Genomic DNA, 128,211 nt, shown 5'->3' with positions numbered 1-128,211 from the left:
CTCCGGGGAGGGGAAGTTCAAGGCGCCCGAGGGTTTGCTTGCTTCTTTCCATCACCTTCTGCAGCAGATCCGTCGCCTCTGCGGGGCACGAGGAGAGCGGTGGTGATGGCCCCCTGGGGCTGGGGGTGGAGGGAAGGGGCCCCGGCCATCCGCTTTCATCCAGAGCTTCCTGAGCTCGCTCCCGTGCGCTCAGCAGAGGAAACCCCAGGGCTGGGAAGCAGCAGCCACGTGGGGACGGGCACAGGAGCCTCCCCAGGACCTTCAGCAAGGGCTGGGCTGCACAAGCCAGCTCTGAGGCTGCAGCCTGGCCTCTCTGCAGCCTTTTAGCCTCCTGGAGATGCTGGCAAGCTTCTCCGCGGGGAAATTTCCCTTTGCAAATAGCTAAGCCTCCTCTGCCCTGCTCTGTACCGCAAAGGGTCTGGTCTGGGGAGGATTCGAGTGTCTCCGAGCTTGTCAAAGCACCAGGTGATTTAACCTCCCCGCGACAGCTTCTGCATACAGCCCTCAGCTGGGAAACTGTGGGGCTGGCCTCCGCCAGGAGGTTTTTTGGGGTCTCGTTCTGCTCCCGTTGCTCCGAGCAGTGGGAGGGAAAGGTGCCCGGGCTGCTGCGGTGCTGATGCCGGGCCCCTTAAGCCAGCCTATTAACACCTCTAATAGCCTGTGCCAGGGCCATTTCCTGGTGCCTGCTGCGCAGAGCAGGCTGCGGGGCACTGCTAACCCGCAACTGCCCTGAATTAACACTTGTGATCTTTACGGGCAAGCAATTAGGCCACGCTCAGCCCGGCAAAGCAGCCGGAGCAATTATGACCATCCTATTAAAACTGACAGAGCCCACGCTATATATAGCAACGCGGGGAACAGGCTGGTTTATTTTTTTCCCCCTTCCTTAAATGATTTTCCCCAAGTCTCCACGGTCCATTTAGCTGGTTTCAGCCGCAGCCAGCTGTAAACTTTGGAGGGGACATTCTCTGCTCCGAGCCACGGGCAGTTGTAATTTCCTCTGATAATGAAGCTGGGCTCGAGCAGTGTCAGCGGGCCACGGGGAGCTGGGCGAACGGGTGGGGAATGCTCCCTCTTAACTACCAAAGCTCCCCCCAGCCCTCCTGTAAATCCCTACTGGGGTGGGGTGGGAGCATGGTGGGTGAGATGGTGTTAGGACAAGAGCAAATGGCCTGGAGCTGTGCCAGGGGAGGTTGAGGTGGGCAATGAGGAGCCATTTCTGCTCAGACAGAGCGGGCAGGCGTTGGGACGGGTTGCCCAGGGAGGTGGGGGAGTCCCCGTCCCTGGGGGGGCTCCAGGAGAGGTTGGGGCTGGTGCTTGGGGACACGGCTCGGTGGGGACAGTGGTGGGGGGGTGGTTGGAGCAGATGATCGTGGAGGGCTTCTCCAACCCTAATGATTCTGTTATTGCATGATTCTATGATTTATGGTAGCAGGTCCGGAGAGGGCAGTGCAGGGAGGACTCCTGGAGACCACCAAAGCACAGAACACCCCGAGTCAGAAGGGACCCCCGAGTACCACAGCATCCATCTCCTATCTCCCCCCAGAACCACCCCAAACACCAAACCACGCCACCAGCACGCCTTGAAGCACCCCCCACGTGCTGCATCCCCCCCAAAACCCCACCCTCACCTTTCTCCCCCATACCCACGCGCTCACCTCCATCCTCCCATTTTTCCAGCCCCGATCCCAAACCCCAGCTGCGGGACACGCGCCCCCAAACCGGGAGCATCCCCAGCTGCGGGACACATCCCTCCACCACCCCCGGAGCATCCCCGGCTGCGGGGCGCAACCCCTCCAGCCCCGGCGCATCCCCGGGGCGCAGGGCTGGGATGCGGCGGGGGCGCAGCGCGGGGATGCTCCGGCGGCGGCCGGGCTGGGGGCGCTCCCCGGGGCGTTCCCCGGTGCCGAGCCGGGTGCGGGGCTCGGTGCGGGCTCCGCTGAGCTCACAATGCGGGCGGGAGCTGCCGGGGAAGGCGGGCGGAGGGAGGCGGGCCGGTGACTCATGGCTTCCCAGCGGCGAGCGGCTCCTCCCCGCGGCCGCCGGCCCCGCCGCAGCCCCCGGCACATGGGCCGAGGGTCGGGGTGCTCGGAGCTGGGGATGGCCGGAGCTGCCGGCCGCTGCCCGGATTGCTCGGAAGCCGACCGGGCTCGGGGAAGGGGCCGCGGGGTCCCTCCGTGCGTTCCCCACCTGGGGATCGCGGTGGATGAGGGCGATGTGCTGCCCGGGGCGCTGCGGCTGGTGCGGGAGCTGAGACCCGGCTGGGAGCCGGCGAGGGTGAAGACCAAGGTAGGGCCCCCGCCCTAGGGTGGGGGGGGGCTCGCCCCGGGGGGGCCGCAGGGCGTGCGTAAAGGGGGCGCCGAGGTCCCGCTATGGGGGGCTACGGGACCCGCCGCGGGGGCTGCAGGGCCTGCCGGGGGGGGAACACATCCTGGCCCCCTCCATGCTCTCCAAAGAGAGGGGCAGTGCAGGTGTGCACAGGTCTCCAGCATTAAACCCCCCCCCAGCAGGCTTTGGGGACCCCCTTTGGGGAGGGACGGAGCGGGGACTGCAGATGGGAGCGGGACCCTGGGGGCTGCTGCGGGGGGTGGAGGCTGGGGGCCGTGCTGGCAGCCCCCCCCCAGCATCGCCCTGCCTGGGGGAGCAGCAGGTCCCAGGAGCGGGGCTGGTGTGGGTTATCAGCGGTGTTGCACCGCTGCTCGGTCCCCTCGCGGGGCTGAGCAAGAGTTCAGCCGGGAGCTGGCATCGTCCCGAGCTGGCACAGCAGGTCCTGGGGCTGGGGGCTGCGTGGCTCTGCAGCCCCGTCCCCCCCTCTGTGAGTGCCAGGTCTTGGGGTGGAGCAGTGGGGGCTGCGTCTTCACTGGGGGGCACAAAGCGGGGCCGCGGCGGAGCTGGGCGCACCGAGACGCACGGACGTGTGCGCGCGTGTCCTCCGACGGCGCACACTTCCCGTGTGCCTGGAGTGTCATTAAAAATGTATTAATAGCCAAGTGTAATTAAATACAAGAAGCTGCAGGAAAAATACACGCGAAAAGGGCAGATGGTAAGAGACAGGAAGCTTGGAGCTGGAGTTCCTCACACCGCATAGTTGTCAGGGCAGGAAATGTCCCGGGCGCCGTGCGGCACCTAGCGCGGCACAGCCCTGCCCGCCGCGGTGACGGCTGGGGGGGACCCGAGGTGCAGAAGGATCTGGCTCTCTGGTGGCCAGGTTCTCTCCAGGCATAGGAGGGGAATCCGTGCTCAACAGCAGCCCGTGCGTGCGTGCGTGCGGTTTTAATTTAAAAAAAGGAAAAAAAAAAAAACTTGGGAGATGTGGGGGGAACCTCCAGTTGCATTTCCCTTCGCTGCTCTTGCAAGAGCAGTTCGGGAGGGGATTGGAGTGGGACACTGGTCCTCAGCTGGTTCCTATTAGCGTTCCTGTTAGCTTTCCTCCGCGCACTGGAGCGGTGCCCAGTTCACACCACCTCGGCGCACGGTGTCAGTGCACAGCTGCTTGCAGGGACTGTACCAGGCTGTGCCTGTGCCGTGGAAAAAATCCCACAGCGCTTGGGGCAGGGTGCAGGAGACGGGGAGGAAAGGTCCGGGCGCTCGGCCTCCCCCACCGGGCCAGAGTCTCCAGCCCCCTGTGCTGCAGGTTGTGCCCGGGGAGCCGGCTCCTCATCCTTTGAGCTCCGTTCCTGGGCAGAAACATCCCCGGACCGAAGCGGTGCAGGCGTTAGTCGGCGACTTCCAGCCACGCTACCAGGGCGCACGCACACCTCCATCACCCGCCTGGTGATAAGAGAAACTGCGATGAGGAGCCAAATGAACCACCATGAGGACTTCAGAGGGCTGTGCTCTGCCTCACAGGACTTTTTTTTTTTTTTTAACTTCGGCTGCTGTGACATGCTCGGCGCTTGAGGAGCGGCAGCAGGAATGCCAGCGTGGGCACGGGGAGGCAGCGAACGCGGCAGCTTTGGGACCCCTGGGTTCACAGCAGGCACAGGGCTGCAGGAGGGGCCGGGGGTCTGCCTGTGTCCCCTCACAGGGGTGCAGCACCACGGCACAGAGCTGCATCCCTTCGGTATCTCTGCACCAGGTCTCGCTTTTCTTTTAATTGCTGCTGAGCTCCTGGAGCAGTCACACTTACCTCCCCCCAACCCAAATCACACTAAAGCAGCAGGAAAGGATTTGGGCTGGTAGCAGGCCGTGGCCCTGAGGCCAATTACTTGCACTTTGGAGCGTCAAGGAATATCCCAAGGAGTCACACTCGTTCGTTGGGAGCTGGAGGGGGTCCTGGCGAGCCCCTGCGTGCGTGCAGGTTGCTGCCGAGCCACGTGCGAGCCTCCAAAATTAACGGTCTGGAATTCAAGGCGGGGTGGGGGGGGGGTGGGGGATAAGGCTCAGTAATCCCACTAAACCCTCTGCAAAGGGCTGATCACGCCGCCAGGCAGCACGACAAGGCGCTGCGTGGAGCCAGCGCGTGAGGCAGCGCCGAGCATCTCCAGGTGGAGCCGCTCACCTGCGGCTGCTGCGCGTGGCGCTCGCAGAGGCATCGGCGCACGGCGGGGACACCTTGTGCGTGGTGGGACACCTTGTGCGTGCTGGGACACCTTTGGCACGGCAGGACACCTTGTGCTTGCTGAATTTCTGCCCTCTGGAGCCCGGCAGGATGAGAAGAGCAGAAGCCAAGCCCAGCACCGTGGTGAAAACGGGGATTATGTGGCCTGAGCAAAGCAGCTCGGCTGTTTGGGCAGCGTCAGCCCAACTCAGGTGCAGGTGAGGCAGCAGCAGCAGCGTGGGGGCGATGCTGCCGGGCTGGCACAGCCTGCCCCGTGCACCATGCACCGTGCTCTCCCCAGGGATGCCGCCGCCAGCTGTGCAAGGAGGGGCGTTCACGCCGGCCAAGCCCGGGTGTGTAATTCCAGCGCTTTGAGTTTCCCTCGGCAGGCTGCATAGGGAAGCCCTATATATAGGCACCCTATATAGGAGCGCGAGTTGCTGAGTGAGCCGGCTAAAATTAGCCCTCCCACCCCCGAGCACCGCTGCTCCCTACCACGCGCCCTCCCGCTCCGCCAGCATCGCCCCGGCTCCGTCTCGCCCAGCTTCAGGGGGATGGAGGGAGAGCACACGGGGGACGTTTGGGTTCCCTCGAACACACCGGGGACTTTCAGGTCCCCTTGAACCTGCGGGGGACTTTTGGGTCCCCTCAGACGCTCAGGGGATTCTTGGATCCCCTCGAACACTTCAGGGACTTTTGGGTCCCCTCAAACATGTGGGGGACTCTTGGATCCCCTCGAACACTCAGGGGACTTTTGGGTCCCCTCTCCGGCTGAGCATCCCGCCCACATGGGGGTCTCCCACGGGGCCAAGGAGCCCCAAACCCCTCGGCATGCTTTAGGGGATGGAAACCGGGGCAGAAAGGGGACCCCGGCGCGGGAGGCAGCGGGGCCCACATGTGCGCGGGCAGGCGGCCAAGCCGGGAGAACAAAACTCCCTTTCCATCTGCGAGGAGCCATCAGGGCAGTGACAAGAGACGTCCCCAGCAGAGACGTCCCTGCCTATCAGCGACTCCCGCCCGGCCCGGCCCCGCGGGGAGGGTCAGGAGGAGGAGATGGGGTGGTGGTGTTTGCTCAGCCTTGTTTGCCGTGGCTTTTTTTTTTTTTTTTTTTCCCTCTTCTTCTCGTTTTCTGCCAAAAGGTTTGCGCTGATTTTTTTGGGACCGATTCCCAGGGTTGCCGGGGTGCCAAGCGTGCTTGCAGCACATCCCGCTGCCCTTGAGCAACCAGGTGGAGAAGAGCAGCGGGTTTCCACCCCACGCACCTGCGCTTTGGGGTAGCCGAACACCCCGTGCCCGTGCAGAGCCCCAGCTCAGGCGCGAACCTCGAGGCCTCACAAACTCATTCCACCTCCCACGGGAGCTTTCCTTGGGCGCTGCTACGTCCTAATCCCGTTTGCCCGTTGCCTCTTGTTGCCGTCACCACGTTGCTTTCCCCTGGGGTCTGCCCACGGGTGTGCCGGGAGGACTGGGGGGGGGTTCCCCCCGTGCCCACCCCGCGTGGCAGGGCCCTGCGGGCATCGCCTCTGCCGCCCCTCTCCCCCTGCAGCTCTTCACCGACGGCATCACCAACAAGCTGGTGGCCTGCTACACGGACGAGGACATGGTGGACGCCGTGCTGGTCCGCATCTACGGCAGGAAAACGGAGCTCTTCGTGGACCGGGAGACGGAGCTGAGGAACTTCCAGGTGCTGCGCGCCCACGGCTGCGCCCCCGACCTCTACTGCGCCTTCCAGAACGGGCTCTGCTACGAGTTCCTGCCCGGCATCGCCCTGGGGCCCGACCACGTGCGGGACCCCTGCATATTCAGGTGCACGGGACCCCCCCCCCAAGTGCTGGGGCGTGTGGGGATGGGGGGGAGCTGGATGAAGCCCGTGGCCCTGCTTTGCTTTTCCAGCTCTGCCCCTCGCTGCTTCGCTCCGAAGCGGTGCCCGGGGGCTCTGCTCCCGTCCTTTCCGTGCCCAAAGCGGGGTGGTGCAGGGGGGGAACCGGGCTGAGTTCCCTGGTGAACCATTCCGGGCACCACTGAGCCAGCACTGGGTTTTTCACCGGGTTTTTTAAGCTTTTGGTGAGTAAAGAGACTGCCCGAGGATTGTGGTTTATGTTTGAGCCTCCCCTGGAAAGGCAAATGCCGTCTTTCACCCCGACGGGGTCTTAAAATCCTTCAGCGGCTCACAGCTGAAATGGAGAGGGGTCTAAGCCCTGCTGGGTGTGGTTTTAGGAATCTCTTTAAGACGTCTCCAGCCCCATCTCGGGCTCTCACCCGTGTCTCTGTGGCTCCTTCCAGGCTGGTGGCCCAGGAGATGGCCCGGGTGCACGCCATCCATGCCAACGGGAGCCTCCCCAAGCCCATCCTCTGGCAGAAGCTGCACAAATACCTCACCCTCGTGAAGATGGACCTCAGCCCAAAGGTACCCAACCCCAGGTAAAGGCAGAGGGATCCCAAAGAGCCAGGCTCTGGCTTGGGCACCCGCTGCCCACCCACCTCTAGGTCCTCCTACGGGACCGGGGGAAGATCCCCGGTCCCCAGGTAAAGCCTCTGCTGGAGTCTGGGGTTTGGGAGCAGGCTTTTGGGGTGGTCCTGGCCACGTGGCCACGCTTGGGCCACGATTCCTCGGCTAGCAACCCTGTGGACGAGCCCCTCAGAGCAGGGGATGCTCGTGGGATGGATCAGCCTGGTGCGGGGAGGATTTTTGCTGCGCTAGGGCAGAGGCAGCTTCGTGTCGTGCAGCCCCCAGGCAGGATCCAGCCTGAGCCAGCAGCTCCCACCTGCCGTAATCTTCCTCCTCCTCTTCCTCCCTGCAAACCTAGGCTGCGTTTGAAGCCGTGGCTAGGATAAGGTTATGCTCAGGCCCATCTGATGGGGAGGGGGGGGACCTGAGCAGCGGGTGCTGGGGGGCGCAGCATAGACGCAAGCAGCCGGCCCCCATTCCAAACCAGTTCACCCCATTGCTGGCGGGGCGATGCCCTGCTGGGTTCACGTCAGGTGAGTCCGTGGAAGGATGCGGGCAGCCCCAAGAGGCGGCGGAGGTGAACGAACCCCGAGGCAGGCAAATAATTAACCGGGTCCCAGGCTGCTGGGTGGGACGCTGGGCTGCTCTCCGCGCCTGCCGTGCTGCGGGCAGGCTTTACCCACGTCTGCCCCTTCAATGCAGTCGGTTCGGTAATTATTAACCGGCTCTCTTCGTGGAACTGCAACCACAGAGGGTACGGAACGGGTTACGTGGCCTGGGGGACGCCAAAATTTCCCATGGCCTTTGGGTTAGTGGGAACCGAGCGGCGCTGCCGGGCTCTGCGGCTGATTCGGTGACACTTGGGGGTGGGCGAGGACCGAAGCGAGGGGAGGGGAAGGGCTGAGGCTGAGCCAGGTGCCCCGGGCAGCACCAAGGATGCGCCACGTGCCCGAGCTGGCTTCCGAACCAAACCCAGCCTCGTTAGCCCCTCTTGGTGCCACTGATTAATTCATTTATAACATGCACGAGGGGAACCGGGGGGGGGCAACCCTTCCCCTGCGCCCCCAGGGGATGGGAGCAGAAGTGATTCCACCCCCTTCCCTTTCCCCTTCCCCTTCCCCAGCCTCCACCAGGACGTGCCCAGCCTGGAAACGCTTGAACACGAGCTGGCCTGGATGAAGGAGACGCTGTCCCAGCTGGGCTCCCCGGTGGTGCTGTGCCACAACGACCTGCTCTGCAAGAACATCATCTACAACAGGACGCAGGGTTGGTGTGCGGCAGCGTGGCGTGCCCAGCCCGGAGAGGGGGGGCCCTGTGTCCCCCCCACCCCCACGGGCACCCCTCGGCTCCGTCCCCAGCCCCTCGCAGCCCCTCGCTTTGCCTTCACAGAGCAAGTTCGGTTCATCGACTACGAGTACACCGGCTACAACTACCAGGCCTTCGACATCGGGAACCACTTCAACGAGTTTGCGGGTGAGCCGGGCTCCTCTCCGCGGCTCCCGAGACCCCCCCGTGGGTGGCGGCGGCTCCCCGAGGGCTCCCCATCCTCGGGGAACACAGGAGGGTGTCGCATCCCTTGGGAAATGGGCAGGGATCCATCCCCAGAGCTTTACTTTTGTCCAAGAGAATTAAAAAAGGGGCTGCCCGGGGTGAGAGCGATGCACGAGCAGGGGCTCAGCTTGCCGTGAGCCCCCCCCCGTTTGCTGCTGCCTGCAAGGACCCAGCTCTGATACCCGTGGTGGAGCTGGGCGGGTGCCCCAAATCAGAACCGAGCCCGGAGCTGGGATGCTTTCACCCACCCCGGCACGCTTGGGGGGGCCCCTTGGTCACCCTGGAGACCCCCCCCCAGGGGATTTCGCTAACCCCAGGTCCCCTCGCAGGCGTGAAGGAGGTGGATTACCGCCTCTACCCCAGCAAGGACACCCAGCTGCAGTGGCTGCGCTCCTACCTGCAGGCCTACAAGCAGCTCACCCAGGGCGAGCAGGGGGGCGCGGGGCCGGCCGTGTCCGACAAGGAGCTGGAGGCTCTCTACGTGCAAGTGAACAAGTTTTCCTTGGTGAGTGAAGGAGCTGGGCTCGGGGATGGGGTTTGGTCACTCATAAAGGGGCTGGGGGGGTTTGGGGTGAGGGCAGGGGGCTCCCCCCGAGGACCCGGCTGCGCTCGGAGGTGCTGAGCCCCAGGGCAAGGTCAGAGACGGTGCTGGTCTCCAGCCAGCATCAGCCTGTGCCAAAGGGCAGCGCGGCTGACAGCAGCCTTGGGCATCCCACCAGAAAGGCTGCGTGGCCCCCGGGTGCAGCCAAGCATGAGGAAATCCTCTTTTGGGCAAACAGAGCCAATCCTCTGGAAATTTTGGGTGCAATCTCAGCTGTTTTTTTGTTTTTTTTTTTTTCTTTTTTTCCTGGCTGGAGCTGGCGCGGTGGTTTCCAGCACGGCGGGGTTGGTGTGAGGGGGGTTTTGTGGCTCTGTCCTCCCCGTGCCAAAGCGACCTGGGCAGGAGGAGGTCCCCGGTGGTGCCGCAGACTGGTGGAGGGATGGGGACGCTTCAGTTGTGAGAGGGATGGGGGCATCCTGACCCCTTTACTTCTGCCAAGAGCATTTACAAAGCTGATTTTCGGAAGGGCCAAAGCAAAAGCTACCTGGGTGAGTGAGGCAGCACCTGGCCAAACTGCACCTTCTGCGTGCCGAACGCCCGAGCTCTGCCCCCATCCCTTCCAGCAGAGCCCTTTGCTGCAGCAGGGACCTGGCCCAGCGGTGCCAAATCCCCATTGCCCGCTTTTGTGGGGTCGGGAGGGACACCCAGCTACCAACACTGGACACCCCTGAGCACGTTCCCCGAGCTGGTGCCCCGAGCACGCTGCGCAGCTGCTCAGCATCCTTCCTGCTGGCATTCCTCACCCGGGCTGCCATCCGCCTCCGGAGCATCTAAAGTTACACCCCTGGGCCAGCCCCAGCTGGCTGCCACCCCGTGTCCTGTGGTCACGGCCACGGGGCTGCTGGGACCCAGCCGGGAGAGGCGAGGGCATCTCGTCCCACGGGCAGGGAAGCTTTGTACCCCTTCCTGAGCCTTGTTTTGTTGCAGGCATCCCATTTCCTCTGGGCATGCTGGGGCCTGATCCAGGATAAATACTCTACCATAGACTTTAACTTCTTAAGGTGAGTCCAGGAGGGGCTGGAGGGGACCAAGGTCCCCAAAGGTCCCTCCCTGCTGGACGGATCCTACGGCCCTGGGGGAGTCAGCACCGGGGTGGGGGCGACCGTCTCACGGCCGTCCCTCTTTCAGCAGATATGCAAAGCTAAGATTTAAACAGTACTTCAAGATGAAGCCGGTGGTCACAGCCCTGCAGCTCTCCAAATAGCATCTCTGGCCCGTGAGACCCTGAGCTATTTTTGTCCTTGCTGCGTCCACAGCCCCCGGCGCCCCCCTCGCCCCTTCCCCGCCCCAGCCGGGGGTGAGGGCAGGTCCTGCTGGTGGCGAGGGGGGGAGAGGAGCTCTGCCCCAGCCCCCCTGCTTAAAGGACACCCTGGACATACCCAAGACTGGACCACGAGACGCTCGACAGGACCACGGCCTCGGGGAGGCCCCTGTCCTGCGCAAGGAAACCTCACCACCCGGCTCAGCCCCGCTGCCCAGCGGCTCCGTGCCCCGCTGGCACCGCTGCTGCCGGGCCTGGCAGCGGGTTTGTTCCCTCCGTGCCGTCCCCGAGGGAGGGATGGGGTCCCCCCCCCAGCTGCTCAGCAGCCCCAGGAGCTGCCAGGTCGCTCCAGCTGCCCGACGCACACGCTGCGCCCGTCGGCGTCTTGGCTCCCTGCCTCCTCCTTGCCCTGCCCGCTCGGTGTCCCTCGGGCTCTCACCCCCCCCCCAAAAAAAAAAAAACAAAACACAAAAAAACACCTTTTAGGTCAGTGTTGATCCCAGATTTGGGGCCGTCCCTGAGCAGGGGATCTTTTTCCATACCGGCTCCAGGATGCTGCGAGGCAGCGAGGGGCAGCGATGGCTCGGGGTGCCCGCGCCCCCTGCGCTGCGCTCAGCCCGCAGCCAATTTTCCCTGGGGGGCTGAGGTCTCCTGGGCCCCCCATCACCTCCCCGACCCCCCTTACAGCATCCCACAGCAGGGCAGGGGGGGCTCCCAGCTCCCCCAGCAGCGGGGGGGGGGGGTGAGAGGGGGTTGGTGCTGCCCCATCCTTGTGCCCTTAGCGCAGCGCCGCGTGGGACACCCCGGTGATGGAGCCACCCTGCCCCAAAAAAGGGGGGGCACAGCTTTGTTCATCATCATCATCAACTGGGGGGTGGGGGGGAGTTGGGGACAGCGGACTGTCAGGGCCCAGGAATTTACCCCACTTTTTTTTTTGTTGGGGTTTTTTGGGGGGGACTTTTTGTTGCGTTCGGTGTTGGTTTTGGTGCGCAATAAAAGCTGCTGGTAGCTGGAAAGCCGGGGGCCGGTGGGTGCGTGGCGCCTGGGGGGAGCACCCGGAGCTCTCCTGGGGAAGGGCAGAGCATTGGGGGGGGGGGGGAGCACGGGGGGGTCCCCTTGTAGGGTGGGCTTCTGCTGTGCTCTGGGGCCCCTTGGAGCTGCAGTGGGCGGAGGAGTTTGGAAGCCCCAAAGTGGCTACGAGGGGCCGAGACCCCCACGAAAACCCAGGTGGGAAGTGGGGGGGGGGGCAGCTTGGGACCCCCCCCCCCCGCAGGCAGGAGAAGGAGCTGGGGGCCAGCAGAGAGAAAAGGGAGGGAGCAAAGCCTCGGGGCTGGGCTGGAAGAGGGGCAGGGAAGGTGGGGGTGAAGCCCCCCCCCCCCCCCCCCAGCTCTCTCAGCTCCAAAAAGTCAGCTTTATTGTGCCAAGGGGTTGGGAGGGGGGGGGACGAGAGGTGTGGGGGGGGGACAGCTGTAAACAAGTATGTGAAATATACAGGTTAAGTTACTCGTCTTATTAACAAAATAAAGCTCTATCTATATTTACAGTCTTTAAAAAAAAAAAAATAATAAGAGAGAGAGGAAAAGCTGCCAGCCCCCCCCCCCCCCCCCAAAAAAAAAACCGCCTCCCCACCCCACCCCAAGCACAACCCACCCGCCCCCAGCCTCAGCAGCCCGGGGAGGGGGAATAAATAAAGCTCTGACAAGGGGAAGGAGGCAGGAGGGGGGGGGCGAGGAGGCAGGACCCCCCCCCCGGGGGGGGCGCACGGAGCCCGCAGCCCCGGCGGCGGCCACACGGCGGAGCACGGGCACCGCGCCCGGCCCTGCGCCCCCCCCCGCCGGCCCTGGGGGGGGTGCTGGCTGCAGCCAGGTCGTATTTTGTTATTATTTTTTTTTATCATTTTCTTTCTTTTTTAAAAATGTTCCCTTTTATATATTTTTTTTAAATTGTCGGGTTTTTAATTTTTCCTTTGATTTTTTTAATTTTCCTTTTCCCAATTATTTCCTTTTTTTTTTTCTTTTTTTTTTTAATTTTCCTTCTGTTTTTTTTTTTTTTTTTAAATTTTCCTTTAATTTTTCCTTTTTTTATATATATTTTTTTATTTTCCTTTTCTTCCTTTTTTTTTAAATTTCCTTTCCGTCCTTTTTTTTTTTTTCTTTTAATTTCCTTTTTTTTTTTTTAAAAATCCCTGTTTTTCTCTCAGGTCACGGGTGCAGCTCACCATCCTGGGGCAAGAGGAACCCCCCCTACCCCCCCCTGGGGATGCACCCCGGCATCACGGCACGTACCCAGGGTCTGCCGGGGGGGCCGGTGCAGCGGCGCAGGGGGGGGGGAACAGCCCCCGCTTTATTTACAAAGTGGGCCAGGGCTGCCGGGAGCATAAAGGGCTCCTCAGAGACCTTGGCTCGTGCTCCGGCCAGGCGAGAGCTAAAATTGGCTCCGTGGGAATTCACTGGCAGGCTCCGAGGGCCGGGAGGGAGACGCAGCGGGGCTGGGGGGGGGGGCTCTGCTGAGCGTGGCCCCATCCCGTGTCCTGGGGGGCTGGCGGGTGCCGCGGGTGAGGCTCTCGGCAAAGGTCCCCGTGGTGCCGGGGTGGAGGGCTGGGTGATGCTCGGGAGCTTTTCCCACATCCCCATCCCCTCCTGCGGGGGTGCAGGGGGGGGGACAGCTCGGTGGCACCCACAGCAGCCACCCCGTGCGCGTTGGGGGGCGGCACGGCCACGTAGCCAAACACCCAGCAGCCTGCCTCGCTTCTCCATCACCTCCCCAGCGCGGCACCCCCCCCCAAAATGCCCCACCTGCCCCCCAACCCAGCCCCAAACTCAGTCCGTCAGCACCACCAGCTCGCCGTCGCTCTTGTCCTCGCCCTCCGAGTCCTCGTCCTCGCTGTAGCGGTACATCTCGCCGTCGGCCACCGAGTGCCCGTCGTCACCCCCGCCGCCACCGCCACCGCCGCCACCGCCACCGTCGCCTTCCTTGAGGCTGCGCGTGTTGACGATGACGGGCATGTTGGGGTCCACGCTGCGGGGCAGGTAGTGCTCCATCAGGGGGGGCGTCAGCTGCATGCCCACCGCCCGCGGGTACAGCACGTCCGAGGAGGCGGGGGGCATCTGGCTGCCCTGCGGCCTGCGGGACAGGGGAGGAGGGGGGATGCAGTCAGCTGCTGGGTTTGGGGAGGGGTGGGGGGGGTGCACGAGCCCCCTTTCTGCCCCCACCCTATCACGTTACCCTATCAAGTAGCCCTGCCGTGCGTCCTGCCGCCGGTTGCGCATCAGCGCCTTGTACTCGCCCACGCGCAGCCGCTTCCCCTCCACGATGCACGTGCGCTTGGGCCGGGGCTTGTACTTGTAGTCGGGGTATTTCTCCAGGTGCTGCCGGCTCAGCCGGGCCTGCTCCTCGTAGTAGGGCTGCTTCTCCTGGTTCGTCATGGATTTCCAGCGGGAACCTGGGCAGAAAGGGGTTGGGGGGCGCACGGTTTGCTCCTGCCGTGCCGCGGCTCCCCCAGCCTGCTGCAATGAGCCCAGCGCGCACGCTCCCGTGGCAGTCGTGCTCGTGCACGTTCCCCTTTTGCTGCACACACCTGGATTCGCACAGGGCAGCGGGACGCGGCCCCAAACCGTGGGGACCTGGGGAGATGCGGCTGCCCCGGGTGAGATGGGAGCCGGGGCTGATGGCACCCATGGGGGCCCCGTGCCGCAGGTGGCAGTGCCAGGAGCGGGTCCCCAGCCCTGACCTTCCCGGCACCTCTCCGGCCACAACTTTCGCCTCTCTCCCCTCTCCAAGGTAGGGTGAGCAGGTGCTGCAGCTAAAATAGGCTGTGCCAGCGTGTGACTCCAGTTCCCCTGCTGGCTGACCTTTATTGTCATCTCCGCCAGCACCCGAGGCAGGAGAGCAAAGCGGGGGGCACGGCACAAAGGGTGCTGCCCGGGGCCAAGCTGGGGGAGAGACAGGATCAGCCCCCTCGGTGCCGCACCGAGGTCTGAAGCTGGATTTGTGTCCAGGGCTGGGGAGAGACGGGCACGGTGGGAGCATTGCAGCGGTGGCCACCAGGGAGCAGGAGCTGGGATGGCTCAGGCGAGGCGCAGGGGCTGCGGCTGCGGCTTCCACCGCGCCAAGGGGGCGCGGGGGAGAGCGAGCTCAGCTCTTTCTGCAGGTGCACGGTGGAGGACGAGAGGCAGCAGCCACAAGGGGAATCACAGCGGGCCACGGGGAAAGGATTCAGCCCACTGGGAGCGGTGCAGCCCTGGGACGAGGTCCCAGCGGGGTGTGGGATCTCCAGCCGTGGAGATGCTCAGGGTCAACAGCGCACAGCCCTGAGCATCCTCATCTGCCCGTGGAGTCAGCAGGGCTCCGAGCAGGCCTTTGGGCTGGACATTTCCACAGACCCCATGCCCTAAAATCCTCTTTGGGCCTCCCCATCCCTCCCTTGGGTCTCCTTCGCCCCCCAGCCCAGCCCAGCTCCCCGGGGAGCATCACCACGAGCCGGGCACCCCAGGGAAAGCGCAGCAGGGAGGCGTGCACGCCCCACGTCCACCTTGCTCAGGCCTCCTCCACCTGCTCAGCCCTTCGTGCCGAGCCCACTTTTTCAGGAGCAACCGTGCCGGAGAGCACGCAGGAACCAAAACCCCCCCGATCCGGGTGAGCACCGCTCGCCTGCAGGTATTCACCTGCTAAATTTGCACCCGCGAGCGGCTGCCAGGCAAAAAAAAAAAAAAAAAAAAAAAAAGAAAAACCAAACCAGCGCCGGTTATTTAAAGCCACGGACATCGAGCGTGAGAGCAACCAGCACACCACAGAGCACCCGCTCCCAGACTCCCCCCCCGGTCCCCGGCGGTTGCGAGCAGATCCTGCCCGCACGTTCCCTCAAAGGGAAAAGCCTGGCGGTTGTTTCGTTTCTTCTTTAACGAGCGGAGCTGCTAAAACGAGCCGGCGGCGGAGCGAGGTGCGTGCGCTGGAGGTGAACCCACAGCGGGGCCGCGCCGCGCCGCCCCACGCTCGGCTTGGCCCTTGGGACGGGCTCGCTGGAGACCGCACCGCTCGCTTTTAATAGCCGGAGGCTGGGGCGAAACGGCCGCGGGGAAGGGCTGGAGAGGCAGCGAGCTGCCGCAGGGCCACCGGGGTCGCGGGGCTGGGACGTGGCGGGATGAGGATGCTGCTGCTACAGGCACCACGAGGGTGCCGAGTGCCGGAGCAGCATCCCCGAGGGGTGAGGAGCACCTCGGGGTGCAGGGAGCGGGGAGGATGGAGGGGGGAAAAAGAGCAGAGGCTGCGCTCAGGTGGAGGCCGGTTGGAGAGGGTGGCAAAAACGCGGTGCCGGGCTCCAGAATTGTCCAGGACACCATCAGGCAGAGGAAGGATTTGCCCCACAGGACCCTGCCGGTGCTCTGTAGGGCCAGCAGGTGGTGGTCACCCATGGGGTGATCACCCAGGACCCCCCGGTGTGAGCAGCACCCAGGGACCACGGGGTGGCCAAATGCAGCAGGTCTGGGCCCCTCCTCGTCCCTGCCACGCAGCGCCTCCCGAAAAACCTCCCCCCGTCCCTTTTGGCGTTTTTAAGACCTTGTCCCCACAGCTGCACCAAACGCCAGGAGGAGGTTTCGCTCCTCGTTTCACCCCCAAACCACAGCCCGGGGCTGCCCACCCAAGGGGCACTCACCCAGGATCTTGCTGATGCTGGAGTTGTGCATGTCGGGGAAGGCTTGCAGGATCTTCCTCCTCTCATCCTTCGCCCACACCATGAAGGCGTTCATGGGCCGCTTGATGTGGTTGTTGTTCCTGGACTCGGGGAAGTGCCGCGAGCCTGCGAGGCAAAGCAGGGGCCGGATCAGGGTGGGGGGGTGAGGGGAATAGGGTGGTGTGTCCCCCCCCCCGGGACCTGCTGCGTGCCCCCCTGCCCTACCGTCCATCTCGCAGCTGAGCAGAGCCTCGTCCAGGCGGTGCGCGGGGGCCTCCTCCAGCCGCTCCTTCACCGGGGAGGCGTCCAGACCGACGTGATCCTGCGGGGAGGGGGCTCAGGGATGTTACGCCACGTACGGAGACCGATTGGGGTGAGAAAAGGCGGATTTGGACCTGGCTCACCTTGCGGTAGGGGTGGCTGAGCGCGCCCTCCATGGCCCCGCCGTGGCCGTGCAGCAGCTGCCGCGCGTCCTGGATGGCTTTGGTGATGGCATCGCCTTCGCCCAGGAAGCCTGGTGGCAAAACCCGGAGAGCACCCGTCAGCACCAGCACCCCAAAACCCCCGCGGCACCCATCCTGCCCTCGCAAACCCAACAGGAGCTGCCTGTGGGGTCGCACGGAGCTGCGGGGTGGGTGCTGCCCACCGCATCAAGGTGGGACCCCATGGAGCAGAGAGGTCTCCTGCACCTAGGAGGTGCCCAGGATGGACGAAGGCTTTTGGGAACCCACCCAGAGGCAGGTTGGACGGGCTGGTCTGCAGCTCCCTCGTGGCCCCGTGGCTCGGCGTGAGGGATTGGCAGCTGCTCATCTTCAAACTGGGCGAGCTGGAGGCACTGGGGAGCTCGGAGCCTTTGGGTTTGGCCGTCAGGTTCAGCGGCTGCGAGGTCTCCTGCGGCGGAGGAGGGCAGGCAGGGTGATGCGCTGCCCACGGCCCCCCAGCTGCGGGGTGTTTTTTGGGGGGGGTTTACGGATGCTTTGGGGCTGTTACCTGCATCTGGAGGTGGCTCGAGCCGCCGGGTCTCTTCAGCGTGGGAGGAGGGGGGCTGTGCAGCAGCTGCACGGGGTAATCCACTGCGGGGAACAGAGACGGAGGCGTCGGGGGACGAGGCCACCCCGCAGGGTGCCCCCCCTGCGCCCCGGGGGACCCCGCTCACCTGGTTTGCAGGGGATGGGCTGGATGGGCAGCGCTATCTGGGGGTCCTGCGTCACGGGGAGAGGCTGGTGGCTGGGGGTGAAGGCGGGGATCATGACGTACGGCATGTTGACCTGCTGGAGGGAAGAGGGGGAGAGGAGCGGAGAGGCCGGGTGACCCCCTCCCCGTGCGCGACGTCCCCTCGGGCTGGCCCCGCGGGGTGATCCCCGCCTTTACCTGGATCTGTTGCTGCAGCAGGTTGATTTTGTGCTGCTGCTGGATGAGCTGCTGCTGCTGCTTCGCGATCTGGCAGGAGGGAGACAGAGGGGCTGAGCCGCGGGAGCAGGGAGCCCCGAGCCCCAGCGGGGCACGAGCTGCCCTACACCAGCAAAGCAGAGGCTGCGGAGGTCCCCGTGGGCTGCCGTGGGTGGGTAGGGTGTTAGCTGAGCTGTCCCCAAGTCACCTCGACAGGCACGAGGTGAGAAATAGGCTGGGATGGGACCGTGTCACCCACACCCCATGTGGCAGGGGTGTCAGCCCCGCACTTGTAGCACCGTTTGGGCCACTGCTGAGGAATAAAGGGATGTTCACAGAGAAAGGAGAGAGCAGTCAGGAAGGGCACACGATGATGAGGACCTCCTTTGGCTGCCGTCCTCAGCAGGCAGAAGGAGGACGGACAGCTACGACCGAGCCTCCTGGTAGCGAGGAGCACGATAGGAAGCCTTGGGATGGGCATGGAAATTGGGGTATTTTCTGGGCAGACACCAAAACCCTTCAGCCCCCGACACCAAAGCCACCTCCCCATCACTTCTAGGGCGCTCCTGCCCCTGCTCCTCGTCCCCTTGGTCCCGTTCCTATGTCCAGAGGACACCAAAGCCATCCCCGACGGGACAGTCCCCACGGCCGGGGGGGTGCCCGAGCCCACCTGCTCCTGCTGCTGCCTCGCCAGCTCCATCTGCTGCTGCTGCTTCTCGAAGAGCATCGCAGCCATGTTCTTCTGCTCCGAGTGCGCCGTCAGGAGCTGGTCCCGCAGCGTGGACAGCTGGTTGATCATGACGAGGAGCTGCAGCTCCTTCTCCGCCAGGCTCTCCTGGGTTCCTGCGCCAGGGAAGGAGCCGCGAGGCCGCGGGTCAGGGGGCTTGGGAAGGGGGTGAGCAGCATCAGGTGGGCGAAGGGTGGCCAGGGGGCCGTGCATGGGATGTTTACAGACCCCGATGTGCTCTACCATCCCTATGTGTCCTCAGAACAAGCTTTCTTTTTTTTTTTTTGGAGGGAGGAACCCTCCTCTCCCCAAAAAATCAAGTGAACTTTTTGGTTACGAAACACCAAAACGCACAAAGCTGCGCGCACACCCACTGGTGGGGGGGGAGGGGGGACACAAAGCTGCCGGCCCCGTGGGCACCGAGGAGGCAGGGAGGGGACCTCACCCTTCACTTCTTTGGTCTCGGCAGCGTTTCGGCCCAGCAGCCGCTCCTTCCAGTCGCTGGACAGCAATTTCTCGATGGTTGGCATCACTGTCCCCAGCGGCGGGCACACGGGGAGGCAGGAGAGAGGAGGGGAGGAGAGGAGAGCCACGTGAGCACAGCATGGGATGGTGATTCCCATCCCAAATCTTTCCGAAAACAGCCGGGGGGTAAATCACAGGAGCCTTTCTTACCCTCTTTTAGGTTCTTGTTGAAGTCCAGCTTCTCCTGGCTGCTGACAGCCGGCTCGAAGGCCGAGCGCCGGGGCTCCAGCGCATCGCTGGCGGGCGAATGGGACTCCTGCAACGCACACGGGGACACCTGGAGGAGGCTCCCATGGACGGGGACATCCACGGGGCTCCGGGCAGGCGGTGCTGAGCCGGTGGGATGCTCAGAGCCAGCCCCACCAGGCTGGCTACGGGACCACGGGACCCTGCGGCACATCCCCATCCCCTGGGGAGCAGCCCTGCTGGAGAGCATCTCCGCTCCTCCTGCGGCCAGGACTCGTTTGCAGGAGGTTGTTGCTAATTTTTTAGGCTGCCCTGCTCCTCTGGGCCCGGGAGGGCTATGAGACAGGGGGAGAGGATGGCCGAGAGCTACTGAAATGGGAAAATGAGAGGGTGACCGTGTGGAGGAGGTGTGCAGGCGGCCACGGAGGGCTGCAGGCCAAAGGCAAATCCCAGGGCTGACCCGAGAGCATCGGCAGCGGCCAGAAAGCCTGGGGGAGCCTCAGGTTGCAGCCTCATTTCCTCAGGATGAGAAATAAAAGCTCGGGGAAACAACAACCCCCGTCTGCCCGGGGCGGGATGCAGCGCGCTGCCAGCACGGTGGGACCCGGGCTCGGTCAAGGCCAGGACCAGGGGGCTGGAAGGGGGGTGACAGCCGTGGGACCCACCTGTGGCAGGGCCTGGGGGTCCGTGCCCTCCCTCGGCGGTGGTCCCGGGGGGTCACTGGGACGGGGCTCGGCGCTGGGGGCAGCCCCCGGCGGGGACTCGTAGCCGCCCTCCTTCTTCTCCTCCGTCTTGATGCTGCAGTTCACCATGCTGCCCGCCCCATCGAGCTCCAGGTGGGGAGAAACGGGGCTCCTCATGGACATCCTGCGGGGCCAACGGGGCCGTCAGCGGGGTGGTGGGGTCCCTCTGCTCCCCCCCACCCCAAAGCAGAGGGCACCCCTTCGCCCAGCCCTGCCCCGTAGCTGGGTGCGCCGTGCCGATGGTTTGCAGGGGTGTCGGTGAAGCTGCGCCCTCGCTGTTCTGCGGGGTTTTCATGACCATATCGGGGCTCCCAGCCCTTGGTTGGGTACCACAGGGCTCTGAAGTGACCCGGGGGGGGGACACCGAGCATCACCACGGACAGCCTTTTCCATGGGGTCAGCCAGTGCCGGGTGGCAGAGGCCGAATTCCCAAATGGGACAAGCCGGGACCGCAACGGGATTGCACGGGGGGCGAGGGGAAGAGCCCGACTGCGGTGCTCCCTGCGGGGATTTCCCCTCCTGGGCCACCAGCCCTCAGGCTGCACGGACTGGCAGCAAACATCGCCCTCCCCAGGCTCAGACATCGCCCTCCCCAGGCTCACAAATCAGGGAGGAATAAAGGGGAAAGGGGGCCATGAAGGATGGGGTTTGCGCCATCGGGGGCCAGGCTGGAGGGTGCAGGACCGCAGGGGCCACAGGGACTACAGTGTGCTGGGGGGGTCTGCACCCTACAGCAGGGACCCCAAAAACCTGCTGCAGCCTCCGGGGGCTCACGCCTGCCCCCCAGCATCTCGGGGCCCCCCTAAAATGGGCTAGGGGCCGAAGCCGGCTGCCCGACTCGGGGGCAGCGGTGACACAACAAACAAAGGGCAGCTCAAGCTGCGAATTAATCAACCCGCTGAAAATAAAACCTTCCTCTCAGGAACTTCAAACAAAAGAAACGAAAACAACAAGGCCGGCTGGGTAATGAAAAGCCAGGGCTCTGAATAGGGGACAAAAGGAAGTGGAACAATGGGGTGTTGGACAAAAGCAATAAAGTAAAGGGAAGTGTGACAGCTCAACAATGGGGCACTGTGCGCGCCAGAGTTTCTGATCTTAGCAGGGCTTTTTTTAATCTCAGTTCCCTGCCCTTCTCCGAACAAATCATTGCGCTCGCCGGGCTCGTGGGCTTCCTCCCGGCCCCGGCATCGCACGGGATCTGCCCGCATCCTGCAGCACCGCCCGCGTCGCCCCTTCCTGCCCCCAGCCCACCTCGGGGGGCGGCCAGGAGGGGACCCCCGGCACTGCCACCCTGCGCGTCCCGTCCCTCCCGGCCTCGCCGGAATAAAAACACACCCCGTGTGCCCTCGGCACGCCTCGGCCGGGGAGGAAAAGGGCGCTTTTGGCACCAAAACGGGGATGGCGGGGAGCCAGCGGGAAGCCGTGCCCTGTGGCTGCGGGTGCTGCGCCCACCGAGCCGGAGCTGGGAGAGCAGCAAGGGGCTGGATGTGGGCCGTGGGGAAACCGAGGGACCAAAGCACGGTGCTCATTGCCTCGGGTGGTTTTATAATCTGGGGAAGATGCGGGAATAAAGACGGGAATAAAGACGGAGTTTGGCTGGGCGCTGAGCGCAGCTCCACGTGCACGGAGCGGAGCTGGGGGAGCAACAGCAACCACCTGAACCCAGCACGGGGAAGCAAAAAAAAGCACTGAGGGCACCCCTGCACCTTCCTCCAGCCTGTCTTGAAAGGCAAAAATCCCGCTCCTCACCTTCCTGCCCCTGCTCTCCCCTCCTGGACCGCATCTCCTACCAAATCCCCCTCCTAGGGCAGGTCACCCCCCTGTGGTCCTTAACCCATGTGGCCACTGGAAGTCCACTCTTAAAACGGGGCTGGTGCTTTAATAGGGGGCTGCTGAAAGGGGCCTCCTTGTGGGTTTATTGTACGGTTTGCTGAACAGAAAAAAAAAAAACATATATATATAGAGAGAGAAAAAAAATGAGAAGAAAAAGGAGAAAAGCGCACAGTTCTCTTGTTACAGGCTCGCTCTGTACCAGGCCTGCGCCGGCAGGCTCAGGTGCTCGGCTCAAGAGCTCCTCTGTTGCGCAGACAATAGGGACGGGGACAATTGCCTTGGCACCGGGAACACGTCTTCATGGAACAGCTCTTCACCTTTAATGTTCCCCGATTAATGAAGGGTGGAGGGGAACGGCGCGCGGATGAGAAGTGCCCGCCTGGGGAGGCAGAGCGCAGGCAGGATTCGCACCAAACGAGTGCCACCAGCCCACGGCGGGGGGATAAGGCGTCCCCAGGAGCCTTTGGGCAGCACGAGGAGGGCTTATTACGACCACCAAAGCCCTAAATCGTCCATCCCCTGCAAGCACCACCCGTTTACCTCACCTCCGAGAGGCCCCAGCCGCTCTGTGCCACCTAAACCTCCAGCCCAAGGGGCTGCCACCTCGGGACGGCGACATCCCGCTGCCCTGCCGCTTTCCTGCCCCGTTAGCACCCCTCAATGGCACGTCCTGCAATTCTCCCCGTGTGCCGTGCCACCCTTCCTGGCTGCAGGCTGATCCTATCTGCCCCGCCTGCGGCTCACAAAACGGCTCCAAGGGGCAGGGGCAGAGCCGGCAGCAGCCTGGCACCGTGGTTGGGGATCAGTGCGTGCCTCCTGCTGACCCCCCCTGGCCTCCAGAGCCTCTCCTGCCTGTGGGTTTGTTGTCCCAGTCGCACAAATGGAGGAAAAAGGCAGCAGTGTGTGCTGCGGGATGGGTACGGAGGGTTTCTGCTCGCAGGGCGGCTGCCTGCAGCTCGGCAGGGCTGGGGCGCACACGCTGAGGCTCGGTGAAACCCAAACTCTTGTAAAAACACCAGCGAGCGCAGAGGGGGGGGGCGGAAAGCCACAAGCACACAAAGTCCCCTGAGCTGCTGCAGCACGAGGTAGAAGATCCCATTTCGGCGCACAGGAGATCCCATCTGGGCAATTCCACCTCCTCGTGTCCCAGGAGAGAGGCTGAGCGCAGGAGCTGGCTGGGTCCTGCACCCCTGCTCGCCCCAGGGCTGCTCCCACCCCAACGTTTGACGGGGCGAGTTGGGCTGCCCAGCTTTTATTCCTGGCCCCATCACGTAGGCCAGGAGAGCTGAGAGGCCGTCATGTTGTTTTTTTTTTTTTTTTTTTTTTTTATCTTTTCCTCTTTCTCCACAATTACAGCAGAAAATTATCAGTTCAGACATCCCTCCCCAGCCAGGGAGAAAGCACAAAGTGCAAAAAGCCAAAAACCCAAGGGGGCACCAAGAGCGAGGCCGGCATGAAGGCACCACGGGCAGGAGCCACGCATCAGCACCACCACGCTTGTGCCCCCAGCACCCCCTGGGGAGAAGGCAGAGAAAAAAAAAAACCCACGCACAGGTTTTCTCCTTCCACACAGGCCCAAGGAATCCCTCCGGCCACCGGCACAGACAATAGCCCGTCTCCTGCCAGACGAGCGGGCCGCTTTCCTGCCAGACTTGGAATGTCCTTTCGGGGCCCTTTCCAAGCCTTTCCGCCCAGCGTGCCTTCGCACATAAAAGAACGGATGGCTTCCTCCTGCCGGGGCCGCGCCGTGCCCGCGGGGGTGGCCGAGGTGAAGGCCCCCGGCTGGGAAGTTCACGGGGTTGCCATTTTTGGGGGATGTGGCACGTCCCCCCGGTGGGCTCCTGCCCGCAGAGGGGACAGCAGGCAGCAGCTGATGGGAGAGGGGCATCGGTGGGTGACAAAGAGCGGGGTTGTGGCTTGGCATCTCACCTTCCTGAGCGCTGGGGGGGCTCACGAGGGATTGCCATCAGGCTCCAGACCCTGGCCTTAAAGCCTACCTGCTGTCCCCACCACCATGCTGTCACTAGCGGGAGGAAACGGTGACCTTTGGGGACACCGGTGGGGACACGGCGGAGCTGGGAAGCGCAGCCTGCATGGCTCGCAGCCAGGCAGCCGCAGGAACCGGCGCTGGGGCTCTCGCACAGAGCCCTGCACAGATCCTGAGGATCGCCACCCAGAACCGCTCAGCGAAAAGAAAGTGCCGGACCCCCGGCGTTAACTGAAAAAGCAGGATTTAAGCCCAGAAGATGTCCGGATGCCGAGCTTATCCAGCAGCAGAAACGCCACCGCCACGTGACAGCCATGTGTCCGGGGGACACCGAGCAGCAGCGGCGCTCGCAGGGCGCACGGTCCCCAGCTCGCACCCATCCTGCCCCAAAAACCAAGGCGCTGCAGCAGCGGAAACGTGCTGCATTTGGGCGAGCCCGAGCTCTGCACATCCTCTCTAACACCTCACCTGCCCCCGGCATGCCCGCGGAAAGCCCCGGCCTTTTTCCCAGAAAGCTGCCGAGAGCTCGGCTTGCTGGAAAAAACACCAAATCGGTGCCAAGAAGGGCGAGTTTGGAAAGCCCTGGGGCTCCGTCCTGGCAAAGCCTTGGGGGCTCACGGGCAAATCACTTGGGATTCCCACTGCCCAAGCAAAACAGGCGGCGCTTTGTCCGGCCTCCAGCAGCTCCTCGAAGGCAACGTCACCACTGGGGAGGATAACGGCCTCCGGAAACGTCGGGGCGAAGCGGTGACACAATGGGGACAGCGTCAGCGTCACGGAAACCCCCAGCCAGGGGCACCTGTGCCCCCCCGGCACCCAGCTCCCTTCTGGCCCCGATCCCACGGGGCCGGGACTGGTGCCCCACAGGGGAAGGATTTTTCCCCTTCGCTTTTGGGGCTCGCATCGTCACAGCTCCGGCACGGCCTCCTCTGTGGGGGCAGCACCAATTCTCCATCACTGAGATGGAAAGTAGAAACGCCCGGCTCCTCTTACAGCCTGGCTCTTGCCCCTAAAGCGATTACCAGCAGCTCGAGCAGCATTTCGTCATTCTGTCCCCAAACCCGACCTTCTCCAAAGGCCTCTGGGCTGCAGCTAGGACTGCTAACGAAATGCTCGTCTTGCTGATGCATGCCGGCCGGGGAGCCCTTCGGATGGTCGGGGAAATCTAAGCAGTCCTGCAAAACTTGGGGAGGGAGGGGAAAAGGTGTTAATTGCTAAATTCACTTAAGGATCCGCACGAGCAAGATGGAGAAAAAAAAATGAATCTGGGGGCATGGCAGAGGGGAAGGAAAGGATCTGGGGGGCTTGGCAGAATGGATCTACATCATGCAAGGAGGAGAAGGGCCTGGGTTGTGCACGGCGCCTGCGAGCAGCAGCAGACGGAGTCCTTCCAGGGGCACCCTGCTCTTGTGGGAAGGGGAAAGCAAAAACCTGCCTGAAAATGGCAATTTCCAGGCACCGCGTGCGCCCTCCAGATGCCGGAGCCCATCTGGTCCAGCCCGTGCAGGTTTGAACCACGCCGCTCCCCCCTCCTCCCGATGCCCCCCCCTCTTACTAACAATTTCCAGCGCGCACTTGGTGCTGCTTTCGTAGGGCTTCTGAGGTTTCTTTTACCACCTGGCTCTGGTTTCTTATGAAAGGGCCGAGGGACGCATCACGGCACGGTGCCTTCCTGTCTTACTCAGCTGCTCCCTCCCCGTGCTGCCTCCCAGCACCAGGGCCTTGCTGGGACCCCCCCTCTGCCATCCTTTGCCCCCCTCCTCCCCATGTCCACCCCCATCTGACAGCGAGCAGAGCCCCAGAGTGCTGGCCCAGAGGGAATTAAATCACATGTGATTTACCAGCACTTACCCTACGGATGCAACAGCCGGACTCATGCTCTGCCCGCCCTTGGCTGCACTGCTGTGAAGCTATATTTTAAAGAAAAGCTTCAAAATAAGGAATAAGAACAACCCCGAGGCTGCCACAGCAGGAGGCGAAGCCCAGCGAGCAGCACGTGTTATTTTCCTGCATGTTTTCACCCCGGAGATGGAAGCAGCCGGCTCCTGCCGCGGGGTTTGCCCGGCGCTCAGCACCACGCAGGGACGCAGCCTCCCGCGAGCCCGGCCGACAGAGCCCACCACATCCCACTGCACCCCAGAGAGCAGCACCCAAGCTGAAAAAAAAGGAGAAAATCAAAAAAAAAAAGAGGTGGCCGGAGCCGGCTCGGGGTGTAAACTGGCACGGGTCCACCGCCTTCGCAGCTCCGGCCCAAACAGATTTTTCCTTTAGCGAGACGAGTGACGGGATGGGTTTAAGTAGGGGAAAAATTAAGCTGCACATCAGGTGGAACTTCCTGGCCGCGAGATTTATGAGGCGGGGAGTGATCTCATCAGGGAAGCGGAGGAAACTCCGTCGCGCTGGAATTATTTAAAGCCCTGCGAAGCCCAGGGGGAAGCGGGCGCGGGGAACAGTCCCAGCGGCTGCCACGTGATGGGCAGGGGAGCGCGCCGGTCATCCCCGCTTCCTGGCCCTGGGACGAGACAGTCCGCGGGGTTTTTGTTGTTGTTTTTTATTTTTCCTTCTGGTATCAATAAGGAAAGGCTCGCGCACCAGCCTCGGCTCTGTAGCTGGATGCGTTTCTCACCCAGGTCGGCGTGAAAATGGCTTTAGCTAGCGCCGCGCCCCGCAGCAGGGGGACCAGAAGGGGACAACCGGTGGCACCAGGGGGGGGACCCGCTGCAACCCGGTCCTGGGGAGCAAGGAGGGCTCCGAGGGGGGCTGCTGGCTGCAGATGAGGCCAACCAGGGGGGGAGCAGCCCCTCCTGAGCCTTCGCAGAGCTCTGCACCCTGCACAACGCCGGCGGGAAGCCACGCGGCTCGGCGCAGCGGCGCTTTTGCACGCAGCGGCACTCAAAGCGCTCTCACTCACAGGGCTTTGAGAGCAGTGCTTTCCTCTGAAGGGCTACAAGAGAAAAAAAAAAAAAAAAACCTCCCCTGCAGGTCTAAATCCTCCAGGGGAAAACATAAGCCCTGCAACCGTAATATTTTCCAAGACCCCCTTCCTTTCTTCCCCTTTATCACAAGCCCAGGAGATAGCGATATCGAAGCATGTTAGCAAGATGTAGAGGAAACAGAAGGAGAGAGGAACTTTGAAGAACGTGTATTTACTCTTTCTTTACTTTTTTTCTGCACCAGAAATAATTTTTAAACACGCCTCCTCCTTCGCAGAATGCTTGCTGCTGGAGGAAGCAGCAGCAAACCTGGCCCGCAGCACCGAGCCCGCACACGAGGCACCTGCAGGGCTGGCAGGATCAGGCCCACGGCCCCAACACCAGCGTCCCACAGGGCAGAGGATCCTGCTGAGGTCCTCAGCACCTCTCCCAGACCCAGGACCCCTTAAATCCCCCTGCCTCCCCCTCCCCATCGATACAGCCAGCAGCCTGCTCAGCCGCCACCTCTCCCAAGGCAATCGATCTGAAGCGAACAATCCATTATGGGAAAGAAATTCAAGAAAAAGGGGGGAAAAAGGCAAATGAAGGAACCCTTCCCGTAAGGGGAGCAGAGCCAGGAGGCGAAGGCCGAGGCCAACTCACCCGGCACCGCGCGGCGAGCGCCGTCGCCCTCCTTTCCTTCGCAGCCTCTCCGCACCCTGGGGCTTATCGAGGGGCCCGATCTCGGTGCACGTTTTGTGTAATTTCACTCACTCAGCATTTCCAGGCAGAGCACGGGGCACGTTTGACTCGACTTGTTCCTAAACAATACTTTCCTATCGCTCGCTGGAGGGGCGAGGACGTTTGACCCTTTTCCTCTCCGGCTCTTACCCCAAGGCGCTCGGCTCACCCCGCACCAGAGCTGCGTGCCGGGGCACTTTAGGACCAAGGGTCCCCGGACATGGCACGGAGCACGATGCACCCCCCTCTCTCAACCCTTGCTGACCTTCTCGTGCCATTTTCCACCTTCCATCCATGTCATTTTTTCCAGCTGCCCCCAGGTTCGGAGGGGAATTCCCTCTGGGGGGGGAATCTGGTTGCCCCCGTGCTTCCCACATGAGCCAGGCTCACACGTGAGCACCCGAAGGAGCTCGGGGGCTCCTCAAAGGTGGCACCGAAGACAAAACCCCCACGTTCGCATGCTTCTGCCTGCTCCCCAAAACCCAGCAGCCTGCAGCGAGCCGGAAACCTTCGGTTTCACCTCCTGTGGCTTTGTAACTGCAGCAAACGGGTCCCTGAGCCCAAGCCGTGCTGGCTCCCTTGGCCACCGAGGCCACCTCGCCCTCCCCAGCTGCTGCCCGGGCTCGGGGCAGGGGCTGCCACCACCTCCCAGCTGCTGGGGCCGTTTTGACATTTGGACAACAGATTTTTCCTGGTGTGACAGGAGTTGTCGGTGCCATGGCCAGAGACCCCCCCAAACCATCGCACCCTCGCTGTCGGCGACCCAAGTCCCGACCCCGCCGTGGTTCAGAGCTCAGCAGTCACGGCTGGCCGGGTCAGGATGAAGACCCCCGAGGAAAATGCTTTCGGCCCGGCTTCTCTCCCTTATTAGCAGCAGCCAGGGTCGCTCAGATGCTGTTACTCTGATTTACGGGGTGGATTCAGGCCCCCGTGGTAAGGACTCGGCGGGGAGCTCATCCCCACGCTGCTCCGGGTGCCTCCAGCAGCAGCAACGGGGCTCACAACACAGGGCTCAGTGCAAGAGAGAAATCAGAAGGGCTGGTTCATGCCCCAAAAATGTTGCTATAATTGCTTCAGCTCGCCCCCATCCTGCTGCAGCTGCTGGGGTCCTCTGCAGAGGGGCCGTGCGGCATCCCCCGTGCCCAGGGAGCTCACCCCAAGCACGGCGCTGGGGAAGAGAAGGGGACAGCTCGTGGGGCAGACCCGGCCGAGCACTGGGGCTGTCTCCAGCTTGCAAAGTGTCATCAAGGCGGGCAGGGAAGCCTGGAGGGATGGGGACAGGGATGAGGATGGGGTCTTGGCTCACACCTCCATGAAACCTCCTCTGCCGGGGTGCAGGGATCCGGCCGATGCCTCCCAGCCTCACATTTCTACCACCTCCTTCCCTCCCCGCTCACCCACCCTGAGCACGTTTTTTTTTTTGGAAGCTTTTCTGGCATGGGTTAAACCATCCCCCAAATTAACACCGGGGCAGCTCCTGGTCCCAGCTCATCGCTTCTGAGCCTGCAGAGCTCCACAACCAGCAGGGAGACGAGCGAGCAGCCTGGGCGGTGGGGGGAGGCACTGGCCCCCATTTACTGCAGGGCTAAAGGGCTCCAGCAGCCACCACCCCACAAACCGAGACCACCCCACCCAGCCGGGTTCGCGCCTCACCCCTCTCCCCGGAGGAGATAAAGCCCACGAAATCCTGGTCACGGCAGAGAGATTTGGGGACGAGCCCTCCCTGCCCCGCCAGGATTATTTTCAGCGCACAACAACAAAAAAAAAAAAACAACAAAATGCAGCGAAGGGGAGAGCAGAGACTCTGCGGCGAGCAGCAGGCGGCTCTGCCCTGTGGCGAGGGGGTGTCCGATTGCCCCCAGCCACCCCCGTGTCCCGCAGCCCACAAGGGGCTCTTTGTGGCCGCGCAGCCCCGCTGGCACCTGTCCCCCCGCGCCTTGCTGTGTCCCCAATTCCCCTCGGGTCCCCCAGCCTGCAAGGGGTTTTGGCAGCCCCTGGCTCCACGTGCCTCGTCCCGGCTGGCTCCTGCACGGCTTAGCGGGGCTGGGAGCCCACATTTGCTCCGTGCACACACACACACACGCTGTTTTTTTTTTTGCAGGGGGTGCAGCTCAGGCAGCAGAAAGAGGCTGAGTGTGATCTGGGGAAGGGGTTTTTAGCGCTGCCAGCTGGAGCTGAGAGCGCTGCCGCTGGGCACGGGAAGGCCAGATATTGCAGGGATTGCACCCAGACACCCAAATCGCAGCCCAGGAGCCTCGGAGAGGGGCAAACACTGCCCTGCTGTGTTTGTGCCACGCAGCTACGGCTGGGTCCCCCGGGGGCCACCCTCACGCTACCCCCTCCAGCTCCGGGCATCCCTTCCCCAGAGCCTGTATCATAGTGAAAAAACTGAGCAGGAAAGCTCCTTCAGCCACTGGGGAATTCACCTGCCGAGCCCGTGGGGATGGCGATGTCCATGTCCGTGTCCGTGTCCGTGTCCGTGTCCGTGTCCGTGTCCGCTCTGCCAGCAAACCCCCCCCCCCACGCCGAGCAGCCCCAGAGGCAGCTCCTGTGCAGCCCCTGCCCCAGGGGACTCGCTTTCCGGCTGGGCGTGCAAGGTAGAACAATAGGGCCGAGCCCTCTATTGTTCCAGACAAAAGATAAGCTGGGCTCTGGCATTCCCCGACCGTTCCCCGACGGGCGGGCAGGCGGCTGCCGCCCTGGGCCGGGGCAGGGCCTCGCTAAATTCCCCAACCCTGGCTCCAGCAGCTCCTGGCAGGTGGAGAGGGGCTGCAGGAGGTGGCTCCCCCCTGCCCAGCTCACACCGGACCCGCTCCATCCCATAGCCACCAGCTCCATCCCATAGCCACCGCCACCATCACCCTGCCCTGTGGGATTTGTCCCAGCCCTGCCCCGTCCCCAGTTTCTGGAGACCTCAGGATGCTGGGGATGAGCTGTGCACCCGGTGCTTTCCCAGATGTTTTTCAGCCCATGGTCCTGTCCTGTCCTGTCCTGTCCTGTCCCCTTTTCTCTCCTCTCCGCACTTTTTCTCCTCTCCAGCCCCATGCAGCCCAGCACTAAGGGCCAGTGCTGCCACCCCTGCTGCTCTCATGCTCACCCCGCACGGGACAGCGGGCACAAAGCCCCCTGCCAGCCGTGGGACAACGCCAGGAGGGACAGGGGGTGCCCAGGACCGGGGATGTGTCTCTGGCACAGCAGGGGCTGAGCGTGGAGCCCAGCAGCAGCCCAGGCTCTGCGTGCCCACTGCAACCCAGCGCACCACCATCACCTACCTCTGCTTTATTTTCTGCTTTTTCTGTTTTTTTTCTACTTTTTCCCTGAACGAGGCCATAAAACGGAGCCACCCTGCGCCACCAGCACCCACCCAGGAGAAAAGAGGAAGACGACGAGGGCCCCATCGGGGGGACAGGCTGGCTGCTGTCACCGCGGTGCCGGAGAGGTTGCCAATGCCTCCAGGTGCTCCTCCCGACCTGTTCCTATTTCTTCCCAGACTCCCAGACCACAATAACCCCATTTCGCGAGGGCAGAGAGGATCAAACGCCCCCGCTGTGGGCTCCCTGCTACCCCACGTTCTTTTAATTCTCCTTGTGTTTCATTTACAGCCTGACCCTCTCCTCCCAGCACACCCCGAACTGCCATCGGCCACCTTCACCAGCCAGAATTAAAAAAAAATAACTCGGGCCAGCAGATTTTGGCCGGGACCACTGAGTGCGCACGGGGCTGCCCTAATGATGAGCCCCTTATCTCGATTTTCTCTGATAAGGCAGCCTTGGGGGGAGGCTGCCCGGGCTCTGCAGCCACCAGGCTGCATCTTTTATAACGGTCACATGCCCGCAGCGGGCCTGGCTGGTAATGGAGCATTAAATTATGGCGAGGCAGAATTTCAAACATTTCGGAGCCATCTCCCGGGCGGCATTCTGCAGGGGAAGGGCCGCAAAGGGAGCGGGACGAGGCGGCGGGGAGGGCAGCGTAACACCCGCAGCAGCGGCTTTCTCCCTCAAAACCGACACATTTTTAGCTAAAAGCGGCTGCAAACCTGTCCCGGCTCCAAGGTGCTGGTGCTGTGCTTGGAGGCGAAGGGGACACGGACGTTTTGGCAGTGTCCCCGTGCCCTGCTCCCCTCCAAGCGTGTGCTCGGGCCGACTCGCACAAAAGCCTTGTGGAAGCCAGGTCAAGCCGCTGCCTCCCCTGCTCATTTATTATTTTATTTTTTTTTACTGCCCTGTCCGAGCAGCTGGGGCATCTCCGACGCCAGCCAGAGGTGCCCCCTGCACCTCCTCAGCCTCTCCTCTCCCCCACCGGTGCCAAACTGGTGGGACTGGGCAGACCAAAGGCCCTTGTTTCGGGGCTGGAGCGCTTCCAGCTTGGGACATATGGTCCTGGAGCAGGTGGGGACGGCGCAGCGGAGTGGGAGGGAGGCGGGGAGGGCTTCCAAGCCGCGGAAAATGTTCCCAAAGTCGATGCCTTTGGCCCCGCCAACTTTCCTCCTGCTGGAGGCAGCAGCGCTGGACGAACCCACGCGTTTCTCGCGCCGAGGAGCTCTGGGGGTACGGGGCACGGCCAGATTTGGCTCCTGAAGACAGTCTCCAAAAGGCACAGGACGGGGTAAAGGCACCGAGATTTTCCCCAGCAGGACTGTCACAAGCCGCCCGAATTTATTTCCCTTTCGTCTGGTTTCTACTGGGCTAAAACTGGGTGGAAACTGGTGATGCATCACGTAAAACTTTTTAAGCATCCCAAGTCTTCCTCCCCGCAGCACAATGAAACCCAAACCTCCAAAGCTGGTGAAAAACAAACAAGCAGAGCTCGGGACAGCCCGGCGCTGCCTGGTCAGGGCTCCACGGACCCCCAAGCAGGGACCGCCCGACCCCGGGGCCACCGCGTCTCCGGCGAGCACAAGTCCCCCGCCAGCCCCTCGGCCAGCCCCAGCTGCTGTCAGACGCACAAAACCGGGCAGCTTCGGCCCGTGGGTGTTTTCTAGCAGAGGGAAAACGAAACAAACATCTTTCATCAATAGTTCGCAGCTTGTAGCGATGCCACGCTCAGCAGCACGGCCGCACCAGAGGAGAACAAAAGAGGCCAGCGGGCTTCCTCCACGGCGTTGTCCAGAGCTGTGGGGAGCAACTGCCCTGCCCGTGAGTGGATTTTTGTTTTTGTTTTTGTTTTTGTTTTTTTTTCCAATTATTATTATTATTTTTAAAAAAGGAAAAATAAACACGACGCGTTTTATTAGCCCGGCTGAGGAACTTTCAGGGCGTAAAAGCAGAGAGCGGAGCCGCGCTGACAGCGCGCCCGCACCATCGGCTGCCGCTGCTGCTGTGCCTGCTGCAGGTTGGCCCTCCGGTGATAAAAAAAAAAAAGCCCGGCTGCTTTCTGCACTCACCCGAGCACACACAAAGCCGGCCCGACACAAAACCGCGCTGTGCTTACAATGGGATGGAGCTGGAGCAAGCCGGAGCGCGGCTTCGCAGCGGCCACACAAAGCCGGGCTCACGCGGGACAGCAGGCGGCTGCGGGCCACCGATCCCCAAGCCCTCAGGTCCCCGTGGTGTGCAGGGTCAAAGCCCCGAGGGTGGCCGAGAACAGCCCCAAAACCCTTCCAAGGTTGCTGGGTTCAGTCGCAAGGCAGAGAACGGGAGGGATGGCGGAGACGAGACGGGGCCAGCTCGGGTGACCCGGCACCCACGGCACAGCGAAGGTCCCACACCCTGCAGACCACCCTCGTTGTGGGGACGCTCCGAGCCACCCCACGAGCTCGCCAGCAAACTTCAAACCCCGCAGCCCCGAGGATGCTTCGTCCACGGGATGCAGCCCAGCCCCGTGTCCCTGCCCTCACCAGCCCACCTGCAGCCGCGGGGGCTCCGAGCCCTGCGTCGCACCAACGCACTCACCTTGGGGGTGCAAAATGTGCCCTGCAGCGCGCTGCCAGCTCCCAGAGCCTCCCATCCCCGACCTCTTTGCAGCCTCGGTGGCGGTGCCTGGCCCCAGCGAGGCTGAGTTCCAGGAAGGCAAAGGGCAGTGAGAGCTGCAGGCTCGGGTGTGCGCCCCAGGAGCCCCCCAGCAAGTAACAAATACAAAAATAAACCCACTGAAAGGCTAGATTTACCGTGCCGCTGCGGCTGGGAGCCTCGCACTGAGCGCAGAGCCCTTCCTCTGCGTCCCATGGATGGATTAAATCCCCTCCAGCAAATAACAAGTTTACGATCTGCCCCATCCTTGCTCCGACTCGCATGCCAGGGCACAGCTTGGGCACAGCTCCCCGGACATTTCGGCAGGGAGACAAAAAGCCCAGCTATTCCCCCCAGGACATCTTGCCTCCCCCAGCCCCTGGCCGGAACAAACTTTGCTCCCAGGGCTGTCCAGAGGAAGATTTGGGTGCTCCAATTTGGAAAGGGTAAAAAAGAAATAAAAATAAGCAAGCAGAGAGCAGGCATGCTGGAGGTAAGAGGAATGACAGCGCTTTGCTTCGGAGAGGAAAACCGTGCCCAGCAGTCCCAACCCAAAGCACCTTCCTCCAGAAAATACATTTAGCGAGGGATAATAAATCTGTAAAAGTTTCTGATCTCCTCTCCTACCTATTTCGCTGCTCGGCAGGGACTTCTCCTCCTGCACATGAGGCCAAAAGTGATGCCAGGGGGGAGCCCAGGCGTGCGCCCCGCGCCCCAGCGCCCGCTCTGCTGCCGGGGGCTGAGCAGGAGGGCAGTGAGGAGGGAGCTGGATGCTGCTGCGAACCCGTCGCTCGCAGCCGATTTCGAAAACTGCCTTTAGCCTGCCCACGTTTGTCAAAGGACAGCAGCTATTTTTAACACAAAGCCTCTGAAATCGCAGGCTTTCAAAAAAATAAAAAAAAAATAATAATAAAAAAAAATAAATACACTGTATCAGTGTCAACAGAATGGATTCTGCACAAAATTAAATTGAACTAAAAGGAAATTGCATGAATTACAAACGCGAGTTATTGGCTCAATAGAAGAGTAACTGAGTGATATTATCTGGTCTGTGCTATGGAGAAAATCACATTAGCTGAGCTAATGGTCCTTTTTCACTCCTAAAATCTATTACTCCAGATTTGCTTTGGAAGTCAAGTGTTTTCCGTGCTGAAGGTACCTCACAAGATGTAACTGAGACTTGAACAATATGCAGCCACGGTCTGTAATTTTTCCTGGGTAGCATCCCTCTCTGGCAAAGAAACCCTGCATAAAATACTGGAAATCATTAGGCTGAGGTGGAAAGAAGCAAAGCTTTGCATTTATTTGCGCATTTCGTATGAAAACCGCTCATTTATGGCTCCCCGGGGGATGCACCTCTCTGTTTGTCTCTTCCACCGCTAACTTTGCCCAAGTTTAACTCCCCCGACCCCACGCAGGGGCCGTGTCCCGCTGCAGGTGCTACCCGAGCCGAGGGCTTACCCCAGATTGGGGTGAAAACCCCAAAACCCCCGCAGCCCTTTCACAGCCCTCTCCACCACCCCAGCAGCTGCAGCACGCCCCCAGCCCACACCAGCTCCTCTCCCTCAGCCCCCAGTGACCCAAATCTCCCCGGAACAGCCCCAAAACCCTGCTCCGGTGTGCAGACAGGACCTGACACGGCTGCTGGGGAGGACACAATTTCGGTGCCGAGCTCCAGCCTCCGTGGGGTCCCAGCCAGCGGCACTCACCCCGCTCCCCAGCGGGGCACTGCTGCTGCTGCTGCGGTTTGTCGAGGCACTTTGTAGGACCGACACCCACCCGTGTGCGGTACCACCGGCAAGTTTTCCTGCCCGGACTCCTAATTCTTCCCCGACGGTGCCGTGGGGACGCAGGGGAGGCCGGAGCGATGGTGCCACACGGCCAAAATCCCCGTTCCCCTCCGGCACCGCAGCAGCATCGCGTCCATCCCCTTGCAGAACAAGGGGGGGGGGAATGGAACACCCCCAAACCTGCACCCCCTCGGTGCTGCCGTGTCACCGACGCCCTCTGAGCAGCCCCAAACCCTCAAACCCCGCGGGACCTTCAGGGGCACGGTGCTGGGCCCTGCCTGCAGCTTGGTGCGCGGTGTCCGCCTGTCCGGTGTCCGTCTGTCCGTGCCCAGCTGGGTGCTGACCCCCTCCCCAAACCCAGTGCCGTGTCTTGGGGGGGGGCGTTGTACCCCCCCAAAAAGCAGGGGGCAGCAGGGACGGGAGCTGTGCGCCCAGGGACGTGGGGACGTGGGGACACGTCCCGCCGGGGAACCGGAGGAGAAAGCGGGGTGGGACGGGGGGGTCCTGGGGAGGGGGCTTCAGATGGGTGACACCGAGCACGGGGGGGGGGGATGCCCAGGGGTTAACCCCTTGCCTGCCAGCCCCGTGCCCGGGTGGGGGGGGAGAAAGGGGGTTCCGTGGTTTAACCCCTTCCCCGCCGTGCTCCCCCCTCGCCCCCGCACGGCTCTGCGAGGGGAGTTTGCGGCCCCCGAACTTGGCAGCAGGGAGGGGGCCGTGCGGGGAAATCCCCGGAGCCCCCTTTTCCTTTTTTTCCCCTTCTGCTTCAAAAAAATCAGGGAGTTGTGGCGGAGGAGGAGGAGGGGTGGGGGGGTCCTGCCAGGCGGTCCCCCCCAACCCAACCCAACAGGGACCGGGGACCACGACTCGGGACGGTGCCCAGCGCCCCGGGACCGTGCCCGTGTGCCCGTGTGTCCCCCCCCCCACCCCAGGGGCTGTGCCCCCTGCCCCTGCCCCGGCTGCACTCACGGCTCCGCCGCGCTGCAGCGCTGCGCCCGGGTCCCCGCCGCTGCCGGTGCCGGTGCCGGTTTTGGTGTCGGTGCCGGTTTTGGTGCCGGTTTTGGTGCCGGTTTTGGTGCTGGCTCCGGTGCTGGTGCTGGCCCCGGTGCCGCCGTGCACGGCTCAGCTCCGCTCCATGTCCCCGGCGCCTCCGCTGGGAGCTGCCCCGGCGCCGGGCGGAGAGAGGGAGCGAGGAGGAGGAGGAGGAGGAGGAGGAGGAGGGATGGAGGAGGAGGAGGAGGAAGAGGAGGAGGGCCAGCAGCCCAGCCAGCCAGCAGCCGGCTCCGGGGCGGCCCCTCTGCCCCGTCCCCTCCCCTTGGGACCCCCCTGGCCCGTGGGGGGACCCACGCGTGACACCGCCGGCAGCCCCAGCCTGGAGTCCTGGGGAAGGGGGGGAGAGGAGATGGGGGCTGAGACCCCCCAAAGAACTGCGGGGCGCCTCGGCGGACACCCCCAGACACCCCCGTACCCCACATCCCACCCGCACGGGAGCTCCCACAGCCCCCACGCACGGTGACAGAGGCTGGACAAAGCGGGGGCTCCATTTGTCCCCCCGTGTCCCCGTTCCCAGCGGGGACGTCCCCTCCCCGTGCCCCAGCACCCCGCAGCTCCCGCTGGGTGCCACCCTGCTCCGAGCCAGGCGGCTTTTTGGGGACCTTTGGGGGTTTCATTCCTAAGAGGAAACCTGCAGAGGGCACAGGAGGCAGGAGGGGAGAGCCAAAAGGATGATGTGGGAAGGCAGGAGGGGGACGGGACCCTGCAGGACCCCCATGGCCATGCCTGGTGCTCCGGGGACGCCACCGCCTGCGCCCCCGAGGAACCCACGCTGGGAGCTGAAGGGCTCGGGGCTCGCTGGGGCGCACACGTGTTGCCAAACAGGGGCCGAAATCTGTACAGCCTTATGTCAACATCGGAGGGGAACTGTTTACGTTTTGCCAACAGGGAACATTCCCATTGACTCGAAGCCGTTTCCTCCCCCCCGCACCGTCGCTCTCCTCCATGGGAATTTCTTTTTCCCCGGCTTTGTTTGCAGCCCGGCCCAGGAGCACAACACAACAGCTCGGGCTCCGGGGACTTCCGTCTGCTCCCCGTGCAGCTGCAGCAGCCCAGCGCTCCCAGCAGCCTCGCGCTAACCATAAAAATGGGTTTTCAGGAGGGGTTTGGGCACCCAACCCTACTCCTTCCCCTGGGAAACCTCTGCAGTGACCGTCACAAAGAAATGAGCGGAGCCGCGGTGCCGAGCCCCTAGCCAAGCAGGACACCCATCGTGGGGAGAGCACAGAAGGAAGAGCGAGGCGAGAAGTTATCGGGGAGAGTTTCCCCCCTGGCATCCCCCCCAAGAGGACAAAGCCCAAAGCCCAGCGGATTTGGGAGCAGAGGCGGGCGGGCGGGCGGCTCTGCAGCTCTCCGACACGCTCCCATTTCACAGATGGCAAAACTGAGACCTGGAGAGCCGTGCAGCAAACCTGCAGCAGGGCAGGATGCAGAAGTGGCCCCCTCCCCGCTATCTGTCCCCCCCCCACAGCCCCTCAGAAGCCCTCTGCCCACCCCGCTGGGACAACCAGCCCCGGCCACCCTGCAGGGCCCCCAGGAGCCGCTCCGGGGGCGGAGGGAGGCGCATCCCCCGAACTGGCCGGGGAAACAATTAACAAAGGGGCCGAGGACCAAAAAACTGAGCCAAAAAGAGGGAGCCGAGGCTTTGTTCGGGTCGCCATGGCAACAGCCAGGCCGGAGCAGCAGCCACGGACTTTCACTTTCCTTTCCTGCCCACTGGTGGCCGTGGTGGCCCTGGTGGCTCGGTGGCTCCCCTGCCCGGTGCCTGGCCACTGCCACCGGTGCCAACCTCACGGTGGTCCCCTGGGTTTGGCATCACCCCCGGATGGGTGCTGGGAGGTGGGGGCCCAACCAGCCAGCTGGGGGGGGGGCAGCACCTCTGCACGTAGGGACCTTGGCTCCTCTCCTGCCCACGTCTCCTTTGAGCCACGCCAGCTCCACCTGCATCATCTCCTCTCCAGGAGCATCCCCAGGATGGTGCAGGGCACCCCCAGGCACCGTGGGGCTTCCTCGGACCCCATGTGGCATCCCCAGGCCCCACAGAGCATCCCCAGACCCCACAGAGCATCCCCAGACCCCACAGAGCATCCCCAGACCCCACGGAGCATCTCCATGACCATTGGTACGAGGTGTCAGGATGGTGCGGGGCTGCTCCCCATCCCTTCAGCGGGCTCCCTTGGCTCCTGCTCCACCTCCCCCTACCTGGCAGCACCCGGGCAAGCCCCCAGGGCTGCTCCCCAGCGGTTCCTCCCCCCAGTTTTCTGCTTTCCTCAGCAGAAGGAAGCTGGGACAATGGGTGGGGGGACCAGGAAAGCTGGCGGGGGCAAAGATCCCGCTGCCGCCGGCGCAGGGGGCACGGAGGGGAAAGGCACGGCCAGCGCTCGCCTTCCTTTTCCCAAGCCCCCCCAGCCCTCGGTGCAGCCCGCGGGGCCCCTGGCCGCAGGAGCAATGCCTCCTGCTTTGTGCTGGCTGCGAGTCCCGGCCTCCAGATCGCAGGATGCTGTTGACTGAGTCATGGAAATGGTTCAGACAATGGCTTGGCCCCTTCAGAACTGGCCGGAGGGGGCAAAGCAGGGAGAACAAATCCGACCTTGCTTCCTGCGCGCGGAAGCGGGCCCATTGTTTGCAAACGGGCATGTGCTCCGCTCCTCACCAGCCTGGGAAAGCTGCAAAACCAGCGCTAAACCGGGGGCAAAGCATCGCCCCCACGAGCTGCCCCGCGGCTCCCCCACCCCACGGCAATCTAGGAAAGACGGAGAGCAAAACACTGCCGCAGCGCTCGGCCAGCTCCGGACCCGGCCACCCCAAAAAAGTCCCTATCATGCCCAGAGAGTGGCCGGCCAGGGGGTGGGAGCGCTCCTGCGGGGCCAGCACCGCAGCCCCAGCTGTGCCGTGCCACCAGAGAGGGTTGGGAGCGAGCCTCGGGGACGCGCACGCGTTGTGGTCCAGCGTCGTGGGGGTGCGCGCACACACAGGCAGGCAGACAGACGCACATCTGCAGCCCATTAAAGCCCGAGCTGATATGACAATGCGAACGGAGGAGCTCAAACTCGCTGCAAACTCGGCGGCGGCTCCGGGGCTGTCCTCGCTTCACCCCACGGCTTCTCCGTCCCGCGGCCCACGGGGGGATGTGGCACACCAAGGGTGCTCCGTCCCTGCCCGTCGGCACCCGCCGCCTCCGAGGGAGCTCCTCGGTCTCCTCCCAGCACCGACAGATCTCAAACCGGGGGAATTCAACAGCTCCCCGTTCCCTCCTGCTCCCCATCCTCTCCGAAATAGGGGACACCCCCACCTGATGGCCTTGGACCACCTTTGTGCTACCCCCTGCACCTGCCTCCTGCGCAGAGCCCTCGTTTCCAGCCCACGGACCCAGGTTTTGGAGCTCAGGATGGGAACAGGGCTGGGCCACGGGGGAAAAAAACACCATGAAAAGAAGCCCCAAGCCCCCAGCTCCAAGCAGGGTGGTGGGTGTGCTCCGGGAATCACCCTACCAATTATTTCCACCCAAACACCACGATTTTTCCTTGCCATTTCCGAGGTGCTTCCAGCAGCCGGGCGCCCCGTGCTGCCTTCCCGCGCGGCGCTGGCGGTGCCCTGCTGCTGCAGGGAGCCCGGTCCGCCCGCAGCTAACAGCCTCTAATCTGGGCGTAATAAATCCAAGATGCTCTGGGATGGCTCTGCGGGGAGAGCAGCCCAGTCCTCCGCCAGTGCTCAGAGAGAGCTCAGCAGAAAAAAAAAAATAATAAGATAAAAAATAACGCAAAGTAAAACGGAGCAAATTGTGATGCTGCAGGAAAACAGAGCTGGGGGTGGGAAGGGGCTGCAGGCGCAGTTGGAGCCCGGCTGGTGCAGAGCAGAAATACCTGGGCAGGACGTTCAGGGACGGCAAAACCCCGAAGGGAAGGCTCCCTCGTGGCAGGCACGCACACGACGCTGCATTTGCTGGCTGTGCTGGTGAAAACCCTGGGTCTCGCCCTGCCCCGGCCCCCTCCCCTCCCACCGCAGCCACAAACCACGGGGGAGTTTTGGCAGCGTTTCCCCAACCAGGTGCGGAGAGGAGCAGCCACCAGCAGCTCTCGGGGAAGGTACATGGCCAGGGCAGGTGCTGGAGCACAGACCGAGCACGGGGCTGGAGCGGGGACACCTCCAGGGCTTGGTTTTTGGACAGCCCCTGGCACTCACCGGTGGTTCTCTCTCTCCCAAAACTATCAAAGCCCACCCCACGAGTAACCAGAACCCTGCTGGGGACTTTCAGCCCCAAACGGGGGATTCGATGGGGACAGCAAGCCAAGCAGCACACCTCTGGGGCTCTCCTCCCAACCTGAATGCCTCTGTTTTAAATCCGGGTGCCCAGAATTGTCCCCCCCGGAGCACAGCCCAGCAGGCTGGCCCCGTGGCTACGGCTAGCCACACACACAGCCCCAGCTGACAGCTCCTCTTCTAGGGGAAAGGCATGGGGTGGGGAGGACGCAGGCATCCTGGCAGCCTCGTGCAAGGTCCCTGCTGCCCGCTGGCACTGCTGGACCCCCGCGGGGGTCTGGGGAGCAGGCGGCCAAGGCCTGCAGCACCTACAGGCGATGCCGTGCCTGGGGCTGGGGATGCGGATGGGGCAGGGGGGCTCCAAATGGGGCAGGGGGGATACAAATGGGGCAGGGGGGCTCCAGATGGGGCTGAGGGCTCCAGATGGAGCTGGTGGGGGCTGCAGGAGGAGAGGAAAGGGGTGCTGATGCCAAGCAGGCTGCCCTGCAGAGCAACAAGGGGAGCGGGAAGGGATGCCCGGACCACCCAGCGGGCAGGGAGGAGGCCGGGGGGCAGCGTGGCAGCACAGCCACGTCCCCAGGCTCCCTTCGCCACCCGGGAGCGCGGCGCTGGGGGCCGAGCCCATCAGCTGGGGTTCAAAGGCAGAGCCGGGCTCCCGGGGCCGCTGCTCCCAGGCTCCGGCGCCCTCCGCCAGCCCGGCTCCACCGGGGAGCGCGGCACCGCCCGTGCCACCCACCGGCCACCGGCCGGGACCCTCCGGCGCAGCCCGACAGAGGGGCTTTTCTTGTCCCCCCTGCCTTTGTTTTCTATTTAGTGCTTTTGTTCTCCCCTCTTTGGTCCTTTGTTCCAGCTTGTCCTTTGTTCCGACGCCTTTGGTTTCTCGTCCCTTTGATGCTTTGTCACTCCCTTCATCTTGGTGCTTTGCTCTCTGCCCGGATTTTTAAGCTGGCGGTTGTTTTCTCTCCCCGCTCTGTGCTTGGCATTTTTATCCTTTCTCCTGCCTCGTCCACTCCTCGGGTCACATGGGCCCGGCCCGGATTGTCTTCAAATCCCCATTTGTCTTGTTTTGGTGCCTGGATTTCCCTGCCTTTATGTCCTTTCTTAAGAGACTCTCAGAGATTTTTTTTCTTCCCCTCACCGAGGAAAGTAGGGGGGGGATCGGGCTTAATTAATTAGCGAGCGTAATCTTTAGATGCGTGGCACTGCGGGACGTGTGGAGCATTATTACTAATCGCTATTATTGTTATTAGGATGTTAAGGGTTAGCGAGGGTTTAAACACCAGCTAATTGCAGCAAAGAGCTCCGGCTTGGAGAAATCGGATCGGGGGAACCTGGGCTGGTTTTTGGATGCCAGGCTCGGGGGAAGAGGCGCTGCAAAGGCAGAGGATGAGCAGAGGAGCTGCTGTCCCTACAGGGCTGCAGGGAGCAGGCTGTGCTGACCCAGCCTCAGGGGTGCAGGGCTTTAATTTTGGGGGAGCAGCCGCTGCTGCGCTGCCTCGAGGCGCTGCTCACGGCACGTGCGTGAAGGCGACCGCAGCATCAGATAGCGGGCGGTCAGGCCTGGGAGCCGTTTTCCTTTCAGAGCAAGTGTACGACACTTGCTTCGCTTTGATTTAATGCCCCAAATATTTCCCCTCGTGTTTTGTTTTTTTTTTTTTCCCCTGCTGAGGTGGTGGCGCTGGGGCTTGGGCCAGGTAGGAAGCGGCCGGGCGCAGCCCTGCTCTCTGCAGCATCTCCGCTCGTGCTGCCAACAAAAATTGGGGCTCCTGCCTCCCCAGCCCCCAAATAACACAGCAGCATCCCCCCCCCCCCGGGCACGCTGCATCCCCAGCATCTGCATCTCGCTGCAGCACCAGCTGTTAGGGGGGAGGAAGCAGCCCAAGTTAGCAACAGGATGCGCCCTCAGATAACGTGATCGATATCAGCACGCAGCTTTTCAAGTCGGTGCTGAGCCCCCCCCTGCTCAACTGGGTGTCTCGGGAGATCGGCACCGATACCAGGTCCCTTTGCCTCTGCCTTCACAACACCCCGAGTTCTCCCCTCGCCAGTCACTTACAGTAACTGGGTGACGTCCCCGTGGCTTCTGGCGGCATAGGAGGGACGGGTTTCCGAGCACGGGACCGGAGGGAAAAGGAGAGGCGATGCCGGGAGAGTGCTGGGAGCTGGTGGGGTGTCACCGGGGGGCTTTGGGGACATCGCTCCCTGTCCACAAGGCTGGGGCAGAGAGCTGCAGGCTGCCTGCTTTGATAACGGACCCTGCTGTACCAGTAAGGCCATAGGCAACACCAGTAGGGCCGCAGGCAGCACCAGTAAGGCCGCAGGCAGCACCAGTAAAGCCCCAGGCAGCACCAGTAGGGCCACAGGTAGCACCAGTAGGGTTGTAAGCAGCACCAGTAAGGCTGCAGGTAACATCAGTAGGGCCATAGGCAGCACCAGTGAAGCTGCAGGCAGCACCAGTAGGGCTGCAGGCAGCACCAGTAACGCTGCAGGTAGCACCAGTAAGGCTGCAGGCAGCACCAGTAAGGCCGCAGGCAGCACCAGTAAGGCTGCAGGTAACATAAGTAGGGCCGTAGGCAGCACCAGTAAAGCCCCAGGCAGCACCAGTAAGGCCCCAGGCAGCACCAGTAAGGCCGCAGGTGGCACCAGTAAGGCCCCAGGCAGCACCAGTAAGGCCACATGTAGCACCAGTAGGGCTCCAGGCAGCACCAGTAAGGCTGCAGGTAACATAAGTAGGGCCGTAGGCAGCACCAGTGAAGTTGCAGGTAGCACCAGTAAAGCCCCAGGCAGCACCAGTAAGGCCGCAGGTAGCACCAGTTGGGTTGTAGGCAGCACCAGGAGACAAACTGGAAGGCCCTGCAGAAGGGTTTTCCAGGCCCGAACTGCCCCAGACCTGCACCAGCTCCACCGAAAGCCACAAACTCCCTGGAAAGGGCTGGGAGAAGCTGCCCGAGGGCCGCCCTGGCCCGGGGCCCGCTGCTGCCGGGTGCCAGCAGTGGATGCTGAGGACAGCAGCGGCCCAGCAACCTGATGCGCAGCCACGAGGCAAGACAAAGAGGGCCCAGAGCAGAGCCCCAGCCCCGTCAGCTCTGGCAGCACCGGCGCAGCCGCCTGCCAACCCAAGGAACACGAGAGAGAAGGGGAAAGCGGGCGGCAGGCCAGCTGGCAGGGGGCTGCGCGGCCACTCGCCCCTGCCCGCCCCGTCCAACAGCTCCACGCCGGGCACAAACCTCCTCCTGGGGGTCTGCAGGCTCCAGGCTGGGTGTTACGGGATATACACGCCCTCCTACAGAGCTGTGACCCCACAAATCGCCGCCCCAAGCGGTGCCATCGCCTTGCTGGGTGTCCCTGTGTGGTCCCAGAGCTGGGGAGCGCCTTGGTGGCACCCACGTCCCCGCCACCATGCACCCGATGTCCAACACTTCAGAGCCGTGGTACAAAAACAGCGAGGACAGGCTGTCTTTCTGCCCTGAAAAAATAAAAGCTCAGGGTGGATAAACCCTGGATGTGAGCACCCCGAGGTGCCAGCGATGCTCCCAGGGGTGCCAAAGCTGCCAGCACCATGCAGACACGGTGGCCACCAGGCGATGCTCCTCCAGCACCACGTCCCTCACCACGGCTCGTCCGTCTCAGCCCCGGCTTTCCCCTCACCCTGGCCGGCTCTCCGAAGGGCCCAACCTGTTTTTATTCCAGAGCTGGCACCGGGAAGGCAAAAAAAAAAAAAAAAAATAGAACCAAACCCCCCTCATCTCTCTATCTGCAGCCATGCAAGGAATATTGTTCAGCGCCGCACAAAAGCATCCCTGAAAATAGAAGCGCCAGGGCCAGGCCTGCCAGTGGCTGTGTGAGATAACGTCTACTTGCAAACAGTGTGCCTTTGTGCCGCTGTCACTGTCCCCATTGTTCAGGAGCCTATTGCCTCGGGGATATTGTTCCCTTCTTTTGTCTCAGCCCGGCTCCTTTTTGTTTGACTTTACTTACCATTTCATTCCTCTCCTTTGTGCCGGGGTTCTTTCTTTTGTCTCTCTCTCTCTCCCTTTTCTCTGTGTGATTTGTATTTAGCAATTGTTCCCGGCCCATTGGAAACACAATGTGCTCGGGGCTCTTTTCTCTCCTCCTTTCATTACCTATTCAGGTGGGCTTGGCTGCCGGTAGGTAACCGGGAGGAGAGGGGGCTCGCCGGGCTCCACGCAGCCCAGGCTGGAGCCTGGCCATGCTCTTGGGGAAAAAGCAAGGTTTTTGGGGTCCCTCGGGGACCACCAGGCTGGGCTGTGCCCGTGATGAAGGAGAATGGGGCAAAAAGACAAATTGGCCCCGTGCAGACCGTGACCACTCTCCACTCTTAGCAGAGGGCTGTGGACATGGGGACCTCGCTCGGCTGCACACTGAGCCCCCAGCACTGGGGTGCCGCAGCCCGTTTTGGGGTGTGGATGCGCCCTTTGCTCCCAGGCGGCCCCACACAGCTTTGGGGGAGCACGGAGCAGCTGCAGGCCTGGCCCTGGCTCCTTTGGGGAGGCAGAGGAGGAGAGCAGAGGCGCCCAGGAGTGGCTCTGAGGTCCCCAAGGAGCCCTGCAGGACAGCAGGGACCCCTGCGCCCCGTTTCCTCCGTCCCCTCACACCCCTTCCCTAGGTCCCTGTTCCCACGCAGCGTTTGGGGTGCCTGCAGAAGGGTTTTGGGGACAGGGGTGGTGGTTGTTTCTCCCCCAGGAGGCGGCGAGGCCACACCAGGAAACCTTCAGAGAGCAGCAGGGGCTGACAAGTGGCCATCCCTGGAGACAACAAGGTCCCGTTGTTCTCCGGGGCTGGGGCTGCGTGACCCAGCGGGACTTTTCCATCCCCAAGCCTGCCGAAGCCCCGAGGATCAAAGCCTGCTGGAAGCCGCTTTCCTCCTCCTCTCAGGCACGACCCACGAGGACCGGGAGGCTCCGGGACCCCCAGGACTCTCCCCACAAAGCAGGGAGGGACGGGAGCCATGGGTGCAGGACGGGAAGGGGGGCGCGGGGTCCTTGGGGACGGCACAAGCCCCCGAGCCCAGCCGGCATCGGGGCTGCGGGAGGAGGCGCAGGGGGCGTGCCTGGGAACCAGCGAGGCAGACTGGGGTCTATTGTCTCATTGTTACGGCTTCAAAGGACAATGGGGCATTGTTGTCTCTGGGGATCCCATTGTTTGCTTTCGCTGCAGATCCCAGCCGCGCAGTGGATGGAGGTTTCCCGAGGGCCAGGCAGGCTCCGTGTGTGGGACACTAAATAACGAGGCAGGCATGTTTCCTTCCCACCCCCCTCCTCGCCACCCTGCCCCAAAAGGCACGGCGCATTGCAGCATGCGTGTGCCCACACAGGCCAGGGCACGACACGGCACAGCACGGGCAGGGGCACCAGGACCACCCAGCCGAGCAGGGAGCAAAGACAAAAAAAAAAAAAAAAAAAAAAAAAAACAAGAAAAAAAATAAAAACAACCCCAGCATTTAGGAGGGGAATTCACCAGGCTCCCCTAATGGAGCTGCTGAGGGGACCGGGGTGCCCCAGCCGCAGCCACGCTGCGTTCCTGCTGCCCTCCTGGGAACGTTTGCTGGGGGTCCCTCTGCACCCGCAGGAGATGGGTGAGGGGGATCGGTGCCTCCTCGCAGCCCGCAGCGTCCCCTAAATGCCAAAATTCCCCAGGGACGTGGAGCCAAGGGCTCTTTGCTGCCCCACTGCAAAGCCCGACGCCTCCATTGGCACCTTGAGGAAGGACGGCGCAGCCCCGGTTCCTTTCCCTGCAGCACCCCAAGCCCAGGAGCTGTTTGCACGGCTCCTGCCCGTGTAAAACGAGAGGCGGGTGCCATACAAAGCTGGGCAACTCATCCCGCTCCCCCCTGCTCCCCCCGTTCCCTGGATGGCAGCCCTGGTGCCCCGGGGCTAAAAGGATGTGCGAGAGCCGCGCTCGGACCAGCTGCCGCCGAGCATCTTTCCCCACTGCCCAAATGCACCTGGGTGCTGCCGGCCGCCAGCACAGCCCCCGGCCCCTGACACCCCCCCCTCCGGCCCCTCAACCAAGGGGGACAAATCCCACTGAGGGTTTTGGGGCACAGGACAGAGCAGGGCAGGCAGCGGTGGCCTCCGGCTCAGCACCGAGCTGCTGCGTGCTTCGAGGGGAGCTTCAGGCTGTGGTAATGCCCCCGCCGACCACGCTCGGCTTCACAAGAGCAAAGAAGGGGGTTTGGGGTTACCGAAGAAAGGGAAGCAACCGCAGCTAATGAAGGGGTAAACTCAGCTCGGCTTGGGTTGCTGATTTTGTCGTCCTGAGAATTGCCCCTGCTTCCAAGCAGCAGAGGAGGTGGACCCGGCCTCTCCCCCGCCTCCCAAGTCCTGGGAAAAGCACCGAGGAAGCTGAGGATCAGTAAGAGCTGCTAGGGGAAAACAAGCACAGCGTGAAGGGAGACACCAGAGCTCAGCCCTGACCCCCTGCATGCCCCTAACCCACTCCCCTGGGCCTCACATCTCCGCTGTGCCAGCCCCACAGAGCCCGGACCCACTGGGTGCTGACGGTGACCATCCCACAGGGACTGCACCCCACAGCCCTGGGGAGCGCTGCTGCTGCTTCAGCTGCAAGCCCCTGGCTCCTCCGGGGATCCTCATCCCCCAAAATTGCCACCCCGGGGACCGTCCCCAGCCCGGGCGCCCCGTGGACACCGCAGCAAATCCCGTCCTGCACCGGGGGCTCGCTCGTGCTCCCGGCGAGCCTCGCTCACACAAGCCCAGAGGTGCACGCGGGCGCTCTCTCCCCCTCGAGCAGCGCCGTTTCCTCTCAGATAAAGAGTTCCTGCCGCAGCAGCCCCCCTTTCCCTCTCCCCCCCAGACTCGCGCGTGCCTCGCGCGCCCCTTTTCGGAGCCCACCTTGGGCTCCGATATTATCTCACTTCCTCGATATATTAGCTCTGCTGTTGATTTACGATAAAGGATTTGGGCTCCAAAACACTCTGCCTCGGGGAGGAGGCAGCGGCGCAGCCAGGCTCGCCGTGCCCCAGCTGAGAACGAAGCCTTTGAAGGGGCGGATGCCGGTACCCGCCGTGAGCCCGTCTCCCGTTGGCGCTGCCCCTCGGTCCCCCCCTGACACCTGCACGAGGCAGGGAGGGGGGGGGAGCTCCGAGAGGCTGGGGCTGCAGGGAGGGGGGTGCTGGAGGGGCAGAGAGCGGCTCTGCAGGTGGCTGCAGGGCACAGACAGAGCACAGGGGGGGCACACTGGGGGGCACCCAGGGGTCTGGGTGAAAGGCTGAGGGCAGGCGGGGTGCTCAAAGCGCCCCTCTGCTTCGGAGCATCCTCATGCACAAAAAAAAAATAAAATAAACAAATAAATAAATAAATAAATGCAGCCAAGCTCTGGCTGCTTTGTAATGGCAAAAGCCTCACCAGCGGGTCCTGGTTTACTTCTAGCTGGGGTTAAAAAGCACCCCGGGAAGCAGCTCCTCGGCTCTGCTGCGAGCATGTACCTCCCCGACCCAAGCACAAGGAAGCGTCCCCGGAAAAGGGCTGGGTTTGGGGAGCAGATTGCCAGGCAGCAGGAGAGCTGCAGAGCCAGCAGGACGGAGCGCAGCGCTGTTCCACTCGGCCGAGGACATCGCAGCACTCCATCAGCCACCAGCCCCCCAGGGGACTATTAGATATTGCTCCTGTTTTGCAGACAAGAGACTGAAGAATAGCAGATAAGGGGGAAAAAAAAAAAAAAAAAAAAGCTGAAAAGCAGCAGCCAGGGCAGGACAGGTGGGAAAGCTCAGCCCTGCTTTTGAAGCTCTGCGTTTGAAGTCCTTGCAAGGAGGCAGAGCCCTGCTGCAAAGCTGAGCCCTTAGCACTTCTCGGGTGGAACAGGAAAAATCCAGAATGGGACCCAGGCACCCTGAGGGTGAGCAATAAACGCTCGTGTGGGAGTGAAAGAAACTGCCCCAGCCCCGTGGTAGCTGGAGGTTTTGTTTTACCGTGCCCCTGCCTCAAATCCTGCAGGGAAACGCCACCCTGAGCGAGGCTGGGCAGGGAGATCTCCGTCCCTGCTGCAGGAGGAGCCCCAAACCACCGCTATCTGCGTTGATAAGCTGCCGAGGAAGGAGCAGAGCCCAAAGACAAGTGCAGGAAACTCGGGCTTCAATATTCCAGCTCCAGGCAGGGAGAAGACCCCCTGCAGGAACGGGGTGAGGGAGCTGGCTGCAGCACCTCGAGCCGAGCTCCTTCCAGCCTTGGGTGCAGGGGACGAGGCCCCGGCAAGAGGCAGCAGCAGCAGCAAGGGGCTGCAGGGAGGCAAAGCCCAGCTCCTCGCACGCAGGGGCCTGCTGGTATGCGAGGCAGCGGAGCAGGGGGGCGGGCGTTGCTGCTGCTAATGTGGCAGAGTCTCCCCGCTGAGGGCAGGCAAAATGCCCATGACTCATTTTTCCAAGAGCCGTGGCAAACAATAGGAACGATGCCCCTGGTGGGTATGAATGTGAAAAGGCACGATGGGGGGGCAGCCATGCTGGGCACCTTGTGTGTGGGCTGCCAACGGAGGGTACTGCCACGAACAAAACCTGCTGGAGCCAGTTCTTGGCATTGTGTACGCTGAGAAGCCTCGGACGAGGGCTTCGGGGAGGGGGAGAGAAGGGCAAAACGGCTGCACGGCCACCCCCTCTCCCCGGGCAGCGGCTCTGCTTTTGATGGACACTAGCCCGGTTTTATTAGCCATGGAGAAAAACAGAGAAAAAGGTCCCAAATTATCCCCTCCCCACGCAGAACCGGACCAAAAACATGCAGGGAACCGAGGCAAGCACCACGGCGCTGCGTGAGGCTGCTCTTCCCCAGCTCCTGCCTCCTCCACACACGTTTTCCATATTCAGATGCTGCCCTAAGGGGACAGCTTCTCGGCCGTTTGAGTCCTTGACCTTCCCCCGTTGTCGGTTTGCTACCATTATTTTTAGGCACACAAAATCCTCAAAACATACCAGCGCTTGAAAGAAGTTCTCAGATAATGTGCACCGAGCACGAGGCGGCGAGGCTTGGGGCGAAGGAGGCTCTGGGGGATCAAAGCTGGTGGCAGAACACAACAGGGGGGAAGGTGATTGTCCCCTTGTAGGGAAAACAGCCAGAATTGGTTTTTACAACTTACCAGGCCTGAAAATATGGAAAATGCTGAAGGCAGCACAGGCTCAGCACGCGGCCCATCCGTGATCCTCCTGCCAGCCCAGGCCTGAGCCCACCGCATCCACAAAAAAGCCTCAGATTGACGACCAAAAGTGCAATAAAACCTTTTGGGAGCGGGGAAAAGCACCCAGAAACACCTGCTGGTGCCTCCGTGAGCCCGGGCTTTCCTCAGAGGTGCAGGTTCAAGCAGGTATGGCAATCACTCCCCCAACCAAAGCATCCTACCGAGGAACAGAGGCACTGCGCCCTCTGGAAAGCTGGGACCACTCTGCCTCCCTCCTCGGGGGCTGTTTCACAAGCACGGAGCCGCATCCCACGAAAGGACTGGGCTGGGCCAGGGCGAGGAATTCCCAAGTGCAAGAGGGAAGAAATGCAGCCTTTTTTTCCCAGAAGCCCGAAGCCACAGGCGGAGAAAGCAGACACAAACATTGACACAAACATTTACGCTGCTGAAGATGCTCACAGCTTTGAGAAAAACCCAAAGCCGGCGCTGCGCAGCCCCACCTGGACCCCAGAGGGCTGGCGTCTGGCTGCCACAGGCAAGGCAACGCTCTCCAGCTGGAACGCCGCGTGGTGGAGATCCCTGTCACGTACCTTGTGCCATCATTAGTGGAGAAACCGGTCTCGAGCGCTCCCTTTTTGAGAAAGAATTCGCTCAATTTCTCTCAGAGAGACGTGAGGGGAGGGTGAGGTGGTTCCTACACCGACCGCCAGCTGGTGATAGATGGCTGAGCGCTGGTGGTTTAAGAAAGTTTTCCCTGGTGACCTCCAGCACGGGCGCTTTGCGGGCACTGCTGCGCGGTGTTTCTGCCACAACGCACCCCGCTGCCACCCGAGAACATCACCTGGAGGGATTTCTTTACAAGGCGCCTTCACCCACCCCTCTCCCCCAGCCCCTGCCTGTGAGGGAAAGGAACGAGCAGGCTAGGGAAAAGTACAGCTTGCGAAAGCAAACACAGCAACAGGCTTGGAGCAGCGGAAAGCCCAGCTGCACGCCTTCACTCTACCTTGCTCCTCCTCAGGCTGAACGGAGCCTTCTGCTCCTCCTCATCCCCCGCAGGAGCAGGGCACCCCGTGCGGCTGCCGCCCGGCTCGGAGCTTTCTGCCAGGTTGTTTGGGAGCCAGCGAAGCCGCCTGGAGGCTGGGGAACGCCGTGTTCCTGCCGAGCTTTGTGCCGCTTGGCTGGAGGGGCAGGGAGCTGGCCGAGCCCGCAGCACCCCCTTCTGTCCAAGGCTCCCTCGTGCAGCCAGCTCCGGGCACCGAGATGTTTCAGAAGGAATCAGGCTGAAAAAAAGCAATCAGCGAGCATTTCCATGAGGCAGTCCCGTGGTTTTTTTTTTAGGAGGACGGGCAAGTGCTTCTCGGGAAGGCAGCCGGGCAAAGCCAGGATTGGTTTCGTGCCCCATCTGGGGGCTGCTGATGCCCAGAAGCTGTGACCACAACGCTTGCTCAGACAATGGGGCTGGATTTCCTCCTGGCCCTCCACACATGCTCGGACTCTCCTGCAGGCTTTCTGCAGTTTTTGTGGCTTCCTGCTGGGGAGCTTCTCATTTATTTTATTTTATTTTTTTTTTTTTTCTGCAGCTTCCCCAGGCACATAATGACTGCCTATTTTGGGCCCTTATCAGGAGATGCTTCAGAGCTGATTAGCCTGGACTTCCTTCCTCCCATCATCAGCCTACTCCAATATTGACGTTGGTTCGCACTAATTTGATAATATCAGAGAGCAGAGGAGCTCTAGGAGGCATTACGGAGCCTCGAAGTGCACAATTTGGAGTTGGCAGCAGCGCTGCTGATAAGGACGAGCTCTTTCTCCTAATGTCCCACTCTCCCCAAAAAGCAGCCGCGCACAAAGCCCCAGCACAGAGCCTTGCAGGCTCCGAGCCAACCTTACTTCATTGTCAGGAGCCCTGGATAAATTGGACCCAAGTGATGTGATGCAACAGCTCCTCTGTTAAATAACCTCTTCCTAACCCCGTACCTGCATGGGATTTTCCATATAAAATTGGAAAGAATAGGTCAGTACCTCGAGGAGAGCCTGCAACTTTAGGTAAAGAACCTCGAGGCCGCAATCTGCCTGTAACAGGAGACGCAGGCAGGTAAATTTGACAAGCACTGCATCACAAATACCCTGCAACACCCGACCCACGGCCTGGGACAGCCTCCCTCTGCCCCTCCTGAAAGCTCCAGCTGGCAAAATGCGGAGGAAATAAAAAGCAGAGGACCTCACAAGATGCTGTTTTGTTCCCTACGTGCCCACTGCTGTGACACTCGGTGCCTCCCATGCCCAAATGACACGGGCACGTTACTTCTGTACTACATGGTGGAAGGGCTCAGCAGCTTGAACACAACTTAGAGTTCCCGATCCCAGCAGCAGGCCGTACAGCTCAGGCTGCTTTAGCCAAATAATTGTGTCATGCTGCCCCTCAAAGGCTTCTTACCGTGAACATCTGCTGTGACACTGCTGCTGTATCGCTTCTCAGAATGGCAGAACTGTGCCGGGTCAGCTCAAGACTCGTATTTCTGTCCTTCCCTTTCAGAAAAGAATTTATCTCCCACCTTGAATTTATTAAATTTCATTATTACGACACACAAATTGAAGTTTTGAAAAACTGAAAGCTGATTAACAGATTTCTAGCACAGCCTGCGCATCAAAATTCATTTCTCTCTGTTCAGGTAATCTTAGCCTCCGAGTTACAGTCAACATTTGGTTTTCCTTCTTTATTTTTTGTGATCAGAAAAACAAGAAGGGGACTGGTTGTCCCAAGTAAGCCAGGGAACTTCTCTTTGGTCGATGCACCAAGCAGCTCAGCTCTCTTGGGGAAACTTAAAGAGAACAGACAGATCCCCAAATGGATAAAAGAATAAATCAAATGATAAAAACCCAGCCGCCACATCTGATAGCCCAGCTTATTGAGCAGCACGAGGGTTTAATCTGCAGGCTCTGTCCAAAACAGCACGAAGTGACAGATTTAATCCAAGCCAGCTGCCCGCCCTCACTCTCTGATCTGGAGATTTATTTGACAACACTTGTGAACGTGGGGTTACTGCTCCACAGCCCCAAATCCCTCAGGGCCCCACTAAGATACTTCTACTGATTGATCCACAGTAAACACCCCCAAAACGATTCTCGAGAAGTTAAACCCTCTTTATCTTATTTAGAAAGCATCTGAGGAACCTGTCACTGCAGCGACAAAGGGCTGCAATTGTATGCGAGATCTCCCACACCCTCATTAGCACCCTGCTCCCGTACCCTGAAGGAGTCCACCCTGGCCTCATCATGCAGATGTAATGTTCAAGAAAGCACAGATCGTTATCAGGAAATTATCAGATCCACAGGAAAAGAAAAGCCCACACCTCAGTATTTGTCCCCCTTCTCCACTCACAGAAGGCCAGGACTGAAAATGAGCAGATTTCTCTTTTCCGTTTACAGTTAATGTGAAAAACGTTTATTTGGGAAATACATCATGTATTGTTTCAAGCTACAAAAAACTTGCTCCCACACAAAGGAAGGACTTTTTACCTCAGCATGCAACCCCAGTAACAAATAACTTCCTATCAGCCAGCACGCCACGCTCCCCTGGCACTCAGGCACTCCGCAGCAGGGCGGCCACCTTCGTTGTAACAGAAAGTTCTAGTTGGAAACGCTCTGTAGGAGGGTGATGTTGTCCCCTTTTAACATGATCCGACCTGCAACACACAGAAGGGAACGAGGGGATTAGGGAGAGCCCAGAATTTGTAAATAACCTCATGTTTTCAGCAAGTATTTCATGTGGTTGAGCAGGGTTTTGCTCGTTACACTAAGTATCTTCCCTGCTGGCTGCTCCATGCTCCCAAGTCGCACCCCAGCCACCGTCCCCGTTCCAGCACACGCTGTCCCTGCTGAAAACCCCAGCACTGGGCCCACAGCGCTGCTTCTGCCCAGCAGCAGGTGGTAAATAAACACCGCAGCCACCATGGCTTCCTGCCTTGACTCAGAGATCACAGCAAGTGTGAGAACAGCCCAGGGCCACAGGTTTCAGATGCAGCTGAACAGGCAGGGACAGATTCTCCCTCATTCAGCAAAACCTCCAGCTCAAAAATCATCAGGGACAGCGACGTAGCCAGAAATTGCTCACTGAACTTCCACATCAAGGCTCATCACACGTTTGGCACCTCTGACCCAGGCAGGTTTCAGAGCACGCGTCGCTCGGGTTGCGCAGACACACGACCTACCCAGCTGTTTCCTCGATTTTGTCTTGGAGTGAATCTCCTCTGCGTCGTCCAGCACCAAATTCATGTATTCATCAAAGCCCTAGGAGTCAGCAACAAGGGAATTAGTTCAGCAACACCACAAACCATCATCAGGTTTGCTGATCCTGGCCGGACAACGAAGACTACTTATTAGAGAAGTACTATGCTTTTTTTCCTTGTGATAGCTTTTCTTGACCAAAAAACAGGATTGTGATTGAGGGAAAACAAAAGATGTAACATGGGGACGTGCGGATACTCACGATGATGCAGCCTTCTATCCGCATGTTCACCTGCTCATAGAGCCACACCTGGATCCTCGACCTCTGCAGAACGAAGGATGAGAGTAAGTCGGGCCACAAACACTGAGCACTTTTGTTCTCTCATGTGTTCAGAAATACCTGCTAGCCACAGCCGCTACAGCTCCTAAACGCTCCAAGGAGGAACTCTCAGGGGCAGTTTCAATGAACAGCCTGACATTTTGGTGTTATACAATCGGGTGAATACTACACATTTGGTGAAGAACACGTTTCCAGTCACAAGAGAACACCCCTGCATGCCCAGCTGCACGATCCCGCTCCCGTTAACACGAGGGGGAAACGCCGGGCTCCTTGTGCCCACCAGCACGCCGCACAGCTCTCCATCCCCCACAGACCCGTCCCGGGACACGGCCAGGAGCCGAAAACTCAGCGAGGGGAATCCCCAGACCCTCCCCACTCCCCCCACACCCCCCAAATCCCCATCCCCGCGGTACTCACGTTCTGCAGGTAGCGGAAGATGAGGTTCTGGGGCGCTGCGTTAAGGGCTCAGCACGGGGACGACAGTTCCAGGCTCGGGACAAGGCCCCAAACCCCACAGCGAGGCCTCAGGGCCCCGGGACAAGGCCTCAAGGCCCGGGCCGAGCCCCCAGGGCCCCAGATCCGAGCCCCCTGAGGTCCGAGCCGCCCCCCACCCACCTCCCCGGCACCCCCCAGCCGCAGGAAGGATACGATGGGCTGCACCATCACCTTCTGCACCTTCTGGCCCTGCCCGCGGTACGCCATGGCTGCCGCCGCCTCGCCGCTCCCGCTCCGCCGCCGCCGCCGGAAGCCGCTGAGGGCGGGCGGGAGCGCGCGCAAGGGGCGCTGGGATGCTGGAGGACCGCGGAGGGGGGGGCCGCTCTAGGAAGCCGGGAGGACCGCGTCTCTATGGTCGCAGGTTTATTGGGGCGGGGGGGGGGGCATTAAATAGGTTACAAATATATATAAAAAAAAAAAAAGGATAAAATATGTACAGGAGCAATGGCGCACGCGAAAGCCCAGCAACGCAGGCAGCAGAGGCTGATGGTAGAACAGGGCTTGGGGTGAAGGGAAAGCGAGGGCAGGTGGGCGCAGTCTCTGAGCTCTCCTCCTCCTGATTTTGCTTTTTCTCCCCCATTTCTGAGCCGGCAGAAGTCCCCGTGAAGTCTTTCGGCACGATGAAGGCCTGCGTGAGCTCCAGCAGCAGTTTCGTCGGCGGAGGTTTTCCCTGGTGGGGCCGGGGCGTCACAGCACACACACACACACACACACACAGACGCGTGGTTTTGTCCAAACATGAAGTATTTACAACAAATTCGACAAGCGCTTTTCCTCTGCCAGCAGCAAATGCCTGAGGGCCCCCACAGCTTCACAAATCATACCATTCTGCGAAAAGTTCGGAAAATAATTCAAATTTCATCTGCTAGGGGAAAAAAAAACGATGGCTGGTGGCAGGGTACACAATACACCCGAATCTCAGCTCTGTCCTCCGCAGGGTCAGTGCCCACGCCCAAGCGCGATGCTGATGGCACCCGAACATTTGCTGTAGCAGGCAGCAGAGCCAGCAGCTCAGGGGAGCAAGTTTTAAAACCAAGAGGCACTTAAACAACCCTTCATCGACCCAGTGACCGCAGCAGAGTCCCGACTGCTCGCCCTGGATTCCTCACACCAGCAAAAAGCACCAACCAAAGCCTGGGGGAACTTTGGTACAGCACAAGAGAAGGGAGTGGGGGTAGGGGAGCTGCAGGGCAGAGCTGCTGCTTTTCACCATTTGATCCTCCCTGATAATTGAAAGTAAGGCTGGGTGGGCTGACCCCCACCCCCACTCCTGGCAGCAAGTTTGGTCCACAACACACTGGAATAACGATTCTGCTCCCCCCCACCCCTACAGCTTCATCATCTGACACGGGTACAGTCAAAACAATGGCATACACGAGTAAAAGTCAAGAGTTGACATAGTAACTCCAGGATTTGGGTATCAACTGTCCGAGAAATCAGAACACCGAAGCTTTGCAATGTGCCCAACATCGAGTTGTGCCAAGGGGGGAGGAAGGAAGAAGCTTTACGTTTAAGCCTTCAGAGCATCGCTCCATCAGAAGATCGATTCACAGCCACCACAGCGTGCTGATGGAGATCTTTCTGTGCCAAAAGAAGTGCTTTGTCCTCTCGATATCGAAGGTAGCCACCTATAGTTACAGAACGGATGCACAAGACCTTAACTCTGACCAGCAGGGAAATTTAGGACAACTGAGTGCAGATCCTGCCAATTTCTACCAGTTCGGACTGTGCTTTAAGTCTCATTGCAAAGCCTCAGTTAGAAAAAGGATCACCTTGGGGTATCCATCAAGAAGAACAGTTTAAAATTTTTTTTTTTTTTTTTTTTAATTATACCCTAGGACTATGCAGTTCAACTGTCAATCATCTTGGAGAGTTCAAGGAGGAGGTCATCCTCGTCCTTCCCTGGGTCTAAGTCGATTTCGGCTTCCAGTCTGCCTCCCGAGATTTCCCAAAGTAGTTTCTCAAAATCCTCATCCGCAGATAAGGGCGCATTCCCGGTGGAACTCAGCCGGCGCGTCCGTGCCTCTTCTAGCTGGGAAGGAGCTGAGGTCGAGCTCGAGACTTCCATCTGCTCCACAGATCTTGCCTGGCTTCCAAGACGCGCTTCAGGTCTTGGGAGAGCAAAAAAGAACAATCAGGATATGCCATTTCTTAACAGGAAATCCCTTTTCTGCAAAGGGCTCTTAAAATTGTAGGCAAGCCCTCCTACGCTTCAATCTTACACAGGGGTTGTTATCAATCAACCCAGGGCTACATTTAGAGCCCGATGTGTTACCAGGTACATTTTTCAGTCTGGGGGTTTATCTGTGAAGCCAGGGCACCTGGAGTTGAGGTGGCATTCTTGAGGACCAAAAGGCAGAGGACACTACTCATCATCTATCACCTCACGAGGAAGTAGAGCTTCACCTCATCCTCGTTCAGGTATTCAGACAACCCAAGAAGTCACTGGAAAGCTGTGCTGACTTGCAGCATTTAAAGAAAGCCTAATTAAGCAATCCTGCTAGCTGCTAGAAAGTGGTTTCAGGTGACTTATTCCTTTGATGGATTTTGGCTTTAATTATCTCAGAACCCTCATTTTGTCCCACACGTGACAGAACTTATGTTTCCCTGGGGATATACACTGATTAAGAAAAAGAACAAGTTGGGGTTGTCACCTGTTTTGGGGATTTTCTTCAAGTCTGGTGGCTGGGACGCGCTCCGGCATGTCTGGAACACCCTAGAAAGCAGCAAAACAGTATTTATGACACATGGGTAAAAGATTCCTTAATAGCTTTTTCCTCCACACTGCTTCTCCTCTGACATTGCGGAGCCTTGGCCAAAATACAAAACCAAGGTGCTCCTGAAGAAAGTTCACATTCACCTGGAGGTTACTCATGATCTTGTGTCTTTTAAGAACATGGCATTAATGGACAAAATCCCCCACACCAGAGAAATCACAGCATCAGAGTACCACTTAAAGAGTGCCATTCATCTCATAAATACAGAAGGGTTCTACAAGCATCCTGTAGACAGCTACTGGAGTTCAAAGGAAACAGAAGGCCTGCAGAACGTTTGAGTTTTCCACCTTTTGTCCTAGAGGAGGGTAGAAATTTTACAAGGGATCCATCTCTGCATTAGGCCCTGGCCTTACCATGGCTGCTCTTTTGGCTGGAGGTCCCATCATGTCAGCAAAGGCAGTCAGTGGTTTCACAGCTGCTACGGCAGAGGGGTAACTCCCAGGAGCCTTACGTTTCAGTGCCTTCTTCTTGGGGGAAGTGACTTTCCCATCAGAAGGCTTCGCAGACGTCGTAAAGTTGGCTAGAGTAAAAGGAAGAGAGAACTGATACAGTCTTGCTCTGCCTCAGGAAAAATCCAGGTTCTCTTATTTCCACAGTCCTTCTACACAGTTAAATGCATTTGGCCAGCACAATTACACCGCCATTGCCTGGATTCTCAGGAATCTTTTCCACATAGTAAACTCTGTCTACCAACAATCCATAGAAAGGAACAAAGAAACCGAATAGCTACAGTAAATAATAATCCAGGGCAAGGGAAACCTCAGACACAGAGCAATCCTAAATGCAAGCTAGATTCACAAATAAGGACAGCTTTTATATTTAAAGTCCTGCTCCCTCTAGGAAAGGAAAAAGCAGCAGTTATAGCAGGACAAGAGTGTATGCAACTGTTGTACCAGCTTCCCCTCCCCTGCAGTGATGTCCCACAGTTATTAAATTGTTCTACAAAGTCCAAATTTGTAGTATCATTTTCTAGTCTCCCGTTCCTTACCTAACATCTAGCTGGCAGGAAAAGAAACGAACTAAGAAAAAGAAAGTACACCCTTCGCTTCGTAGCATTGCGTGGCAAAATGCACCCAGCCAGAGTTACAGCATGAGAATTGTCATCTTCTGTCTGTATTTCAGAAGACAACCTAAGTAACTCTAACCTTCAACACTTACTTTTAGCTTCCTGGTCCTGAAATTGAGCTGCCTCTTTCCCTGCTGGTTCAGTATCAAAGGAGCCAGCAGTAGATTCGACAGCAGCTTCCTCCTTCCGAAGCTTCTCTTGCTCTCTCTGTTGCCGCTTCTCCCACAGTCTCTCCTCACTGCTCTTCGCTTGACATTTACGAGTTCCACTCTGCTGAGTGGGCCAGAAGGAAAGAAAAGTAGTGCATGAATAAGACAAAAAAAAAAGTGGAGATTTCGTTAAGAAAATCTGATCAGCAATCCCTCCAAAATGGTCTCGATGTGGAACAGCATATTAATATCGTTCAGGTTACTGTTGTTTTTTTTTTTTTTTTCCCATAAAATTCTGCCTGTAACAAGAGCCATGCTTTACTATGGAAACAGTCTCACATATCTGCAATATCCACTATGGCAAGCTTCTTTAAACAGCTAGGGTGTTCTGCTGTACATCTATTTATTACATTCTTTTTAAGCAGCAGAAAGTCATACAAGTTCCCCTATACAGTATCCACTGACAGACTGATTTCCTTGAACACAGAACTCTGGCCTTCTGTATTAAATCCTTCATGTCTGACAGATCAAGTCAGTAAGAACAGAAAGAATTCCCTCCACGTTAGCTGTGTAGATTTCAGCTGGTGCTAACAGGGTTTCTTATTCGCTGTGGTATAAACAGACTGATTCCAAGTTTGAGGATTACAGAGTTGTCTGGAAATGCTGCTGGCGATAGGATTTAGACTGCACTGCAGCTCCTACCAGATGCTGAAGGGTAAGAACACACTCAAGAGGGTGGCACACGGTGAGTAACAAAACTTGTCAGAATTATCAGAAATTGTACGCATGTATGCATGTCTTCACAGAGGACTCACCTGCACATCAGATGCAGAGGGAAGTTTAGGAAAAGGCCGGTTCAATTCCACTGCCTTCTTTTCTTCTTTTTCAGGTGCTTTAAAAAAAGACAAAAAAAAGTTTTGTCAACAGCAGAAATAAAGAAAGCTGGGTACTTGTTGCCTTTGTGCATTTATTCCTTGTGTCCCATGAGAGAGAGAGAGAAAGGCTACAATGTGCAAGCCATTCAGCATTTACCCATGAAGCAGATCCTGAGCAAACTGAACTTGCTCAATATGGGAAGCACCTCACTGGGGCAGGCATTAAAGCATCTTATTACCTGTTAGTTTTGTGCTCCGTAACGATTTCTGCTCTGCTGTGGCAGGTCCGGGTTGTGCTGAGGGAGCTGGCACATTTCCTTCACTCTGCTGCATCCGCAGAGCTTTCTCACGCTTAATTTCTTCTAAGGTTTTAACACGCACTTCTCCTTCTGGTTTGACTTTTCCTGCCAGCTCCTTCACCTGCCCTTTGCTGGGCCCGGACAGAGCGAGCTGCTTCTTGGACTCACCCTGAATTTTGATCTTGGTATGGGATTCTCCTGCTTTTTTCTTCTCTTCTGCCAAGCGATTATTCTTTTTTTCGGACAAGGCTTCAGAGAAAGTTTTGATGCGACCTGCATGAGCAGGTCTTGCCCCTGTGCTGGAATCCTCACTTTTACCATGCCCTTCAGCCTCGGCTTTGGCTTGAGTTTCGCGCCTCTGAAGAGCTTTCTCGCGACGGATTTCCTCCAGTGTTTTCACATAGATCTCTCCCTTCGGCTTAGCAGCCTTCCCTGTCATCATCAAGAAATGAGGAGAAGCACCAACATTTAAAGAGAGTCCAGCAATATTTTAAGTCTCCAGAATTTGTCAGAGCACTAAGGAAAATTAATCTTGAGTGTTCCCAATAACGCATCTTAGAACAACATCCTCAGAACAACATTCTCCTCCTCTGAGCCACTTGTATTTTGAAGACCAGCCCTATCCAGAGAGAACTGCTACACAGAAATGCTGCTTTACTTTATTACTTTTTCAGACTGCATTTCAAATTCCTGCTCCTGGCAGTGGTTCTATTCTAATTGTATGTAACGGCTCACAGAAGCAGCTAAAAACCTTGACAAGGCACAAGCGGAAAATAAACACACACCTAGAGCCAGATTTCTGATAGTGGCCGTCAGAAGAGCTTCAGCACTCAAGCAAGAGGCGTCAGTTCTTTGTTTTCGTTTAAATTAATTTTTAGGGATGTATGAAAACAGTCCAAGTTCATGGAAAGGAAGGAGGAGAAAGCATATTCAATATCTAGCTGTTACCTTTGTCAGGACTGGTCTGTTTAGGAGGTAATCCTAGTCTGTCCTTCAGAGGCTTGGGAACTTGAACTGCAAAACAGAAAAAGAACGAATTAGGGAGGCTGCATAATGTCAACTTCAGGTTCACATTTCAAAATAAGACAGGAAAGGTAACTTTGAATCCCAGTGATTACAACCTCAGCCAACATGCAAAAAGAAACATCACTGGAAAAGGACAAAACAGAAAGACTAAATATAAAACCCAGGAATCCAATCCAGATGCCCGTTTAGTACCTGTACCTCTCTTGGGTGCTTTCTCAGCATTTCCCGGAGCCTCTACCTTCTTCCCCAGCCTTTCAGCAAGGCTACGCTTCACTGGAGGGGCGCTTACATCAGCTTCAGAGAAAACAAGGAATATTGTAAGAACATTTCTTTGCAGGAAGGTTTGAGAAGTCAACAACAAGCTTCTATTTTTCAAGCATATTTTCATAGAATTGCCTTTCAGCTGCTAAATGATTTTTTTTTTTTTTGCCATTTCTGCAGTCACAGATCTCCACTGCAATGTATTTTCCTTTCATACATCAAAAATACTCTTTAATGCAGTCATATATAAAAGGCAGCACCTACGTAACAGCTCATAAAAAGTTCTTACCTGCAGAGGCTTTCCGTTTTCCTTGTTTATCAGCAAGATCTAGTCGAACCACAGGTTCCTCCCCTAAAACAAAAGGGAATTTTTTTTCTATTTCACAGAAACGAGTAGCCAACAGAAATATTATTCTATTAGCCCATGTCCAAAAAACCCCAGTCAGACACTGTTTTGACAGCTAAACCACACAAATTCATATTTTAACTATAATTTACATAGAAAAAAAATATTAATAGTCTCAGTGCTTGCTTCAAATTCCAGCTGAGATAGTAGAGAGTGAATCTGAGTCTGCTTGACAGCTATACTTTGTGCAGAACAAAGCTGCATAAGCAAGCAGAATATTATTAGGTACAAATGCTGAGAAATATTCCTTTCTAAGGTGAATGTCTACGAGTAAAAGTACTTCCAAACTTTTTTCCCTTTAAAAGGCATTTGCACAGCTCTAAACAATTTATACACAAACTCCTGTCATACTGTGTCCACACCTGCCACTGTCAGCCTCTTTAATGCTTCGGAAATTTGCTTCTTATATAGCACTGTCTTCTACAGCTCTTTCTTCTCGTTACTCTTCTGTTTCTCAGTTATCCCCCTATTTGCATACTGACACTTTTTTTTTTCTCCTGCCACTGCACTTAACCTGAGCACCAAATCTTTCCAGTACAATCAGGGACTTTATGCATAAAAGCACGTTTTGAACAGAAGGCAGCACCAGAAGGCTAACATGGGTGAGTTGTTTTAATTATTGCTTAGCCCTCCAGTGTAGGAGTAATGAAATCAAAACAAAAGCATTCATTATTACCTTCCTTTGAAGACAGTGTCACAGTTCTCACCACTGTCCGGACATTTTCCTTTTCTGGAGCGGGAAAAATCACAGAATCAACGGGAGGAAGAGAAGATCTTGAAGAACCTTCTGTTCAGAGCAACCAAAACATAAGGAAGTTTACCCAACATAAAAAACTATCACAAAGAACAGAAAATTTTAAATTGTTACTGTCAAAAACACAGCAAGCAGAGCATGTAAAGAAGAGAGGTGACTAATTTGCCTCTGGTTGCCCTTTGAACTCCCATCTAGAATACCAGCTGGCTGAGAATCAGGTTGCTTGATGCCCCCAGCTAAAAATGGAAGTCTGTCCCTCAAGCAGCTCCCAGTCACCATCACCTGCCGTGAACAGGATAAGAAAGTAGGGAATATGAACTCACCACCGTGTCTCTTATTTTTTTCCTTCATCTTCTGCGATTTGATCTCCTCAAGTGTTTTTATTCCAAAATTCAGACTGCCCTCTGAAAACAGGAAACAGTTAATGAGACGGGCTTAGAGGCACTCACTGAGGACCACAGGTCCTCAGGCTTCTTAGCACTCAGGAACTTTCTGAAGTATTTCGAATAAAGCCTGCCAACACTCCTCATAAGTGAAAGAGCCATAGAACCAATGGCATTTTGCCCCTCCTTTCATCCTTCAGGGTTAAAAATGTCGTTTTAATTTTAATCCAATTACATGATATTAGATCCCTCTATCATTAGATATGCCTTATCAACAGTGGTTGCAAGGCTGCACGTGCAGCCATTTAAACTCCATGCTGTGGCCCTGTTTTGTTCTCCAAAAGTAAAAAGGAGTTCACCTTTCTGACCCAATGGGCACATGATGGTATTAATGGCAGAAATGAGATCATGGAAATAACCGAGTCCATTCAGCACCCCTACATTTTGTTGTGTTTTTACACCACACTGCTTTTGACTTAACTGTCAAGTTCTTCTGATTTATCCTACTAAGGTGCTGGAATACCTTGTTTAGTAGTAGTAGAACTGGCTTTCCGAGTGGAAATCACCCGTAATCCATTTTTTCCTTCTGCAGCTGGTTGCTGGACAGGAGTTTTAGTCTCTTCTCCTTCCTCAGAAAGTTGGTCTGAAGGGGAAAAATCGATTCAGTTATGCACAGACCAGATTGTTCATGATTACGTAGCTCATGCAGTGACACTTCAGCCCATGGTTCATATAAAAAACTTTGTTGCTTTTTTTTTTTTTTTTTTTTTTTTTAAACAGCTACACTGACCGGATGAACTCATAAGTAGAATACACTAGGACAAAACATCTAGGACTCTAGGTTCTCTCTGCAGCTTTAACTACTACACAACACATTGCTCTTCAGACAGAAAAAAGAAATTTCCTTCCCAGTTTCACATAGAACTTTACACAACAGATCAGCTAAAGCCAGGAGTGGTTCTAAGCTTTCCTCCAACATTTCATGTTCTGTCCACTGACTGCCAGACAAAGCCACCAGTGACCTGGCCAGACTGCCTGCCCTATCACTAGAGTCAGACCTCAGGTCATCTGTGATTTATACATTCATTTACAGCACAAATTCCTTCCAAGATCCAAAGATTTACACAATCATTTACAGCACAAATTCCTTCCAAGAACCAAAACATGCTCACCATCATCATCTTCATCATCATCTGCAGCATTGATTACAACTGGAGGGTGTGTAGGGCTTGGGACATTTTCAGAGTTTTCCACTTTCATCACCCCCCTTAGCTGTGGAGAGGGATTTGACTGGACAGAAAGTTTGTTTTGCTGCAGTGACATCTGAGCCACTTTCAAATCATCGTCCGCGGACTCAGGCGGACTTGGCAGTGTAGCTAGAGGAAGAGGAGGATCATCGGTAATATGGCAGTTTAAAACTTTGACCACAATGCAAAGAGATGGTAGCAAAGGCAGATAACGTGCACAGACAATGAATTCAGCATCTCCTTTTGCCCATCCCATCACCATTTACACCATGAACAATGACTTCCCTTCGAACAACAACACATCTCCCTACCACCCAGCAAAAGATGAAACAACAGGAAGCAAACTGCAAGGCAAACATCACACAAAGCAAAGAGAAGCTGAGCACGAAAGCAGAAAACAAACACCAGCAGTACACGGTTTAAGTGACCACCTATGACTGCAGACCTTTTCCTGCACTTACAAATGAACAGTTACCTGATGCCCCCTACAGTATTGGCACCCACTGAGTACTACTCAAAATTAATTCTTCAGCGCTTAAAGAAAAAGGACCTAAACTCACTCTTGCTTGGTGGTAAGAACTGTCCGTCGATGTAACGTCCTTTTGCGTGATGAAAAGCACAGTTGGCTTTCTGACAGCCTCCCGGCTGGTTCTCCCAGTAGCAGGGAATCTCACTGCGCTTTTTCTGAAGACAGAAAGAAAGAAAAGCTCGTGATAACATGCACCTGAGGCTTGCAAAGAGATGCACAGCTCCAGATCGTGACAGCTGTCACAACACAGTGCTGAAACATCAGGTCAGTTTCTCAGTTAAGTGTACTATTTCTGGGCATATTCACAAAGTTTGCATAAGCTGTAACCACTATGCACATTTAGATTTGTCATCATTCAGTTTGAGAAGACAGGAACTCTCAGACATCACTTGAGGGTGGGTTAAACTAATACACCTAGGATTATACTAGGATTATTCAGAGGGAAAAAGAACATCTGAAATTGCCTAGGTTAACTCTATCGAGAACTACTTCTCAGAGACTCAGTTCTTCTGCACCTTTAACTTTCCCCACTTCCTACCCCAGGCAGCTACAACAGCGTTATCTGAAGGACTGTGGGTCAGAAGAGACCTGATAGTTCATTATCAAGCCTGCTCCCATGAGGATAGAACAGCCTGTTTATTACCCCCCTGCTCCAGCAGGTTTTAGCAGTGTATTTAACAGTTATTCTGCATCTGTTGAGAAAACTGTCAGCATCCAATAAAAAAATAAAAAATATCTTGCTAAGACATACCTAAGGTATTGATTTTATTTCCCTCTGCTTCCTCCCACCCCCTCTCTTGGTAACAGAAACCAGTATGATTTTAAAGCAAACGAATCTATCCTGCAAAAGCACAATCAGCACACCTACGGCACTGAAAAATGCTTTTGTTGATTTATTTTGAGAACACATCGTTAGGCACTCACGTCAATTTCCATGTGTCTGAATCGGCAGACATTCCTGAAACAACGACCCTCCTGCCACAGCGTGCAGACTGTCTCATTGCCCAGAGCAGCTTCGCAGTGGCGGTAGGCACAGTTGTCTCCCTGGAACCAAAAGGAAACCAACAAGGAAAATGTAGCACAGCCTCCAAAACGGCCATGCTGCTGCCTAATGTTGCTACAACTGAATTCAGAATCTATCTGGTTCTCAAGTTAACCAAAGACCAGTGTGCTTCCTCCTCCTAATCTACTCCTTCCTGAAAAAAATGGGGAAAAAAAAAAAGCAAAGCAAAGGAAAGCCAGCCATACCTTGGTACAGGTAGAATAAAAATAGAAGTAACAATCGTCTCCTTGTTTAGACATGCCGACGAGTTGTGGTAACAAGCTCGGGTTCTCTCCACAGGGACTTCCTCTGCTCTTGGAGAGAGCTGTCTTCACCCTTGCTTGAGCTGAAAGTCTTCTACTGGCTTGTGATCAGTGAAATCTTCTTTTTAAAAGTAACCCTAAAGAAAGTAACAAGTGAAAAATAATGAGGAATGAACAGTTTTCCAGCTTTCTTCAGTTAATCAAATTAGTCTCTCGAGGAGAGCAAAGCCTTGAAATCAGCTGTTACATGAACTAACACAATATTAAAGTTCTGTAAAGCTGCCAGGAGCTTTGTCAGCAAGCGTTCTCTTCCACATCCTCAATAATATGACTTGGAGCACATCTGGAAGCCTGAAAACGGAGTCACTTCTTAAAAAACCACCTGATGATACATGCAAGTCAATAATCAACTATGGCTACAAATAACTTCTCTAGAACACAGTTAGGACGCATTAAACAGCACGTTCCAGGCACTGTGGGTCTTTATTTCACCTACCTGGACAACCTCAGCAAAGTTATCGATCTTCAAAGACTTCCAGTTAACTTCTCCTGTAGGCCGAACCAAGACTGAATCCGTGAATTAATAATAAAGGGGTAGGAAGAATTTTCCTCCTCACTTTGCCAAGGGAACCTCTCATCCACAATTCAAACATAGGATGCGCTTTTAAACAGCTTATAACTAATGGAGGAAGCAAGTCCATTTGAATGCTCTCTCAGACTGGAGACAGCCAGGGTTAGTTAGCTCTTCAAAAAAAATAAAAACCAAAAAAAAAACAAAACAAAACAAAAACAAAAAAACCCAGCGCATTTAGAGATGAACTCGTGATTCAAAGTGGCTGCAAAAATGAGGCTCCATCTTCCACAGCCGGACAATTTAACTTTTTTTTTTTTTTTTTTTTTTTTTAATTTAAAATTCAGTATGTTCCAATCTCTGGTCTTCAAGATTTCTTCACCTATTAAGAAAACACAAAAACCTTTCCCCGTCTTTATTACCTGTACAGCAAAAAACATACCAGTGCATATAAAGCCACAGATGTGCATACGCATACACACATCTGTGCTTATACACACACGAGGAGTGAGTGAGAGAAAGTTAGCGAGAGCGACAGTGACAATCAGAATTTTTGCCTTTTCGACACAGAGAGCGCGAAAAAATTCTCTCATTTTGAGGGAACTAGAAAAAAATGGAGGCTCTACAAAAGATTTGGATGAGTATGCCTTCGAGGCCGATGCTTTGTAACATGAGTGATCTGGGGGCCAGCACACAAATATGCATACGGATGTACATGCATACAGGATAAACATATCTATACACACAAGCGTGCACAGTATATGTTGTATGATCTCCATATCGAGAACAACTCGTAGCCCTGATCAGACACGTAGAGTTGCAATCAATTAACAGCAGGAAGACAGCAGATCAAGGGTACAGCAAGCTTTGAGAGGCAGGGGAATGCTCACTTTGCCAGTGGCATGGCTGCATGATACCAAGGATTTTGAATTAGTTTGATTTTTTTGGAAGCAATTTGGTTTTTCTTTCTGCGCTGTAGCAAATACCACAGGTTTGCCATCACGTGCTGTTCCCTAATCCATATATCCATCATCATCCATTGCTGCAGGATCATGAAAGATTAGAGAAGACGACTTAGGTCCAATTTAACAGCCAATGATTTTTCGATGAGCAGAGCTGCAACAGATTTTATGTAGCCACAAGCATTTTTTTTTCTTTTTTCTGATATGAAGTCAGAAATTTTGATTATTTTTTTTTTTTTAAAAGACACTAAATGTCACAAAACCTGCAACCAGACCAGATAAAGTTCAAATTAGAGTGATTCTGAATCCTTTCATTAAAACGCTGCACATTTCTGTGCAAATTATTTCTGACTCTTCCGGACAAAAGTGGATGAAATAGTTCTTACAAATTAATAATAAAAGGTTGGAACCTTTTACTCACACAAACACTAGTGAATTTTCCAGGAAATATTTTTTTGGCAGGGAATTTTCCCAAATCTAAAATAAAGAGAGGAAAAGTTGGGTTCTCATATTAGTTACTGCTTTTGACTGCTGGACAAAGGGAATAAAAACAGTAGTTAAGTGCAAGGTTTCCTTCTCTTCTTTAGTATTGACAGGAATTGTCACTTCGGACCTTTAGCACCTTCAGAAACACACCCAGTGCCATGCAGGTTCCTCTGCAGCTACTTCTAACAATTACTGGTGCTCCTTAGCATGGAAGTTTGACTCGAAACACTTTCCAGATTTAGCTCTTTTGACTGCCCAAGGAGCTCATCATTTTGCTTGTTGCCTTCCATTTTCCTGAACAGCCCGGGAACGCTGTTCAGAATCTGAATGGATCTGGTCTAAGGAATGGGAAGAAAGCAAAACCAAGGATACCTCGCAGCCCTAAATTCCAAAAAAAGCAGTCTCGTTTTAAAAAGGACCTCAAAAGCTTTTTTTTTTTTTTTTTTTTTTTTTTTTATAAACTGACATCTGCTAACACGGCAATCCAGGCGCTAAACCAACTGAAGTTGCCCCTGAAAGCCTGAATAAAAATGAGTAACTCTGGTGCACTCAGCAGGTCTGTAATAGAAGTTGGTAAGATTTTTAGATTTCTTTTTTTTTCTCCAGGGTGCTGGTAACATTTTTGCATTAAGAGATTTTGAACCTTTTGTACCAAAGAATTAGAGATGCGCTACAGCGCCAGTAGCTGGGGGTCTGGAAATACACACCAACAAGTGTCATAAGCTTTGCCTTTGCTGAAGGAAGATAAATAGTACAAAGAAAATCTGCCTAGTTTGTTTTACAGGCTTGTCTTTCTCAGTACGGAACAAACTGACCTCCCCGGTCTAACTTTGCAGTTGCCTATTCTGCCTTTGTCCCAGAGAGAAGAGCAAGAAGGGAACAAATCTATTTTTGCACTCCAAAAACGCATTAGAGGAGGATTATCACACCCACCTAAGGGTACTTCCTTGTTTGTTTATAAAGCACAAAGCATTTCTCTTGGACAGTCTCTGTTGCTGGCCTCTTTTGCGCCTTCCATTTATAATAAAGATATTAAGATGCTTACCCCTTGGTTTTTTTTTTTGTTTTTGTTTTTGTTTTTAAAGAACTGTGGAAGTGGACAGTCGGATGACAAGCAAGAACAAACACCAGAAACTCCTTGTTCTGCCCCTGCTTTTTAATCACCCAGCATCACCCCGGCTGCAAAACAGCCTCTGCTGATTTACCTGCTTGTTAAAGCACCCCACAGGCTGCAAGTGCGGTGTGCTAGGTGTCAAGTTATATTTAACGGTGCACACGTAACCATTCATCTTCCCACAGTCAAAGCACAGAACAGCCTCTTGCTAACAGAACTCATCCCTGCAGCTGCAAGAAACCTCATGGCCTGCAGGAAAACCTCAAGCTAAGAGCTCCAAAGCAAAAGCAGAAAAGGCATCATTTGTACTCTTTATATTTGAGGGAATTCTAGCTGCTAAATGCTGCCTACATCTGAGGGCACGTTCTGAGGCTGGGGGGAAGGACACTCAACACCCACTGACAGCACGAGTGCAAAGATGCCAGCCAAGAAGGCAAAGGTTAGAGCTGAACGCTGCCTCAGCTTCCTCCAGCAGCCAGCTGGGGGTCACCTTTCACCACGCTCTCAGACTCTGAGCCCCGAGTTACCGCAGCCGCCAGGTACAGCTGCTCCTTGCTGGCCCAAGCAACTCTATTTGAAGGCGTGCCACTTCAGGGACCTGTTTTGTGACAGCCTCAAGATCAAATCAATCTGTTCTGAAGGCGCTGATTGTCCTGGTGTTTCGGTAGCTGTCAAAGAACAATCCTGAACTGAGGCACTCGTCTGATCAGACAGTGCTTCGGCACAGATTTGTCTTTAGCTTGACACATCAAGGTGAAGAGGAATCGATTCCTGCAAGCAACCTCTCAAGCAGGGATCTAATAAGGTGGCCAAAACGACAGATCTGTTGTGCAGATCTGAGCACGTCACTCTGCAGGGAATCACTTCCAAGCCTAGGATGTTTCACGCATCTCCCTGCCCCAGAGCGACACAAGTAAAGCTCTTAAGCAATTGCTAACCTGTTCTCAGTGCTCACAAGTCCCAAATCACTAATTTTACAATATATAAACCACGGCAGCTGGCACCTAGTTGGCACACGGTGACACTGCACACATTGGCAGCATCGTCAGGAGCTGGAAAGTCAGGGGTGAGAGGGTTAAGGGAAAACCACACATCAGTTTAGCAACTTGGCTCCCGTAGGATACTTCCCACGGCAGGAGTTTTAGCAAAGCCACTCAGAGGGACCTGCTGGCTAATTCAAACGGGACTTCTGCTGGAGCAGCCAGAAGGCAGCAGGGCATCAGGAGATATCCAGTGGGCATCACTGTCAGTCTGTGGCAGTTTGGGGTCCAGGTATCAGTGGTTATGTGTGGTTTTCTCTGCTTCACTTTCTCCAAAGCTGTGAAAAAGTATTTCTTTTACAGCACTGTACAGTCACACGTTACGGACGGAACCAGCTGCATAATGCCAGTCTGAATCAACTTCCAGTACGACGGTGTTGGAAAAAGGTGCCTTTGGTGGTCAGCAGCACAACAGCTCTGGTGAGGTGTTATTTCAGTGTGTTCTTACATCTGAGTTTCCTCATAGCAGTATGTAGTTGGGGGTGTCTGAGTTTCCCAGGTAAGCTTTTTGTTTTTTCTCCTACCAAGCACCAGCTCAGTATACAAAGCTCTGTTAATAACACCCAAGCATGTAGATGTTAAACTGAAACTGCTTTTAAACCTATTTGTTGTTACGAAAATAGCTTAATACACCATCTTCACAGGGTAAAAATTCATGTGGAAGAACAGAAAAACCCAGAAGTGCTTCCTAAGCTTCGGTTTACCAACAGCACCATCGGATTTAGATCCTGGCCTGGCAGCCAGGATGCAGGGTCTGTAAGCATTGCTGCGATGTGGAAGTGCCAAGGCAGGTTTCTGGCCTGCCCTGACTCAAATACCTCTAAAATACCTTTTTTTTTTTTTTTTTTTTTTTAAATACAAACAGCGTGCCAGGTACGCTGTAATGCCAATGTGCCAGGTCAATAGAGGATGTCCAAACAGAGGCGTTTGTCCTAATTTCTGGCATGAAAACACTTTTAACAGCTTTCTTTTCACGAAGAAACCCCTCTCTATCTTCTCCAATGCTCCAGGATCTGCTGCAGCTGCAGCGGCCACGCTGGTACAACCCACATCTTTGCCAAATCTTTTCAATAATTGTGCTTTACCTCGGCAATGTTGAGGTCACTCCTCTTCCTCTTCCAGCTGAGCAAGCAGCTCACTGGCTCTGCCACACCACAGGTGCGGAAGCGAAAGCTGGGAACACAGGAGTCAAACTCTCAGTGCTCACAAAGCCACCAGGGCAGAGGGCTGACACAGAGGCACCCTGGATCTGCTCTCCCTCCCCGCTGCGAGGCTTATAGCAGCCCCGACCCGAAGCGCACACAATGCTTCGCATAGTGATGTCACCGCTGACTCAGTCCCCAGGTGAGGATTTGCCTCGCCACTCTCAACGTTGGTGTTATTTTTTGTTGTTTTTTTTTTTTTTTTTTTTCTTTTAAACATTCACAGCTTACGGGAAACCATCAGGTAAACCACAGATCGCTAGGGAAGAAGGCCCACACGAGGGAAGTCCGTGCTTTTCTTCCAGGCAGTGGCACGTGCTTTAACACGCCGCGTTCGACAAAGCAGCTCTCCCCGTTTTGCTCAGTGGCATCAGGCACGACTGCAACGCACACAGGTGGAGGCAGCACCTGCAGGTCCCAAACCCTTAACCGGTTTTTAGAGAGCACCAATTTTTTATGTGGTGGTTTTCCCTTAATCCATGACCCCTTCTTTCCTTTATTTCTATCGGGTGGCTCTCCTCCATTTTCCTCCTCAGTGTCTGAGCAGACACTGGGAATCGTTTCCGGAGGAAGGGCACTGCTGAAGCTCCTCCATCTACTCTCCGAGAAAAGAGAGTATGTTAAAGAATACATATTCCCTTACTTTTTCGTTTTTATTTTTTTATAAATATAACTTCTGAAATCAACGCTGCGGCCTGGCAGCAAGTACCTACGGGACTAAAGATGATTCCTCATCCTCACTGTAACGTTGTAGTTAACCTCCCAACGAACCCATCTCCCCAGGAAGCGGCCATTTGAGATGGGAAGGGGCAGAGCAAGAGGAAGCTCTCCTTAGCCTGGCTCTTCCCCCAACACCACCTCGCCACCAAAATTCAATTCACCTGCTCCGCCCGATCACTCGAACGGGCGTCCGACGCCGGCACACGCCACAGCGGTGGTTCTGACGTGCCTTAAATCACCTATCCACAGAATCTCTCGGGTCTGTACGCTCAAATAACGCAGTATTTGAGAAATAACGCCCAGAGCTCACACTCTGAGTGCAGCCCAACAGCACTGAAGCACCGGTAGGCTAAACATTCCGAACCTGGCAACAAGGCTGACCCAAGCAACAGCACGGAACCCTTCTGCACCTTCAGCGTGGACATCAGCGTAAGGAAACACAGACCTCCTCGATCCAAATTTTAAGCGAGAAACGCAAAAGGTCACCCAAGCGGGTTGTTTTCAGCAAGCTAAAGGAGAAATTAAGGCGACAACCGGGTGCATCCAGAGTTAGTCAGATCCTGAAGGCAGTTCCTTGGGGGAACGGAGGAGCAACGCGCCAGATGAGGGCTGCCTTACAGCGCACCCCTTAGAGGCACTGCTACGGAAGGAAGGCAGAAGGTTGGAACTCGAAAGAACTCGCAAGGTGCCCGTTAAGGGGGAAATCTTTCATTTTTTTCTCAGCAGAACCTCCCCTCCTCTCTCCCCCCCATGAACGCAGCCCAGGGACTCTTTCCTTCCTTAGGGAGAGGGCAGGGACGGGGCAGGGTGGTGGGACAGATGGCCAGAGGGTCGGATGGACGGACAGACAGCCGGACAGAGGGCCCAGCAAGGCCTGAGGAAGGGCTGAGGAGCGGGAGGGAAGGGCAGGGCGAGGGGAAGGGCGGCCCCGGGCCTGACAGGAGACCTTGGGCCTAACCCCGGGCAGCAGCTCCGCGTCTCACAGGGCCCAGGAGGGGCTGATACGGGGGGGGGGGAACACCCCAGCCCTCCCCCCAGCCCCCAGCCCTGCCTCCAGGCCCTGCGGCCTGCACCCCCCCCCCCCCCCCCTCCCCTCAGGGCACCCCGACCCGCAGGGCCCGGGACGCGGCCTGCTCCCCCTCAGGGCAGCGGAGGGGAGCCGGGCCGGGCAGGAGGCCTTTCCCCCGCCCCCCGCTGGTCTATGAAGGGCTCTAGTTACCGGCGAGCAGGGATTTTTACCGAACCCCAAGGGCCCAGGGCCGCCGCCGCCGCCGTCCCACCTCGTCCCCGCGGCTCGGGCCGTCGCTTTCCTGCCTGCCAGCCTCAAAGATGGCGCCCAACATACGGGCACCCCCCGCGCTCCCGCGGCCAAGATGGCGGCCGGCTCGGCTTCACCCCCCCCCACTTCCGCCCGGCCTAGCAGGAGGTGGCGAGCGGGAAGCACCGCCCCCAGCGGGGAGAAAAGCGGCGCGGGCGGGCCCCAAATAAATTGGCGGGCGGGCGGGCGGCTTTTTTTTTTTTTTTATGTTTTATTTATTTTTATTTTTTGATTTTTATTTTTTTTTCTCCTGGGGCTGCACCGCTCAGGGCCAGCAGAGCTGTGCTTCCCCTTCCCTTCTCAGCCTGTGCCAAGATCGTGCTTCCTTTGAGAAATTTGCATCCTTCCCGTGATGGTGCCTGGCCTCAGCCCCTTGAGGCGGCCATTCCTCCACCACCGCAGCTCTCTTGGCAAGCTGCGAGTCATTTTATGTCTTGTCACGGCTTTCCAGGGGCAGGCACACAGGTTCTGGATAATGCTGGGGCAGGACAAGCCTGCTTTAAGCCCCAAACCTGCCTCCTTTACTGTCCCCTCTCAGGCCAGGCCTACCCTCCAGGCCCAGCAGCACGCATCCTGCCTGCCCCAGGACCCGCAGGTTGTGCCCTGTGGTAGCAGCAATGTCTGTCCTGGGGTACAGAAGGGTGAGACAGCCCCATCACTGCACAGACACCCACGGGACACGTCACCAGAGCCACTATCGGCTTGGCAATTAAGGACGTGGGAGAGGAGTCCATGTCACGCAGGCACTCGTGTCTACCCTGGACAAAGAAATAAACATTGGCTGTTTTTCTCCCCATTTAAATAGCTAAAAGCACCGCTAACAGTTTATTTCTTTGCGTCCAGCCTGTACTAAGTTTAAAGAAAGAAGCAGCTTCTGTTGAGGAGGTGGAAGATGCTGTCAGCAGACACACCGTGCCTAGAATGCGAGCAGGGAAGACAGCGATGCTGTGAAATAAAGCTTTTACAGCTGCTTCATATCAGTTGGCCCGGGCTCCAAGGGTCAGACACCCAGCTGGAAGATTGAATTTCCTCCTTGATAGCCTTGCCCAGCTCAATCTTGCCATCCTGACTTGGCTCCAGAGAAAGCCTGTTATTAAAGGCACAGAGAAGCAATAGCTTCTCGGCCAAAAACTAGGAGTTAAAGCAATCCAGTGAAAAAAAAAAAACTGTGCTTGGGAACAAGAACATTTCAGAGGCTAGTTGCTTTTATTTCTCATCGTTACTCGTGTCATGGCAAAGGGCCTCTTCAGAGGCAAAAGAGTCTCAGCACTGAGGTAGGACACAGCTCAAACACCATCCCCAGAAGGTGGAGATCATAGCCTTGACTCACCCTAAAGGCATCGCAGAAAGGGCACCAGGTAAGAGGACAAGGAGGATTTTTGCTCTAGGGTTAGTTTGTCACATAGCCCAGGAGCCACTGGCTTTGGCTAGCATTTGACAACTGATTCTGGACCTTGAATGGAAGAAGACATACTCTGCCTTTGAATAATGAGGCTTGCAGAGAGAAAACCCACCCTGCCTATAGGGACTCTGTCATAGCAGTGGGGTTGCTTCTTGATCCCCATCCCTCTTTCCACCCTGCAGGCCCTACTTGCACGCTCTGCCTTGCTGGGATGGGAAGCTCAGCCATTCATCCAGCACCAGGAAAAGATGTGGGATTGATTTCACAAGCTGGTGGACACACTGAGGACGTCACAGTTACATGTGGGCACATTTTATTCTCTGGATGCACTCGCGCATTGTTTCTGCTCAACAGCCAAAGCTTTATTGATTCAAAACCATTTCCCTTCTCCCCCACCCCCAGCATGTTTTATTTATTTTTTATTTTTTTTTTTAAATTTTGTATATGTACCCCTTTTCCCACCCCTCAACTGCTCATCCACTTCTGATTTGAGTAATATCTCTGCTTGGAGTCTGTTTTCTCAGAAGAAGCTAACTGACAATTCATTCAAATTTTTTTTTTCTCCCAAGAACCATATAAATTACATGCAAAACATTGTACATAGAGATTAATATCAAAATGCAATACAGATCAGGTGCACTTTAAGCTGGACTCTAGGATATGGCAAACACACCAGGGTACATATTGCTTTGAAACCACCATTTTTTTTAATGTCATGCATACCACATAATATTCAGTCTTTTGTTTTGTATTTTTTTCTGTTTTTTATACAAAAATACCAGTGCTTATTATACTAGTTACTGGAAAAGAAAAAAAAAATCAGATCTGTGTGCCCTCTTCAAATCAAAATTTTGTTGTGAGAGCACTGGATAAATATATATACACACACAAATGTTGGTTTAATACTGTATATATATATATATATATATATTTTAAGGGGAGGAAATAAACTAAAGGCAGTTTTAGCCATGGGCTTCTTTGAAGGAAATTTGATTTTTTTTAATTTTTTTTTTTTCTGTTGAGCAGGAAGATATCAGAGACAGGCCAGAGAGACCAGCCAGCCTCAGTAGCAGGGGGCAGCCTAGGCAAAGAGATGCTGGAGAGGAACAGCTATGTGCCAAGAATGATGCTGGCACTGCCCCCCAACCTCCCTGGCTGGGGCAGGACCAGAGGAGCATCCCCCTCATCACCATGCACCACTGCTCGGGAGATTTGGGGCTGCAGGAGTGCAGTTTACAGGTTGCGTGCTCCAGGGGCTGATGAACTTGTAGGAGCTGGACACGGGTGAGGAACATTGCGGGTACAAGCATCCTTCCCCCCGAGAGGTACAGAAGCCTGCAGGGATTATTCTTTGAGGTCCCTGCAGTTATGCAAGGGCTATGGAGGGCGACAGGAGCTGGCAACAGCATTGTGGAGGCGTGCTTCTTGGATTCGGGATGGGGATTTCCCATTAACCCCAACATCTTGTCCCCACAAGAAGCATTTCTGAAGGGGCTCAGCACTACAGGACGTCTACTCCTTGGCTGGGGAAAGCCAAAGGCTGCCCATGCTAAAAGGTGGTTTAGTTTTTTTCCTTCTTGAGATTGTTTTAATTTCTTTTATTTTAAGCTTATTGCACAAAACCTTTGAAAATTAAGTATAATCCCTGTGCAAATCAAAGAAAACCTAATCACAGAATGCAAATGCCTAAAAATGCCTGTTCAGCAATGCACACAGGACGTGATGTAATGTCTTTGGTACCAACCTGCCAATTTATTTCACAGAAAACCACCACCACCAGAGACCCTACTGTTATTAAGAACTGGATGCAAAATTATGTTCAGAGTGTTTTAATAACAAAGCATTCCAAGGCAAGTTAACACAGATCACAGGGTATGACTTCGGTTCCTGTCTGGCATGGCACTCTCCCCCGTGCACACTCGTGGCAGTTCAAACAAAGCAAAAAATAAAAATAAAAAATAAAAAAAAATCTCCCCCTCTTTCAAGGCATGTTGCAGAGAGTCCCCAGAAGTTCATGCTGCCGACCATGCCTCTCCACGTAGAGCACCAATCTCCCCCAAACTGTTTTTATAATGTCCTCAATAACTTAACCCAATAGTCATCTGCTGCCAGTATATCACTGAAACTAAATAGAAAAAAAAAAAAAATACTTTACAGAAAAGATGTATGCACAATAAACGCTTATACTTTAAGCAACCAGCCATACCAACATAATTTATATAAAAAAACATTTGTCTTGTCCAACTAACGTCTAGTAGAAAGATGGCTGCTCAGAGAAAAGGAAGCTGACTGGCAGCCGGTCGCCGATACACGGAATTTGTTACCTGTCACCGAACTGCCGTCACGCGTCGTCGCGGACGCGGGACTCGAGATTTTATTTATTTTATTTTTTTTTCTTTAAACAAAATACATATGGCTGACGTAAAAATATCAGTTTTTGATCTAAAGAAAACTATATATATATTTTTTTTTGCATAATATTTATATATAATTATTTTCCCCCTCCTAAACATGGAAACTAGAACAACAAAAATAGATCAGCTAATGAACAACCAGACCCTTGCGGCAACCCACCAGTCACAGATTTCTGGGAGCGACTTTAAGAGCCTCCAAAGTTGGCTTTTTGTTGTTTTTCATTGGTTTAAGGTTGTTGTTTTTTTTTTTTTTTTAAGCAGGTTTGAGGTAATAAAAAAAATATCAAAAGGAAAAAAAACAAAACAGTGCCCCCCCCAAGTATTTAATAAATATTTATGTAAGCTTGTAAGAACATCATATTTTAATATTTTTTTCTTCTTTTTTTTTTTTTTTTTTTTTTCAATTATTTAAAATAGAAAAAAAAAAGTGATCTTTTGAGCTATGTCCCCAAACCCCACGGCCACCCCTCTCTTACACCACTGGTGCACCCCCAGGCAAGCAGCACCCCCCTGTCCTGCCCCTGCCCAAGGCATTTTTTTTGGCTCGCGTGCAGGAGGAAGGGGAGGCCAGCGATGGGTTTTTGTCTGCGCGGGCAGGGGCCTCGAGGTGCCTCGAGACTTGAATTTGCAATTGAGAGGGGGGCAGTGGTGGCAATTTCTCCTTGCTGTTGGCAGTGTACGGAGCCCAGCCTTCACCCTCCCCTTGCCAGCACCGGGGAGGGACGGGTGGGTCGGTGCTGGGCTGGGCAACGAAACAAAGACACTTGGTTTTTGCTGTTGTCGTTTAAGGAACACTTATTTCTTGGCAAAGTACTGGGCCCTCGCGTGGCAGGCGGTGCTGCAGGCAGTGCTCGGAGAAGGCACGGGAGATTCTGCTGTGCGTTCTTAAAGGAAAGGAAAAAAGAAGAAACCAGCCAGCCCCCCCCCCTCTCGTGGGCACCTCTGCTTATGGGGACAGAGGCCGGGCAAAGACGACATCGTACAGCCAGTTATGATCGGGTTCTCTCTGCTTCCAACCAACCCAAACCCAACAGGACGAGGGACAGAAGGCTGCAGAGCTGTTTCCAGCCCTAACCACCCAAAGCCACTAACCAGGGGTGAACCCATGGGGGAAAAAAAAAACTAAGCCTGAGCAAAGCCAACTCCTGCCTCCTGCTCTGCCCCTTTCTTGGCTTTGCAAGAGGGTCGGGGCAGAGCCAACGTGCCCAGCACCCCGGGACCTCTGCTCAGACCCCGAGGCTCTCTCCCTGGGGAGAAACAGTTACAGGAGACCGAGGTGAGGCAGGATGCGGGGTGAAGAGATGATCTTCAAAAAAAATAATAATAATAAAATAAAAATAAAGCAGCAAATGAGGCGTGCAGCACCCCTGGGAGCCCTGCGGCCAGCCAGCCAGCCTGCCAGCTCCGCAAGGGAGCCCCTTCCCTGGCAATCACGGGTTCTCCCATGGGCCGTGGAGACCCCCTCCCTTCCAGGGGCCACGCAGACAGCCTGATTTGTCCCTTCCACCAGCCAAAAGCTGGCCCAGCTGTAGCAGCAATAACCCGCTGCTCATCCTCCTACTGCTTGGGAAGGGATGCGCGGAGCTGGTGGGCGCCGCTGGAGCATCCTCGGGGGCTCCTCGGCACTTCGCTGCAGCTTGGCACTCCGAGGCTGGAGGATTATTTAGCCCAGCTGAACACACAAGCCAGAACAGGAAGAAAAAAAAAATAATAAACACAAAAAAACCCTCTGCTCCTGACAGCAGGGGCTGCTAAAGCTTTCCAGGGCTCTTGCCAAAAGTTTCACAGCCGCTCGCGAGCAGAAGAGATGCGTTTCGTAGGATTCCCCAGGAAAGAGCCCTGCTGCTCACCACCACCGTTCTTCTTCACCCCCTTTACACTGCCAGCTCACCTGCACCTAACTTGGTAGAAAAAAATAAAAATAAAACCAGAATCTTTCCTGGCCAGCAAGGTTCCAGCCGAGTCCCTTTCACTCCTTGTCTACCCGTCACTGCTTTGGAAACAGAGAGAAACGTGTGCGCACGCAGAGGAGGAGCTGTAAAGGCTAGGTACCATTTTTTTCAAGGTGGAAGACTGGTGTACATCCCTGCATCTATCAACCTGCGAGTAAACACCTTCCTCCTGGCTGTTTGTTTGCTTTTTTATTATTTTTTTTTTTCTTTTCAACTTGTCGCACTACAGTGCTAACTCCCCCGCTTCCCGCTGTGAAGTTCCTTGGGGGCAAATCCCACAAGCAAAGAACAAACCCCAACATTAGAAGAAAACCTTAAAAACCACAAGTGGAAAAAAAAAAAATAAAAAGTCAGAAGTGCAGCCCACAGCCCTCGGGCAGGGAGCGTGCATGTAAGACTACAACAATTTGAACTTTTCTTTGAACATGCATTTTCTCAAAGTGAAAACCCCCCTCACGGACGCATGGAGCCCAACTCCTGGAGAGGAAAATGACCTGGCTGTTTCACTTGGGCGAGTACCACTGAAAAATCAGGGATGAAGATGCACAAAATTTTGGCGTAGCCCCTCTCCCGACACCCAGCATCGTGGTACTCCGGTTCCCACAGCTAAATAATCGTTAAAAAAAAAATAAGAAAAAAAAAATAAACACAAAACCCCCCAAAATGATATACGTATGAGCAGTTTGACACGAAGTGACCGCAGTGTGTGATCAGTTACTGGTGCCAACATCACACAGGGCGCGGGGCGAAGGTGGAGGAGGAGGAGGAGGAGGAGGGGGTCGAAGTTCTAAGGTCAAACCGATGTCTCCAAGCTGTGTAAGGGGCTTTCGGGCTCCGGGAAGGTGACCTCGGTTTGATCGCTGTCCACTGCATTGTTATTTCTGTTGAGGGCTGTCGATCCACCCAGGCTATCCCCACCTCGCTTTTTGAGTCCGTCGGTCTCGGGGTCGTCTTCGGCGCTGTCAAGGAATGGTGTTCGAGGCTCGTCTTCCTCCAGGATGAACTCCGGGTGAGTCATGAAGTTATGGATGGAGCTTCTGGACTCGGGTTTCTCGAGGCCTTCGTACAAGGAGCTACGGAACGCATTCACCACTTTGATCTGCCGGGAGGCGAGGGCGCAGAGCGTGGGGGGGAGGACAAAAAAAAAAGAGGGGTTAGTAGCGGCTACGAGAGGCCCGAGCTCCCAGGAGAAACTAAAAAAAATAAAAGACGATGAAACAAAAAAGGACGACAACAACAACAACGTCACCACCACTGAACACACAGCTAAGTCAAAATGAGAGATCTATGGTGAACTAGGAGGGCCAACATGGATCAGACTCAGGCACTAGGTGTGTGATGGGGAATCAACCGACTATGGGGCGACTTCAGAAGCTGCAAGAAAAGACATAAAAAAAATAAAAATAAAATAAATAAAAAAAAAAACAACAGATCACTTCGAATGAATGGAAGCCAAAATGCATTAGTTGTCATTACGTGTGCGCACGCGTATCTGTGTGTATCAACGAGGACAAAAAAAAAAAAAGTGGAACTACGACTCAAAAAAAAGAGGTGGGTTAGACAAAGAGTGGGTTCGCTTCAAGGCAAAAACTCTACCGTGGGAGCAACGCGTGTGCTTGCTTCGCTTTTTTAGTCCTACAGAAAGGAACGGGCTTTAAAAAGGCGTCACCGGCTTTTCAAGCCCACGTGCAGCAGCAGGTCCAGGTGGGTGCCACGAGCAGCAGAACGGGCCCCAGCCAAGCATGCAGGAAGGAAGCCAAATGCCCACGAGCTTCCCCGCACTGCTGCCACCCGCATCCCGGGCTGGAGCTCTGTGTCCTGCCCTGCAACGTGCCCGAGGACCCGGCGGTTCCCAAAGGCAGCTGTTTCGGTGGATGCTCTGCACAGAAAACAACCCCAAACCTTGCCAGGACCTCTCGCTGCTCCCGTGAGCAGCCAGGGGGGCTGTCAGCACTGCCAAAAGCCAGGCTTGGGGCACGGCAAGCGGGAGATCCAGAGCCCAGGTTGGGCAGCCAGGCTGCGGCCGTGCCGCCTGCGTAGCACCAGGAGGGAGAGATCTGGAAGTCAGCCGGGACGGAGGCCACCATGGGATCCGCTGCTCCTCCAGAAACCCAGCCTTGGAAAAAAAAAAAACCTCTTCCAGCCCTCCCTCTGCAGCTGGGTCACAGCTGTTGGGTCGGATGGGTGCCGAGGGGGCAGAAGGCAGCGATGCTTGGGGCTGATGTCGCCCCCGGGCAGCGGCGTGCAGGGGCTGGGGTGCGTGGGGCGAGCAGCGCGGGCACAGAAGTGCTCCAGCCCCCCACGGGTGATTTGGGGCTGCCGTCACTGGAAGATGTCAAAATGCATCACCGAACGAGAGCGTTGCCATCTGCGGGCTTTCCAAGCGGAGCTGACAAACCGAGCTGAAGGCTTCCAAGCCTGGAAGGACCTGGTGAAGTCGCAGGGCTTTGCCTTTTGCTGCAAAGCCGGGAGCTGCCCAGCACGGAGCGCTCTCCAAAGCATCTCTTGGGTCACTCCGCTGCATCTTCCGCTGATCTTCCCTGCTGCCTCTCCCCAGAGGGCCCCATCAGCTCACACCAGCACCCTCCTGGCTCGTGGCACCCTCCCAGCCACCAGGGAACTGCCTTGAAGTCGGTAACACCTCCCCGGAGCAGCAGCAGCCCTGCTCTGTCCGTCTCCTGCCCCACGGAAGGAGCCCTGGTAGCCACAGGCCACCTCCACCTGCTCTCCATACACGTCCCCTGCCTGCTCTCACGGTGGCACTGTTGGCTCTGAAGCTCGGGCACAAAGAGGAGAGCCACAGGTCGCATTGATGGGATGCTCTCCGCAGCCTCCCCACCACTCAGCCGGCAGCCGAGGGAGCAGAGAGCGCAGGGCTGCCAGGAAAATGATTCAAGCATCCTCTTATAAGCTGTTGAGGCTGAAAATACTCCTGTGTGCTGCCACTTCTTCGGGAACGGGCTGCAGAGCTGGTGAACAGAGGCACCCCTTGTCCCGGGGAGCTGAGCCGGGTTAAGCAGTCGGCCTCGGTCGGATGTTAGGAGGGAAATCGCCACGCGGCACAGCCAGCGAGGGCCTCCTGGGGTCTTTGGTCTCAGCACAAACAGCACCCCCAGAAGCAAAGCAGAGAAGTTACTCCGAGATGAGTCCTGTGCCTGAAACCCTGGGGATTTTACCTGCAGGATGCTCCAGGGCTCCCCTCCCATGGGGGTGCCCTTCCGAGCCCGCTCTGGGTCGGAGCGGCGGTGCCACCCCATGCTGGGGTGTCCCAGGGGTGCAGCACACCTTCTGGGAACAAAGCAGCCAGCTCCAGCACCCACACAAGCTGGGGGAGACACCCCCGAGGAGATGAGGGTAGCTCTGTGATGCTGGAGCACCAGCTGGCTGCGGGAAGGGAATGTTGGCGTGGCTGGGAACAGGAATTCGCAGCTGCTTCCTGCACTAGGATCTCCCGCAGCAAGATCCTGGATAAATCCAGGATTTAGGGTGAGTGCACAGGACAAAAACCACTGAGCACTGCCTCGTGGTGATGGCAGTGACCTGTCACTTTGCCTGCATCCCAAGAGCAGCAACAACTGCCCAAAGCACCGACTGCTCAGAGGCAGCGTGCAGAACCACCTGAACCACACGCAGCCACAGCCTGAGCAGGCTAAGGGGAGCCCTGGTGCCCCACGACGAGGTGGCGAGCCCAGTACAAGCTCCAGCAGAGCAAGGAGCAGCCTCTCAGACACCCTCCAACACCTCTTCAAGCGCTGGCGAGCCCGGACCCTGCCTACCACATCACTGCCTGCTGCTCCACAACAGCGTCTGCTCCACCTCTCCCCAGATATTTTGATTTAAGCAGCTCCCTCAAACCGATGCACAATCGATTCAGGTGTCCCCTCATCAAAGGAGCTTGGCGTAACCTCTGAGCTTGGAATAAATCCTCGTTTTACACCAACACTGCGAAGAGCTGGGCAAAAGCCACTGCCCAAAAGGGAGGTGGGAATTAGGTCCTCTGCACGATGCCAGCATCGGCTCCGCCACCGACCCAGGGCTTGCTGGGCCCAGCTGCCTCAAACCAGCTCCAAAAGTCCCGAGGAGGCACGGGTTTAGCTCTGCTGACCACCTCCTGGAGCCAGTCCTGAGATTTCCCTCTCCTCCGACGCCCCCCAGCCCCGCACACAGGGCTGCCAAGGTCCAGCCCTGGGGAGCTCAGCCGGGAGGCAGCGGGACGCCGACAATCTGCGGGGAGGGAAGAGGAGCGCAGAGGGAGGGCAGGAAAGCAGCAGAGGGCGTAGAGAAAAGTCCAGATAGAGAACAGGGGGAAGGCTCAGCAGCCTGGGTTAGCCTTTGGTAAGGTCGGTTGTTGCCTGGAAGGACACGTGCCATCCGAGTTATCCACCCACCCCCCTGCTGCAGAACCAGGGGGGGAGCATCAATCCGCAGACTGCAAAGAAATCTGCATTTGGATTTTCTCCCCCCAACCCTCCCCTGCCCTGAGACCCCCCTCTAAGGGGTTTTCTGCCGATCAGAGTCCCGGCGGTGCAGGGCTGCAGTCAGGAACAGGAGGCAGCTGCAGTGCTGCAGGAGCACCGGGGGGGGTTAAACACCACCAAACTCAGGCATCGGTGGCGGCTGAACAGAGAGAAAACAAAAACCACCCAAAATTCCCTCTTCTCTCCCACGCTGCGTAACCAGCGGGGACTGGGAGCTATTCAAAAAAGTCGCCGAGGGTATTGCTTTAATAAGAGAACGAGGAAAATGACTGTGCAATAAAAAAAAAGCCAATTATCCGGGAAAGACACGCTACCTACTCCCAGCCTGGCACAGCCCTGCGGAGAGAACCCGGCTCCCGTGCTCGTGAGCCACCTCTGCTGCTCACAGGGAACAGGGAGAGGGCACCACATCGCAGGGCTGGGATCAGGGCTCGGGGCTTTGATCAGCTCGGGGCTGGGACCCCAAAGGGGTCCTGCTGGGCCCAGCCACGTTTTCTGTCTCCGTTTGCATGCGCAAAGTGGCGGGCGCAGAAAGGAGCGGCCAGCCGGGCCCCGCCGAGCTGCTGCGCGGGGCGGCGATGCTCCGGGGACACCGGGGGGACAAAGGGAGCCCCCCCCGTGGTGTCCCCGCAGAGCTGTGACCTCTTCAGTGTGCTCCTTGCCAGGGCAGCGTTGGATTTACGCGGAGCTGTGGCGCGTGCGCTCCGGCGCCGTCCTGCCCGGGGCTTGCTGCAGCCTCGAGGCAGGGCTCTGGGGGGGTCCCCAGGGTGCGCAGCGAGACCCCAGCCTCGGCACGGGGACCTCAGCCCTGTCCCAAACGGCATGCAGGTTAACCCACAGCACACGGGGGCTGCTTGCTTCCAAGCCAGCTCCGATCCGGGGGGCTCGGCCGCAGCTGAGCCGCGGTGACCGCACTGCCGAGCCCCCCCGATCGTGGCAGGAGCCCACAAACCTCTCCTGGCACTCGTGCAAAAAAAGGCAGGGAGCATGCAGGCAGCCCCTGGCGTAGCCCAGCCGGCCCTCAGGAGTGTGCTGACTGCTGTGGGAAGGGTCCGAGAGGTTGCTTTGCTCTCAAAAGGGATTTTAGGGTTTCGGTAAAGCAACTTCTCCGCCAGCCCCCCGGGGACACAGCGCTCCCTTCTCACAGCAAGGCTCTGAGCTGCTGAGAAAGGCTCTTTCAACAAGAACCCCCCCCAAATTTTGCGCCCCTCGGGAGGGCGGACCCATAGGTCAATCCTGCAAAGGAGGAGAAGAGGTGAAAGAGGAGGAAGCAACGAGGAATGGGGTGGGGACGGACCTGAAGGTACCATCGGCTCGTTCAAGGTGCAACGGCGTAAAAAAATCCAATTTGTTTTTTAAAGGCTCTCCCGCCCCATCCTTCACTTTAGAGATCAGCGCGTCAGTCAAGGGCCAGAGGGAGAGAGAACAGGCTGGGGGAGGCTGTGCAGGTGCTCGCTGTGGTTATTAGAAGTCATGCATTGTAATAGACTATCACTCACTGCCCGCAGGAGGAGATGCAGCAGCAGCAGCAACAGCAGAAGTGGTGGGAGTGGAATTGACGGAGGAAAGAGCTACATGGGTTGGGCTAGAAACATTTTTTACATCGTGGTGCTGGCTCACGATGGAAGGCTGTCTCCTGAGGGCTCCCTGCAAAGAGGAGGCGCCGGTCTGGAATGTGTAAACTACGTCCATCTGCAAAGAATCAGAGAGTGAGATAGCGTCGCCCCGGGCAGAGACAGGGAGAGGGGTCGGGGACAGAGGGGAGCGGGGTTCGGGCAGGCACACAGGGACAGGAAGGAAGAAGGAGGGATGGAGAGGGGGGAAGGAAGGAGGAGAGCCCCCCGCCCACGCTCCCGCAAACCCGCAGGGGTTCGGTGGGGGGCTGGGAGCAGAGGGGAGGCGGGCTCCGGCCCCGGCAGGTGCGAGAGGTGCGGGGTCGATCCCCCAAAAGTGCGGGGTTTGTCCCAGCACCGAGAGAGGTGCGGTGGGGTGGGGAGCACCCCGGGTTACCCCGACAGTCTGCAGGAGGAGCAGAGAGAGGCAGAGGGCAGGCAGAAGTGGGAGCTGGCAGCCGGCGGGCTGGAAACTGCACTGGGAGAGCGTTTGGGGTCCCCTCAGCCCTACGGGGCCGCGGCGGGCACCCAGGGTTGGGGCCGTGCCCGAAGGCATCGCAGCCTCCCAGCCAGGGCTGCAGAGGGCTCGGGGGGGAGCTGGCAGGGAAACAGCGAGGCAGCACCCCCAGGGGGGCTGCGGGCACCCTCCAGGGACCGAGCAGGGTCGCTGTCACCCCAAAAACTCTTCCCCCCGGGCTGTGCCCAGCCCCGCAGCTCCTTGCTGCTCCCCTGGGGAAGGGCCAGGGTAAATCACCCCGGAGATGCTTCGGGTCCTGCTTCGCTCCTTGCCCAGCCCGACCTCCATCCCCAGCGGGGTGCTCGGCCCCGGCACACCTCGAGGAACGGCCCCGCACTCCTCCTTCAGCCCCGCTGACCGGGGGGCACGAGCCCGTGCGACGCTCGGGTGTGACCTGCTGCTGCTCTGCCCAAATTCAGGGCACCGCGGCCACGAGAGAGATGCTGAAGCAGCACCAGGACTCGCCAACAGCCGCAACGTCCAGGAGCATTTTTTTTTCCCCCCACATATTCTAATAGCCACAGCTCGTGGGAGCCACCACGGCTGCAGGAGGGAGACCCCAGAGCCTGCGGGTCCGCGTTCGTACCTACCAGCACACCTGGATTGCCCCCCAAAGCCCACGGCTCCCCAGGGAGCCAGCTGGGGGGAGCAGGCAGCTCAGCCCCTCACCTCGAGATCCTCAAGGTGGAGTATCCCAGAGGAGAAGCCAACACGGCACAAGGCAGCTGCCCTGCTAGCTCTGGTCCCCGTGCCCGGGGCTTTTTGGCTGGCCCAAGTTGTTTTGGGGCTGAAGAAAGAGGAATGAAGGGCGATGCAGCCCTGCGTGCCCGCAGAGATGGGACTTAAACAGCTTTGTGCCAAGGGGCAGCTCTGCCCCACCCAGGCCTCGAGGGGAAAAAGGGAGCTCTCCCTGCCCCGAGCTGCCAACCATCCGGGTGGAAAAAACAAAAAACAAAACACCCTTTGGGGAAAAAAAAACACAACTGGTGTAAAAAAAAAAAAAAAAAAAAAAATCACACATCTTAACCAATCCTCCTCCTTGCGCCTCTGCGGCAGGGCTGAGAGCACCAGGCAAGGAGCCAGGGGAGCTGGCAGGGAGGGATGGCAAAAGCCCCCGCGGGCAGAGGGAGGTGATGCTTGCTCACAGCAAGGGGATCTGCTGGGAAGCTGGCAGCACCCAGCATGGCTGGGAGAACCGAGGGGAACCTGAGCCCCAAGATTTGAGGGAGCTCAGAGACTGCAGCTGGCTCTCGAGAGCCCTGGCAGCCTCCTGGCACGGGGTGCAAGCCTTCCCCAGGCAGCTCAGGCTCTGCCCGAGCCCGATGAGAGCTTGCATTGACCCTGGAGCAAGAGCCAGCCCTGCTGCAAGCCCCCCGAGCAGGGCAGGAAGGCGCTGGGTGCGCCACGATGCGGCCCCATGGGGCTGATCCCCAGCAGGCTCCAGCGCTGACCCGCTGCTGAGCGAGGTGCCTGCGGGCAGGGAGCTGCAGGACGCCCCCATCTGTGTAAGAACAGCCCCCCGTACCTCCCCCTACCCCAAGCCATCCCAGCAGGCCAGGCCGTCCCGGTTTGCCAAAAACCAGGGCAGACCCCAAAAAGGCACAGGTGGTGGGAGAAGTCTAGCCCAGGAGGCGATGGCATCCTCCGAGCAGCAGCCGTCGCCTCTTTCCAGAGGGAGCCCCTGGAGAGAAAGAAAGAGAAAGAGAGAAAGAGAGAGAAGAAAGCCCCCCGAGGAGCCCCCGCCCCGCAGTACCTGCGTCTGTATCCTGTTGAGACCCCTGAACCACAGGATCTGCCCCCGCCGCAGCTCCATCTCCGCGTGGTCGATCTCATCCACGTCCTCGGGCAGCTCCTCCTCCGGGATCTCCTCCTTGGTGATGCCGTGGCCGGCTTCCTTCAGGAACTTCAGGTGGCTGGTCGGGACGGTGCAGATCAGCTGGGGGGGGGAGAGCAGAGAGAGCAGGGCTCAGCCCGTGGGCCGGGGCAGCACGGAGCCCCCAGCCAGCAGCGTTCCCCCGGGGAGCAGCCCTGCAGCGAGCTGCCAGGACTCAGCGCGGAGATGCCAGCCCTGGAAGCACCCCCAGGGCATGCAGGGTGGGAACGAGGAGTATTATCAGCATCCTCCTCCTCCTCGGTGTGGTTTTAGGATGGAGCATCATCTCCTGCCCCAGCGCTGAATAAATAAATGCTGGGGGGAAGCAGGGCGGTGAGGCAGAGAGAAAGGCCGGCAGGCTGGGCTGGGATCCCGTCCAGGCACGGAGGAACGGGGTGGATTGATTTTTTTACAGAGGCTGGCTCTTACCTGGCCCCAGAGGAGCTCTCCCACTCCGATAAAAATACACCAGAACCACTGGCTCAGGGTGAGCCCAGAGCAGCTGAAGGGCTTCCCACCGAACTCCACAATGATGATCTGCGGCACAGGGGAGAACAAGTCACACGCTGGGAGCTCAGAGGGCTGCAACGCTCAGCCACGGGTAGAAAAGGTCCCCCAGAACCCCACAAATCCCCTTCCCGGGGATGAAAACTGGGGCAAGGACCTCGTATCTACGCTAGCAAAGACACCAGAGGTGTGCTGCCAGCCCTGGCACCTCCCGACACACTCTAGACCCTAGACGCCAGGTTGTGTCACCAAGAAGCTGCTGGAGAATAAGGGGAAAGAAGGGGAATAAGGGGGCTACGGGGAGGGACAGCAGCACCCATGGGTCCTCCCAGCCCCCCCCCACCCTTCCCCTTTCCTTAAATCCGACCCCACGGCCTCACCTGGGCTGCAAAAGTCCCCAGCACCACTGTGCAGAAGATGGGGTTGCGATAGATGGCCTCGAAGACGTTCCTCTCCCCGTGGATCTTGCGCGCGTTGATCTCGTTGAAGAGCTGCATCATGACGAAGGTGTTGAAGACGATGGTGTAGTGCTCGGTGGGCGGCGAGTGGAGCGGGGCGTTGCGGCCGCTGTCGATGTCAAACAGCTTCTCCCCTAAGCAGGCAAGGGGTTTTTATGGTGGGGACGGGCAAGGAAAAGAAAATGAGATCCCGTTCCTTACCTCTGCTCGGCCTCAACAGAATTAGGATCCCAGTTCTCAGCATAAATCCCCTATCATCACTCGTCCGCTTCCCATCCCATCAGCTCCGTCGTGGCCAACGTGGGGTCCCCAACACCACCGCCGAGGGTGCGGTGGCTGCCTGCCCCTTTTATCCCCACCCCGGTTTGCTCGGGGTCTCGAAGCTCACCCACAAAAAGCAGCGTGAAAATGATGGTGAGCTGGTAGACGGCGTGCCCCAGGATGTTCTTCATCATGGTGCGGGAGATGAGCGGCTTGTTGCGGCCGTAGGGCTTGCGGAGCAGCAAGGACTCGGAGGGGGGCTCGGTGGCCAGGGCTAAGGAGGCAAAGGTGTCCATGATCAGGTTCACCCACAGCATCTGCACGGCCTTCAGGGGGGAGTCCTGCGGGGAGAGGAGGGAGAAACGTGTCACACCACCAAAACCTGCCCCATTTTCGGGCCCTTTTGCTCCCCGTGCCCGGCCCGGCAGCCCCGTACCTGCGTGATGCAGGCGCCCGTGAAAGCCACGATGACGGCCACCACATTGACGGTCAGCTGGAACTGCAGGAACTTGGAGATGCTGTCGTAGACGTTGCGGCCCCACATCACCGCCTTGACGATGCTGGTGAAGTTGTCGTCTGTCAGGATGATGTCCGAAGCCTCCTTGGCCACGTCGGTGCCTGCGATGCCCTTGAGGGCCGGGGAGGAAGCGGCAGGGATGAGACCCGGGGCCAGCTCCGTGCGCTCCATCTGCCCGGCTCCACGACGCTGCTTCTTCCCCAAAAACAGCCCCGAGAGAAGACCCCACCGCAGCCAGGAGCTGGTGCCAGCCCTGCCTTTTGCTCCCAGTCCTTGCTCCATGCAGCAAACCGAGCGTGGAGGCTCCTGAGCAGCACAGCCTTCAGGGACAGGCACGGCTCAGCTCCAAACTGGGGCTCTGGGTCAGTGCAGCGTGTCACCCTGAGCTGTCAGTGCTCCTGATGGGTGACACTGCAGCAAAGCAGCAGCCCCACAGCACCCCAAAAGTTACTGCAGTGTCTCAGCACGGTGAGATTTGCTCTGTAGGAGCTGGGCACGCTGCATTTCTTACTGCCCGTACAGGGAGGCGCTCGCTTGGCACTGCGCACACCCAGTGGTGCCCTGCAAGGAGCCCTTTCCCTGACCTCGAGAAGCTTCCTGGAGGTTTGCAAAACCTGCCTGAGAGGGGAACCCCCGGCTTGTGCAGGGCAGGAGCTTCAAAGGGAAGCTGCACGGAGTCACAGCGAGCTCCAGGGCACTGCTGGACCTCCCAGCTCAGCACCCTGGGCCACTGTGGGCAGGACCCTGGTGCTCCACAAGCGCTGTGTCACCTCGAGTTTGCCACCATCCCCACAGCTAGGGCAGAGAAGCCAGGCTACTGGAGGATTGTTTTCCAGCAATTGTTCGCTAAAGTCCTAGAAAGTTCCTGAGAGTTCAATCAAACCTCCCTAGAGGGTTTCTTCTTCCTTTCTAAGCCACCAAGGAAGATTTGGAAGAGCTTCATCACTCCCCAGGTAATTCGAGTGTTCAGAACAACCAAGCAGGACGTCAGTTTCTCTGCCCAGAAAGCAAAACCACCCCCGAAGCAGGGAGCACCCCGCGGCGATCCCACTGCAGTCCCTACCATGGCAAACCCAACGTCGGCTTTCTTCAGCGCTGGGCCATCGTTGGTCCCATCCCCGGTGACGGCCACGACCTGCCTCTGGTCACCAACGGTGCTGTCGATGATTCCTGCATCGGGGACAAGCAGCGTGGGGAAAATCAGCTCCAAGGGCAGCCTCCAGCACAGGTTATGCTGCAAAATCACCCGGGCAGGGCAGACCGAGAGGCTTTGGGGAAGGGAGGCGGCCACAGGGGGCTGCTGCGCACCCACCTTTGACGAGCGTGTGCTTATCCGTCGGGGAGGAGCGGGCCAGCACGCGCAGCTTGGGCCAGATCTTGTCCAGCTGCTCCTGTTCCACCTGCAGGACACGGATATGAGCAGGGCAGGGACCCCCAGGCCCCCCTTTTTCTGCCCCACCAGAGAGCACCAACCCCAAAACCCCTCGCCTCGAGGCACCCCGCTTCCCCCGAGAGGCCCCCCGAGGAGCCCACCTCGCCCTTCTCGTTGCGGATGAGCCGGTTGAACTCCTTCCCCTCCAGGCACAAGAAGTCCTCCCCCGGCAGCAGGATGCCGCACTTGGTGGCGATGGCGCGGGCGGTGTTGATGTTGTCCCCCGTCACCATGCGGACGGTGATGCCCGCGCGCTGGCACTTCAGGATGGCATCGGGCACCTGGGGACGAGCACAGAAAGAGGGTGGGCGGGCAGGGCAGGGCCACGCAGCGCCTCTGCTGCTGTCCCCAAGTGTCCCCCCCTCCCCAAATGGATCCAGGCAGCGTCTCGGTGCAGCCACGAGCCATTTAACAGCCACCTGATGCTCAGCTGGGTGCTCAGCTTGGGGACCAGCTGCTGAACCTAAAGCTGCCCCCCACGAAACCAGCTGAGCTGTTTATCCCTGGGGGTACGGAGAAGCCCCCAGGGACCAGAGCATCCCTCAGAGCAGCTCCCCAGGCAGGGTAACCTCATTGCTCTCTCCACATCATGCTGCGGAGCTGGGTGCCAAGGCACGGCCAAGACAATCCCTCAAAAACGGGGGCATTGCCCCCTCCCAAACAACCCCACACTGCTCCGGCAGCACGTTGCTGCCCTAATGGGTTTATCTATTACGGAGCGGTGGGGGAAGAGGATATTAGTGAGGAATTAGCAAATCGAATCACAGCCTCCAGAGCCGACGCAGACGGGGCATCTGTAATGCAATTCCCAGGCCCAGATACTTGAACATCTAATAAGGAAAGATGCAAGCAAGGCAGGAGCGCGGGGGCAAGCTCCGAAATGTAATCAAGAGGCAGGTAGCGGAGGGTTTATTGCATTAGGCCAGCTGCCTGCCCGGCACCCCCGTGGCAGATGGGGGCAGTGAGATGCAAGGAGGAGGGAGAAAAATTGGCTAGATCAGTCCTGCCCTCTCCAACACCCTCGTCACTCCTGCCTGGCATGGATTGCACATGGGAGGAGTCAGGCTTGTGCACAGACCCCTGCACCCATAAAGGAGCAGGGTTTGGGGGAAGCAGGATGCCACCAGGTCCTTCTGTTCGGGTGTGGGAGGGATCCTGGGGCAATTCGGGGATGGACGTGCAGGAGATGCTCGTGCTTCCCTATGGGCCTCACGATCCTGAGGGACATGGAAAAGGGCTCCTGGTCCAGGAACGGGGCTGGGAGAAGGACAGCGAGGGAGCTTTGGTACCTCTGGCCGCACAGGGTCCTCTATCCCGACCACGGCGATGCAGGTCAGCTCGGACAGGATCTCGTTCTCGCTGTCCCAGTCGGGCTCGGCGTCGGCGGGGAAGTCGCGGAAGGCCAGGCAGATGGTCCGCAGCCCGTGGCACGCCATGGGCTCGATCACCTTCTTCACCATCTCGTCCCGGTCCTTTGACTTGAACACCCGGGGGTCACCGTTCTTGTCCAGGATCCTGGTGCACCTACGTGGGACCAGGACAAGAGGGTGAGGGAGATGGGCAGTGGCACGTTGCCCTGCTCGGCGATCCCCTTCCTGCCACCTATTGTCCCTGCCTGTAAAATGGGCACATCCCCCAACCCACGGCTGCCTACAGCTCTACCAAAACCACGCTACCAAGACCCCAAGACCCAACATTTCACCCACAGCACCTCCAGCTCAGCCCCTTCCTCCCCGCTCCACAAGAGCTGGGACCTTTCACCCTCAACTCCCCCCCCCAAAAAAAAGCTCCATGGCGCACTGAGAGCCCGAAGCCCCCTGGGGTTGGTGGGACTGGGAGAGGACCCGAAAAGCAAGGAGGGGCCGGTTACTTGCGGAGGATGATCTCGGAGGCTCCTTTGCTGTACATGCGGAAGCCGCCGTTGCCGTTCTTCAGCACCGTGCTCATGGACTTGCGCACCGAGTTGAAGGTGTAGACCTTGTAGAGCTTCTCCTCCGGCACCTCGTTGCGCACCGCCTGGTAATCCTGCTTCAGGTCCAGCACGAAACCCAGCAGGGCGCACTCCGTCTTGTTCCCCACTTGCCGGGGTAGCCCCCCTTCCTTCTCTGGGGGCTGGAGGGGAAGAAAGGGAAAGAAAACACAACGTCAAACCTGGGTACGGCAGGATGGGAGCTGTAGGGTTGGCCAACGGTGGTGGGAAGTCAAGGCTTCGGCTCTCCAACAGCCTGCTCACCAGGATCTTGGATGTGTAGGCAGAGTTGATGGCGACACCGTTGACGATGAGGTCCAGGATCTTGGGCAGGATGGCTTCGGGGTCGGGGATCTGGCGGTAGTGGGTGTCCCCCACGTAGGCCTGCACCACGGTCATGCGGTTCATGGTGAGCGTGCCCGTCTTGTCCGAGCAGATGGCGGTGGCGTTCCCCATGGTCTCGCACGCGTCGAGGTGTCTCACCAGGTTGTTGTCCTTCATCATTTTCTGCAGCAGGCAGCAGAGCCGGCGAGGTTAGAGCCAGAAGACCGAATTTCCCCCATAAAGCCCTCTACATCCCACCCCAGAGGTCTCACCTTCACAGAGTAGGCCAGGGAGATGGTGACGGCCAGCGGGAGCCCCTCGGGCACGGCCACCACCAACACGGTGACACCGATGATGAAGAACTTGACGAAGTACTGGATGTAAATGGGGGTGCACTCCGCCAGCCAGGGCCGGCCCTGCACCCCGAAGGTGTCGATGACGAAGTACAGCACCAAGATGATGACCGTGATGGCCGACATGATCAGCCCTGGGGGGAAAAAGGGGCAGAGCAGGAGGTGAGAGGACACGGGGGAGGCAGGGGACGGCCCCTTCTCACCCCAAAATTTCCAGGGAGAGCTGCTCACCTGCCTTCCCGATCTGGACTGCCAGGCGCGTCAGCTTCCCTTGCAGCACAGACTTCTCCTTCTTGGGCACCTTCACCTTCTTCTTCTCCTTCTCCTCGTTTTCCACCCCTTCCTGGCTCTTCAGGGGTTGGATCTCTAAGGCCACACCATCCTGAGTTTTAGCTACAGCCCCAGGGCAAAATAAGACACCACGTGTGAGTAGGAGAGAGACCAGAAGACCTGCAGGACACCACTGAGAAAGATGGTGGTGGGAGAGAGAGAGAGAGAGAAAACCCAGAGCACAAAACCATTCCCTACGACACACACCATTCCCTACGACACACACATCCGAGCACATGGAAACCTCGTGGCCTGGGGCCCTGTCACCTCCCTGTCGCTCAGTCTTTGCCATCTACCTCTCGCCCCAGCCCCACGGATGAAAGGTCCTTGGAGCTGATGGTGGCCAGGGGCCAGGCAGGACCATTTCTCATGGTTTTGCTGCACAAAACCCCTTGGCCAGGCCATGGGCAGGAGGTCTCCAATCCTTCCACGGGCTGCTTTGTGCCCTGTAGCACATTGGGCTGGCCCCACAGCAGCTCCCATGCACTGGCAGACCTCGTCCCAGCAGGGACAAGCTTGGGAAGTGGCTTCCCTCTGCTCTGAGCCCCTCTTCGGTGCCTTAACGCCTTTTTAATGCCCTTTGGGGGCTCAGCAGGAATCCTTTCACAGGGGAGCTGGAGGGGTGAGATGGAAGGGGACGGTTAGGCGGTCGGATGGAGTTTGAAGAGGAGTGAGCCAGCTCCCGTAACCCAGCCCTGAGCCGTCCATCACGGTTTTAGGACACATTTTTAGGACCCAAGACAGCTGTTACAGCTCGGCCCGACTCCCTGCCCTCATCCAGCTGAGGGTCTGCAGACCCAGGTCGGCTGGGAGTTGTGGAGCAGGATGGGGAGAGAAGAAGATGCCACCCCCTGCGAGGCTGCTGGGGCTGGGGGCGCAGCGGGGGCCCCCCAAGTGTCCCAGGACCTGTCCCCTCGATGGTCGGAGACAGCCCCGAGCTGCCCCGTGTCTGCCACCTCCTTATGCCAGCCCCCGACAAGGACAGAACAAGCACCCGGACACAGTCTGACGGGAAGGAGGGCAACTCAAACTGCTGAGAGGAGAGAGAGAGAGAGAGAGAGAAAGAGAGAGAAAGAGGTGGAGAGAGAGGTGCAGAAATGGGCTTCCTCCACAGCCTGCAAAGAACAGGGTGAGAAACACTGGCGAGAGACGCTCACGGAGTCGAGGCCATGGGAGGAGAGGGTGCAACCGTCCCGCGGGCCGGGTCCCAGGGGGTGGCTTATCCCGGGAGGACGCGATGCGCCCACCTCTCTCCCCCAGCCGTGCCCAACCACAAAGCCCGCAGCAGGGCAGCTCCTGGGGGGCACGAAGGTTCAGAGCCACCAGGTCACGCCAACGTGGACACGGATGCTCTGCCAATGATCCGGGCTGCTGGGAAGAGCCCCGTCCTCCCTGCACGAAGACTTTTTGGCCACGGGGAAGCCAGCCTGCATTGTCCCCGCTGCGCCCAGCGCCGCGAGGCCGTGCCGGAGCCACGGGACCGTTGCACCCTCTCCCAGGACAACGAGGCGAGAGTCCCGCCGGAGCAGCAAAGAGCACAGACTCATGAGAAGAAGGAAGGAAGGAAGGAAGGAAGGAGGAATGCTCAGTAGTTAGTGTGGTGCTGGTTCAAAGGATGGAGAGGCTGGTTACCTTTGTTGCGATTTTCGGGGGCTCCGGTTTTTTTACCTGTTCAAAGAGAGAAAGGGTGCAGGGCTGAGCACACGGAGCCGCAGCCGGTGAGGGGACAGGATGGGACGGGCCAGCCCCGCTCCGAGGGGCCGCACGCTGCTCCGGCAGCATCCGTGCAGGGGGCTCAGCACCACTGCTGTCACCCTTGGGTGCCAAGTGTGGGACCCCAGCCAGCTGGCCTCGCTGGAGGCCATCCTGCGCCCCAGCACGAGGAGGGTCTGGAGCTCCCCGGCTCCCCCAGCACCCCATCCCCATATGTCAAGCACCCCCTACAATTCCCACCAGCACCCCACGGGGTGCTGGGGTGTCTCAGGCCTTTGGGCAGAAGCCACAAGCAGAGCTCGATGGGTGCCCAGCACGTGCTGAGTGCTCCGGCCCCCCTGCTGCCACCAGATCCAACGGGGACGCACAGACTTGCCCCCCCTACAATGGGCAGCACTACAAGGGGTGGAGCCCCCCATGTCTGTGGTGGGCACTGTCCCCGTATCGGGATCCCCAGTGTGCCTCCACAACACCAGAAGCCCCGTGCTTCTGTAATTTATACAAGCAGAGCACGATAAAGGGATTTATACGCCACACCTGGTTTCTCCTCTCCCCCAGGTACCACAATGAAGCTCTCCCTTCCTCAATTTTACTCCCAAACTGAGGGCTGCAAGGCCCCAGCACGTGGCACGGAGCTGGGTTTGCTGTGGGGCTGAGTGCCAGAGCTTGGGGACAAGGAAAACCCCAAGCACCGTGCCCGGGTCCCAGGCAAGCTGCTGCTCAGCTCCGCCAGCAGCCGCTCCCCATGCTCCCACCTCCGAGCTGGGCTGAACCTCAGCTTCCCCAGCCCGACTCACACCAACGCTGGCTTTGAAGCCTTTGTGGCTGAGGAGGGCTGGCACGGAGCAGCGAGACGTGAGAGCAGGAAAGCATTCGAGTCCCAGCATGATCGGGAACAGCTCAGCCTGCCCGGCTGCTCTCCTCTCCTCCACCCAGCAGGGCGCAAACCCCTCCTCGCCCTCTTCTTCCATCCCCTGTGCTTCCATCTCCTGCCCAGGGAGCTCAGCAGAGATCTTCAGCCAAGTTTCCAAGGCTCTGGACAGGCTGCTGACACCCTGCGGGCACTCACCTTCCCACCACGGGGTGGCAACGAGCACCGTGCCACTTTGGGGCAGTGCTAGCGGCCCCTTTCCCCGTGACCCCACAACCCTCCAACTGCAGGCTGCAGCTGGCAGGAGAAGAGAGCTGGAGCTGTGACCAAAAAGAGCTGGAGAGCCGAGGTCTGGGTGCATGAGGGGCTTTCCCCTCGCAGCACGTCCCACGCTGTCCCAACAGCTTGCCATACTGCCCGGGTCAGGCACACTAAAGCCCAAACGCATCCCTTCGGTGGTTTGTTGGGCATTGGTGGATTCTCCCCAGGGGAGGGAGAAAGGCAATAGGAGGGAGGAAGTGGGTTCAGTAATCTCCTTACCTTTCTTCACCTTCTTCTCCTCATCTCCTTCTCCTGCCCCCAAGAGAGTGAAGATGATTCCCGTCTGGGAGTTGATCCCCACGGCGGTCACCACCATCCGCCCGGAGCCCTCCATCACGTGGGTACCTGGCACGCAGGGAGGCACAGTGAGGCAGGACACCAGCACGGGGCTCCATCACCCCCAAACCACCAGGACCAGGCAGAGACCCTTTCCCCATGGCAGCACAAAGCCCCCACACCAGCCGGGGTTTTCTCCCTGGGGCATCTCCCCCCAGGGCTGCTGGCCCCAGCAGCAATGGGGCGCTTGGGACATGGGATCTGCCCAAATGGGGACACATTGGAAAGGTCCCCGTGCCGTTCCCATGTCTCTCATGGTTGCCAAAGAGATGGTCAGGATCCCGTCCCGATCAATTCAGCAATTCACTGTGTGATGCCAACAGGTTTGGGACTTCGAACCATGCCAAAACCTCAGGCTTTTTGCTCTGGTGCCAACACGCGTTGGGTTTTCTGCCCAGAAGCCTCACCTGACAGCAGCATGGGGTCTTTATCGAGAGACTTCTTGACCTGGTCAGACTCCCCGGTCAGCGAGCTCTCATCTATTTTCAGGTCATTCCCTTGGATCAGGATCCCATCTGCTGGCAAGAGGTCACCTAGGAGAGGAGCAAAGACAGGGGTCGGTCCCAGCCCGGCCAGCCACAGCTCGCCCTGTGTCTCAGGAGGACTCAGGTGTTAGCAAAAGGACTCAAAATTCAGTCTCAGACCAAGCTTAGAGGTAGGAGAAGCAAAGGGAGGGTATTCAAGAGTGACATCTAATGGCTCTAAAATCTTCACACGCAAAGCATTCAAGTTTTGAGGTCTTTCAATCGCATGGTGCTTCCTCATATTTGATTTGATGGAATCAACACCACGCCTTCCCAAAGCCTCAATACACCAAACTGTTACACAAACATCCACCTGCAGAGGTGGGAAAAAGCTCTATGTGAAAATAAACACCACACAGGGAAAAAAAAACACAACTCATTCCTGACGGGAGCTGCAGGGAACAAGTGAGCCAGGAGCAGGACCTCCTCTAGCCCGAGGGCTACAACATTTAGGTCTTCCCAAAGACACCTCGCTAGGGAGATGCTCACCAACATGGACACGGTTGTGGGTTGTTTGGGGCCAGCAGATTGCTGAAACAAGTCCCTGATGTGGGCTGGCGAGCGGTGAGCGGAGCCCTGTCACCCAAACGGAGCATCTCCCATCACCCGAGAGGAACGACCGCGCCGCCTGCGCCCCTCACTCACCGTATTTGATCTGCGCGATGTCTCCCACCACGATCTCGGCCACGGGGATCTGAATCACCTGCCCCTTGCGGATGACCGTGAACTTCTGCTCCTGCTCGATGCGGCTCTGGAGGCCCCGGAATTGCTTCTCCTTGCTCCAGTCGTTGAAGGCGGTCACCAGCACCACGATGATGACCGAGAACAAGATGGCCGCCCCTTCGATCCAGCCGGCCTGCGACTCGCCCTCATCCTCCACGCCGCCCGACGACTGCCCGCACACTGCATTTTGGGGGAAAAAATAAAACCTTTTGTACAACGGGATGCTTAGTGGCTCCTGAGAAACACCCCCAGAGGACAGCCGGGGTGCTCCCTGAGGTTTAGGGGGGAAATGAGGGGACATTTCTCCTCAGACAGAGCGGGCAGGCGTTGGGACGGGTTGCCCAGGGAGGTGGGGGAGTCCCCGTCCCTGGGGGGGCTCCAGGAGAGGTTGGGGGTGGTGCTTGGGGACACGGCTCAGTGGGGACAGTGGTGGCAGGGCAGGGGGTGGTTGATCTTGGAGGGCTTCTCCAACCTTAATGATCCCAGGATCACTCACAAGAGCACTGGTTTGGGGGAGTTACCAAAGGACACCTTGTCCCAAAGCAAAGAAGCAGCCACATGGGATTTGGGAAGCCACCAGGCCATACAGACCCCTTACCCCATGAGCGTCCCTTGGGGAACAGGGAGGAGCAGGGAGAAGCCACCATCGAAGGGGACAGCAGGAGCAGCACGGCTCCGAGGCACCACCAGCATGGGGGGACCCACAAGGGGGAGATTTCATTCCAAAACCCATCGGGGACTCACGTTCATTGTCACCGCCCGGGGGGTGGTAGAAAGACAGGCCCAGGGAGATTATGGCTGCTATTTCCAAGATGATCAGCGTGACGTCCTGCAGCGCCTCCCACACTAACTGCAGGAACGTCTTGGCCTTCTTGGGGGGAATGAAGTTCTGGCCGAACACCTGCCTCCTCTTCTCCAGGTCGGTCGGGTTCCCGGACAGACCTGGGGATGGGACGGGGAGAAATGAGACCGAGCCACAGCGCTGCCTCCACGTCCCCACCGAACAGCTCCAGTGCTGCAGAGGGGCGCAGAGCCCAGATTTTGCTCCTGCCACCCCTCACGGCGAGGGACACGAGGGACACCCGGGGCGGGCACGGAGCCGCCGCTCCCCGGTGCCGCAGTTAATGCCAGTTGGCGCTGGCCGGCTTGTTTACACGCTGCAGCAAATTAACCGTAAATCTGGCACCGCCAGCGGCGCTCGGAGCTGTCAGAGCCACCTGATGCCTCTCTGCTGCCAGCTCGGGGAAGGGGAAGCAGCGGGGAGCGCTGCAGGAACGACTCCGACCCCCCCAGAGGACACCGAGACCCCCAGCGAATGGGGGACAGTGCGAACCGGGGGCTGCTCCTGCTTTGGGATGGGTGGTGGGAGCTAGGGATGGAATAGGACAGCCCGGATCTATTGGGGGAATCGGGTTTTGGGGGGGGCTGAACCCCTTCCTGTGGGTTGCAGGGGGTGGGGGAGCGCAGCAGCCTCCCAGCAGGCGGCAATGGGGCGAGCACTCGGCCCCGCTGCCTCCCCGTGCACCAAAGAGCTGCAGGGGGGGGAACACGAGGCGAGAGCAGCCCCCCCAGCCCAGCACCACCTTAATGCAGCCCCGCGCCAAGCCCCTGCGTTTTCCACCTTAAGAGCAGCCCGGGGCTGCTGCCAGCTCCCGAAATGCACCGGGCAGGGGCTGTAACGCCCGGCCCTGGGGCACCCATGGGTGCCTGGAGCAGCCTGGCAGCGCCACGGCCCCACCCCGGGGGCCACTTCCCCACAGGGCAGCCCGGCTGGAGGCAGCAGCAGGATGCGCCCCGCTTCCCCCCGCCCTGACGAAACCCCGCAGAGCAGCCCGTGCATCCCCACCCAGCCCTAATCCCGGGATCTCCCGGCCCCCGTGGCCTCCCCGAGATGGAAAATCTCGCTCAGCATCGCTCAGCCTGACTCACGCCGGCGTCACGGCACGGGATGCCACCGAGGGCGCACACGTGGCTCCTCCAAACCCACCTGGGAGCACCCCCGGGATCTATCCCCCCCTCTCTAATTACCCCTGCTCTCACGGGGTGATGAGGGTGGGGTGGGTTTTAGTTTATCTGGAGGGGTTGCAGAGGGCAAGAGGCCAGCAGCTGACTGCTCCTCGCTGGGGCCACAGCGGGGTCTGGATGGGACCCCGTAGGGGGGGGCAGCAGGTGAAGAATTTGGGGTGGAGGCCACAAAGTACAGCAGGAGGACAGCCGTACTTCCCCAGCCTAAAACAGGGACCCCAGGGTGAACCTCCCCGCCTGGCCTCCACCTCTCCACAGAGGCTTCTCCTACGACCCCCCCCCACTCACCCATTTCCCTCTTTTTTAGGATCTAGATCTTTGGTTAGGGGAGATGCTGGAGAGCCCCCTGCCAAAATCACTTGTGCAAGGGGAGATCTCATCCTATGAGGTGGAAGCCCCCAGGTTGAACATCCTGCCCTAAAACCTGGCCAGGGCGTCCCACCCGGTCATTATTGGGGCCGGGTGTAGCACCGGGCTCGCAGCTCCCTTCTTTTGGGGTTTCCCTTGCTGGGAACCATCACACCCCACATCAGGCTCCTTGTGGAGCACGGAGAGGCAAACCCAGCACGGCAGGAGTCGAGCAGTGCTTTGGGCTTTCACTTTTCCTAATAATAGCTGAGCTCATAGGAAATAACCTCTCTCTGCTCTCTGGGCTCAGTAGGACGGGGTTTGGGATTTGGGTCACCTCCAAATCAACAGCTGTATGCAGAGCAGGGGCTCAGGCCTGAATTGATCCCAAATCGGGGCCAAACGGTGTCCCTTCAGTACTTGAGCTCCCAGATCAGGGCAGGTTTGGGTTTGCTTCCCTCCCCGCCCGCCCCCAAAAGCGCGCTCACCTTTTGGCACGGCCAAGCGCATTGTTTTGCGGTCAGGACTTGGTATTTCCACCGGGGCTCCCCCCCCTTCTCTAATGACATCCCGGGATTGTCTCCCCTTCCCGGTCCCGCTCACAGCTGGGAAACGCGCTAACCCCAGCGACAACGGGGCCGAGGGGCAGCCACGTCCCCATCCCACGTCCCCATCCCAGTGCTGGGAACAAGGGGTTTCTCCCCCCGTGCCCCTTTTAGCACCACGGAGGGGACGCATCGCTGTGCAGAGACAGCCAACAAGGCCCCACGCTGAGAGTCACAGCACCTGGCCCTACTTGCTTATGGGGGGCCCCCAAAAATGTCACCCCTGCAAACGGGGAGGAGAGGTCACGTCCTTCCAGCCAAACCCCCCCAAACATCAGCCAGCACCCCAAAAAGAGAGCACCAAAAGAGAGCACCAAACCAGCCACCGCTCAAACCTCTGATGCTCAGAAGGACCCAAACCCAGGCTTCCAGCTCACATTGAAGAAACCCTAAAACTACGGGGCCGTGGGCACCTCCCCGTCCCCATCAGCGCTTTGGGGATGCTCTGCCTGTCCTTTGGCCAGGATGCCCACACCACACGCAAGATGCCCACACCACCAGCTGCCGCCCAACCTTCACACCCCTTTCCCCCACATCCCATGCGAATTATCCAACAGGGGAGAGGCTGGGGCAGCAGCAGGGCTGGGAGATGAGCCCTGTACCCCCTCACACCCCACCAGCCCCCCTATTTCCACCCAGAGGCACGGAACCACATCCCCAGGACCCACAGAGGACACCCAGCACGACAGAACCGCGCTTTGAGCTCCGCCACGAGCGACTGGAGCCCGACAGCTCCAGCCATGAGCTCCCAAAAACGTCCCAGCTCCCCGCTTACCTTCGACGGGCGACGTCTTCAGCCTCTTGCAGACGTTGTGCACGCCGCCGTAGGAGTCGTTGAGCCGGGCGACCGCCTCGGCGCTCCGCAGCTCCATGAGGTTCCTGAGCTCCCCCACGGAGCACCCGAAATCCCCCTCATGGTTGCCTTCGGTGAAGGAATTCCCGGGGTGGTGATCGGCCACGTTGTTCGTCATCTCGCCCCGGCCGGGCAGCGGCGCCAAGGGGCGCCGGGACGCAAGGGCCAGCCACGAGGCTGTGGATTTTTGGGGAGGGAGCTGGGGACGGCCCGGCGGGGGTCCCTGGGGGGCTGCCCGGGTGCAGCGGTGCCTCTAGCCGAGCCCTTCTCCTCCGGATGCAGGTGTAAACAGGATGCGCATGTTACCGCGGAGGCAACCTTAGCAACGCCCGGCGTGCATCTCCCGCGGCAGGAGGAAGGCTCCCTGGATACCACAGCAACTGGAGCTGGGGGAAAAAAAAAATAATAAATAAATAAATGAAAAAAAAGGATGGGAAGAGGAGGAGGGCGTCATCAGGGGGGGGTCCGCGGCCGGACGCACGCAGCCCCCGCGGGATGGGTACGGGGAGGAAGAGGAGGCGGCGTGGTTGGGAGGCGCGCGGCGGCACCGCGGGCTCACCCGGCTGTGCTAAAGAAAAAAGAAAAAAAAAACCAAAAAAAACCCAAACCACATAGCTCTGCCCCAAAACCCTAAGGTTTGGCTTTTTTGGAGCAATAAATAAATAAATAAATAAATAAAATGGTGAAAGCTGAGCTCGGCCCAGCCCGTAGGGCAGGAAGGGCGGCCAGGTGGTTCTCCGCTCAGCCCACAGCTGGCCGGCCCCGAAAATGCTCCCATTGAGCTGGGGTTAAAAATACAGCTCGGCAGTGGAAAACAGCTGCTTCCGCCCCGCCGGCCCGGGGAGGCAGCGCCTGGTAACGGCGCTGGCAACAGGTAAGCAAAAAAGCATCCCGAGGCAGCCGACAGAAGGGGGCTCGCGGCACCCAGCAGGCTCCTGAGCGCCGAGAGATCCGTCAGGAAAGTGCTAAACCCCGTGGGTTTCTACGAAATAAAGGGTTTTTTGCGTTAATGGCACGTGCTCGGCTCTCCCTCCGTGCTCTGCTCGAGCTCTCGCAGTGCAGCCTGCGAGGAGCCGGATCCCCCAACGCCTCCAAACGCTGCCAGCCCCACTGCAAGGGTGGGAGAACCCCCCAAAAAAATCTATGGGATCAGGCAGAGATGTGAGCATCCCCCTTCCCCAGGGCTTAGGGTCCCACGGCAGCGCCAGGAGCAGGAGGGAGCAGTGCTGGTGGCCACTGGGGACACGGAGGGACACGGAGGGATTGAAGGACTGGGGAGCTGAGGACTCCCTGTGCCAAAGGCAACACGCACCAGCCGGAGGTGGAAATGGGATGGGGACACTGCCGTCCCCATACGGAGCCTTGCCTCTGCCCCCTGACCCCACAAAGCAGGGAGCGAGCTGGAGCAGCAGCATCCTTGACGGCGGATGCAATTAAGCAGGCTCCCGCTGATCAACAGAAAAAAAAAAAGATAATTCCCCCCCACCTCGGCGCGCTGATTTTCCCCCTCTTTCACCGTCACTGACGTCTTCTGAAGGGAGCCGAGAGGCGAAGAGAAAGGTGGCTAATTAATATGATGATGGCCTAGCCCGTAATTAGCCCTGAAAGAGCCACGGGGCACCCATCGTTACCTGCCCGGGGGGGCGGCGAGCTCCTGCCCGCTGCAGCCCCAGCCCCAGGACTCGCTCTGGTGGCCAAGGAGAACGCAGGGACCTGGCGAGGGAACGCTGGGACCTGGTCCCAGCTTGGGGACAGAGCACGGTCCCATGTCCCAGACCCGTTCCTGGCCCATTTCTGCCCCATCCTGCTGGCACGGGACAGGCTCCTTGGCTGGGCAGGCTCGGTCCCTGGCAAGCAGAGAGCTGCGCTGAAGCCTCGCTAAGACCTAACACTAATGAGTGCCTAACGACTCCCGCAGCATTCAGCAGCCTGTCCTAGCTCAGGAATTAGTTTCCCGAGCCTCCAGGCACTGCGGAGGGACACGGGGGTCTCTCTGAAGGCCCCCGTGGGGACAGCGAGGGAGGCAGAGGTTACGGGACACTGGGCAACCCCGCAGAGCGACAGCCACAACCAGGGACACAACCAGGGAGCCCGAAGGAGCAGCCAGCAGCCGTGTCACCTCCCGCTGTCCCCACGCAGACAAGGACCTCGGCGGTGGCAGCGGGGAAGGACGCGGCTCCCGGCGCGCGGCGGCACGCGGGGAGGACGGGGCAGGGAGCGGAGGGAGCAGGCGGGGAGGAGGCAGCGGCTGCCAGGGAGCCGTGAAGCCGATGCAGTGCTGCAGACGAACCTGCCCGGAATAATAAAACGGCTGCATTACACCTCCGGCCCGGCCTGCCTGCGCCGGGGCCAGCACGGCCTTGGGTGCGCGCCGGCGTGACCGTCCCATGGCCACCGGTGTGAGCAGAGGAGCCCTCCCGGCCCTAAATACGGGGGGAGAAGGGAAGCAGGCTGCTGAGAGAGGGACAAGGATGTAGGGTTTGGATCCCGTCCCGCAGGCACCGGTGGTGTGAGCAGCCTAGGCGGTGCTCCCAGCCCCCTAAAAAAATCACACGGCGCATCCGCGGCGACGCTGCTCGCGTGCCGGGGGCTCGCGGCTTCCCTCCCCGGGGAGAAAAAGCCAAGCTGGAGGGAAAATCAGCCGGGCACGTCCTGCGTGACACCTCCAAAGCAAGCCCCGAGAGGGCTCGCTGCGACGCCTGCTCGGGCAGCTGTTGCAGGGCCGACGGAGAGCAGCACGCACACGGGGATGCGCCTGCAAACCCGCTCGGGATCCCCAATTCCCCAGCACGAGCCCCGGGGTTGCCGCACCACGGGATGCCACCGCGGGTTCCCAGCTCTCCTGGGACTCCACCGCGTCCCCGCGCTGCAGATTGAGGCGAATCCTCCCTGTTTTGGAGTAGGCAGACAGCGAGCCCAGCGCCCTGCACCTGGCAGCCGACCCGACCAAGCTCAGCTGTTGGTTTTTCTTTCTTTCTTTCTTTATTTTTTAGTTAAACCCACAAATAACGGGGAAATCAGCACCCCCGGCTCAGCACCCTCCCGCTCTCCTCCGCATTTTGCTCCAGAAAGCCCCAAAAATCTCCCCTCCATGGGGAAGAAAACCAAACCCGTTTGCCTCCCCACCCACCCTGGGGTGAGCAGAGCCACAAACCCCAGCTCGGCCGGGCAGGATGAGGCCCCCGAGCAAACCTCAGCCCCTTTGATGGGGTTCCTGCCCCCCACCCCAAGCACCTGCCCTGCTGCCCCGGCCCCGAGCCGTGCCACGGGGGCCGTCTCCTCCCCAGCTTTCGGCTGCTGGAGGTTGCCATGGCAAAGCCAATGGAAAGCTGTGCCAGGGATGCTGCTTACGGTGCCAAATGGGGAGCAAAAAAGGAAAAAAAATATGATATTTTTTTAAAAAAAGCATCCAGGAACTGCTCTCCCCAGCTCTGCTCCCACCACACACGGACCCCGTTGAGCCAAGGAGCTGCTGGAGAGGAGAAAAGTCGGTGGGAGAGGGGTGAGGGGTGGGCTCTGCCGGGCTGCAGCCCCTCGTGGTGGGGATGGAGCAGGAGCAGGAGCTCGGGGAGCGCGCTGGGAGCCCCGCACACGGGGACAGACAACGGGGACACTCAGCAGGCAGCTCCGTGCGACGCACCCTGCCTGCCTCCAACAGATCCAAAAGCTTGGGGCTGGAGCTCTTGGCCAGCATAGGGGGGGGCTCGGGGAGGGCACAACCCCCCCAACCCCGCCTGACTCCCACCGTGGGGCCCCCCTGGCCAAATCGCCGTGCCCTGGGCAAGCAGCAGCCCCCCCGGGCATTTCTCTGCCCCCCCACAAAAAACGCTTGGAGCAGCCCCGCAGCCCCGTGCCCACCCCACACCGTCCCCATTTCCCCCCTCCCCAAGAAGGAAGCGGGGGGCCAGGGGAGCCCCAGGGCAGGGGCGCGGGGCCCCTCCCCGCACACTCACCAAATCGCAATGTGCAGATGGCAGCGGCACGGCTCGGCTCGGCTCGGCTCCTCGTTCCCAGCAACACCCATGGGGAGCCTTCCCCTCGCCCAGCGCCGCGCTTAACCCCTCCGGCACCGGCAGCACCGGACACCCACGAGGAAACCGGAGCGGCTCCGGGCTCGATCTTGCCCCCGGTGCATTCCCTCTTCTCGGGGGGAGAGGCTCCTAAATCGCCGAGCTGGCTCGTGGCTGCAAACGGCACGCTCCGGGGGCACGGGGCACGGATCCCAAAGGGGATCTGTGCAGCCCCCAGAGGATTTGCACCCTCTCGGGACCGAGGGATTCAGCTCAGGGTCAGGGCTCCCAGCAGGCAGCCAAGGTCACGGCGTGGGAAGCTGAGCCCTCCGCCCTGATGCCACGGAGAGAGGCCACACGCCGTGCGATGGGGTTAGAGAAGAGGATGAAAAAAACCCCAAAAACACCCCTGGGCAGAGCCCGCCAGGCTCGCACTCACCCATCACCAGGGCAGCTCCATCGCTGCGCCAGCGCCCACGCAACGAGGGCACAGGACCCGCTCCCACTGCTCCTGCTCCCCAATAACACCGGGATCGGGCTCTCCTCGCTCCTTCCCCAGAGCTGGGGGTGCCCCAACATCACTCCCCGGCCACGGGGCACCCCAACGGGATGTCACCTCCCTGCTGTCACCTCCCTGCTGCCACCTCCCACCGCAGCATCCGCTTCCTTCGCCGAGGAGCCCCAGGGGAGGGGACGGTGACATTCGATGGCTGCGGGGCACCCGCCAGCAGGAAACCCCCCCAGGGCCACCCAACCTGCAGATGCCTGACGCGTGGGAGGCTCTGGGCACCCCAGGGTGCTCGCACGGGGATGTCCCCGACAGCTGGGGAAACGCAAGAGCCTAAAGGCAGGAGAGAGCCCGGCCGTTTGGGGAGACCCCAATGATTTGGGGAGACCCCTTGTGCCCTTCGCACCCAGGGGGAGGAAGCCCCCAGGCTTCATCTTGTAGGAAGGGGGGGACCTGAGCACGTCAAATCCCCAATTCCCACACGGAGCAGGCTCCCACACAACCACCACGCACGCACCAGGACGATGCCAAGTGCCCGGGGAGGGGATTTGGATGGGTCGGGGCTCACGTCCCCAAAAGCCACCAACCCCTGGGGGTTAGCATGCTCGTCCCCACGGGCAGCAGGCCACCAGCTGCTCCCCACTTCCACAGAGCCCAGATCCCCTCCCACACCCAGCCCAGACAGAGCTGACCCCAACCCCATCACCCCCACCCAGACACCCACAAATCCGCACGGATTTGGGGGCAACGGAAAGGGCGCAGCACCCGCGGGGGACACAAACCACGCAACTATGACCCCGGTGGATGCAGCAGCAGTGTCCCACCCGAGCGGCCTCACACCGTGGCACATCCTCCTCCTCCTCTGCCTCCCACAGGGCTGCAGGGACCGAAAAGCAGCGCGCTGGAGGGATGGGACGGTGCCTGAGCCACGAGGTTAAGACCCAAGGGGAAGGAGAAGGGTGCAGGCGAGGGGGCAGCGAGGTGCAACCTGCTGCAGGAGCGCAGCCGCTTGGTGCATGCCCCCGCAGGGAGCACGAGCAGCTGGCAGCAGCCCACTAATTACAGCTGCTGCTCACATTTGCTCCTATTTCGCCTCTTGTTCACCAAGGCAGGAAAACTGGTTTGTTGCACGCCCAAGGCACCCATCGCCTCTTGCAAAAGAAGCGGCGAAGAGGCAGGAGAGCACCGGACGCGCTGCGGCACCGCAGGACAAGCTTGGATGCAGCTCCCCCCCCCAGCACAGCGCCCCAAAATCCAAAATCCCAGCCCCGGAGCCGGCCCCGGGGTTCCCACATGGGGCATCCATGTGCCGAAGCCACCGGCGCGTGGCCGGAGCAGAAGCCTCTGAGCTGGGGGCTCAGGAATCTGCCCGCGCCCCCGGGCTTCCCCTCGCCACCAAGGGCAGAGGAATTTCAGGGGGGTGGAAAAAAAAAAAAAAAGAAAGAAAGAAAAAAAAAAACCTCGGAGGGAGTCTCCAGGCGAGCTGTCAAGGGGAATGTTTCCATCTAAGGCCTTGGTATTTCTCTCCCGGCGCCTGCACTAAATCACCCGGGCTCCTCTCATTATTCTTTTGTGCTTTACAAGGTAGCGCAGCCGTCGGGCAGGGGGAGGAATGCAGGAGGAGGCACGAGGCGAGCCCCAGCCTCTGCTGCACAAAAATACCTGGAGCCCCCTCGGGCCGGGCGCCTTCAGAGGGTGCCGCAGCCCCAGGTGCATCCAAGGGAGGGGAGATGCTGGGGCTGGGGGCCACAAGGGGCTGAGACGTGGGAGCTGGTGGTGCCCGACCACGCCGCGTGGTGCAGAGCCCCAGCCTTCATCCCCTGCTCCTCCCAGCTCAGCACTGGGAAACTGGTTCCTCCTGCCCCAGCATCGCAGGCACCACGGGCGGTGATAAGGCAGCAGCCGGCCAACTATTGGGCAATTGGGCAACTTCACTCAAGCTTTTTTTTATATATTTTTTTCCCTCCCCTTCTCCTCTGAACCCAGTTGGATCCGCTGGGCAATTCCCCTCGTGGCGAGGGGAGCAGGGAGCACAGCTCGGCCCCGTCCTGGCATCCCGCAGCACCTCCGCTCTCAGGGCTCCATCTCTGCTCCCCCACAGCCATGGATCCGCCGCCCCGCAGACCTGGCCCTGGGTTTTCGGGTCACCCCACATCCCTCGGCCTCCAGGAAACCTGCAAAGCCCACGGGGATGCTCGGAGGCCGGGCTCCCGAAGTTTTCCTCCTTTTTGGAGGAAAGGGCACAGGCCACAAGGACGGGGTTAAAGCACAACACAAGATGGGGGGAGCCCGGAGCCCTTCCCTAAGGGACGGGGTGCTCCCTGCCCTGCAGCCCTTTGTAGGGGCAGGGGCAACCCCAGACCTTGGCACTGCTACCAGAACCAGGCTCCTGGACCAGCTCCATCCCTGCTGTGCCCCCCCTTTCGCTCTGCTCCCCATCAGATTTGGCCCAAATACCCATTTGGCCCAAACACCCATCAGATTTGGCCACCAGGCACACATCTGAGCCAGCCTGCACCGAGTCCCTGGCTCCCTTCGGCTCCCCCACCCAGCCTGGGGACGCCACAGGTTTGGGAACTTGCTGGGCTCTGACTGCCACAGCCCCACAAACCAGAGCTCCCCGTGGCTCCAACACGCCTCATTCCCAGTAACAGCACCCCTGCATGCAGGAAGGGATTAATTACAGCCCGTTAATCAGCATGGCAACGTCCTGGACGGGGCTGGACCTTGCCCCCCTGCACCATACGGGGGTGGGGAAACTGAGGCAGCGAGGTGCCGGGGGGGCTGCAGCCCTCCGCCAGCCCCCAGCCGGGAGGAGATCCCGGCAGTCCCGACTCCCACCTTTCCGCACCCTCTTCAGGGAGAGGAGAAACAGCTCGGCTTAAAATAAAACGAAGTAGCAGGCAGGCACCGACCCACGGAGACCGAGGGCGTCTCGCAGGCAAAACAACACCCGGAGAAGCAGAGAGCGAGCGGCCGGGGCGCATGGGTACAGCCACGGTATTTTTAGCAGGATTACACAGGGAGAGGGGATTCCTACCCTGAACATCCCCGGGGGCTTAAAATAGGCCCCGCCACTTCCTCCAGCAGCAGCCGGGAGGAGCATCGGCTGCGTTTGCTGTCACCCGTGGGGTTGGCGAGCGCCCCACCGGCCCTATACACCCCAGAACCCACAGGGGACGTCCACAGCCAGGCTTCCCCTTGGGATGGGTTTGGTTTCCTCCCCTGCATGTAGCTGGGGGCTCTGTATCACCGGGGGGGTGAGGCTGAGCCCCCTGTCCCACCGCAGGGTGTCCCTGGGGAGCGATGCCGGCGGCGGGCGCGCAGCACTAACCTCTCCGCCGGCGCGACGAGCCGCTTCCTCGGCGAAAAGAGAGAGCACGTGCAAAGAAAATAAGAAACAGCGATCAAATCCCTCCTGGTCACAGCAAGGGAAACTGAGGCAGGGGGCGCAGAGCTTGTTTGACACCTGGACTGAATGCCCAGGGTCTCCCCAAAGCGTGGGTGCAGCCCAGTAGAGGGGAACCCCGATGCGCCCGGCCACCCCAGTGCTGGAGGGCAGCAGGGACGGCACCACAGGCACGTCCCCAAGCTGGGTGCCCGACCCCGATGCCAGCAGCAGGGACACGGCCGAGGGGACGCTGCCACACGGGCTGGGGACGGGGTGGCTGTCCCCTCTGCTCCCAACGGTGTTGGCTCCAGCTCACATCACGGGTCACTTCTCCCACCCATGCTCGCGGGTTTCCCTCGCGCTGCGTCACCGGGACGTCCGGGCTTCTCCACTCAGAGCTCCAAACAAACAGCGGGGATTTGGGGAGGAGAAAAGGGAAAGGTAAGCAACCAGGCTGGGGGGTGAGGGGTGGGGCTGGAAGCCCCCTCCTCGCCCCAAAAGGGTTAAAAAAGCAAAGGCAGCAGAAGCGTGCCTGCGATAGGAAAAACACCCGCGCTCCCAGGGCGAGCGCGCCGGCTGCTCGCCGCTTCCCTTCCCGACATGCCCCGCTCCTGGGAAAGTGTAGGCTGTTTTCCATATATAACTGCAAACTGTTCCATGCAGTAAGAAGTCTAATTAAAGGGAGGGAGGGAGAGAGGGAGCGACGCAGAAGACCAAAAGGCAATATTTATACGAGGGAAGAAAGCCCTGCATCCCCGGCACCAAATTAGACCCTCGCCGAGCGAAGCCCGTGATATCATCGGGAGATCAAATCTGGGCAGAGCGGTGGCTTTGCAGAAGAGGCAAATCAGAGCCTGGAAAATATGTACCAATAAATAAGAGAGGAGAGCCAGATGGGCCAAGAGAGCACGGGGAGGGGCAGGGGAAGGACTAGCTAATCTGAGCCAGTTGCTCAGGATAATGCAAAATATCGCGGGAGCGCACGCGCACGCCCCGGCCCCGCCAGGCTCCCCCACGGCCCGGGGCTGGAGAAGCAGCTCTTTAAGCAAATAGCAGCAATCTGCTTTAAAAAAAATAAGAAGTAATAAAGCCACACACGAGGGGACGGGGAGGGAAATGGCAGCGAGGAGAGGGGCTCGCTGGCGCAGTGCTGGAGCCGAACAACGGGGTTGGGATGGAGAGGCAAGGGGGCACCCACCCCACGCACAGGGTGAGCCACGCAGCACCCAGCCCTCACCCCACTGCTGCCCCCGGGCAATCCCACAGCCAAAATCCACCCCCCTCAATGCCTCGGGACACCCCCTTGTCCTGCATCTCCAGGGCAGGAGGGAGGCATGGGGAGAGCACGCGGGGCCGAGCAGGGAAAGCGCACACTGGGGCCGTTCTTTGAAGCCTCTTTGTTAGAGCTGCACTTCCCACAAGTGCCAGCCGCAGCCCCAAGGTAACCCGCAGGCAGCTAACACGTCCCCCAGTTATTAGGTCCTCTGCCTACGCCAGGTGTCGATGCATCTGAAAGCCGTTAACGTGCTTTAATTAAAGCGCCGATAGATTGAAGAGTCGCCCTGCCCAGGCTGAGCCCTGGTGGAGAGGCTCGCTCCGGGCTGCGCTGCTCTGCGCCAGCCCCAAAATCACCACCGGGTGCCAGCAGCTGGGGGCAGCCCCCCCTCGGTGTCCCCAAAGCGGACGGGCCCCATGGCCCTGTCCCCCAGCACGTGTCCTTGTGCCTGGCCCCATCTAGACCCAGTGCCCTCCTTGTGCTGCGCCCCAAGCCCCCCAGGCTCCCTCCTGCTGTCCTTCAGGCACCGCCCCAGTGGCTTCCAGTTGCACCAGTAACCCAGAGGCACTGGGATAGCTCTTCCCTCAGGGGTCAGCATGAAGTTGCCGGCGAGGCTCCTGCTGCCCACGGGTGTCCCCCAAGCTTGGGGGTGCCTCCCAGCCCCACTGGCACTCTCCCACCTCCTGGGTTTTGCCACCACACTCACCTTTCGTGCCCACAAACTGCAACCCCACGGTGATGGAAGCAGCCTGCAGCTCACCCCATTAAAACCCTGCCTTCAACCCACAGCAACACCAAAAACCAACCAGCCTGGGGCAACTCCATTTGGAGGCAGCGACCCTGACGGCAGAGCCAGGCACAACGCTCGGGGCACCCCCTTGCCACAGCCACCCCATTAAATGGGGGTGCAGCACCCCAAGCCCCCCATTGAGCCGTGCCCCACCTGGCATAGACCCACCAGCCCTAAAACAGCCGAGCAGCGCTCCCTGCCCTCCGAACAAACTGCCTCTGAGCCACGAGGTCACCCGAGGTGACAGCGGGACGGTCACCGCTTTGCGCTCAGGGGACCCTGCGGGCAGCGCGGCCGCGGCAGCCCCGGCCTCGAAGAGGTCGTGCGTACAGGTGGGTATCGAAGCTCCAGGGCTAATCCGGGGATAATAGCGGCTTTAGCAGCGATAGGGCAGGAGATTACTGCAGCGATCGGGGCGTCGAGGGCGCTCTGCTGCCAGAGGATCTGCCTGGAATAAAGCAAGCGGATGGTGCTGAGCCGGCTGCTGGCTCCCCGCTCGCCGCCACCGAGCCGAGCAGCACAGCACCGGGGTGAGCGAGGCTTCCTCGTCCTCCACACTGACCTCCTGCTGCAGGGCAGAGAGGTTTGGGGAAGCCCTGCCCTCTCCTCCGGGTCCCTGCTTCCCGAACCCATCCCTCGAGCAGGGCAGGAGCGCAGCAAGGCTCCTGCGCACGCCGCAGGGCTGGGAAAACAGCGAGGCTGCAGGCAGCTGCGGCCAGAGGAGTGGCAGGAGGAAGGGAGGATCCCTTCATTGTCCTTTCCAAAGGGAAAAGGGACAGTCCCCTGAGCGCAGTGCCAGCCAGGGCAGGAAACACCGCAAGCCTCCAGGCGGCATCTGCCCGGGGAGAGAGCAGCAGAGACCCCGCACGCGCCCCCCCCTTGCGCCGCAGGAGCGCGAGCTGCAGCGCCTTGCACGGATTTGATGCATTTCACGTCCAACTGCAGGAGCGAGAGGATTCCCCCGGCTGCTGCCCTGCAGAGAAACATGCAGATGCTGCAGGGGAGAGAAAAACAAGGAAACGCCGCCTGCTCCACCCCGAGCAGGCAGCTGAACGCGGGCGCAGGACGGCGGCGCGAGGTGAAGCCTGGCGCGCGGCAGCCGAGCGCGTCTGCAGATGGCAGGCAGGGACGGGGAGAGAGGAAAAACAACGGCGAGAAGGGACGCAATGAATTAAAGGAGATTAAAGGCAGCGGGTCAGGAGATAGCACTACAGCCTCAACACACCAGAATCCAGCAGTGAGCGGAGGCAGAAGGCGATGCTGAAGGATTTGGGCTCACCAGAGCCCGGCCCAGGGCAGCACCCAACCCTCAAGCACCCACCGGGTACCCGAGCGGCCACCCCTGTAGCACCCTGGCTGAGCCTCCCCCAAAAAAATCCACCTGCAGAACACGGCTCCAGCCTCCTTCCCCAGCAGGCAAAGCAGCCTCTCCTCCAGGAGCAGTGCTCAGCTGCGTTTTGGCACCCAGAGCACACCCGAGTGATTCCAGCCGCCCATGGGAAGAGCAGCCCGCAGGCTCAACCCCCCTGCGGAGCTGAACGGCGCTCCCAGGGCTGGTCCTCGGGGGGCACAGCGCATCCCCTGGGATGTGGGAGTAGGTAGCGGGCTGAGGTTAGGTTTCTCCCCAAGGGAAGGGGGATTTCTCCTTCCCCAAGGAGCTCGCTCAGGGAGGCGCATGGCACCATGCTCTCCGAGGAAGAAACTGCCCGAGCACTCAGCCGGTCCGGCCCTTTTTGGTTTTGGATAATCCACTTGGGGTCAGCTCCACGAGCAATTCGTCACCCGGGAAAGGCTCCGCTTCACCCCTCCTCCCTCAAATAAAACTCAAAAGACATCATTTAGCCGAGCCCAGCCTGGACGACTAAAAATAGCCAGCACTAGTCACCCTGGAAAACGCGGGCTGGGCACTTTCACACTTCAGCAGCGTGGCCGTGGGGACGCGGGTGTCTCGGGTCACGGGAGCTCTCCCCGCGGTGTCACCGGCTCGGGGAGCAGCCCAGCCCCTCAGCACCCCACAGCTCCCGGCCCCTGCGCTTTCCCCAGGCGGCGTCGGGCAGGATGCGGTGACTCAGAGCCACGTCTGCACGAGGACACCCAGGAAAGAGGAGCAGGAGCCACGCTTTCAGTTTTTCCACAGCCAAGCCGGGTTTACGGTCCCGGCTCCCCGCGGCTGATTCACTCCCCAGTTTCCCCAGTGCCCCCGGGCAGAGGCAGCCAGGTCCCTCCGCCCGGACGCGGGATAAATCCCGGCACTGAGTAACGCGTCCCAGCGGGCTGCTGCTGCTGCAGCTTTCCTCCTCTCCTGGCACGAGGGACGTGACCCTCGCCAGGCACAGCTCTGCCTTCCCGCAGCCCCCCTGGGGCTCCTCTGCCACCAGGATATCTCACCCCTTAATTTTTTTTTTTGTCGCTGGTGCTCACGGCGTTTTTCCAAATAAATCTGTGGCTTCTCCTGGGTGGGTTCTGCGCAGGTGGCACCCAGAACCGGGAGCTTCCCAAACATCCCCTGCCCCAAACGGCCCCTCCAGCACATCACACCCGCATCCGTCCCCCCTCCCACGTCACCCCGAGCTCGGCTTTCACAGCAAACCTCACGGCTGGGGCTTCCGAAAGCAGCCGAGGCAGAAGCTGCCCGCGGGCCTGAGCCATCTTCTCGCGTGTCCTCGCGTCCCTTGGCTGCCCGCGGCGGTGACAGCCTGACGGATGGCACGCGGCTGTGAGTGGCGTTGCCACCGCCGGGTAAAAAGCATCCGCACAGCCCAGCCCGAGCTCTGCCCGCAGCAGCCGAGCGCTTCGCCAGCCCAGGGTTACTTTCAAGTGGCTTGCAAGAAGGTGGGAAGGAAGAGATAAAAAGCCGGAGCGCCGCACCGCTGAGTCTCTGGGAGGGCCGGGGCGAAAAACGGAGCATCGGCGCCTCTGAGCTCGGCGACTCGCAGGAATAAGATGATAAAAAGCCACACACGAGGGAGGGCGAACACCACGGCCAGGGAAAGCCAAGGGAAAGGAAAGGGACAACGGAGCCCGAGCTGCCCAGCGGGGTCCTGAATTAGCACCTTAGGAAGCGGCGCTGCAAATCGGCCGCCTTCTGCCCGAAATCTGAGCCCGGACCTGAAAAGCCGAGCGGGGGATCCGCTGCTCAAAGAGCAAAGGTCGCGGCGAGCCCCGGCCAGACCCCGGCGGGGCCGAGCTCTCAGCAGCCCCCCCCGGGCCGAGCAGCCTCAGCACCTCCAGCTTATTTTTAGCCCGGGGAGCGCAGGAGCCGCGAGCGAGCGGCGCTTTCGGGTCCCGGCCCCGGCCCCGGGGGAGGCTTTGGGGTTGCCACCGCTGCAGCGATCCTCTCGGGTCTCAGCCCTCCCCACCGCTCCCCCCGTCACCAGACACAGCCCCCAGCACGGAGCACAGCCCCAAGCCTTCCTCCTGCTCGCAGGGAGGAGGAGGAGGAGGATGCTGGGGTCAGGACCCCGCGGCACAAGGCTCTGGCTTTTTCCCAGCTCCCTGCGGGACGGTGCCGCGGCGGGCAGGGCTGACCTTAACGCACCCGAGACAAAGAGGAGCCGGCGGCGGCCTCGACGGCGGAGAAATCGGGGGGGACACGGGGTGCAGACCCCCCTCCCCGGGCCGCCTGGCCGGGGGCAGCAGCAGCAGCAGGCCCCGGGAAGCGCCGCGCTCGGCTCCCGTCGGCGAGCGGGAGGGATCGGGATCGGATTCCTCCCTCCCCATCCCCTGCCGGCCAAACTCTTCCGGGTAGGGCTCCGACGCGCTGCCCAGGCACCCCAGCGCCTCGCTGCGTCCTGCAGACCCCGGTGGCTTCGGCAGAGGGGGGGAAAAAACACACGTTAATCGCCTTAAAATAAATAAAAAGGCCTCGGATTTGCACGGCACCGACACGGTGGGCGCAGCCTGGGGACGCTGGAGCGCCCGGCTGCTTCGGGTTTTGGTGCCCGGCTGCCGACTCATCCCTGCCATGGAAGCCAAAGTTTCCCCGGCAGCACAAAGCAGAGGGGACAGGCGGCCAAATCCTGCACCCACCGAGGAGTCCCCGCATATCCCAGCCTGGGTGGGGGACGCAGATGGGACAGGTCCCCCATGGGGGCAGCCTGGAAGCGCTCCGTGGCCCCGTATGCCCACGCCAGGGTCCCCCCAGGGCCCTCTCCACGTGCCCGAGCACCCCGCGCCCCAATCCCCAGCCCCACACCTCGGCTCCTCCAGCTAAAACCCAGAGCCAGGAGCTCCCAGGCAGGAGGGCACCGCGCTCAGCTCTTACTCACGGGGAGCTGTCGGAGGATCTGGGTTGCTTAATTAGCGCTTTAATGAGTCCCCATCCCGGCGAGTGACACGCCAGCCGCTCGTCATGCGCTCCGCACGTCTCCTGCCTTTGCTTTCTTCCTTTCCCTACCCAGGGTTAGCGCTGCTGCCTTCTTCTTTTTTTTTTTTCTTTCCCTCCCCTTTTCTAATGAACAAATCGAGGGGCAGGATTTATAAGTCCGCGGAAACTCTATTATCCCTCCGCATTAAAGCCAAAAGCGACTAATTAAAACATCAAAGTCGGACGGTTCGTTAGCTGAGGCTCGGGAAGCCCTGGCGGGGAGCGGGGCTCCCACGGCCGCACCGTGGACCTGCACCAGGGGACACGGGGGGGGAGGACAGGGCGCCACCACCCCCGTGTCCCTCCCCTCCAGCCGGTCACTGCGCTCCCCCCCTTGTCACAAGAGGGAGGATTTGGCACGGAATGAGGGTTTTGCACAGAGGGAGGATTTTTTTTTCCCCAGGGAGAGCGGCCCCTTCCCCTCCCACTGCACCCAAAGCTGGGAGCTGCATCCCCCGGGAGCATCTCCAGCACCACGGGACGGGTCCTCGGTCCCTCCTGCCCACGACACGAGGGTGACAGGGACGGGCTCGGTTCCCCAGCTCACCCAGGCCAATTTCTTTCCTCTTCCACCACTTCTCCACGTCCCAGCCTCACGCCGCATCCCCGAGCCCACTTGGCTCCCATCCCAGCAGCCTCTGGCGAGACGAAGGGATTTGGGGACGCCGGAGGAGGTGACACCTCTCGGCACATGCTGTGGCCACCTCTCCACACCCCATCGAGGCACCGCGGTGTCCCCCCGGCACGGAGAGCAGCAGCGATTTGCCGAGCACAGCGCAGCCTCCCCCCCCCGGGGAGGGGCCCGGGTGCCCTGGGGAGGGAGCAGAAGGTAGATAAGGGGAGCAAGATAAAGGGAGCAGCAGATAAGGGGAGCAGCTGGTAGATAAGGGGGGCAGGAGATAAGGGGAACCGCCGCTCGCCCTACAGCCGCCGCTCGGCGCCGGGCTCCTCGCGTCCCCCCAGATCCCTGCAGGCTCCTTCCACGGAGCTGCAACGGGTGCTGGCGACTGCCGTGGGCAAACTCATGGCCTAGCAAGGGTAAATACATATTATATATTTATAAAAAAATAAAAGGAGGTGAGCAGGGAGCGTGCAGGGAACCCACAGCCACGGCGCGGGCAGGGAAGGTGCCGGCAGCTCCCCGGGGCAGAGCCAGAAAAGGCCCTGGGGAAGGGGGGAACTCCGCGCAGGGCTCCACCCCGGTGCTTTTTGCTGCACAACAATGGTGTGGGGGAGCAGCAGTCCCTCCCTGCTCTTACTCACCCTTCCCCGGGACCTGCGGTCGCCCCACGGCCGCTCCCAGCTCCGTGGGCACGGCGCAGGGCAGGACGCGCGGCACCGGCACCGGCATCCCCGGCGCGGCAGGAGCCAGAGCCACGGCACGCCAGGCAGCCAGCGCAGGGAATTCCCTCCGTCACCGTCTCAACCCCATAAAAAAAAAACACCCAAAAACCAGGCGGTGACGCCGCCCTGCACCTTCTCAAGCCTCTACCTGCAGCTCTGGCAGCATCGCCCCGGCGAGCTCGTCTCCCCGGGGAAGGTGCCAGCACCAAGCTGGGGGCTCGAAAGCGTCCCCGGCGCGGCACCCACGGCCCCGCTGCGGGCGAGGGTGGGTCGGGGAAGGAACCTGAGCCCCGAGGGGCTGGGCACGGTGCAGGGCACGGTGCAGGGCACGGCGCTCCGGGGCCGCTGGAGGAATGGGGAAGCTCCGCGGGGCCGCTCGGGTGCCCTGCCCAAGGCGAAGGCAGCCAGCACGGGCACCTCCTCCATCACGGCGGGGCCGCGCCAGCTTTGGCACGGGGCAGGAAAAGCACGGATCTGAGAGCAGAGGTGACGGCTGCGGGGAAGCAAAGGGCACGAGGATGTTGGGAGGCCTCCAGGACCCCCCCCCCCCCCCCCGGCTCTCTCCATTCATCCCCGGAGAGCACGAGCTGCGGTTTGGGGGGGGACACCCTGCAGCCAGCCCTGTCCCTGCCACCCTGAGGGGTCTGGGGTGGCAATTCCTGGGGCCAGGCACCCAGGGGCTGCCCGCAGGACAAAGCCTTGCAGCAGGGGGGGGAGCAGAGGGAATCGGGGGGGGGTGTTTGCTCCTCCTGCTCCCCACAAAATAATTCAGGTGCCTTTCGGTGCTCCAGGAAGCACAGGATTGAGGTCGAGGGCACCGTCTGGAGCCACGCAGCCAGCACAAACCCAGCGTGCCGGACATGCAAACAGCAGCACCGCAGCCATGTGGGGTGGGGGACACGGAGCAGTGCCCCCCCAGCACCCACACCTCCGCCCCGCCGGGCGCAAACAGGCTGCGAGGAGGCTTCGGGGTTTGCAAAGCGAGCCCCCACCCAAGCTCAGGTCTCCAGAGATAAGAGGACAATAACCTATTGTCCCTCCTCCCGCGCCCTTCCCAGCACCCAGCTCGCCTCTGGCAATGGGGGGGGGGCCCACCCAGCCCCACGCCGCCACCCCAGGACCCCCCCCAACCCCCGGGGGGTCGTGCCCAGGGGGGTGCCGTGCGCCCATGGGGGGATGCTGGGGGGGGACGGAGCACTGCGGATCCAGGACCTCGCTGCAGACAAGGGGCAGGAGCCAGACCCGCCGGCCACGGGGGGCCACAGCCTCACCGCTTTTCATTTTTCCCCTTTTTTTCCCCCATTTTTCCCTGCCCCCCCCCCTCCCCACTCCCCACTCCTCCGCTCCTGCTGTGGATGCGATCGTCCGCCTCGGGCAAGCAGCCCCCAAGGGAAAGGGATTGATTTATTATTTTTTTTTCTTTTTTTTGGGGGGGGACACGACACGACAGCCCCCCCTGCACCGTCCTTGGGCTGCCGCAAGGCGCTGCCCCCCCCACCCCCCCAGCCCTGCGCTGCCTCTGCCCATCCCTCCGGCCCCGCTGCCAAGCTGCGGCGTGCCCAGGGCTGGAGGCAGTGGCCGCATCCTGCCCCCCCCCCCCATTTTGTGCCCCCACCACCCTTTTTGTACCCTCCAATCCCCCCCCACGGCCACACGCAGCCCCAAACCCTGACACCCCCCCCCCAAAAAAAAAATAGGGGCGAGCAACAAGTTGCAGGACACAGGCAAGGCTCCTTCAACCCCCCCCCCAAAAACAGGGTGCACCCCCCATTAGGACCCTCCACCCTCCCTACAGACCCCCCCAGAGACCTTCACCCCCCCCCCCCAAAGACCCTGACACCCCCCCAAGGACCCTCCCCCATTTGGGGTCGCGCAGCGCCGAGGCTGGGGGATGCGCATCGCCCACTGGGGGGGGGGCGGGATAAGGGACCAAGACACAGCCCCCCCCTCTATTTTAGCACCCCCCCTCCCCATTTTAGCCCCCCCACACCCCATTTGAGCCCCCCCATCCCACCTGCTGCGCTGCGCCCCCCCCCCCGGCTCCGTCCCTTCCTCCCCGGAGACTTGGAGACGGGGAGGGGGGGCTCAAAAAGGGGGGGGTCCCTCCCCTCCTACGGGGTGCGGTCAGCAACTGCGACCCCCCCAGACTCTTCCCCCAACGTACAACACCCCAAAAAACCAATAATAATAAAAACAACCCCCCCCCCCAAAAAAAATAAACCCAAACTCACCGGCTCTGCGCCCAGCCCCGGCTACCGGCGGAGCCCCCCCGGGAGGCCATGGGAGGAGGAGGAGGAGGAGGAGGAGGAGGAGGAGGAGGAAGAGGAGGAGGAAGGCGGCGAGCTCCGGGGCTAGCGGGAGAAACTGCTTGTCATGGCAACCCCCCCAATCCCCCCCCCCCGAGCCGTGCCGAGCCGAGCCGGGCTGGCCCCCGCCCGCCGGGGGAGGGGCCCTCTTAAGGTGGCGGCCGCTTAAGGGGGACGGGGAGGGGCACCCGGGGGTCCTCGCCCCCCCCTCGTCCCTTCCCTGGGGTGTGCACCCCCCCCCGGACCCCCTCCTTGCAACCCCCCCCCCGGGGTTGGGGGGATGCGCAGCGCCCCTGCTGGCCACCAGCGTGGTCCCCCCTCCCCTTCCCCATTCATTGGGGTCCCCCCCCTCCATCCCCATTTATTGGGGTCCCCCCCACTTTGTGCTGTACCCCCCCCGGGAGGTGTAATGCATGGAGAACCCCTGCAATGTGCCCCCCCCCCCCTCGGGCAGTGCACGCCCCCCACCACCCTGTGCCCCCCCCCCCCCCCCCCGGCACTGGGGGTGCAAAAAGGGTTTTGGCACCCCAAGGCTCTGGGAAGCACCTGCCCGGTGTAGCCCCCCCGGCTTGGGTTGTGGGGGCACCCCCAAGCCCTATGGGACCCCCCCCCCAGTGGCTGCACCCCCCTGGGGAGTGTGGGTTGAGCCCCATGGAGGTGAGGTGCGTGTGCCCCCAAAGCAGTGGGGACCCCCCCACCCGCAGCGGGGGTGTCCCAAACTGGGGGGGGTGCCCCAAAGCAGGGTGTGTACCCCAAAATGGAGTGGGTGCCCCAAAATGGAGTGGGTGCCCCAAAACGGGGTGTGGACCCCAAAGCAGGGGGGGTACCCCCGTGCCCAAAACCCTCCCTGCTCCGGGCACGGGGATCTCCGGAGCACCACCAACCGTGATAAAAAATTTAGGGTTCCTCAGGGGCACTGAGTTTTGTCCTCCCTGAGCTGCCCCGTGCCCATCGGGGTGTGCGCAGCCCCACAAAACACGGGGGGCATCCCCCAAAAAATAGGGCGCAGCCCCCCTGCCGTCCCCAAGGCCACCGGGTGCCAGTGTCACCCAGGAGGGCGCACGCACTCCTTGAGCTGCAGAGGCTCGAGCACAAACCACAGCCCCCTCGCCCTGGCAGACCCAACCCTCACCCCTTTATTTTTGGGGGGAGAAACAAGGGGAAAACACGCACGTGGCGGCACCAGGCGGCATCGCAGCGGCCCTGGTGCAACGCTGGGTGTCGGCAGCCTTCCCTCAGCACTAATCCTGTTGTTTGGGCACGCAACCCAGTTCAAGTTAAACCAGTGTAACACCTGCGTGCGCCCAAGCCCTGGTTTAACGCTCGTAACATTTTTTTCCCCCCCTTCGAGGGCCTGCACCTTGATAATTTTGCGCTGAGTGGTGCCAGGGGAGGGTAACCCCAGGGTCCTGCGCGCGCAGCCCCAGCAAACGCTTTGGGCTCTTTGCTGGGGGTTCCTCCCCAGCCTCGTGGAGCTGTGAAGCCAAATGTGTGCTGCTAAAATGTCTCTGCTGGGTGCTGGGTGTCCCCCAGGTGAGCAGAGCCCCTGCGCGCCGTCTTTGTCCCCATCCTTGTCCCCTGGCTCAGCGGGGACGGGGAGCAGGCACCGGTGCTTTCCCTGCACTGACCCCATGGGGCGTCCCCCCCAGCTCGGTGCTTGGCCAGGCAGGGAAGCCGGGGAGCTCCCTCACAGCACCCAGCACCGTGAGCACCCAGACTGCCGATATTCGGTGGTGGGGCCCCCCCGGCATTTTCCTGGGGAGTTAAACCCTTGTGGTGAGTCCTTCTTAGGGGACCTGGGGCTCTCAGGACAAGAGCACGCCGCCTGTCACCGAGCGCACTCGGGCATCTTCCATCTCTGAGCACGGTTTGTCCACCGCAGAGCAGCAAAAAGGAAGCAGCGTGGGTTTAAGCCAATGTCCTGCTCCCCCCCAAAAAAAAATAAAATAAAAATAAAGCATGGTGCGCTGAGCACCTCAGGTCTGGGTGACCGCAGAACAGCTCGAAAAAGAGCTGGGGGTGCAGAGGGCAGACGGTGCTGCCAGCGGGCCGGGCGCTGAGCTGCTGTTGAGACCTAAGGGCCTTCTAAAACAGGGTTTTCGGAGCTTGGAAGGAGCCTCCGACCATCTGGATTTGGGCTCCTGAAAGGAAATCGGCCTTCCTGCCTGGGGGAGCCTGTTGCTAGCGGGGCAAGGCGCCTGCCCAAAAACACCACCGATTCGCAGCCTCTTTGGGCTCCGGCTGAGACGGGGTGGGGAAGGCAGCTCCCTCCGGCCCGGCCCCAGGTGCTGGCCGGTGGAAGAAGCAGCCAAAATCCAGCAGGAAAAAAGCGACCACAGCAAACACGGAGGCTGAAAGCCCCTTTCCATTTCACATTGAAGGAGAAGCACGCGGGGGAAAGCCGGGCCCTGGCAGGAGCGCGAGCACCTCGCCACCGGATCCTGCTCGCAGCGGCCCCGCTCGCTGCAGCCAAGCAGGGCGCTGGGGCAAGGTACTTGCAAGGTTCCTATGGGGAATGTTTTGGTGTTTTGGGGTCACGCAGGCCCTGGGCTGGTGCTGAGCTAATCCTGCTGTGAAGACGTGTCCGCACGCTTGCTGGGATGGTGCCTGCGCTCCGCTCCCCGGTGCCACCCCTCTTTGTCACCTCCTGCTCCCCCTGTCCCGCAGCCCCTCGGGATAAAGGAATAAATAAATACAGTGCCCAGAGCGTGCTACGTGTCCCAGAGGGGCGGCAGCTCAGCCCGGGGGAGGTGGCAGGATGGATGCCCCGTGCCCTGCTGCCTCCCCGTGCAATGTCCCCGGGGAGCGAACTGCTGCGCCGGAGGCAGCCACAGCGCAGGGGCTGGGAAGGCGAAGGCACCGGAGGCTTTGCCACCTCTGGAGAGGTGACACGGGGGTGTCCCTGCGCTGCTTGGCTGGGCACAGCCGATGCTCTGCGTTTCTGCAGCCGGGCGAGGAGGGAGAAGGAGGCAAAGCTGCAGTCCGCAGCCCCCCTGCTTGTCACCAGCTCCGAGGGGGACGCTGGATCCTGCCGGCGAGCCCCTGCAGGGCCGCTCCCTGCGTTGTGCTTGTGCCTTTGGCCTCCCTGCTCCTCTTGGACGGCGGCTGGAGATTCAGATATTCATTTGTTCCCTCTCCTTTGCCCAGAACGAGCTCCGGCCACGTGTGCCGGGCTGGCGGGGCCGGCTGCGCACCCGGGCACGCGGCCGCGGGAGTGCATCAGGTTTCAGGACCCGGTCGTCCTAAATCCTGCAGGAGCCCCGCTGTGATGGGAGCCTCGGCTGTTATCTGGATCCTGGTATCTTTTTTCTGTGCCATATGGGACCGCGGTACTCCGGCCGGGTGCTGTGTGAGCAAAGCAGAAAGCGATCCCATGCCCGAGCGGTGCTCAGCCTGAAGGAGACCAACAACGTAAAATAAAAAACACCCTGAAACGTAAAACATCATCCCGACAGGCTCTCCCGTAAAAAAAATTGGGCTTAAGTGATGATTTCCCTTTAAAAAGAGCACGAAACTTCACAATAATTTGTCTTTAATGTCTCCCAGGCTGGGAACTTGTAGGTGGAGTTTTAGCCCAAAATGAATTGAATCAGCCAAGTTGTATCAGCCAAGTTACAAACCCATCAAAACCCGAGGCCAGATCCTGATCTCATCGCCGCGGGTACAAATCCAGCGTGGCTGCGCTGGAGTCGACGGGGAAGATTTTGTCACCGTGCCGGGGCGCAGAGAGCAGGATTGGACCCCAGGGTTTCTCATGGAAACACTGACTGAGCCTTGAGCACAAGGCAGAGCCGGGCGTCTGTGAAATCTCTCTCCATTCAGGGCTAAATATAGGGAGAGAGAGAGAGAGGAGAGAGAGAGGGAGCGATTCAACTTTCTGTGCTCACGGATAAATAAACCCCAAGCCAGGAGATGCCAGGAGATGCCAGGGGTCCGGCCGCCCCCGCGGCCCCATCCTGCAGGAGGCAGAGCCGGCGGCGATGCTGCCAGGAGGTGCCTGCTGCGGTGCTGGGCTGGGGCAGAAGAGGCTTTGGCTGCCTCTGCTTCCCTTTTTTTCCTCTCTCAGCCCAGCCCTGAGCGTTGCTGGGCTCCGGTGCCCACATTTCGCAAGGTTTGTGCCCAAAGCTCGTGCCCAGCTCGCTCGGTGCCGCCGGGAAGGGTCCCATCCTGCACCCAGCTTTGCCCCTTGCTGGGTTTGTCTCACCTGGGACTGAGCTTCCTTCTTGCTCCCTGGCAGCTCCCCAGAGCCTCGCAGCCCCAGAAAAATCCCCGAGCTGCCCTGCCACGTTATTGCTAATAAACCTCTCCTAGACCGTTCCTGCTATCTTTTACTCTACCAGCCCCGTTAATTCCTAATTAAGCAGCTACTTCATCGGGAGGGGGGCTGAAAATAAAAAGCGAAAGTGGGACAGGAGGGATTTGGGCCCAGTTTTGCTTTATGAGCGTAATTAGGAGACAAAATTGCTCATTCACCCAAGGAATTCATCACCAAACTGCTCCGGAGCTGCCAGACACGTGGGGTTTTCCCTGGGCACCCGGTGACTGCCGTGCCTTTCCTCTCCCCATCCTTGTACGTTCCCATTTGGAGCCAGAGCCACAGCAGGCTCGAAATCTATCAAAACCCCAATATTTGTGCCAGCCGAGGAAGGGCTGCTCCTTTCTGGCCACCCATGGGCAGGGTGAGGCTGGTACCGTGGTTAGGGGCACACCAAAGCCCCCCAGGAGCCCTGGGTGCTCCCACTCCTTCCCTCTCCTTGCAGCACCCCGTGGTTAGGGCGACACAAACGCCACCCCTTGAGATCTTGGGGACACCCCAGTCCCTTCCTCAAGGGATTTGGAGGGAGACGGTGAGATCCTCAGCTCCACCTCAAAATGAACATTTCCCCCCCCCCCCCCCCTTCCCCGGTTCCGACCTCCTTCCGTTCATCACATCGAGGAGGAACCTCGTACTCGGTGTTTGCAGCACGCTAACACCTCCAGGACCTCAGTGGGACTGAGGAAAGTCCCTGCTGCCGGGAGTGACAAGGCGGTGGGTAGTGCTGAAAGGGAGGAGGGAGAAGTGACAACACCGGGGGGGGGCTGCTCGCGCCGCCGTCACCCGCAAGCTGTCGGTGGAGAGGCAGAGGGGCCCCGGGATCCCGAGTCCTACTTCGGTGCCTTCCTTCCAGAAACACCAGGAACGGCCAGGATGGCACGGGGGGCACCAGGTGCTGTGCCCCACGGCACCCGGAGGAGCAGGATGTCACCGTGTCACCGCAGGGCTCTGTCCCAGGGGGTCCCCCCCCCTCCAGCGGTGCCTTCGCACCCTCTCGCAGCGCCCCGGTGATGGAGCAGGGCCAGGAGCAGGAGCGAAGGCGCAGGGATGCGTCTCCTCCTCCCTGCTTCACAGCACGAACACAGTTCCAACATGCAGTGTGCAGAAACGCCAGGCCTCCCTAACCCATGTCACCCCCCGGGGCAGTCCAACCCGGAGGCATCCCTGGTATTTTGCTGGTGTCCCTGGTATTTTGCTGGTGTCGCTGCCTCCGGGGCAAGAGGAAGATGCTGGTGGCCACGGGGGGATGGAGCAGGGCAAAAGCAGGGTGAGCTCAGCCCCTGCAAAACCCCAGCCGTGAGCAGGGAGAGGTGGCGAAGGCGGGCAGCAAAAGTACGAGATGAAAAGGTGACCTCTCCGAGAAACAGGGGGAAGGAAAGCATCAACACTGCCAGCCGCGGGAAAACAACAAGCAGCGACTGTTTGATTTGAATAATAACCATCAATAATACATCGCTAAGAAGCTGCAGATGACTGCAATTAAAAGAAAAAAAAAAAAAAAAAAGGCAAAAAAAAAAAAAAGCATTGCGTTCCCTGAGCAAAATCTAAATTATTCCTCACAGCTTGTCCGCGCGCTGCGTTATATTAAAATGAAGCAGTTCCTGGTGCGGCGTGGCTCAGCGGAGCCCGGGAGCCCGGGTGGAAGGCATAAAAGAAGAAAAAAAAAAGGCAAGGAGAAAGAAGAAGAGCCCTAATGTAGAAGGTTATAAATATTTTACAGCCGAGGAGGAGTGGGGAGCCACCGATATAGATGCGATTGCGGGCGTCCGTGGTGGGAGGGAGGAATTAATCACAGAAACAGAGGAGAAAGTTTTCTCCAGGAGCCCATGCGCACACCCACGGGCAGAGCAGCTTGGGTGGGGGGGCTCCTGGGTGCTGGGTGCTGGGGTCTCAGGGTGCTGGGCAGCGTGGGGGCTGCTCCAGAGGGTGCAAAGACGACTTGGTGCTGATGCCTGCCCCTGCCAGGCACGGCAGGCAGGGTGCTGGGGCCAGGATGGGCACTGCGCTACGTCTGCCTTTCGATTCCTCTGCAAACACGGAGTGAAAACGTTCCCTATAAAATCAAATAAAAAGATGAAACTCTGCAGGTGGGGCTGGGAACGACCCCGTGCACGTGCTGTGCTTTTTCGGGTGCTGTTTGGGGGCTCCGCTCTGTGTGACAACCCCGCTATGTGCACCCTGCACCCTGCGGAGCCACAGTGCTGAGCAAACAGCAGCCACCCCTCCTGGAGCTATCCAAACACGGGCTCTGCTGTCCAAACACAGCTCCCAGAGCCGGGTGCCGGGCTGGTTGCACCACTCCCCATCCCCGTCCCTGCTGGCAGAGGGCAAGGAGCAGGGCTCCGAGCACCAGCCCGGTGCAAACACCTGCGGACGTCGTCCTGGGTGCCGCTGTCTCCTGGCAGACACCAAAAGCTTCCCGGGGGAGGCTGGGGCTCCAAACCAGCCGGCCGTGCAGCTGGAGCCCTTCCCCACCCTACACAAACGGCTCCTTTCCCCGGAGCCCTGCGATAGCAGCGTGGGACACTGCTGCTTATCAGACACTGTGGCGTGCAGCAGGAGCAGGGGAGGCCCCCCAAGGCCAAGATGTTTTCTTTTTTCTTTCTTTTTTTAATTTTTTTTTCTTTTTTTTTTTTTTTTCTTCTGTCTATTTCTCAGCTAGGGCTTCCCAGGCACCCCAAGCACTTTGCAGCACTGGGGACACCTCCATCCCCCCTGCCCACAGCCTGCAGGCAGCACAGGACGCCCGTTCCCAGCTCTAAGCTTTGTTTCCACCTTCCCTTTCTGTCCCAGCTTGGTCCCGGGTGCAAGCAGAGCACTGCTCGTTTGCACGAGGTAGCCCCAAGCCCTGGGCCACCGGCCCCGGCCGTTCTCCTCCCCTGTCCCCAGCAGCACTGATTGGAAAAGCTCAGCGGCACCTGCTGGGAGCCTCTGCAGGTATTAAAACCTCTGCGCCTAAAAGCGCCTCTTTAAAAATTAAAGCCTCAGTGAGAAAGAAATGAGTCGTGACGGGGAGAGATGAAGCTCTCGGCGTCTGCACATCACTGAAGGAAGGAGCGCCGGTGCCAGCGCCGAACGGAGTCACCGTCCCTGATGCCCTGGCCAAAGGGATGGAGATGAAGTGATTTTGAGCAACTGCTTCGTCCTGATGCTGAGCCCTCTCCAAGCAGGGCAGTCGCAGCCCAGCCTTCTGCCACGGCCCCATGGGGACCCCAAAGGTCCCCAGGAGGACCCCGAGGGCTGTGCTCCCCCAACAGACCCCACTTGGCCACCAAAGCTTTCTGCAAAGCACAAGACCCCACGGGCAGAGTGCGCAGGGGTTACCTCAAACCCCAAAAGCTGACAAACCCGGTACTGCAATGCCAACGGGCTGCTGGAATAGCTTCTGCTGCAAATATGGCACAGCCGGATCCCTTCTGTGAGACGTGCATGTGTCGCACATCGCCGGTGACGCCAGCAACTTATTTCCCCGCTGACTGCTGAGACGGCTGCTCAGCTCCCTCTCAGCCGTGACGTGGGAACCTGCCCTTAATTTCCAGTGGCACCAATATGCTTGCTTCCCACCCCCCCCCTCCCTGCCAGCCCCAGTTTGCTCAGTGGCGGATGTGGCAGGCAGCGCTGCAGCCCCCCGAGGGGTGCTGGGGGTCCCTGAGCCCAAAGCTGGCACACGGCAGCCTCCCGGGGAACCAAACCCAGCAGCTGATGGTGAACCCAGGCCGTGCGTGACATGTCACATCAGTAAAAGACACAGATGCTTGCCTCGAGAGAGGAGCTCCAAGCAAAAGAAAAAATAAATAAATCGCTATTTATTTTTTCCCTATTGCAAAAAAAAAATAAAATGCTTTGGGGAGAGAAGCCAACAGGGCGCACAGGCAGGAGGGTGAGCGCGCACTCGTCCCTGACCCTGAGCGTGCTCCTGCGCCGTGCCCAGGGGATGTTGCAGCGGGGAGGACAACTGCAGGCAGCTCCTCCTCGCTGGCTAAGGGCGCACGCACCCAGGCTGGGCACGGGGGACGCGCAGCAGCAGAGGCAGCGCTCCGGTGCTCGGGGCAGGGCCGGGTGCGCGCTGGCCTGACTCAGTGCTGCAGCTGCCAGGGCTGTGCGCTCTGTGGTCTGGCAGCAGCGGGGCTTTGTGCACTTATTTGTAAATACATTAAGCCCTGGGTTTGCAGAGAAAAGCGAGAGCCAAGTGCCTGCACGGGAGCGTAACCTTTGGGAGCAGACTTTGCTCTGCTCTTTACCAGCTCGGCAGAATTGTTCTGCTCCGCCGAGCTGGAAATTGGCTGCAGATATCATCACCCGGGCATCAGGTTTGAAGAATAGACTCTC

General features: G+C 59.0%; 5 protein-coding genes across 17 annotated transcripts; 1 reads left to right on the top strand and 4 right to left on the bottom strand.

The window, feature by feature from the left end:
• The first annotated feature begins 2,067 nt into the window (after positions 1-2,067).
• On the top strand, positions 2,068-10,732 carry ETNK2 (ethanolamine kinase 2). The gene is made up of 8 exons (XM_032203055.1): positions 2,068-2,289; positions 6,087-6,346; positions 6,824-6,961; positions 8,113-8,255; positions 8,379-8,462; positions 8,870-9,045; positions 10,069-10,142; positions 10,273-10,732. Exons 1-8 carry the CDS (start codon positions 2,068-2,070, stop codon positions 10,343-10,345), a joined length of 1,170 nt encoding a protein of 389 aa, XP_032058946.1. The 3' UTR covers positions 10,346-10,732.
• Positions 10,733-12,581: 1,849 nt separating this feature from the next.
• Positions 12,582-36,012, bottom strand: SOX13 (SRY-box transcription factor 13). Its single transcript, XM_032203057.1, has 14 exons — positions 35,821-36,012; positions 19,566-19,767; positions 18,865-18,970; positions 18,635-18,721; positions 18,133-18,305; positions 17,445-17,513; positions 17,230-17,344; positions 17,064-17,146; positions 16,805-16,964; positions 16,478-16,587; positions 16,299-16,395; positions 16,056-16,199; positions 13,628-13,844; positions 12,582-13,525 (listed from the first exon to the last, which is right to left on the bottom strand). Exons 2-14 carry the CDS (start codon positions 19,764-19,766, stop codon positions 13,222-13,224), a joined length of 1,866 nt encoding a protein of 621 aa, XP_032058948.1. The 5' UTR covers position 19,767; positions 35,821-36,012; the 3' UTR covers positions 12,582-13,221.
• Positions 36,013-52,727: 16,715 nt separating this feature from the next.
• On the bottom strand, positions 52,728-54,619 carry SNRPE (small nuclear ribonucleoprotein polypeptide E). 2 transcript variants are annotated; one of them, XM_032203207.1, is made up of 5 exons: positions 54,521-54,619; positions 54,290-54,316; positions 53,795-53,857; positions 53,517-53,595; positions 52,728-52,991 (listed from the first exon to the last, which is right to left on the bottom strand). In XM_032203207.1, exons 1-5 carry the CDS (start codon positions 54,572-54,574, stop codon positions 52,936-52,938), a joined length of 279 nt encoding a protein of 92 aa, XP_032059098.1. In that variant the 5' UTR covers positions 54,575-54,619; the 3' UTR covers positions 52,728-52,935. The 2 variants fall into 2 exon arrangements, with proteins under 2 accessions (XP_032059098.1, XP_032059099.1); XM_032203208.1 differs by lacking the exon at positions 54,290-54,316 and having other exon boundaries at positions 54,539-54,610.
• A 474-nt stretch (positions 54,620-55,093) lies between these two features.
• ZC3H11A (zinc finger CCCH-type containing 11A) lies at positions 55,094-72,880 on the bottom strand. Of its 7 annotated transcripts, none has more exons than XM_032203105.1 (19): positions 72,820-72,880; positions 67,399-67,454; positions 65,941-66,397; positions 65,388-65,581; positions 65,064-65,183; positions 64,171-64,294; positions 63,536-63,739; positions 62,887-63,006; positions 62,304-62,384; positions 61,903-62,013; positions 61,110-61,172; positions 60,752-60,853; positions 60,482-60,547; positions 59,474-59,965; positions 59,175-59,251; positions 58,303-58,492; positions 57,498-57,664; positions 57,022-57,083; positions 55,094-56,478 (listed from the first exon to the last, which is right to left on the bottom strand). In XM_032203105.1, the coding sequence occupies exons 4-19, from the start codon at positions 65,439-65,441 to the stop codon at positions 56,217-56,219; spliced, it is 2,295 nt and encodes a 764-aa protein (XP_032058996.1). In that variant the 5' UTR covers positions 65,442-65,581; positions 65,941-66,397; positions 67,399-67,454; positions 72,820-72,880; the 3' UTR covers positions 55,094-56,216. The 7 variants fall into 7 exon arrangements, with proteins under 7 accessions (XP_032058996.1, XP_032058994.1, XP_032058995.1 ...); XM_032203103.1 differs by having other exon boundaries at positions 72,759-72,852; XM_032203104.1 differs by having other exon boundaries at positions 72,779-72,852.
• Positions 72,881-77,074: 4,194 nt separating this feature from the next.
• ATP2B4 (ATPase plasma membrane Ca2+ transporting 4) lies at positions 77,075-119,569 on the bottom strand. 6 transcript variants are annotated; one of them, XM_032203091.1, is made up of 22 exons: positions 119,493-119,569; positions 101,499-101,962; positions 98,490-98,687; positions 97,668-97,925; positions 96,906-97,031; positions 96,382-96,507; positions 94,890-94,925; positions 93,159-93,320; positions 92,847-93,061; positions 92,515-92,757; positions 92,152-92,393; positions 91,571-91,805; positions 90,383-90,562; positions 90,162-90,249; positions 89,913-90,019; positions 88,769-88,960; positions 88,460-88,673; positions 87,994-88,205; positions 87,536-87,643; positions 86,987-87,169; positions 84,679-84,795; positions 77,075-79,724 (listed from the first exon to the last, which is right to left on the bottom strand). In XM_032203091.1, the coding sequence occupies exons 2-22, from the start codon at positions 101,692-101,694 to the stop codon at positions 79,419-79,421; spliced, it is 3,744 nt and encodes a 1,247-aa protein (XP_032058982.1). In that variant the 5' UTR covers positions 101,695-101,962; positions 119,493-119,569; the 3' UTR covers positions 77,075-79,418. The 6 variants fall into 6 exon arrangements, with proteins under 6 accessions (XP_032058982.1, XP_032058976.1, XP_032058977.1 ...); XM_032203089.1 differs by having other exon boundaries at positions 79,623-79,724; positions 84,603-84,795; XM_032203085.1 differs by lacking the exon at positions 84,679-84,795.
• Between the last annotated feature and the right edge of the window lie 8,642 nt (positions 119,570-128,211).

The sequence above is a fragment of the Aythya fuligula genome, chromosome 25, assembly GCF_009819795.1.
Source record: "Aythya fuligula isolate bAytFul2 chromosome 25, bAytFul2.pri, whole genome shotgun sequence".
Lineage (NCBI taxonomy): Eukaryota > Metazoa > Chordata > Aves > Anseriformes > Anatidae > Aythya > Aythya fuligula.
This window is presented reverse-complemented; position numbering and strand designations above follow the sequence as displayed.

Coding starts and splice junctions, on each gene's coding strand:
- ETNK2 (XM_032203055.1), top strand. CDS start 2,068: ATGGGCCGAGGGTCGGGGTGCTCGGAGCTGGGGATGGCCGGAGCTGCC. Junction 6,962..8,112: donor CCAAAGGTACCCAACCCCAG/GTAAAGGCAGAG, acceptor CCCCTTCCCCAG/CCTCCACCAGGACGTGCCCA. Junction 8,463..8,869: donor CCACTTCAACGAGTTTGCGG/GTGAGCCGGGCT, acceptor GTCCCCTCGCAG/GCGTGAAGGAGGTGGATTAC.
- SOX13 (XM_032203057.1), bottom strand. CDS start 19,766: ATGTCCATGAGGAGCCCCGTTTCTCCCCACCTGGAGCTCGATGGGGCG. Junction 16,200..16,298: donor GCTCAGCTGCGAGATGGACG/GTAGGGCAGGGG, acceptor TTTGCCTCGCAG/GCTCGCGGCACTTCCCCGAG. Junction 13,526..13,627: donor CGGCAGGGCTACTTGATAGG/GTAACGTGATAG, acceptor CCTGTCCCGCAG/GCCGCAGGGCAGCCAGATGC.
- SNRPE (XM_032203207.1), bottom strand. CDS start 54,574: ATGGCGTACCGCGGGCAGGGCCAGAAGGTGCAGAAGGTGATGGTGCAG. Junction 53,858..54,289: donor TCTTCCGCTACCTGCAGAAC/GTGAGTACCGCG, acceptor TTCGTTCTGCAG/AGGTCGAGGATCCAGGTGTG. Junction 52,992..53,516: donor AAAATCGAGGAAACAGCTGG/GTAGGTCGTGTG, acceptor TGTGTGTTGCAG/GTCGGATCATGTTAAAAGGG.
- ZC3H11A (XM_032203105.1), bottom strand. CDS start 65,441: ATGTCTAAACAAGGAGACGATTGTTACTTCTATTTTTATTCTACCTGT. Junction 62,014..62,303: donor AAAAAATAAGAGACACGGTG/GTGAGTTCATAT, acceptor TGCTCTGAACAG/AAGGTTCTTCAAGATCTTCT. Junction 56,479..57,021: donor GAAGAAAATCCCCAAAACAG/GTGACAACCCCA, acceptor TGCTCTCCCAAG/ACCTGAAGCGCGTCTTGGAA.
- ATP2B4 (XM_032203091.1), bottom strand. CDS start 101,694: ATGACGAACAACGTGGCCGATCACCACCCCGGGAATTCCTTCACCGAA. Junction 90,020..90,161: donor TAAGCACACGCTCGTCAAAG/GTGGGTGCGCAG, acceptor TCCCCGATGCAG/GAATCATCGACAGCACCGTT. Junction 88,206..88,459: donor TTTCACGCTGCTTTTTGTGG/GTGAGCTTCGAG, acceptor TTGCCTGCTTAG/GGGAGAAGCTGTTTGACATC.